Genomic DNA, 144,179 nt, shown 5'->3' on the forward strand with positions numbered 1-144,179 from the left:
GGCATGCACAGAGCACTCACTGTTATGTAACCAATGATGTCATATTTTGGCAAGCAGCAAGCTTTGTCTATGCCTAGTATATAGGGAAGACGGGACCCCCACTGGTAGGGAAAATAGTAAGCATGCACGCAGATTGTCTCAGTACCTGGAATAAAGGTATGTCAGGTATCCCCACGGTTCTGTATATTTTCTTCCATCTTCCCAAATCCCAACTGAACCTTCCTGGCCTTGAACATTTGCAGAACAATAGGGAAGGCAACATCTTAGAAAACTTAGGTAGTTGAAAATATACATTAAGGAGTTTTCTGCAAAATTACTTAAGTCTTTGCCAACTTTATTGCTCTCCCTAATTTGTTACATAGCAATATTAAGAGTGTATGAATTGCTCAAGGAGAGAAAGAGATTTTGTTTATATTAAGGTCAGGACAAAAGGAATTTTCCTAAAATCTCAAAAAGAAAAAACTAAAATGTCTTATATATTTTTAAAGACATTCTTTTTACTCTAGGAAATACAGTTATAATAGTCTCATCTTTATTAGTCAACATTTGTACACACATACACAATATAAGTGGAGCAGGTGGGTACACATGAAGAATACCTATTTTCCTCCTTCAAATAATTTATTATATTTGAAAGGTAGAGAATGGAGAATGTTGTATATGAGAGTATTTGTGATGGAAACTTTAATACTGCTATAGAATTATTTATCTATTTATTTATCTATCCACACATACATACACATCTATGCAAACATGTTAATTATGTTAACATGTTAACAGTTCCTCCATAATAAGATATTTATACTATATTTTCTTTAATGATCTGAGATATAAAACTCATTGAAATATACTTTGAACTATAAATAGAAAGAAACTTTTGGACATGAAATTAGTCTTTTTACAAATATTATTTTCATGCTTTAATGCACTCATCAACAAAATGAATTTATGTTTTAAAAAATTTACATGTTCTTTGCTTGAAAAATTTATTATCTGAAATATATTGTTCCATAGGAAATTAAATTATGCATATATGCAGAATAAAGCTCTTGTTGGAAATGTAAAACCTCCAGTGAACTTAAATATACTTAACAAGGACCTATCTTATGCATATGAAAAAGCACAGTGGTTTTAAAATTTGATCAAATTATTAAAAATTAAATTCATAATTACTGACAGGTGAAAACTCTTTCAATTCCTTATTATCGAAATTCCAGAAATTTCCCACAACACTTTTATGTCACATTAATAATTACACAATGAAAATATAACATTCTAAAAACCATTACTATTTATAGGATTTTAAAATACTGAAGTAGCAAATATTTATGGAGAGACAAGTATGCCATAACATTATTTTAGATGCTATAAATATGACTCAGAGAAGGAAAACTCTGACTCCAAAAAACCTCCGCTGCCTTGCGGCATACCTCTTCAGGGGAAAGGCTAAGGGAGTAAACCCCGACAGAAAATCCGGAGCCGGAGTCCCTAAGGCGGTTTGACGTTGTAGTCAACACCGGCAACTCCTGCGGCGCACCTGAAGCCAAGCTGTATTGACTCCGTCTTTCCCTTGGGCCCTTCAGCTGCGAAGAGAGGGGGGGTCTGCTGCATGGGCAACAGCAGACCCTCCATATCACCCTGCCCAGGCTCTGTAGCTTCAGCTCCACTGGAGAGGACACTCCAGCGTCATCGCAAGATGTCGATTCAACACGGGAGGAGACAGATACCGTGTCACTCCTGAGTCGGACTGCACAACCATTCTCGGCGGTGCAGATAGACTCTTAAGAAGCTACACCATCGTCTCTCGAGACGGACGGCTGCCGACGACGACGACGACGATAAATATGACAATGGTCTTTATCTTTCTGGAGCCTATACATTTGGCTGGGAATGAGAGTAGGCATAAGTATACAAACTATATTTTAATTCATAAATTGCAAATTACAGCTATGTATTTCTTCTTTAAAAGCATTTTTTCTGGAATATCATGTTCCATTTTTAACTTCAAATATAAATATAAATTTCACTAATTATTATCACAATTTGGAAGAAATTATCTATTTCTGTGCCAACTGCTCTAAGTTTTTATTTCTGATTTGCCATCTATGGATTTAAAAACATTATTAGACTACTAAAATATATTTCTTCTTGCTTTCACTGAAGCTATTATTAGTCAAATGTCTTAATTCCTATTTTGTTACTTGAAACTTTCAAAAGCCATTTCCTCTGCTATCAAAACACAGTACAAGCCACAGTTCAGAAACACATAAAAGAGAATTTATTTTCATCCTGAAAATGTCAAACTTCTGCTGTAATCCTCAGCTATGGTTTTCTGAAACAGCAGAGTTCAAAAAGAACCATCGACCCAATGGCCTTTTGACACATGATGATTGATGCAATGTGTCTACTTCTTTACTGCCAGAATGTCATCCAAGCAAATGAGACAATCAATGAAGAATAATAAATCTAAACTGGATATAAGGTTTGCTTGTTTTAAATGTATCAACGGAGAAAATACTGACATTTCACTTTTGTGAGAAGAAACTTTTATAAACTCTGCTATTAACTCTTTCCTATCTTTCTGGCCTAGATGAATCAGAGTATATATATTTGCATAAAGAAGTTGAACAATGCCTAGAAGTTAAACTCCATGCATAGTTAATGAACTGAATGTAAAATACAGATGCAATGTATTGTTCTTTCTCAAAGGAGAAGGAACAATATTACATAAAAATACAATTTTAACAAAAATGTAACCACTACTCACCCCTGTGTCTTGTCCCTCTGTCAATCACTGGTTCTGGGTACTTCAACTGTTCCTAGTGATTATTTTCATTTTCCTATAGAACATAGTTATTGATCAATGCCACATTAAAAACAAGGGCATTATTAAAGTTCAGAATACAAGAATATTATTTTTCTTACAGATACTTAATGTTTGTGAGGAATTATTGCTAATTCTGAAAAGTAAATTTCGCAGTTATAAATGGAAGTTTTGGAAGCGGCATACTTCTGATTTAAAACTTATTCCTAGGGGGATCCAAGATGGCTACAGAGTCTGTTCACTTGCTCCCAGATTCAGACCAGTCTTGAAACTAAACCACAGAACAACCAACCCAAAAATCCACTGGAGAGTGAGTGAAAGTGTGTGTGAGTGAGTGTGTATGTGAATAAGGGCATGAGGAGCATGCATGAATGGGCAAGATCCTGCCCACATGCAGGGCACTCAGGATGAGGTGGCCCAGGCTCTCCTAGTGGAACTGCCACTGCCATAACCTAACTTGCTACTTCTGGTTTCTCAGACTCAGGGTGACTGTGGAGCAGCTCAGGAGCTGCAAGCCCTAGGGGCAGAGAGAGACAGCCGGGGAAGTGCTGGCTGCAAAAACAGTACAGCGGGAGCAGGCTTGCCCAAGGCTGAGAACAACTGGAGGGAGTGGTGACCCTAACAGGCTGTGGCCAGCCCTGACTAAGAAAGACTTAGAGATTTTAGGGGATGGGGGGGGAGTACATGAAGAACCAGCCCTCCATGGCTTGGTGCTACAGCCACACAGAAACTCTTTAAAAAGAGGGGCTGAGGTGAGACTCAGCAGGGACCTGGTGCTTGACTATGGGCACTTCCATTTGCAGTGGCCCTGCTAACAAAGAACCCAGAGGGAGAGAGTCACACTGAAAGTACTATGACACCCAACCCAGCACAGCTGGTGAGCAGGGTACTGTACACAGTGGAGAGTTCAGGCCCAAGTCTACAGTGAGATAGTAGCAGGCTGGGGACTGAGCTTCTAGGAGTTGAATGCCTGAGATTTGCTGAAGCCAGACAGGTACCCACACAGATGGGAAAGTCCTCCCCTCCCCCAATCCACCCTTGTGGGATTAAAGGCTCTGCAGATCAGTGTGACCAGGCTCAAGACCACCCTGCTGGGTGCATTTCCACAGTGATAAGAAGAAAAAGCTCTAAAAGGGCTCTTTACCAGACACTATAAGCTACCCTGTTCCTTAGCATCAGATAGAACTGCTATCTTCACCAAGCAGAAAAAAGCTGCCCCTTTTATGCATATGGGTTCCTCACAGGAAATGGAGAGTTAATTCACAATAAAGCGTTCATAACTAAAAAGAATCTGGGATAGACCAAGACTTCTGGTGAGGGGCTGGGGAAAGTCTCTCACCATCTTCACTGAACAGTGCTCCCCTGGGCCTGAAACAGTTCCCACCCTCCAAATCTCACCAGAGGGCCCTTCTGGAGACAGGTGGAGAAGGTACTGGCAGTCCTGTTGGGTCACTAAATGAATGACTTCTGAGCCCTGGGCTGTTAAAAACCTGGCAGGGCAGAACAGAGGGGACCAGACAGTCATGGATTGTGCATTGCTTGTAGTCTCTAACAAGCTGCCTAAGGCCAGACTAGGACACCAGCTGACATCACCAGGGGCAGATCCAGAAAGAGAAAACAGTACTAAACACTGGATTCCACTGAGACAAATTCCACTGCAGTATTCTTCGTGATTTGCATTATTTCCTTTCCTGCATAGCTTTTTAACATTCATTTTTTTCCTTCATTCTGTTCCAATTATTTCACTAGATTTTATTTTTAGTTTATTTTAAATATCATATTTTGCTCCTCCCTTCTCTTGCTTCATTTTACCTTATTCCTTACTCTAATTATTTTTCTTTTAAATTTTATTTTTTTCTCTTGCTATGACTTATTTCTATTCTGCACTCAGACTATTTCTCCCCTCTCCAGCCATTCAAAACCATTTTTCTTGTCATTAGTCATCTCACACTTTTTTTCCCATTCTTAAAATACCCATATTCTCTATCCACCTTTATTAACCTTTGCTAATTGGTTGTTGACATGTTGATTGTTGCTACATTTCTTCTATTTTATTTCTACATCTTCGTTATTTTTGTATTTTGAATCTCAAATTTTAATGTTTCCTTCTCCTACTCCACTTTACATTCTTCCTGTCATTTTTTTTAATTTTAATTTTTGCATAAAATTTTCTATATTCATTTTTTCCTTCTTATTCCCCATCCCACCTATTATAATCTTTGCTCATTTGCTGTTGATACTGCTGTAGTGTATATTTTTCTCCAATTTTGTTCCTATGTTTTCCATTACATTTTTCTCAACTTTTTGATTCAACTAGTACTATACTCTTCCCTTTTCTTATTCCATTATGCCTTTTTCCCCCTCCCTTTTTTTATTTATGAAGTTAATTTCATTTTCCTTTATCTGCCTTGTTTCTATTCCCTGCTCTTATTTCTCTTCTCTTGACCCTCTCAAAATCAGTTACTATTTCATATTCATCTTTTTTCTCATAATGGTCTCAATGTCTCTACACAGCCATAAATTATTTCCTCATTTGCTGTTGATAGTGTAGTGGTTATTTTTTAAAGGGTGGGTTTGTTTCCTGGGTTGTTCGGTTTTGTTCTGGCAGCACTTGTACAACAGCATATGAGACATGGTGGGCAATGTGACTCTCAGTCAGCCAGCCACAAGGAAGGACCTGCCAAAGAACAACCCAATAACCAAAACCCAATTACAAATTACAACCAAAGAGACCATATATGGCATAAAGAGCATCCAGATCAGGAGATCAAGGAGATTGCATCAGTGAGTCCCACAGGTCTACCACAGTAGGTCACACCACAAAGACAGGGAGTCAAAGCAGATCAATCTAATACACAAAAACAAGCAAGAAGTCACCTAAAATGATGAGACAAAGAAACAATCCCTGTGGGCGACCACTCCTTGTGTTTTGGGGAATTGTAGCCCAAGCCATGAGCCAGCTCCCTGCTTCCCCCTCCCCCCGGGGAGACCTTTAACTCTCAACGGAAAACCAAAAGGTTATGAGGCAGACAGGACTGAAGGCTACTCAGAGGGTTCCCATGAGAATTGAATTTTAAAAATGCATCTTATGCTTTAGAGCTTATTTTTCTTTTCCTATCTCTTAGTTAACTATACACAATCTGTAGCTAAAAAAGTATGAAGTCTTGCACTTGATGTCACCATGGCATCAGGATGTTTAGCAGACCCTGACACAGGCCAGTCACTGTGTTCTCTATGATTATATCTATAATCAGTAACTGTCAACTGTAACCCAAGCATCTGGAAACTTACTGATGATTCATAGTCTTGACCTTGTATCTCCCGAATGCCCTCCTCAATAAAAAGGCACAGGAGAAAGAGGTTTGACACTCTTCTCTCCTAGAAAGATTAGTCACCTCCTATCCCTCTACACAAAATACAGTGTCCTGGACTAATTTGTTTTTCTACCATGGTCATGAAACCTCTGATGGACAGGGAGTTTCCAACCAAGCTGGGGCATTAGAGGCAGGACAACCTCAAACCCCAATCAAAAGGAAAGGAGAAGTCCCCAGAAAGAGTGCTAAATGAAATAAAGGCATGCAAACTATCAGATATTGATTTGAAAATAATGTCTTTAAGGATGCTCAAGGAACTCAGGGAGAACTACATAAAACTCCAGGGAAGCTACAAGAAACTTGCTGCAAACTACACCAGCATGAAAAAGGACACAGAAACTATCAATAAGAGCCAGGAGAAAATTAAGATTACTATTTCTGAAATGAAGAATACATTAGAAGGAATTAAAAGCAGATTATTTGAAGCAGAGGGTTGAATCAGTGAGCTTGAGGAGAAGGTAGAAGAAAACTCCAGACAGAGCAACAAAATGGGAAAAAAAAAAAAAAAAAGGCTAACAAAGAATGAACAGGGGTTAAAGGAGATGCAGGACAACTCGATACATAATAATATCCATATGATAGGAATACTAGAAGGAGAAGAAGTAGAGAAAGGGATAGAAAACCTGTTTGAAAAGGTAATGAAAGAAAACGTCCTTAAGTTGGTGAAACAGTCACACAAGTTCAGGAAGCACAGGAGGTCCAAATCAAGATGAACCCAAAGAGGCCCATTCCAAAACACATCATAATTAAAACGGCAAAATTCAAAAACAAAGAAAGAATCTTAAAGGCAGCAAGGGAGAAACAGCTAATGACATACAAGGGAGCTCCAATAAGGCTGATTTCGTAACAGAAACACTACTAGCCAGAAGTGAATGCGAAAAAATAGTTCAAGCGATGAAAAGCAACGGCCTGCAATCAAGACTACCCTACCTAATAAGGCTTTTATTTAAAATGGAAGGCAAAATAAGGAGTTTCCTGGATAAAAAAAAAAAAAAAAAGACTAAAAGAATACCTCACCAAACCAGCATTGTGAGAGATGAAAAAGGGACTGCTTAAAGAAGATGAAGAAAAAGAAAGAGAGAGAGAGAAGGGAACACGTATACAGTATTCCCTCACTTATTGCAGGTATTATATTCTAGACCACCCCCCTCCATGCAAAGTAGGAATCTTACATTTATTCTATATTCTTAAACCTATGTAACTTTAACAACATATGTATATAGTAACGCTAAATCCCATGATACAGCAAAAAATCCACAATAAATAATTAAATATACTATTTTTTAAAATCCCACAATACAGTGAGGCCACGATAAGTGAACCACGATATAGAGAAAGACTACTGTCCAAAGGGAAAAAAATGTCAATGAATAAGTACCTATCAATAATAACCTTAAGTGTGAATGGATTAAATACTCCAATTGAAAAACAGAGAGTAGCTGAATGAAAAAGAAAACATGCCCCACATGTATGCTGTCTACAAGAGAACCACCTAAGAACAAAAATCTACACAAACAGAAAGTGAAGGGATGGGAAAAAAAAGAAACTCTAAGCAAAGAGACATGAAAAAAAAGCATGGGTAGCAATACTTATATCAAACAAAATAGATTTCAAAACAAACTCCATAAAAGGAGACAAAAAGGACACTATATAATACTTAAGGAAATAATCCATCAAGAAGATATAACCCTTGTAAATATACATGCACCCAACATAGGAACACCTAATTATATAAGAAAAATCTTGGAGGACTTTGAGAAAGATATCAACAACAACACAATCATCATAGGGGATTTTAATACCCCACTGTAAACAATGGATAGACATTCCAAGATAGACCACATGGTAGGACATAAAACAAGCCTAAAAAAATTCGAGAACACTGAAATTATATCAAGCATCTTCTCAGATCACAATGGCTTGAAACTAGAAACCAACTTCAAGGAAAAAACTCAAAAACATTCAAATTCAAAGATAATTAATAACATGCTATTAAGTAATGAATGAGTTAACAATGACATCAAGGAAGATATCAAAACATGTCTGGAAACAAATGAAAATGAACACAAAACAGCCCAAACCTATGAGACACAGCAAAGGCAGTCCTGAAAAGGAAGTTCATAGGAATAGAGGTCTACCTAAAAAAGATAGAAAATTTTCAAATAAGCAGCCTAACACTGCATCTGCAAGAATTAGAGAAATAACAACAAACAAAGGCCAGAGCAAGTAGAAGAAAATAAATAATCAAGATCACAGCAGAATTAAATAATATGCAGACTAAAAAAAAAAAAAAAAAAATTAAAGATCAATAAATCCAGGAGCTGGTTGTTTAAAAAGATAAACAAAATCAACAAGCCTTTAACCAGACTTATCAGAAAAGAAGAGAGAGGAGACCCAAATAAATATAATCAGAAACAAAAGAGGAGACGTTACAACTGACACTACAGAAATATAAAGGATTGTAAGAAATTATTATGAACAACTATATGACAAGAAATTGGACAACCTGGGTGAAATGGGCACATCTCTAGAAGAACATAAGCTTTCAAAACTGAATCAAGAAAAGCAGAAAGCCTGAATAGACCAATAACAACTAGTGAAATTGAAGCAGTAATCAAAAAACTCCCAACACACAAAAGCCCTGGACCGGATGGCTTCACAGGTGAATTTTACCGAATATTTAGGGAAGAACTAAATGTTATCCTTCTCAAACTGTTCCAAAGGATTAAAGAATAGGGAAGACTCCCAAACTCTTTCTATGAGGCCAGTATTATCCTAATTCCAAAACCAAGTAGAGACACAACAACGAAAGAAAACTAAAGGCAAATATCTCTAATGAACTTAGATGCTAGAATTCACAACAAAATATTGGCAAACTGGGTCAAGCAATACATTAAAAAGATCATACACCATGATCAAGCAGAATTCATCCCAGGTATGCAAGGATGATACAATATTCACAAATCAATAAACATAATACATCACATAAACAAACTGAAAGACAAAAATAGCATGATTATATCAATAGATGCTGAAAAAGCACTTGATAAAGTACAGCATTTATTTACAGTAAAAACACTCAGCAAAGTGGTAATAAAGGGAGCATACCTCAACAAAATAAAGGCCATATATGAGAAACCTACAGGCAATATCATACTCAACAGGCAAAAACTAAAAGCCTCCCCCTTAAGATCAGAAACGTCCACTTTCACCCTTTTTTTCAACATAGTATTGGAAGTTTTAGCCACAGCAATCAGACAATAAAGAGAAGTAACAGACATCCAAATTAGAAAGGAGGAAGCAAAACTGTCATTATTTGCAGTGACATGATATTGTACATAGAAAACCCTATAGACTCCACCAAAAACTATTCAATCTAATAAGTGAATTTGGCAAACTTTCAGAATACAAAGTCAATATTCAGAATCAAAGGCACTTTTGTACACTGACAATGAAGTATCAGGAACAGAAACTAGGAAAATATCCCATTTATCACAGCAACAAGGAAAATAAAGTACCTAGGCATAAACTTAACCAAGGAGGTAAAGGACCTATACTAGGAAAACTACATAACACTTGAGAAAGAAATTAAGTAAGATACAAATAAATGAAAGTATATACCATGTTCATGGATGGAAAGAATCAACATCATTAAAATGTCCATATTACCCAAAGCAATCTATTAATTAAATAAAATTCCTATTTAAATGCCAATGGCATATCTCACAGATCTAGAACAAATATTTCAAAAATTTATATCTATGCAAAAACAACCCTGAATAACCGCAGCAATCTTGAGAAAGTAGAATGAAATAGGCCAGGTCACAATACCTGATATCAAACTGTGCTACAAGGCCACTGTAATCAAAACAGTCTGGTACTGGCACAAGAACAGACACCTTGATCAATGAAACAGAATAGAGCCCAGAAGTAAATCCCTGTCTCTATTGTCAATTAATATTTGAGAAAGAGGGCATGAGCATAAAATGGAGTAAAAATAGACTCTTCAACAAATGGTGTTGGGAGAAATGGAATGGTACATGCAAAAAAAATGAAATTAGATCACCAATTTACACTATACACTAGAATAAATTCAAGATGGATAAAATACTTAACTATAAGCCATGATACCATAAAAGTCCTAAAGGAAAGCATAAGCAGTAAAATGTCAGATATGCCACACAGCAATATTTTCTCTGATATATCTCCTAGAACAAGGGAGATAAAGGAAAAACATAAACAAATGAGACAACATCAAATTAAAAGGCTTCTGCTCAGCTAAAGAAAACACCATCAAAATGAAAAGGAATCCTACAATATGGGAAAACATATTTTTCAATGATACCTCTGACAAGCTTTTGATTTCCAAAATATATAAAGAACTCATATGACTCATACTAGGAAGACAAACAATCAAATTGAAAAATGGGCAAAGATTGAATAGACACTTCTCAAAGGAGGACATACAGAGGGTCCATAGATATATGAAAGGATGTTTAACCTCACTAGCCATCAGAGAGATGCAAATTTTTTTAATCTTTTTATTTTATTGTTATTCAATTACAGTTGTCCCTATTTTTCTCAATTAAAAGGATAATGATATATCATCTCACACCAGTCAGATTGGCCATCATTAACAAATCAAGAAACAATAGGTGCTTGTGAGGATGTGGAGAAAACGGAACCCTACTGCTTTGTTGGTGAGAATGCAGACTGGTGCTGCCACTATGTTTCCATACTGAAAACAGTATGGAATTCCCACTAAAAGTGGAACTTCCCTTTTACCTAGTGATACCACTGCTGGAATTATACCCTAAGAACCTGAAATACCAATTCAAAAGAAACTATGCACTCCTATGTTGATACCAGCATTATTTACAATAGCCAAGTGCTAGAAACAGCCTAAGTGTCCATCAGTGGATGAGTGAATCAAAAAACTGTGCTACATTTACACAATGGAATACTATGCAGCAGAAGGAAAAAAGAAACTCCCACCTTTTGTGACAACATGGATGGAACTAGAGAATATCATGCTAAGTGAAATAAGCCAGGCAGTGAAACACAAATACCATCTGATCTCACCTATGAGAATAATTGATGAACAAAACAACAAACAAGCAAAATAGAACCAGAAACATGGAAACAAGGAACAGACTGACAGTGACCAGAGAGGAGGGGGGAGGGGAGAATGGGGAAAAGAAGGGGAAGGGTCTCATCAAGGAACTGGTATAAATGGCCCATGGACATGGACAACAGTGTGGGGACTGACTGTTGGAATGCAGGGAGGGCGGAGCCCAGGAGATCAAAGGGGGGGAAATTGGGACAACTATAATAGAACAACAATAAAATATTTATTTAAAATAAAAAACTTAGCCCTAGAATACATACTATCATATATGCTCTGGCTTAACTTTTTTACTTTGCAAACAAAAAGCACTTACACCTGAAAATGTTTTATGCCATCTGACCAAAGTCTTAACAAGGACGTGCTGTATAAATTCTCCTTCAATGACACTTTAAAAAATATGGTGCTTTATAAAATGGTGAATAGATTTGAGACAATTAAGAACAACTAAACAGATTGAAGGTTACTCTTGAATCAACACATTATAGTTCTCAGAATGTTATACCATACCATGATTGCCTTAGGTTCACAAATTATGCATCTATGCTTTTTTCAAGGGAGAAATGGATAATATAGTGATAATGTAATGTAAAATCTGAATATATTTTTGTTATTGCTAATATTTCTACTTATTGCTAATAAGTTCTTTAATGTTGAAGAACTTATGTTAATTATTCATAGCTCTTAGTTTTGTAGTTAGTACTGCATATCAGCAAATAGGTACAGAATAGAAGAAAATAGCTAGTTTTTTCAAACACATAAACAGATTCTCTTGAAGCTTGGGAGAACATATGAGGTTGACAGATGCATTTAATTTATAGAAAACAAAAATAATAATTTATTTTTACAACCAAATTTTGATTCTGGACTACTGGATAAATGGAGAGAAGTATGCAGAAGAAATTTTAAATAGTAGTTTTAAAATGATCTAAATGGAACTTTTTAAATGGTCTATATTAAAAGTGGCAAGTAAATATAATATGATAAAAGAGATAATTATAAAAATCTAGAACACACAAATGAAAAATTTAAAATTGTGTTCTTGCATTTATATATATATATACACACATATATGTGTAACTATATATATATAGATAGAGAGAGAGACATTTCTACACAAAATAAAAATCAATAAATGCAAAAAATTTAATTCTGTACATCTTTCAGGAATCAGGAAATACATAACTTTAAGAAGAAATGAATAAGACACCTTTAAATTTTTTTTAAAAAGCAGTATATTCATCTATTTTTTTCACAATAAAATGTAAGCTTATCATCTTTATATAAAACATACCAGCTGAACCTTTTCAGTGAAATTATCAATAAGGTATGTTAGGATCTTCAAAATTTATGCCACCACCTGCCAAACCCACTCTGGCACTTTGGTGGCATCTGGGATGTTTTTGCACAACTCTTAACACTCCATGGAACAGATTTTGAAAAGTCTTGACATATATCACATTCTTAACACACAGCTATAAAAAGGATATTACACAGACTGCATAAAATTGATTTTCTCAATTATTTAATCAAAATGACCATAACAAAAATATAATTATTACAGTGACTTCTTGACTGTATATAGGCTCTCAATATAGCTTCAAAAACAGAAAGAGGTAGATTCTCGACATTTTTTAATAGTGCTGGACCCGCAACTTATCCCAATCTAAATACACCATTTTGCATTATATGTCTTGAAGATCTGTGAGTTAAGACCATGTAATTTTAAATTCTTGGCTTCAACTCAAGAATTAATAGCAGCCATTTGATAGTGGACTTTTATGTGAACAAGGATTTGATTACTGATCTGGGAAAGAATAGTGTTCAGGACGTGGAATCCTGTGGCACAATTATCGCATCTGCAATAGATTTAACCAAAAGGGAAAAGAAAAAATAAGAACTGAGAAATAGAAAAAGGTATTCTTGAACTTAAACAATAAAAGCCAATTACATTTGAGAACCATTTTGAATACTACACTTAAGTCAGCCTTTTACAGATAATAAAATTCTTCCTGGTTGCTGTGGTACAGATTTTATGACCACATACTTTCTTAAAAACAGAGATTCTCAAAATACTACAACATTGAATTTGTTATTCTAAAAAGCCTTTGAAAATTGATTTATTTTTAGGGACAGAAGAAATGTAAAATGTGCATTGTCAATCAGAAAAAGAAATTGGACAGTTTTAATTAGAGTTTACTGATAAAGAGAAGAAAAGAAGCAAGAGAGGGAGGGAGAAATGATGGAAGAGGATGGACAGAGAGAACAGCACTGAGAAAAGCAGGGGTTATTTTACAAAGTGGCAGAACGCTAATTTATGTGTAGTATTGAATGTTTTTTAGAAGATGGAGGGAAGAATAAATTTAAGCAAAATATATAGTAGGCTTTAACAAAAAATAATGCCTTTTTAATGAAAAGAAATTCTAGGCTACTATAAGTATTTATCAATGTTATTTCTTAAACCTAAGTACCCATCTAATCAAAATATTATAATTTTTTCTTTCAAGATTACAGCATGAAAGTGTTCAAATGATGGCAGTCTTTGATTTATTTTTTTAATAGTTTTAGCTTAGTAAAAACTGTCATACAATTCTAGATGAACAGGGTTTTGTGACCAAAGTGATTAATATATGACTTTGCAAAAAGCTGAGTGCCTATTTTGCATAACAAGATGTTCAATGAATGGCCACTTTAGAGCATTTGGATATTATAAATCGTTATAATACCAGTTTGAAATCTAAAAGGCCTTCTAATACTCAGCACGCTACAGTAACTCCACAAAATTATTTTCGGCATAGTTCAAGAGTATGCACCTCACCCATTACTCTTTCCTGCTGAGAGAGCACACACAGAACACACTATTTTTTAAATTATGTTTTATAGAATATTTATGGTATTGTTAGAATGTAACCAAAAATTCAAACATGCAAAAAAAAAAAAAAAAAAAAAGAAATGAAGCCTTATGCACATCAAAACCAAGGCAGAATTTAAACATATATACAGTTAAAAAATGTTTTTTTCTTTTTTAGATGGTTCTACTTGAGAAAGCCTTTATTAGAAAAAGGTGTTTTTTATAAGTTGAAAACAGCTTCACAAATTCACAAAGCCTTTTAAATATAAATATCTACAAAGAAGATTTGTATTATGCAAATTGAAGCAACAGCCAGGTACTTCACATTGCAGATAACTCTGGCTGCTTGCTTTCATTGAGATTCCAGTTATACTTTCCCCTACAAACAGCCATTTAACTACATTTGATGAATGCTGGGGAAATGTATAAATTCTGTAGATATAGATCTTATTTTGTAATTTGTAATAAAAAATAACTGTAGAATTCTTGTCTATATACTTAAAGGTTTTTTTACCCTCAGTGGCCCATTAAATCTCTGTATTTAAATTGGAAAAGCTCCAGTGAGACCTTACTGAACTATTTTGTTATGAGCGGAAGGTGACAAAATAGGAATTGAGTTTACTTCTGTGTTAGAAAGATTATATGTATGAGTGTGTGTATCTATGCAATGTGAAGGGATATAGGTGAAGGGGACTGAGTGTATATAGATACCTTTCTTAAAGGATTCTAAAAAAATAGAAACCATTTATTATTCTTCAACCTTTTCAGATTTATCTAGCATCATAGACAATTATAGTTAAATTCATTTGTGAAAACTATGAAGTTAATTCTACACGGAGACCATTAGACTAATGTGGCTCTAATGTCCTGGTGATCTATGTAAGAAAACTGATATCAAAGCCTGTCAATACCTTGAGGTTACAAAATCAAAGGCTAAGAAGAATCAATCGGAAACAGCCACCATGCTATAACTTATACCCAATTTAAAAAACTCCCTTATGCTGTTGTCTGTCTTTTCTCTATAAAATTTTCTCCTGAGGTGGAGCACTCCTAACTATTCATAGTTTTGAATCAATAAATGCTCAGACTCAAAAAGTTTTCATATGTCCTAGTTTATATTTTAGCAAAACTCTTATGATCTTTTTAAATTTGGATACTTTAAATACACATGTAGTTGAAGGTTTCAGTGAGCTTGGTCAATTTTGCCAATTTATTCATTGCTTTTACCTAGAGTAAGTCCTCACTTAACCTTGGAGAAGTACTTGAAAACTGTACTTATAAGTGATATGAATAACAAAACCAATTTTATCACAGGCTAATTGTTAAGTTCCTACTGCATACTTCTGGTCACAGAAACATTACCAAACTTCTAATAAAGACTCCAAACCCTTTTTATATTAATCATTAAAATAAGTGTGAATTATACATATATTTAAGAAAGAGGAATAAAAACAATGTCATGATTTTCCAACCTGCTTGTTCCAGGCAGCTCAGGGCACAAGATGGGACCCACCCTCCACAGGACTCCAATCCATCTCAGGGCCACTCACACACCCACGCTCACTCAGATGGGAAAAGGGAGAAGGGCCAGTTCAGCTTGTGTGCACAGCCTTGGGATGTGGGAAGAAACCAGAGCCTCGGAGAAAACCCACACACACATGGGGAGAACGTACAAACCACATAGACCATGGCTCTGGCTGGAATCAAATTTTCTTCCTCATTGACATTATAATAAAACAAACTTGAATGAAGTGATATTAATCAAGACCCTGCTGTATTTTACAGCTTTTTAAATATTGACTGTATTATATGGCTTTTATTTTTGTCAATTTATTTTCTCAGTCTGTGTTATACCTTTGAAGGGTGGCAGAATATGCCACCTCAGAATGTTCCCCTTTGGCATAAGAATTATTTTGAGGTAAAGGCACTCGGAAAAAAATGCAAAATACTCCAAATTTCTTTCTTTTTCTTAAAAGTGGGAGAAGAAGTTCCCATGTGAAAGATGTCTTCTCTGTACTAGGAAGGAAGAGCAAGAAGATGAGACCAAGAGAATTCCATTCAGGTAAACTTGTTAAAATGATTTGCATCTCCTGCTACCCTTCCCACACAGTTACATTTCCAAGCTTGCCTGCTTTGTTCAAACTACTATAAAAGCATGCAGCTTTCTCCATTTCTTTGGGTCTTCATTTCCTTATGAAGGCTACCATGTCATGTAAAATTTATATAAATATGTATGTTTTACTCCTATTACTCAGAGAAGGAAAACTCTGACTCCAAAAAACCTCCGCTGCCTTGCGGCATACCTCTTCAGGGGAAAGGCTAAGGGAGTAAACCCTGACAGAAAATCCGGAGCCGGAGTCCCTAAGGCGGTTTGACATTGTAGTCAACACCAGCAACTCCTGCGGCGCACCCGAAGCCAAGCTGTATTGACTCCGTCTTTCCCTTGGACCCTTCAGCTGCGAAGAGAGGGGGGGTCTGCTGCATGGGCAACAGCAGACCCTCCATATCACCCCGCCCAGGCTCTGTAGCTTCAGCTTCACTGGAGAGGACACTCCAGCGTCATCGCAAGATGTCGATTCAACATGGGAGGAGACAGATACCGTGTCACTCCCGAGTCAGACTGCACAGCCATTCTTGGCGGTGCAGATAGACTCTTAAGAAGCTACACCATCGTCTCTCGAGACGGACGGCTGCCGACGACAACGACTCCTATTACTCTGTCTTATGTCAGTTTAATTCTCAGTGTCAGATGAAAAATCCCAAGAGGATGGAGGCAAAAATCTGCTTCCCTTACATCTTCTTCTGGCATTTGACAGCTCTGTATTTAAATTGGCAAATTAACTGTTATCACTCCAAATCGCTATTTTTTTGCATTTATTTTATTCCTTTAAAATAAAAACTACTTCTTTAGTACAGAGATTAAATGTTGATTTCTATTTATTTTTATATTATAAAATCTGCAGTAAATGTTTAATTCATGTGAAATTATTTTGATATGTTTCACCAGGTCCAAATATGAATGATTACATTCAAATCTTCCTTATTTCACACATTGCGCTATAGTTTTCCAACACACCATTAAACCAAAACATCCAATTTTACAAATAGTTGATCTTTGTTACAAAAATAGAATTATAGTACCAAATTCCTGCTAATGGTAGTACATTATTGTGTAAAAATTCTTGAGTACCATAGCATAAAATTTACTTTAAAATTGATATTTGCTTATTTTTATTATTAGAGAGTACATTTTAGTTTGGAATTTAGACGTGAAGAGCGTTACCAATTTGAATTAAATACCTCTAGTGGAAGTACTTCAAAAATATAAAACTGAGCTAAGACATGTGAAAAATACAAATAATAACAAACACAAATCTCTGTTCTGGGACAGTTTGCCAACCTACAAGATCAGTAGGCCCTTGTCCACATATATTTATAAGTTAAGGGAGAGTGTAATAAATGAGCATAACACTGTGGATCACTGGAGAGATTCAAGAGGGAAGTAGTCAGGAACAAGTCATGAGATGGTTTCAAAAAATACTGAGAGAGAGAGACAGGGGGACAGAGAGAAAGAGAAAGAGATAAAATTAAATGAACGGGCACTGTCAGAAACTACAATTACACAAACAACAGGCTCTAGTAAGTGACAGTGAAGGTCTGTCACCACTAATTTTCTGCAACCTCTACTTACTTTTATCCTCCATGGCCACTAGAACCACACAGGAGTTCCACTGGAACCAACTTCCTACAAATCTTTACAACTGGATATCCACAAAAGACCACACAACAAACAGACCAAAGGTTTTCATGGCACCAAGATTCATCTCACTGACAGGTCCTAGACCATAAATGGGCTCCACCATTACAAACATGACAGCCAGATACTTAGAAGATCAAAAAATAGCCAGATAGCTCTGGTCTCTGGGCACAATGTTCTGAGACCACAAACTATGACCCAGTCCACTGCACACCTAAACACCCAAAAATGTGTGTAGTCACTTAAGAGGACTGACACTATTAGGTTCTCCTCAGAGATCTGTGGAGCCCATGTTTTCACATTCAGTTAGTGCTAACAAGCTACAACTGGCTGGGGGTCAGCAATCACAGTTGAGTCACGTGGAAAGAGAAGCCAGGTGTGGGATCAACACCCCAAAATAAAATAGAGACTCGGAGCATGTGTGGATCCTGGTGATGATACAGTGCAAGGATAAAAGTGAGAAGTTGGGCTGAAGGGAGAATATGGGCTATTGGGAGAAGGTGGTGGTCATGGGGATAAATGGGTGTGTGAAGGTCTGATGCAGAGAGGTGGACTTGGGGCAAAAGTAGCTCCAGAAAGTTGGGATGTAGAAAGAAGGTGGGGTACAGAGTGAAGATGGGCTTTGGAGAAAGTAGGTGGGGGGCGGGTGGAGGTGATAGAGAAAAGTGGACTGCAGGAGTGCCTCCCTCCCAAATGGACATTAGCACTGGGGTATGAAGTCTGACGTTCCAACATATGGCTCCATAGGCCTGATCCTGGAACTCCTCACCCTTCAGTTAGCCTTCCCTGTCCCTTCCCAATGGAAATGCCCTTATTTTCCTTCTCAGGGCAACTCTGTCAGATGAGACAGAACCTAATTTGAAGAGAAACCTGGGAGTGTGGAAAGAATAGAAGCCTGTATCACCCCAGCATTATCTGAAAAGTGGAAGTTTTGTTGGGACAGCAGAGACAGAGGCAGAGACAAAGAGAAACCTATAGATAGGGAGACACACAGAAAGAAATCCAAAGAGAACCTACGAACCAGAAACCCAGAGACAGAGAGAGCTAAGTCAGGGAGAGAGAGGCACATTAAGAGACAGAGACAGAGGGAAGCTGTGAGAGAACAGTAACGACTTAAACACAGTCAGTATGGGAGAGGGAGGAGAATTTGTCCAGAGAGACAGAGGATAACCAATGAGCAGAGGCAGGTGGTCTATGTGTTACAGAAACAGGGGAGTCCAAAAACAAACCCCAGAGTTTGCGGCTGGGAGATAGGGAGCAGGAAGCAGCTTTCAGGATGCCCTTGCATGCCTGGAGCTAGTGGCTGGAAACATTGTTGCAAAGATCCGCTTTACTTCCAAGACTCAGGAAGATGGGAGGGATCTTGGACTGTGGGCTGGTACGGAAGAAGCAGACAGAGCCTACTAGGGTTCTGTGAATGGTCAGGACTGTTTGCAACACCCACTGCATGAGAGGACGCAGGGGGAGAGAGGAGGCAGGGAGGAAGAGAGAAGGAGCTGTGGACATATTTTGGGCTGGCTCTGGCTCTAGGAGGCTCTCTCTCTGGCTCTCTCTGGCCCTCACGCCCTCACTCTCTGGCTCTGGTGGGCTCCCACCATCTGGCTTGGAGGGGCAGGGGTCTCCAGGCTGCTTTAAGAAGAGGCTCTTGCCAGGCTGCTTTGAGAAGGAGAGGAGATGCACATGGTTTACAGGAAGAAGGCAGTTTATAAGGAGGCTGAGAATCCAGGCGGTCCTGCATTAAGAGCTGGAGGGCACCACAGCACAGAAAGGACCTCCCCAATCAGAACTGAGTGATTGGCAGCTACTGGTAAAGCTGAACTGTGCCTAGGAAGTAGGGAAACGGTGTTTCTGACTTTCCTACAACTGGCCAGGTCTGGGAGGGAGAGGCAGACTGTGTAAATAAACAATTCTTTTTCTTTTCACCAAACTCTGGTATTAGGAGTTATAATTCTGGCGGTGGGCAATTGGGCCCCTAACTAAACAGCCCGTGGGTTCTGTTTCAATGGGAGCAGCCCAAGGGTTCTATTACATATGTGCAAGTTTCCTGAGGATCCCCCAGGAAAGGGGGATAAGATTTTGGTAGATGGTATAATATATGAGAGAGATATACAGTAGAGAGAGGAAAGCAGAATTAATAGAAACCAAATCCAGGACAATATAAGACACACAGGATAATTTTCAAATAATGTAGTTTATCAAAAGTTGTACAGGTTATGGCAAGGCTGGGGGACAAACCATAAAAGAACTACTTACAATGCGCAAAGAGTTTGGATTGCACAACTCTGAGATGAAAGGTTTTAAGTTGATTATATGGGAACAATTTTTAACGTAATTCCTGTTGAGTTTGATTTTCAGTTGTTTTAGACTTACACAGGCATGCTGATTTCAAAAATGCAGTTAGTTTTCTTCTGTCACATCAAGTTTTTTATCTATAGCTTATTGTAATGCAACCACTCTAGGCTGGATGGAGCCTGGATGGAGGGAAGCACTAGTGCTCTCCTATTGGCTGAGAGCAAACCTCCCTTGAGTGGGGAGAGGTGGGGGACAACCTTGGAGACCAGTGGCAGGTTCATACTTGTCTAGGCTATCCAGTTACACATGAGACAGTGTGGTGAGAGGTTGTGTGCTGCTCTATATAGTGAATTGTATTCCAAAGTGGAGTCTGAGTTCTTGTCTGTATACAAGGAATTAGCAGAATTTATTTTTTTATTTACACACATACTTATTTCCTTTCCTTCAGATCATGTCTGCCTCTGCTATTTCTCATCATAAGTGCCTAAACAACCCTGATTTATTTGTTATATCTGTGGCAGTTTCACCATTCCCAGTCAAAGGACAAACATCAGCTCATTTGTCAGGCAAGCCAATTTTGCATATTTTATGCATATTTTAAAGTAAAACTAGGTGATTAAGATAAGTCTTGATCCCTTCACAAGGTGTGCAAGCAGTGTGTTGAGAGTTTACAGATGGGGTTGAAGGGAACACATGATAAATTGCCATTTGGTATACCTATGGTTTGTCTAGAGCCCAGAGATCATTCAAGTGACTGTTACTTTAGTATAGTGAAAACGTCAGGATATAACAAAAAAAATAAATGTAAGATAGAGTATCCTAGTCTGTCATCAGCTATATGCCCAGTGCCTCATTCAGCTGAAATCCCAGTGCCAGTTTTCAATGAACTACCCTCTTTCCAAAAAACAGGAGTATGGTGAAAACCTAAGTGACAGCAATGATGGAAGATTTTGAAAATGAAGGTGACTCAGTTCATAAGGGATTTGATCAGCCTGAAATGAATGATGTGGCACGACATTTGGGACTATTCAAAAGGGCTTCAGAACTCCTAGCATCAAGACTGCATGAGAAAAACTTGCTTGAACAAGGAGTGAAGGCATCCTACTTTCAATCAAGAGAAAGTGCATTTCTTCAGTACTTTCAAACTGATGATGGCTGTGGGTATTACCATAACATACAAGGTTTAATGGAGGAATTGGGAATTCCAATCTATAATGCAACTGAATGGTGACTGTTCATCGATAGCTCAAAGCATAGCTTGAAGTGTGTCCTCCTCCACAATGGTAACTTATTTGTTGCAGTCCCAATTGGCCACTCAGTTTGTTTTCATGAAGAATATGAAGACGTAAAGAGAGTCATTGATCTGTTGCAATATCACAAGCACAACTGGATCATCTGCAATGACCTTCAAATGGTCTGCTTCCTTCTTGCTCAGCAACGCAGACACACCAAGTATCCCTGTTTTCTGTATATGTGGGACAGCAGAGCTCATGAGAAGCATTGGTTGGGTCGAATTGGCCTCCAAGATCTGACCTCAAACTTGGTGATCCAAACATTTTACATGAGCCACTTGTTAACAGAAAGTACATTATATTCCCACCTCTGCACATAAAACTGTGTTTCATGAAGCAATTTGTTAAAAGCTTTGCCAACTGAAGGAGAATGTTTCAAGTATCTCATTTTGGCATTTCCTAGCCTGCCCTTTGGTAGCAGAACTTTACTACTTGTACAGAATTTGACTTACAGTAACAATATATAGCCTTTATATGAATAAAACAACTCTAAAAAAAGAGTATATTCAAGTAGTTTTTTCTTTATTTTCTTTTGTATGTACATTTTGTATGATTTTGGGGACAAAGGGAGGGTATCCTATACCTTAAAAAGTTGACATGATAGAGAAAAACTGGGGTCATTTTTGGATTCAGATGCCAAAAGTTAGTCAAAAACAAGTGTCAAATCTAACTCAATGAAAATTTTGTTCCCCAGTGTTATTTCTTATGAGAGGATGATCAGTATATATTTCAGGAAAATGAAGCTATTATCCATAAGACAGATTCATATTAAAAGAAGAGGAGAGTTGAGAGGTTATTATGTTTATTCACTCATTTATTCAATTGTACATCCATCCAACAGTGGCTTATTAAATACCTGCTTTGAATCAGGAATTGTTCTGAGTTATGCACCCATCAAAATTAATAATGCAATAACTTGAGTAAGACTAATCTGTCATAAATTAGATGTGAAAATTTCTTTCTTATATGACAACAAACAAACAAACAAACAAAAAACCAAAAGGCTGAAATAATAGACTGTAAATTGGGGTGCGTGTTTATAAAATTGTCTTCCTGGTAAGATATCATGAAAGGAATTTAAATGCCATGCTGAAAACGATATTTTTAACTCATTTTATTTGCAGAGTTAATTTTCCTAAAATACAAAAAATTCTTGTTGATAAGACTAATTAGATAATAAACAAATGGACAAATTATACAAGTTTTTCCTCTCTCTGTTTTATAGTACTTACAGAATGCTCCTCTCTACCCTTTCCAGGTTTGTTTTAAAAACATTTTTTCAATTAGTTGCAGAAATCACTTATATGGCAAATATTCTATTTCAGGTTTATGTTGCTTGGTTGCTAAATGAATAGTATTGTGTAACTATTTTTGAGTGTGTATGTTGTAGTGAAGGAAAATACACTCAGCAAACAACATAGAGAAAATACATGATGAAGGAAACTGGCTTTTAAGAGATTATGCCAGGGCTTAAAACTGAGACACAGGTTGGAAATTGGGACTTAAATTCAGATAGTGTAGCAAGGCAAAGTAGTCTGGCAAGGTGATTATTTCAATTGAGTCCTAATACATGTGAAGATGATAAAAGTCTAAGGAGAAGACCATTTTAGGCAGCAAAAATAAGACAAGTTAAAGCCATGCTGGGATACAGAAAATAATCTGAAATTATATGACTTAGAAATTGTTGAGTTTGGGTAAGCATAGTTAAATAATCACATGCCTTTGTTTTTAATTCTGAAAGCTTAAAATCACTTTGAAAGATTGGCTTCAAAAAGCATTTACATCTTAGTTTCTTTGCTGCCATAATGTTTCAAATAGAGAAACCTGATAAGACATGGTTTCTAAAATATATTCATAAAAATGAGAGAAAACAAAAATAGGAATAAATATTGAATAAAAAGGCAATTCTAATATCTTTAGTTTCTAAGAGGAATTTTATATTAATGTTTGTCATATTGAAGATATTAATAGTTGACAATATTGGGTTAACCAGACTCTTTAGCTTATAATTATTAAACAAGTGGGTTTTCCAAAGTAATTTACTGGGTTCCATTTAAACTGTGTGTTTAATTTGTACTCTCTTATTAAAAGATACTAATAGATGATTCTTTTCTATTTATAATAATATTGCATTGTGGGTCTTAGTTTTTATATTAGGACAAAATTAGCATCTTGAACCATAATTATACTAGATTGCATCTGTCTGCATACAAGTCCTTGTTTATAGGACCTTGAACATTAACATTTTTCATATGCTAGTTTTTAAGGATTATTTTAATTTTATTGGCAATAATTATCTGAGAGTACTAAATTTTTTTAAAAATTGGGAACCCTTTAAAGAAGACCAAAATCTGAGGTCTCTAACATTAATCAAGTGCTATTTTGTATACAATTGCATACAAGGCATTATAATTATATCTACATTATATTTCATGTTGAATTATTTAAGAAAATGTTGAATAAAATTTAGTTTTAAATTATTTTATAATTTTGCGAAGCTGAATATTGATTTTAAGTCTTTTTTTCTTATTAAATAAGCATTTAAATAGTATCCTATCACATTTACAAATTTTAGATGTTCAATAAAATTTTTGGAATACAGTATTATTAAATAGGTGCCGTCCACCTTCTAGCTCTCACTGGATTTAAATCTACAATGATCTCAATTTCTTTGGCAGGACTGCCCTTTAGAAAAGATTTCTTTGGTGATTGAGAGAAGGTCCAGAGTTTGGGCATGATGAAGTGGGTCTTGTGTAATACATAACAAAACCTGGTAAAAGACAGAAGACCTTTGGCATTATGAGGTTCATGTTTTTCTAGTATGTGGATATTCATTTCATATGTAGAAGGTATAGTGCAAAGTTAGTGACTCTGCCATGTGCAATACTTTACTTTTTTGATATTAAGAAATAAAACAAAGGAAATGACAACAATAAAAAGCAAATAAAAATAACTACAAAAAATTAAACCTGACTTTAGGCTGTGAAATTATCCTTATAGCCTACTTCTCTGTATCTACTATTAAGACACCACCTTTTCTTGCTACCTAAACACACACACACACACACACACACACACACACACTCATACATACATGCACTGGTTCATGCACACAAGATACCATACTAATAAATAACACAAATTCTGAAATCAGACAACCTGAGATAAATCTTGGCTCTGTCCCCAAATAGCTGTAAACTTGGGCAGGTTATTTAACCCACTGGTTTTACTTTTTTTATCCATTAACAGATCTATATAACACATCCTACCTCAGGTTGTTATAGAATGAAATGAATTAGTGTATGTCAATCACTTAGAACAGTGTCTCGTAAAAAGTAATCTCTAAGTAAATGTAAAATTATATCATTACTATAGTGTGGTGATTCCTGAGCTGAGGGGGGTATAAGAGGACTAAATGGCAATGGATATAAAAATAAAAGTTAAGTTAAAAATTATATTATTACTATTACTAGTATGTTAATATACAGCAATAGAAAATCTGTAGAGAAAAATAGGGGTTCTATTGGGAGGAAAGAAATTGTTTAATTTTAATCTGTAGAAATGAACTTGTGTTTACCAAAGTTAGGAAATCATCTAGCAAGACTGTGAACTAAGCAGATAGCAAGAAAGAAACTAAAGAGCATTTAACTTTTGTGGATTGAAAAGTGAAACCACCACTTCAAGGCACTGTATGGCAATGACCAACTGTCCCCATACTCAGCGACAAAGAGAAGCTGTGGAAGTACCAGGTCTGTCTCCCCCAGCCCTGGAGGCAATCCAGCGACAGTTCAGGGCAGAGTTACAGGGCCTCCGGAGGAGCACCACCTGGAGGAGTGGAAGGCACTGGCCCAGAGAGGGCATCCTGGAGGAGGCGGATGATACCTGACCCACTAGTGACAGCTGCAGTGGGAGCATCCCAACCACACTGTCACCGTGACCACCATCAGCAGCCTGGATTTCTCAGGGATCTTGCTGCTCTGACTGCCCTACCCTGAGCAGGTGTCGTGCACGTGTCTGAAGAAGGGGTGTCATCCATGCAGAAGCCAACTGGAGCCTTTACCCTGGATTCCCAGAGACCCCTGCTCTCCCAGAGGATATCCTCTTGCACTGCACAGCTACAAGTACACAGTCGCAAAAATGTCGGGGGGAAACCTCCCGACCTTCCCAGCACTACATGCGGAAGGCCCAGAGAGAGCCACTCGTACCTTCAGACTCAGCACCTCCAGCTGGCAAGTAGAGCCCGGCACAGGGGACTGTGAGCCCCAACCCAGGATGCAAGGACCTGATCTGTCTCAGCTTGACTGCCCATAACCCAGCCGACACCCACGTGACGACTCTACAGCCCAAGTTCTGGATGCCAGGACCTCTCTGGCTTGGGGCTTGGACCCCAGAAGGAGCAGGCAGCTGAGAGCTGACCTCCTCTGGGAAGAGGCTTCAGAGTCAAGTTTGGGGCATCTTCCCAAGTGTATATCACTGGGGCTGTCATCAGCTTTGTGTAATTAAGTACGCTTGTGGTTTGTTTTCCCCTGGCCCTGATGCCAGGTTCAAAGGGCAAGCTTCTCTGGTTATGGAAACGTCAGGGAAGTGCCTCACCCTCGTTCTCCAGCAGTTGTCCCTGTGGGTGCGACAAGGCAATACTAGACCTGGGCCCACTTACTGGAGTCTGGGACCAGTATATTCGGCAGCCGTCCGTCTCGAGAGACGATGGTGTAGCTTCTTAAGAGTCTATCTGCACCGCCAAGAATGGCTGTGCAGTCCGATTCGGGAGTGACACGGTATCTGTCTCCTCCCGTGTTGAATCGACATCTTGCGATGACGCTGGAGTGTCCTCTCCAGTGAAGCTGAAGCTACAGAGCCTGGGCAGGGTGATATGGAGGGTCTGCTGTTGCCCATGCAGCAGACCCCCCCTCTCTTCGCAGCTGAAGGGTCCAAGGGAAAGACGGAGTCAATACAGCTTGGCTTCAGGTGCGCCGCAGGAGTTGCTGGTGTTGACTACAACGTCAAACCGCCTTAGGGACTCTCTGCATCCAAAAAACCTCTGCTGCCTTGCGGCATACCTCTTCAGGGGAAAGGCTAAGGGAGTAAACCCCGACAGAAAATCCGGAGCCGGGACCAGTGTAACCACTAGTAGAATCAGAGTCCACCTGCTGCCCTGAAAAGTGGGCAGCTGGAGCAGGGTAGGTGAGCAATGCCAGGCTCTGCCCTTAACTTTCTGAGATTTCGGGCCTGTCACTTCTTGGTCTTGTGGATCTCCTCAGTTGGACTCAAAATGGTTGAAGCAGATGAGTTCTGGAGCATTCCCCACCCCACCCCAAACTGGGGCAGCTTCCCCAGGCTTCCAATCCCTCCCAGACAAAGCCCAACAAAGAAGCAGATATGCACAGAGATACGGAACTACAAATTTTGAGGCAAATATCTAGGCAGTATGCACATTCTATTTTTATGTTCTTATTTAATCATATGTTAGAAATAGTTGAGACTTTGACAAATTACTTGTAAAACAACTTAGGTGTCCTAAAATAATATTGTATCTTTCTATCAACTAGTTCTCCAAAATTCAGTTGTTTCGTTTTAAAAAAAGAAAACAACTTGGAATTTTTATTTAAATAATTCAATAAGAACAGCACCAAATAAATCAAATTTTGGAGCTTCTAGTGAATTACAGTTATTAAAAATAGATTTAAAAAAGGCAAAGCTGTAAACACAGCCTTACAAAAGTATGAGTGATTGGACAAGAATTTTTAAAAAGGTGAAAGAGTAAGATTTTATTTTGAAATTCTATAAATGCTTTTAGACTATGTCATAGACAACAGTATGGTGGTTACTGGAGGGAAAGGAGATGGGGGGAGGATGAAGAAGATAAACGGTGTCAAATATAGGATGATAGAAGGAGCCTAAACTGTGTGCTGTGCACATGATGGAATATACAGAAGATGTGTTATAAAATTATATACCTGAAACTTATATAATGTTATAATCCATATTTCTCCAATAAGTTGTTTTTAAATAAAATAAAAAAACAAAGCAGATAATACAAAAAAAGAAAAAAAAAAAAACAAGTGGCAGAGGGGAAATGAGGACATTTAGTTCAATGGATATAGATTTTTTTGCAAAATGAAAAAGTTTTGAAGATCTATTGCACATCAATGTGAATATAATTAACACTACTGAACTGAGCACTTAAAATGGTTAAGATGGTAAATTTTATGTCTTTATTACCATAATTAAAACAAAAAAGAAAAAAAGCTGGTGAATGAATATTAGTATCAAGTAACAGAATGCAAACCTTTGAAAACTACTAATAAGAACAGGCATAAAAATAATTTAGCTAAAAGATATATTGCAAAAACAAAAAACAAAAAAAAACAATAACTACCTAAAATAAAGCCTCAAAATGTGTAAAGCCAAAAATTGACAGAACCACTACAATAAATGGACAAACCCATATATTTAGTGGGAAATTTTAATATATCTCTCTTAGAAACTAATAGAGCAAGCAAATAAAAGTGAGGATGAACACATCACAAAGAGGATATACAAATAGCCAATAAATATGTGAAAAGTGCGCACCTTCCTTAGTAGGAAATTACAAATAGATACCAAAATGCATACATCTACACACCCACCTGAATGGCTAAAATGAAAGTGACAGAAAAGTACTGCCAAAGATACAGAGTGAGCCACACATGGCTGGTGGGTGTAAATAGTTACAGCCACTCTGGAGATGCAATGGCCGAATCCAACAAAGCTGAACCATATCTTAGACTCGGCTCTTGCTTCTTAGGTGTACAGAAATGCACTGGAAGTTCAGTGACACACATACAAAGTTCATTGTACTCATCAACCCAAATATTCATCACTCAAATGAATGAAGTGTGGTCTTATATGTACAATCTATTCATTCACATAATGGAGTAGTATAAAGCAATGAAAATGAACAAACTGTGGCTATACCCAGCAATATGGATGAGTTCCACAAATATTGACTGAAAAAAGCAAGAGGCAAAAGAGTTCATACTGTATAATTCCATCTATACAATGTTAAAAAACAAGTCAAACTAATCTGGAGGCTTAGAAACCAGGAGTGTGGTTGCTTTATAGAAAGTAGTGACAGAAAGGGGGTGTGGGAGATCCTGGGGTGTTTGTGAAATTTTGTTTTTTGATCCACATGTTGGTTACATGGCTTTGTCAATTTTGATAAATTAAATCTAGCTATACAATTATGATTTGTATACTTTTCTCTGTATTACACTTCATTAAAAAGTTTATATTTAAAAGTATACTTTAAAAAAAGAGCTTTGAAAAAAAATAGATTGTAGCAAGTTAATCAATAAAAACTATGGGGCTATTTAAGATAGAGTGCATAGTCCTGTCTAATGTGGATGAATTGGTTGGAGTATCCTCCCATACACTAAGAGGTCACAGTTCAATGCCCCTTTAGGGCATAAACCTAGGCAGCAGGTTTCATACCTGGTGAGGGGCAGGTACAAGAGGCCATAGATTGATGTTTCTCTCTCACATCAATATTTCTCTCCCTCTCTCTCCCCCTTCCTTCCTGTCTCTGTAAAATCAATGAGCATGTCCTCAGGGTGAGGATGAAAAAAAATAAGATATAGTACAAAAAGTAGGTCATTCTTAAGAGTTATATCTGAGAGTTTCTTAATAAACAGCTTAAAAAAAGTTATATCTGAACATAAATTTAAAAGAAGTGTAAGTGTCAGTAACATGACTATCTGGAGGTAGAATACTGCAGTCGGAGGGAACATCAAATGCAAAAACTTTATTGAAGTGTAAGTTTTGTTTGATCAAGGAAGAGTGGAAGGGTGTTGTATCTTGAGGGCAGAACATGACGGGGAACCACATAGGTGATGATGTTAAAGCAGTTGCCAGGTGGGATTGGGACACACAAGGCCTTTTATCCATTGTCCAGACTTGAATTTCAGCGGTGCAAACTACAGATCTTGAGCCAAAGCCAGCCCACAGACTGCTTTCATGGCCTATGATTTTTTTTAATGTGGCCTATCTGCCAGTATACTTTTTTAATTTTAAATATTTGTTAATAAAACATCAAAAACAAACAAAAACTGCATGTAGTAGAGACTATATGTGGACCACAAACAGTAAAATATTTACTTTCTAGCCATTTCCAGAGAAAAAAATAGCAACTCCAGATTGAAAGCCATTAGGATTTGAAAGCTGAAGAGTTACATAAAAGGAATTACATATTTTAAGGATTACTCTGAGATGTGGTGAATGTATTCTGCAGATAGGCAAGAGTGGAAGCAGGGAGATCCATTAGGAGGCAGTAGCAATAATCCAGGCAATGGATGGTGATGGCTAGGTTTAGGGTGGTAGCTTTAGATGAGCCAAAAATTGACTGGATTGAGTACATAATTGGAAAGTAAAGCCAGCCGAGTATGCTGATGGTTTAGTGCATGACAAAAACAGAACAGTCAATGATAAGTCCTAAAATTGTAGGCTGAACTACTATATGGTAATTTTTCTGAAGAGTGAAAACCCATAGTGTGCAGTTTTTGATAATGTTCAGGTTACAGATGATACTTTTCTCCCTCTAGAATTATATTCTTCTCATCGATTCCATTACTTTCTCAGACTTCTTGTTAGAAAGGAAAAATAGAGCTGCTATAGTAAATGAATGCAGAAAACATTAACAGTTATAAAAGTTATTATATTTCTTAAATACTATTTTTAATATATTTCTATTTTAACCATTGTTTTTGTTCCTTGATAAGAAATAGCAAAATAAGAGGTTAAGAGTGGCAAGTGCATTTTACTAAGGACATAGAAAATAATACAATTATCTACTTTAATAATATTTTGTCATTTAAAAGACCCTTTAACTCTACTGGAGTTAAAGAACTATTTTTACTAATATATTTAAGTAGCACATAAACATTTTTCCCATATTGCACAGCTAATCTAAATAATTTCTTCAGTTATATTAGTCACCATGAGACAATTTTCCAAAGTTTTATGGTATCTATTTTTAACAAAGTTACTGTCTTTTAATGCTGATATTTCTACTTTCTTAAAAGACTCAGTAGCCTTAGTTAATAGGCTTAAGTGATTAATGTATGTGGAAAGCTGTTTTCTCAGGAACTGGAATGCATGACTCCAGGAAGGGGACAAGGGATCAAACCTTTGTGCCCCAGGGGGTCTGCAAGCCCTGGGGATGGTATTTGAGCCATTGTGTTCCAGTTGAGAAACATTTGTGACACAGATAAAGAATTGTTGATCAGCACTTAAAGAAATACTAGGAAACTCCCTGCTGGACTGCAAGTCTCATCTGATTAACCTTTTGCCCAAACCCCTTACCTACCCTTTTCCTCTTCTTACAGAAAAGGTCAACTTGAGATGAGATGTTAGAGCAGTTTTTAGGGTTCATAACCCGCCATCTTCTCAAATCACATGCATCTGAATAAAGTGCCCATAAAAATTAAATGCTTGTCTCTACTTATTGGTTCTGGTAGTGACAGGCAGCATAAATGTCAACTTTTCTGGTTTCGACCTGAGTGTTTACAGGGGGTTATATACACAAGAGAATTTATCCAGGGTATACTCATGAAAAACGCAATAAACTGGTATAAGAAATGATCACAATAAAAACACTAGGACACAGGACTGATTCAATATTTAATTACATTTGTCCTTTGCTGCTAATTATTTCCTACTGGTTTGAGTGTCACCAGTTTTTTTGTCCCTTACACTGGTAAGAAAGGCTAATTATTTTATTGGATATAAGTTATGATTCAATAAAAAATTATGAAGCAGTTTGCACAGTACTTTACACATAGTAAGTACAAGAGACAATAGCTATAGATCAAAATAAGCATCATCTAAAACCTTTAGAAATGAACTGCCACCTACATTTATGCAAAAAGTAAACATAAACAAGTAAGAGAGATATTATGTTTAATAATTTAATAATTGGTCTAATGCTATGTTAACTATATATCAAGTATAGCCACTTAGGATATTATCCTCACACCAAAAAAAATTACATGATTTAGTTTAGATGGTAGGAAACATCTGCACATTTAGATAAAGTTCAGAAAATTTAAGAGAAAAATCATTTATCATCTACCTATGAGACTAATAAGATGTTTGAAACTTTTTCAGTGCCTTAGGCATAAGGTTTGATCTGGTAGATAATAGTCATTACTCTTTATAAAATAGTTGACCCACTTACAAAACCCAAACTCAATTCTTATTATTTTTGACATTAATAGAAATGCAAATTGGATGCAGTCATTTACTTTTAACGTTATTTGATAAACCAGTTTTGACAGACATCTTATACAATATTCCTCCTCCAGAAAAATATATACAGTTTTTAAAAAATAGAATAACATAGTGTCACATTTAGAGCCAAATTTATAGTAATTAACAAATAGACATAATAAATACATTGATGTTTTGTTGTTATTGTTGTTTTGATCCAGCCTTATATTGAACATCTCAGAGATCAGAGAGTATAATTTTTTATTCACTACTGAACATCACATCTTTATTATAGTTTAATACTATTTTTTTTTATTTTTGTGACATATCCTTTTAGCTCCAGGGAAAAACACTTGTGTATGCTCCATCTCACTTTTTACCACTTTTCTATCAGCATTTCTCCAGGTACAGGTATAGCTACAAATATTATTCACTTAGACATCACTTATATCCCAAAGTTAATTTGTGCTTTGTTATTTCTAATGAATGCAATATTCCAGGTATCTTAACACATATTTTTCTTTTTACATTTTCTAGCATTCCCTTATCATTTTAGATACCTTTCCACTTATTGCCTCAGGAATTTAGTATTAGAAAACTAAATGATGTGACTAAAGGAGCATCTAGTTTGGTATAAGGTCTGGATTCAAATCTCTGCTCTCATATTTACTGGAGATATGGCTTCCCCATCTTATTTGATCTCTTTTAGGTTTACTTTAATCCTTTTTAAAATGGGAATGATCATACCATTATAGTACCTTTGCAATACTATACATGAGATCAAATGGCTAATTATCGTCACATAATCCCTTAGTAAGCAGTACTTTTATGCAGGCTCATTTCTTATACTGTGTTGATATCCCAGCAAGTATAAGAAAAGTGCTCTCAAGACATAGGTAAACATCTGCACCTTTCACCACAACTTTCCTCAACAATTTTCATGGGACACATACTGCATTTGTTGCCTGTTTTTGGCACCTCACAGGATAATACTGTTTTTGAACAAGACAGCATATCACTGCAAATCCCAAACGTTTTGGGATACTAAGAAAACTTAAGAAGAGTTGAAGGGACTTTAAATCATGTCCTTCCTGCAAAGAAATGTTTGCCTAATAGTCATGTGCCTTGTAAATGTTTACCTAGATGTTTATCCAATTATCATGTTATCTTAATAGGATAAAGGGATTGCTTTTCTTTCTTAACTGACATGGAATTTGGATATTCATTTTACTATCAGAGGATTAAGAAGGAAACGTGGAACAAACACCATTCTTGTTTGGCTAGCTCACCCCACTCAACACACCTAGGTTGAAGTAACAATTCTTTCAAAGATAGGATTCAAATTTTGAAGCCTCCTCTGTCTCTTCCGTAGCCAAAAGCACTAAGGAGTTATGTTAATGCATCCTTTCAGTTGGCTTACATTATGATACTATTTATAAGAGAAAGACATAGATGTTACAAAGGAAAAAAAAAAAAGTAGAATGTCCTGGAAGAAGAAAAATATATATTATATATACACTCATTTAGATACAAAAGTAAAGTTCCTCTCTGAATGGTTATTAAATTCCTGGGAAGCTGACTTATAATGGTTCACAGTAGCATGCGCCATGTTATGAATCACTCCTTTTTTTAATACCCTTCCCAACTTTGATGAAGTTTTCAATGTTTCTAATATTGAAATGTGAGAATTTCAAAGATGGTTGCAAAGAAGTCACACTATAGCACATAATTAATCTTGATATCAGGGATTTCCTGATCTGCATATCAAAGTATCACTTGCTCACTTACTTTTTTTTCACTAGTCATTTTTCTTGGTAAAAAGCAAATAAAATCAATTCTGCATTTTATAAATAAAGTTTTATAAACCTTTTGTGTGTGTGTGTGTGTGTGTGTGTGTGTGTATACTATATATGAGTGTGTGTGTGTATATACAGGATGGGGCAAAAGTAGATTTAGTGTGAGCACACAAAACACAGAGTTTATTTTTATTATTTATTATTGTATTATTTTCCATGTGAACTATAAACCTAGTTTTGCCCATCCTGTATGAACACACATGCACATATGCATATCCATATACACACACATATATTTTCATTGCTTACATAAATTAAAGTACAGATGGGAAAATAGATATAAAATAAGCCTACATAGATTAATTTTACTATTTAGCTTCTGAAAATAACTACTGTATCTTTTGCTCCATAAGACACACTATTTTCCCCCCGAAAGTGGGGGGGAAATGCCTGTGTGTCTTATGGAGTGAATATTGCATCACAGACCATGATGTGTGTTACCTGACCTGTCAGCAGTAGCGACAGCTGTGAGAAGAGGAAGTGGTGGGCCCACCCGAAACCCCTGGAGACGCTTAAATGTCCCACTTTACTGCTGAATCTCAGGGCATCTGGTCAGTATGAAGATAGCAAAGGAAGTGATATCAGTGATTTTGAGTAACAGAGCTTCATAAATTCTAACACTAGTGATGATGAGTTCTTGGGGTTCCCAGAAAACTAGAAGGGTACTTGAACCTTAAAGTTTCTCCTCATTTGTTAATGACAGTGATGATGGTTCTTAATACCGCTGTTGACTGCTGTTCACTTTACATGGTTGAAATATTATTGTTATATTTTATTAACTCTTTTAGTACACCATTTGGTTCAGAATATTTTTTTCTTGTTTTCCACTTCTAAACCTAGGTGCGTCTTATGGTCAGGTGCGTCTTATACGGCAAAAAATATGGTACATTATTCTTTTTTTATAACTTCGATACACTTTTTAAAAGATAAATTCACCTAGTAACACTTGATTACATTCTTACAAATCTATTTGTTACTTTGAGGAAAATCTCCCTCAACAGAGGCACATTGCACTTTTTAGAGAGTAGAGTGTAATTATAACATGTCAGCACTAATAAGAGAAGAGCAGAACACAGAATCTAGAAAAACTACTTTTATGTGAATCTATAATACAATATGCTCATTTACTTTCTTTGTGTTTTTAAATCACTTTTGTATTAGAAACATTTTTAGGAATCACTGTCAAAATTCATGTCTAGTTATACTTACTTAAAAATCTATATACATTAAAATTAAAGAAGAGAGTTAGATACATAATTTTCATTAATAAAAACATTTTTTGAGTTAATTTTTACACATGGGGACAAACAGTAGTGTACTTTTATTCTTTTGCATGTGGCTTTTCAGTTCTCCCAGCACCATTTATTGAAGAGACTTTCTTTTCTCCATTGTATGTTTTTGGCTCCTTTGTCAAAAATTTGCCCATATACATACAGGTTTATTTCTGGACTCTCAATTCTGTTCCATTGATTCGTGTGTCTTTTTCTGCCAGTATCTGGTTGTTTTGATTATCATTGCTCTGTAGTTTAATTTGTAGTCAGGTAATGTAATATTTCTAGCTTTGTTCTTTTTTCTCAGGATTGTTTTGGCTATTTGGGGTCCTTTGTGGTTCCATATAAATCTGATTCATTTTTTGTTGTATTCTTTTAAAAATGTCATTGGGATTTTGATGGGAACTGCATTAAATCTTTATATTGCTTTGTTTAATATGGATTTTTAACTATGTTTATTCTTACAATTCATGAATATGAAATTATTTTTTCCTTTTATTTGTTTCTTTTTCCATCTCTTTAATGATACTTTGTAGTTTTTAGTGTGTAGGTCCTTCACATCATTTAAGTTATTCCTAAGTATTTTATTTTTTCTGTTGTAATTGCAAAATACATTGTTTTATCTTACATTTCTTTTTTCTGAAATTTCATTTTTAGTTTATGGGAATGTAGTAGATTTTTATACATTGATTTTGTATCCTGCAACTTTACAGTGTTTATTGTTTCTAGTGGTTTTTTTATAAAGTCTTCAGGGTTTTCTATTGCCATCTGCAAAAAGTGACAATTTTACTTCTTTCTTCCCAATTTGGATGCCTTTTTCTGTCTCTTACCTGATTACTCTTGCTAGGATTTTCAATACTATGATGAATAACTGGTGAAAGTGGACATCCTTGTCTTGTTCCTTATCTTAGAGAAAAAGCTTTCAGTTTTTACCATTGAGTATAATAGCTGAGGGTTTGTCATATATGGCTTTTACTATGTTGAAGTACTTTTCCCTTATACCCATTGTTTTAACTGTTTTAATCATAAATGGATGGTGTATCTTGTTAAATCCTTTTTCTTCATCTATTGGTACAATTATATGATATTTATCCTTTCCAACCAGAGTGTACCTTATGGAAATGAGGAGTTGGGGTATTGTGAAAACAGCAGTGAAGACCCACTGAAGGTTTTAAGCAGGGGGTGACCTGCCTGAGCTGAATGAGAAAGATCCTTCTGAGTGCCTTGAGGAGAGAGTACCTGAAGGAAGGAAGTGATCCTGATAATAGGCAATTTACTAAAAGTCCCATTGAGCCTCTAAATTTGGGGGCTATTTGCACTGTTAAAATAAATTATGAGAATAGTGTTGATCTTGACACACAATTAAACTGATGTGTCTTCCAAATGATGATAAAACCATAATTCAATAATCCTGGTGTTGAAAACCCATTAACTCAAGAATGTTAATCTCAGCTAATATGTGCTACATGTATGTTTATTCTTTGCCAGACACAATGCTAAGCTAAATGTACATACATATGAACATACATACATTAATATTTATGCATCATTACAAAGTTATTAGTTTTGTGTTATTTTCATCATTTTACAGATAAAGAATATAAAGTTGAGAAGAGTTAATAATCATGGCATCTTGGCCAAGGTCTTATATTTGGGGGCAAAAACAAATGTTAACTATGATGTTCTTGACTAGGTTATTATTGTGATGGAGAAATAAGACACATACACATGAAAAATAGCAATATTCTAAACATGACTAGTGACAAAATAATACATTGCATGGATAAACAGTACTACTGGAATTTAGAAAGGTAAAAATTCATTTCTTTCTGCATTTTTGTTTTCTTAGAACACTTGTTTCTCATGTAGGCATTCACATCCCATTCAACATATGTTAAAAACGTTCTAGTAACACATGTTACCTTTACATTAACTGGGTTTCAGTCATTCACTGCTATGTCTAGCAATACTACATCACAAGCACAAGATATGAAGAGAAGGGTTTTTTTTTAACTTACATTATAAATGTAGAAAAGAGAGAAATAATATGCATGATGAATTTACGCAAAACTCATAGTAAGTAAATTATCACAAATAAAAATTACCAAGTATAATATTTCTGTATCAGAAAATGTTTTCTGGAAATATCCATTGCTTTCATAGAAGATACTTGCTTTCTCATTATTTTATTATACACTAATAGGTTTGGACTTACATTTTGAAATAATACCTGAAATTGTATTTTCTATCTCAAATTTCTTCATCAGTCATTCTCTTTGAAAATACACAGTACATATGCTGGCTCAACTGCACAGAGATTAATTCTTTCTTACATAAGAATCACAATAAACCACTGCAACAAAAGAAAAAGAATTCTTATTTAGGTCCTTAAATTTTCTATAGCCTTGACATTATGCCCAATTATCAGCAAAATTTATTTTTTCTTTTTGATGACTTTAACTTTTGAATCCCATCCTGAAGTTTGACAATGTCTTTTCTGTCTAGATTTCCCTCACCCCTGCTTTCTTTGATATTTGATTCTATTATTTAGTGCTTATGTGACCTCCTGTACAGGTTTATCCCATTTTCTTCATTCTAGTGATGTCATTCACACTCTAGTTATCTGAGTAGGTAACATATAGTTACCCCCTCTCAACATGTAAAAATGTAATTGTTTTTTCTTTTCTATTTTATTGTTGTTCAATTACAGTTGTCCCAATTTTTCCCTCCATTGTTCTCCCCTGCCCCCTATCCCCCTCTCAGTTTGGCTTTTTCATGAAGCTTAAACCATTCTCTTATCTTTTAATAAGTTCATAACCTGAATTCATCCTTCTCTATCTTGTTCTACAAATATGTAATTTTTCTCTTTCAAATAGCTCTCAGTTTATTGCTCCTTTCTTTATACTTAATGCTTTCAAGTTGGTTTATACCCTTACAAATTCTCTCTCTCCAGCATAACAGCCTTCTGGTTATAATCACAGACACAATATGTTTACAAGTATAACAAAAAGCCAGTGAGTATTCAATCTCCAATTATAAAATTCAAGGTCAAATAAATTACATTATATAATATTAAAAGTATTGAAGTAGAACTCCTCCACTAAATCCAGTCTTTTGGTGCTTCTATTAGCCATATACAGTATTCCCTCACTTATCAGGGGTATTACATTCTAGACTCCCCCCGTGATAGGTAAAAATCCGCAAAGTAGAAACCTTACATTTATTTTAGTATTTATATATATTTTAGGGCTTTATAAACCCTTCCCATACTTATAAACCATTCCCAGTACCTTATTAACTTTTTCCACACTTTTATAAACACTACTTATGTTCTTAAACATATTCTACACACTTGAACCTATGTAACTTTCACAACATACATATACAGTACCACAAATTCCTGCAATATAGCAAAAAATCCACAATAAATAACTAAATATAATATTTTTAAAAATTCCATGATACAGTGAGGCTGCAATAAGTAAATGCGATATAGAGAGGGACTACTGTACATTTACCAATGAAGAAAAATAGTGTCTCTATGTTTTTAAAATATTTTGATTTAGATTAGCCAGGTATTATGAAACCACACATTTATTTGTCTAACTATGGATTTATTAAGTGATGAAGATGTTCTTGTAGTGCTAATGGTAGGATATGAAAAGGAATAGCTACCTTAATTATTTAAATAAGAAAAACAAAGAAGCATGTGCCATGGTAATCTTTGAAAAGGGAATTAACAGATTATTTCTCCTATTCAAGTAATATTACAATCCAGTTGTGTGTGTGTGTAGTAGTTGCATCTGTTTGTCAAGAGAGACTTTTAAATAGTTACTCTAGAATGCCTATCTTCTCTTTTACTAAGTGAACTAATTAGTTAAGTTAAAGGAAAAATAAAAGATTTCAGAAAATTACTAGTCTTCCTGCCAGATTACTATACTGGTAGAAAGTAAGCCTGGACTTAACAAAAGCTATTTTTATCATATAATGTAAAAATGACTCCCCTGCTCCCTGAAAATGAAATTATCATGTATGAATTAATCAATTTTCCAGAAAATCAGAATGTGAGGACAATAGAGCCTGTCAGGTTCCCTTACCCTGGATGCCCGGGCATAGGCTGCTTATGGATAATAATTAGATTCACATATGCAGCATATTCTCATTTATATAAGTATTGATGTCATATTTTGGCTAGTAGCTGGCTTTGTCTATGCATAGTATATAAGAAGCATGAAAGGTGAGGGTTGTTCAGTGAGCGGTGGGAGCGTGGTTGGCAGCTGGCTGGTGATTCAGTGCACACCAGTGGAGCTGTGCATGTGTGAATACTGTAACGTCTGCAATAAAGTAAATGTCAGAGATTCCAACCTTGCCTCATATATTCTTCTGATTGCCAGACAAGAAGAACCTGCCTTGGTTTCCATGACACAGAACAAAAACTAATAATAGCAAGTTGAACCAACATATATAAATATATGTGAGAGAAAATGAGAGAGGCTATTAGAGAGATTATAAGGACCAGCAGGCTGGCAAGTCTCAAGATTTGTGGCTGATAAGCCAGAGACCCAGAAAACTAATGGTACAGCTTCTATCTGAGTGAGGCCTGAAAACAAGGAGATCCATTGGGGGCATTCCAGTCCAAAGTCCATCTGGCACAAGAGCTCCTGTTTCAGTTAGAGTCTAAAGGCAGGAAAAAACAAAATCTCAGATCTAGAGCAATCATGCAAGAGACATTATCTCTTGCTCAGTCTTTTTGTTCTATTAGTACCTTCAACTGGTTAAGTGATGCCCACCACATTAGGGAAAAAAATATTCTTTATTCAGTCTATCAACTTAAATATTAAACTTATCCAAAACATTCTCACAGAAGCAACCATAATAATGTTCGACCAAATATCTTGGCACCCTGTGACCTAGTCAAGTTTACACATAAAATTAAGAATCATATACCAGAATCATGTAGAATCTGAAAACAAATATGAAATCATAAGGGTGATCATATAAGATGCATATAGAATCATATAAAAATTATACTATTTGAATCAATGATTTCAGTCATTCCTGAACCAGCCCAACTGCTGTTTTAAAACCATGTGAACCAGCTGGAGGTGTGTTTGTTACTTGCAAGTGTTTCAGGAACATTTATGAAAGATTAAATCTGTTGTCTGTGTTTTGGCAGAAAAATACCAGGAACATTTGCTCTGACATAGCTGTTGCCACATATTATGGGTGTTCAATTGATGAAATCCCATCAATAGGTGGAGGTGGAGGGAAAATAGTAATTATCAAATGAGATACTTACAAAGCTAAATATATTCATTTGAAAGATCTTTCATCTTAGATTATGACTTTCTTTTTTGTAAATTTTATTTTTATTGATTTAATTTTTACTGTATTTTTTTTTCCATGGGTAATGGAGATTATGACTTTCCAAAGTCTTTGGTGGAAAAATGCTTTTTCCTTTTTTATGCAATAATAATTTTAATATACAGGTTTATTTCTGTGTTGTTGGGCGTCTTTAGTTGGCATGATAAAAGGTTAGTTTTTTTCTTTGCTGTCCCTTTAACATGTTAAAAGTTTTGTGACCCACTGTGACAGAAAAGCCTGACATCAACTGCTTTTAGTAATTCCCTTGAAAGGTTTTCTGGTATTGCAGATGTCAATAGAAATTTCAACCAACAATATGAAACATGTTCCTTCTTAGAGAAAATGCTAGCTATAACTGAGACTTCTGCTGGTTTGAGGAGAGAGAAGATCTGAAGAGATAAAAGCTACCAACAGACACCGTTTCTGGAGGCCACTATTGCCAGGGGCTGCCATCACTTTGGTAGTAGCTGTTGGGAACTATTGATACCTGGAGGTACTCCAAGACCTCATCACCTACCCCTAGGACAGAATGAGTAAAAATCAGTCACAGGGATGTACCTATGTACTTTTTCCAGGATTTGTGGCTGCTAGAGGAGGAGCAGTAAATAAAGGACACGCTTTACTTCTTCTTTCCATTACCCCCAGCCACCCATGGCACATATTGCTAATTTTAAAAATACTTTTTAGTGTTAACAATAAAAATAAGAAAAATAAAATGAAAATAAAATAGGTTCTTCTCCCTTTATAGGGAAAAAAGAAAGTTTTTCTGGATAAGTACAAATGCAATTTTGTAATTTATGTCAATGAAAGTCATTATAACTTGGGAATAACATCAAATATAAATATTACATATTTATATTATATATTTATAATATTTTATATTACAGGCCTAAGGCTAGTACACTGTGTACTGATATGTCAGGAGTAAGTATATTTAGTTCTTTCAACAACACTATGTGGTAAGTCCTATTATTATCCATATTTTGTAGATGAGGAAAATAAACAAAAAGTAGCTATTTAACTTGCCAATGGTGGACTCTAAGTGGGAATAAAAGTGGGAAGTGTTAAAAGTGAAGGTTTCCCTGCTCAGATATCTGTACTTTTTTGTTATCTCATAATTCACTCTTCTAATAAAAAAAGAAAACACACACACGCACACACACACACATTTATTTGAGATAGGGGCCATGATTTCCCAATATCTGTTTCATTGAATAGAAAGAGATACATCTTTCTTCAAAAAGTTAGAGTAGATTGGATATGTCAGAAATGTTGGAAAGAAACCTAATGTTCACTGCAGGGAACAATTTGAGATAAGATGAGGTCTACATCTATTCAATAATTTTCAAAAATAAAAGTGTTCTTAGTTGAGGCCAATTGAGTTCTACCCAAAGCTTCTCATTTTAAAAGTCTGCTGTTTTATGCTGTGTCTCCCTTTAAAAGTGAGTTGATTGGGTCCTGGTCAGTGTGCCTCAGTTGGTTGGAGTATGGCCCTATAAACCGAAGGGTTACAGGTTTGTTGTCTGGTCAGAGAACATGCCTGGGTTGTGGGTTCAGTCCCCAGTCTAGGCACATCCAAGAGGTAACCGATTGATATTTCTCTCTCTTCCTCCCTTTCCTTCTCTCTAAAATCAATAAACATATCCTTGGATTAAAATTTAAAAGAAGAAAAAGAACAAGTGAGTTAGTTGGTGAAATTCAATACATTTAAACATAAACCTTTCACTGACTCTCAGAAAAAATTATTGATAGTTTAGAAATGCTTTTATCCCTTTAATATTTCTAACTGTGTTGTTGATATCTTCAATGAGTAATTTTTTTAGAAGACTATCAGTGATATTCATTTTATTTATACTTTGCTTGTATAAAATCCTTTTAGGTAAAGATTAACATGGAGAGGTATCTAGAAGTCCCAAAACTGGCTCCAGAAAGTACAAGTGGCTGAAATGCTGAAGAGATTCCAACTTTAGAAAGGAAACAGAGTCAGAAATGTACATCTTTTCACAGACCTCAAAATTTGCTGCATAGGATCATTGTGTAACTATGATAACAGAAAACAGGGAAGAGAAGGGGAAAGGCCTAGTCAAGGAAAAGTACTGTAAAAGGGCCCATGGGCATGGAACAGGGTGGGAATTTACTGTGGGAGGGAGTAGGCAGGGCAGGGGACAACAGTCAGGGCGGGGGGGGGGGCGGTTGGGACAGCTGTATTTGAACGACAATAAAATTTTAAAAACTAAAAAAAAGAAAGAAAATGTTTATTGAGTCTCAGACTGTGGTAGTCATGTTAAGTGTGAGTCATCTTTGATTTTTAATATTTTACAAATCTATGACATAGGTGTTATGCTATCCAAATTTTTATGTGGTAAGAAAACTGAAATTTAGAAAAATTAAACAATTGTTAAAATCACAGAGCTGAAGGATAAACAAATCAGTGAACTCAAAATTGTCCACTCAAGAAAATAATCTTATCCCTTCCTACACTATTCAATTGCTCTTTGAAAATAACTATTCCCGGATTGAATCATTTCAATATTTTTTAGAATTACAACACCAACAGATGTCCCACAGAAAATAGTTTTTCTTCTGTTTTGTAAACCTTTGTCTGTTCTCTCTCTGGATAGAGAAACTTATTGAAAGACCAGACTTCAGATATTCTCTGATTTTATTTACAAGCAAGAAAACCATTCAGAACCAAGATTAAAAAATAGAATTTCAAGAGTCAATACATGGTATAAAGAGATACCAAGAGAAAAAATTTAAAACATTACCTCAAAAACTTTACTTACAGTAAACAATATAATAAATTTTATTTAGTATGTGAAATATTATTTTTCAAAGCTTGTTCAATAAAGTAAAACAAATGTCTAAGATAATATAAGTCTAGAGTACTTAGAACTCTCAGTTAAAGCAATTATAATGTATTCCTTCAGAAATCAAGATCTTTTGGTCTCTGGAAAGCAGAAGTCTACAAAGAACTGGGGCTCTCTAGAAACAGTTATAGCCACTAATGTAAATGTGTAATTATTTAATTATGCATTCTCTTTGAGAAATAAATATGTTATATATACATATGTATGTATGTATGTATGTATATGTGTATGCATATATATATGTGTGTGTGCATATAGATATATTTTTATATACCTGTTTTAAAATATAAAATTAGTCTATTTTCTATTGACATATTTGTAGTACATATTATAATTTTAATCTAATAATTAATCCAACACAAAAGTAAAATCCTACACTTCTTTTCCAAAGCAATAAGTATATTCTGGCTTTTAAATTTTAGGTATTTCCTATTACTACTAATAAGGTTCAATGTTCTTTCCATCTAAATTTCTTACACACATATAATAAGGAAACACATGATAAGAATATTGTGTATATATTGGTTACTTATCTTACTAATTTTGACATGGCACATTAATGACTCTCTTGCACTTGAAGGAAACCTCATGACCAGAAAAGGAAAACTAAACTAACCTAAATATTAATGTGGCATAGTAAAGTGGCTTGGCTATAGATTAAATAGATGTTTGGAAAATTCTGTTAGTCATCAAATAATTATTGAGCACCTACTACATGCTGGAACTGTTCAGTCACTGTTGGCACAACAGTGAATAAATAAATATATAAATACACACACACACACACACACACACACACACATATATATAATCATTATGAAGTTTACAGTCTGCGTGCAATTTAGTTATATAGTTTTTTGTCACTCTCTAAGCTTCTCCTTCACCTCAGAAGGCTGAAGTACATTTGTCTCAACAACTGTCAAGTCTAAATAACCACTCACTACAGTTTGCAAGCTAAGACTTGGCTTGATTATCAGTCAGAGAAGCCTCTAAAGCTTGTGGCTTAAGTAGTTTTGAACCTTAATTAAGGGGAAATTTCTGATTTCTTCATATAAAACTATATTAACAAGGAGGAAGTTGAAAAATGTACTTAAGTGATTTAAGAATTATCTCTCATTTTAATAATGTTAAGGGTACCAGATTCATGTATGAACTCACATGCAGAGAACTGCCCACTGAACATTTGCATGACCATCCACTAGTGGTAATTATACCCAGCCTGAGTAATCACCAAAGTATCATCTTAATTCAGTTAAGGATAAAGAATTTTGTACAACAAGATAGTTGTAGCTCTGTCTTTCTTCAATTTTAAAGTGCACAAATGATGAACAGGTTAGATACTTGGGCCAGTCTCTGAAATTAGAGTCATGTACAACATTTGGTACAGAATAATTAAAGCTTTCATTTCTAACAAATTAAACTGACCAAAAAAAAAAATAAAGAAAAATAGAGAGAGAGAAACTCTAACATAAAAATATGAACATTTTTAGAGTATTTTGAATTGCTACGACCAAACGATATGCACATAGCAATAGAGAAGATCTTGAGATGAAGGTAAACTATACTTTGGATAATGCTGAATCATCATAAATGAAAAATTTTATAAAGTATCATTAATTTATAAGGAAATAGAAATAAACAAGCATTTTCAAAGTTGATTGCTTAAGAATTCTGTTAAATAACAGAAAAGAAAAAGTACCTTTTACTACTTCAAACATTGCTTTTTCCTTTCTCATATAAAAATAACTAATCAAATGAGATTTTAAAATTTTCATCAAAGAATGAACTCTTGCTAAAATATAAAAAAGAAGGTTTATATTTTGGGATTTTTAAAACATAAGTGTCATACTTTGAAGTGTGTCACAATTGCAAAATGTAAAGATTTTTAAAATTGCTTTATTTCATGATCAATACATGATTTCTTAAAATCCTATTAAAAAAGCATTGCTTTCTCCTGCCACTTTAACCGTTTATTCATTTAGAACACAAGCTTCTTTTCTTATATTTATTATTTTTAGTCTCACAATAACTTTTTAAAATATCCATGAGTGTTTCCATTTTGCAGATGATAAAATGGAGGCACAGAGAGATAAAACTTCTTGTTCCTGGTCATGTAGCTAGCAAGAGGGCTTGTGTTTCCAATACAATCTTGGCTAACTCCAGAGGCCACTCCTTTCCTCTAAACTACATTTCCTCTATGGAGTAAATCGTATATTAACTCCCATAGTAGGGAGTTAACAGAATAATAGGAAGCAAATAAAAAATAATACAGATATTAAAGATGCAATTGAGGAAAAAAATAGGAATTGAGAAGAGAGGAAAGGAGCTAATGGTAGTGTACTCTGAGAGTTTTGCAATTGACTTTACCCTGAAACAGAGTCTAATTTCAGTTTTGAGGATATTCCTTCTAAAACCCAGGCCTAAGTATTTTGTGTAAGCTAATTTCAATGCTAGCAACATGTGGAAAGCACTCTACCTAGAGTTATGCCAATCATATACTTCACTCACTCAGACTTCCTGAATAGTAATCCAATAAAAACAAGATAAAATGTACCTGGGAATATCAAGCCTTTGTTGAAATGTATATTTTTCTTGATGGATGTAGACTGTAAGGTGTGGAAAATTTGGGCACCTTGCTGAGACTCTGAAAATAGAGAACTAACTCAAAAGAGAGAGAACCAGGAAATGACTCTTTGGGACCTCATTTGACCTCCATTTCTGCCTGCATGAAAATTCTGTTTTATCCTTCTGTTTTTCAATTAGGGAATCCCTCCACTTTTTGTGTAGGCAAGTTTGGATTTTTCCTATATAGATGACCGGTGACTCAACATTTTGTTGACTTTTCCTTCATTTATATCTCAGTTTACTAGAATTTAAGAGAGTAAGATTCCAGAAAGCCACAATCCCTTATAATTCATCATGAGACCTTGTTTTCATGATTCCTCTGATTGCTCCCTCATTCTAATAGAAATATTGAAGCCTGGATCAAATCCCACTTGAAAAGGAAGTCGCCTCTACCTAAGCCCAATATATTTTACCAATTAAATATATCCAGTATTCCCGAATAAAGTTTTCTCATGATTAATGAATGGATCACAAAGGAGTAATAGCTCCCTCTCTATTTCTAGTATGACTACACATTCTGGTTTGCTCAGGGAAGTTTTAATGCACACCTATTTTTTTGCAAAATTACAATACAATAGTGTGTTCTTTCCCTCTCAATGTGGTTCTAGGTTGCAAGAGAAATTATATAATCACACTATAGCTAATAGTTCACTGCAACATTAAATTATTACAATATTAATGATAGCTACTTTTTAATCTACTGTTGAGTATATGTATCTAAAGGTTCTGATACTGCTTTTTCTATGTGCATTATCTATTGTAGTCTCAGAATATTTTATTCGGTAAAACTTTAGATTAATATATTTTTTCAAAATATCAGAAACCTACATAATAATATATATTTCATATATTTAAATTTAAAGAATTTGGTGAAGGTTAGTAGTAGAATTATAATTTGTTTAAAAACGTATAGCAAATTTTTAAAAAGTTATAATATTTCCTTTAAAGTACTAACATTAGTAACTAAATGTCTCATTTTCCAGGTAACAGAACATAAGTCTTTTATGAATGCATAGTAAGAAAAAACAAGAAACTGAAGAACTAATTCTTCAGAATGACATTTCAAAAGTCTCTCAGAATATTGGTCCCAGAAATCTTGACATCACACACACATACATGTGACTTTACTAGACTTTTACATCTATGATTACAAGACATCTATTCTGATTCCTCAACCAATGTCCTATTTTAAACTCTCCAATATCTTTAGAGGACTATAAGCTATGATAGACAACATGAGTGCTGCCAGTTCATTCCCCTATTACATTATGTATTAGACATGAAATCATAGTTTAGTATTGTTCTCTTTCTACCTTTTCTAAGCTATTTAACACTGATTGTCCTGTGTCTTATGAAATTCCTGTCTCAATAACATTTGTCACCCTACTGATGGCTTACAGCAATGATGCCAAACATGATATGTGCACCATCTTCCAGTCTTATACCTAGAGCTGTACCAACAAGCAACCCTTGATCTGAACCACAACATACAACAGTATCATTATATATTGTGTTTACTGTAATGTGTAAGATCTCTCTTTGTTTTTAAAAATATTTTTGATTTATGGAATATATTTATACATATGACATGAGATAGGGATCTAATTTCATCCTCTTACTTAAAAAATAACCAGTTGTCCTAACATCTTGTACATTACTGTTCTGTGGAAAGAAACAAATCCCTATGGTATGGATGGATTTTTAAAATGTTGAGTGAAGGGAACTAGAAATGGGTATAGACAGACACAGACAGACAGACAGACAGACATTTTGTTATGTTCAAGAACAGACAAAATTTATCTGTGATGTTAGAATTCAGAATGTAGCCATGTCTAGAGTTGGGTGATACAGGAAAGAGACATAAGCAGTGATGTTCTGGTAAATGTTTCTCATTCAAATTATACACACATGTGTATGTTTATAATTTTATTATACATTTTACTGATATAAAAATTATAGCAACATTTGGACATTAAATCTAAAATGATCTTTTATAGAGCCAACCAAATGCCTTTGCTGATGCTTGCTGAATTCTATTGTTCTACAATTGCAATCCAACCATAGGGTAGACAAACACAGTTGCTAACTCCTTTTCCAGTAAATTAATTGTGATTATAACTTACATGTGATCTACTGTAAACTACTGCATCTTTGTGTATAATACAGGAGTGGGCAAAGGTAGGTTTGCAAATAATACAAATAAATAATACAGTAATAAATAATAACACAAGAATAAACTCTGTGTTTCATATACTCACAACAGTAAACCCCCTTTGCCCACCCTGTATATTCATTAAGCCAAGACCTCATCAGCTCCAGCACTAATTTCAAGCTACCAATGTGATGATAGTTAAAAAGAGATATACAGTGGGATATCATATGTACTTCCTCCATACAAATAAAATAGATGTAAATTACCTCAGTATCACAGAAAATGAAAAATAAAATGTAGGGTAATAATTAGAAATTGCTAAGTTTAGACTATTCCCTTGTAAAAATTTTATTAACACATACAATTTTTATGTTTATGTAATTTAATTTTAGTATTACCCCCGTTTAAGAATGTTGCATTGTTTGTTTAGTCTCTATGTCATTTAATTCTGATCTTGATGATTTTCCTCCTTCTACCCACACTGGGCATTGTTTGTTGTTGTTCTTCTAGTTCTTGTAGATGTAGGGTTAGGTTGTTTATTTTTTTAAGGTAGGCCTGTATTGCTATGAAATTACCTCTCAGGACTGCCTTCGCTGTGTCCCACAGGTTTGGGGCTGTTGTGTGTTCATTATCATTTGTTTCCAGAAACTTTTTGATTTCTTCCTTGATCTCATTATTAACCCATTCATTATTTAATAGCATGTTATTCATTCTCTGTGAATTTGAATGTTTTTGAGTTTTTTCCTTGAGGTTGGTTTCCAGTTTCAAGCCATTGTGATCTGAGAAGATGCTTGATATAATTTCAATTTTCTTGAATTTGTTGAGGCTTGTTTTGTGTCCTATTATGTGGTCTATCTTTGAAAATGTTCCTTGTGCACTTGAAAAGAATGTATATTTTTCCCATTGCTAGTATTATACCCGAAGAATCCTGAAACACCAATTTAAAAGAACCTATGCACCCTTCTGTTCATAGCAGCACTATTTACAACAGCCAAGTGTTGGAAACAGCCTAAGTGCCCATCTGTAGATGAGTGGATCAAAAAACTGTGGTATATTTACACAATGGAATAATATGCAGCAGAAAAAAATAAGGAACTCCTCCATTTGCAACAACATGGATGGAACTGGAGAGAATTATGCCTAGTGAAAAAAGCCAACCAGTGAAAGACAAATACCATATGATGTCACTTAACACAGGACACTAATGAACAATACAAACAAATAAACAAAATAGAACCAGAGGCATGTAAACAAGGAACAGACTGCCAGTGACTTGGTTTGGGGGGTGGAGAAAAAGAGGGAAAGAAGAGGAAGGGTCTAGTCAAGGAGCTAGTATAAATGACCCATGGTCATGGACAACAGGGTGGGGATTTACTATGGGAAAAAGGGTGGGTGGGATGGGGGAGAACAATGGGAGAAAAAGTGGGACAACTGTAATAGAAAAACAAATTTTTAAACAAGAATGTTGCAAAATTCCTGAAATGTTAAAAATCGGTTCTTATAAGCCAATACCAACTGACTTCAGCACAGCACTGTCGTGAGGGTACTTTGCTCAGTGATTAATATATGCCATATCTTGTTTGGGGTAGTGGTTACATGTTATATTACATTATCAAAATTCATTCAAGTAAACACATATAAAAACACACATTGAATATATGTGAAGGGCTATAGGAGAATCAACTGTAAAATAATTGAACACTGGAAATGTGGTAATGTGACTGAGCTACTAATATTAAATTAAATTGTCATTTAAATAGCTATATCTGGCTAGTGGTTACTGTTTCCAACAATGAAGATTTATGCTTCTGTAAAAGGAAGCCTGTTAAAAGGTCACAAGTCCTTTGTGCAGAGAGCTACCATATATTTATCTGCAACATATGTAACCTTAACTGCCATGTTAGCTTGATCAACACTGCAGCTTTTTATGCCCTCTTGATAACACCAATAAGGTAAAGACTCCTCTTTGGTAATTTATGTTACTTTTCTACCTGCCAAACATTTTAAACATTCAAATACCTATTTTATGTAGAATGTCCCATGCTTATGACTCCATAGAAAGGGTTGTGAACTCTGGTTGGTATGGCTCAGTGACTTGAGCACTGGCATGTTCATGGGTTTTGATTCCTAGTCAGGGCACAGGCCTGGGTGGCAAGCTGCATCCCCAGCTGGGAGTGTGCAAGAGGCAACTGATCAATGTTTCTTTCTCACATTGATGTTTCTCTCCTTCTCTTTCTCCCTCCCTTCCCCTGTCTTTAACAAACAAACAAACAAACAAAAATTTTTAAAAGAGAGAAAGAAAGAGTTGTCAACAATAGACACTTTTGCTTTGTCCTGAAAACTGGGGTAAAGTTTGACATCAATTCATTTGGCAACTTGATATATGAGGTCTGTCTGGAAAAAGTTCAACCATTCTCAATATAATGAGAATGGTTTGTGCGATATCTATGTAACCTGGCAGTCAAGGAGAATGGACTGAAATGCACCTGTGTAAACAATGGTGACTTCACTGTACCAGTCAGTGGGGATGGTAGGTCCATTAAAATGACCATGTGTGCTGTTCCATTCTAAATAACTGAGCAAGTAGAGCAAAGAATCTGCATCAAATTTTGCATTGAGCTTGAGCATTCCTCCATAGCAACTGTTTGGATGATTCAGGAGGCTGCAGCTATGGGCAACTGGTGCTTGACTGCTTTATCACGATAGTGTGCCTGCTCATACATCATGTCTTGTGCACAGTTTTTTGGTGAAACATCCAATCATCCGGGTGACTCAGCCCCCCTACAGCCCAGATTTGGCACCCCAAGAGTTCTGGCTTTTCCCAAAACTAAAATCACCTTTCAAAAGGAAGAGATTTCAGACTGTCAATGATATTCAGGAAAATACAATGGGTGGCTGATGGGAGAACTGTGTGAGTTCCCAAGGTGTCTATTTTAAAGGGGACTAAGGAGTCATATTCCTATGTACAATGTTTCTTGGATCTTCTTCAATAAATGTCTCTATTTTTCATAGCACATGGCTAGATACTTTATGGACAGACCTCCTCAAATAAATAGGAGAACCTCTTTTTAGTTTTATGACTACAGATTTGAAATATCTTCATACTAGCAAAACGCAAACTCTGTTCCTAATTTACACAATCAACTTATCATCAGCAAGACTTGTTCCACAAAACATTACTTACTGCAAAGCCATTATGATCGCTATAATTTATGGTAGAAATATATCTGGTAAATTCTGGTCTATAAGAAACAGGAAATCTTGCCAAATATAGGTGGGCTGATTTATTATAATCAGAGTTTATTAATCCTTGTTAGAGTTTCTCCCAAATTGAAAACTAACAGCCTTCAGTTTGCCATATATATTATTGGGGCACATATCCTATACAATAAAGGAAAACAAGCAAACACACAATACTAACTAAATACGGATTAAGGAATGTGATCAGAATATTTTACTTTTTCCTGTACCGGTAGTTTTACAATAGGGCATTGTAAACATTTTCATGAAGAGGTAACATCTATTTCCCTCTCTGTTTGAATCAGGGCTACCAGACAGTGATGAAATGGACCAGTTCTGACCCTATGCTATTAAAGTCCTTGTATGCATCTGGTTGCTCTCTTAGCATCTTGTTTAGTCACTAAGTGGATGACTACGCTGCTCCTTATATGGAACAGAGACCATCCACTTCAGCTGAGGCTGTTTTAGACCAACTAACCTGAGCTGGCTTGACAGTGAACAGCAGATAAATATGAGAACAGCAGTGGCAAGCAATAGCTCCTGCTAGTGCTTAAAGCACTACCTCACACACAGTAGAGCTCAGTCAATACTGCTGGATAAATGGGTATCATTTCTCTTGCTGAGTCCTCCAAGTTAATGTAGAATAAAATCTAAACCTCATACTGTGGTCCACAGGGCTTTTATGATATGGCTCCATCCCTTCAACTCACACCCCAATTTATACTACATTCTCCCACCACTTCATTATCTTTCTTCAAAGTGGCATGCTCATTCTCACTTCCAGATTCCTGTGCTTTGTGTTTACCCAGATCCTGTCTGGAACCTTATCATGATCCTATCCTCATCAGGAATCTTAGAAATGCCTTTTCCAGTGATATGACCACTAGAGCCACCCCTTGGTAATAAATTAATTTTAGAAAATGTCCTTATTTCCTGAATTGATTATTGTTACAACCTGTAACATCAAAGAATTTTTCCATAATTTAAGTTTTTTAATTTACTCCCTCCCAGACCTCCAATAACATTACGGTAAATAAATTAAATCAAAATTCACGTTAGGAAGGTAGAACTAGAAAAGATGAGAAATGTCAAATTAGTTTTGTATGATCAGAAATAGATGGCCAAGTCGTAACAGCTTAGCAGGAAAAAAAAATCTGGTTTTGGGGTGGGAAGTAAAAAAAACAACCAAAAAACAACAACACAATTTGTACCATAAATCCCTAAAAATCTTCTTCACATACTTAGATGACAGATGCCTTTGAAGAGTTGTGTGTGTGTGTGTGTGTGTGTGTGTGTGTGTGTGTGAGAGAGAGAGAGAGAGAGAGAGAGAGACAGAGAGAGAGACAGAGACAGAGAAAGAGAGAGGAATAAAATAGAAGAATACATGACTATCAGTATGAAGTACATGAAACAGCTAGATTCTCAGATTTCCCCTCTGGTCTCCCACTCAGAGAATTCTCCTTCCTACCCAACTAACTAGAAAAAGGCAGAAAGCTTAGTCTCTGCAATGGTGAAACAAAGATCTTCGGGCTCAGTGGATAAGAGTAGGTATCCTATTTATTGATTAAAAGCACACACTAAATGGTAAGAACTCTCAAGTTCCCTTCCTCAATTGGCTTTCAAAATGCTGAGTTAGAATTCTATCTCTAAGACCAAAGATTAGAGTAGTTCTTTGGGGGAAATATGACAAACACACCAGAAAACAAAACTACAAATATGGAGATTTGCAAGTTCCCTCAATGAAAGATGGGATTTCTCATCGAATCAACCTTTGCTGATGTCCATCAGATAATAAGGTTTTAACAGACACATAGAGTTTCTAATCAGCTCTTTAGTACCTAACATTTACATAATAACTGGAGCCAATAAATATTAGACATTTGAGGAAAACATCCAGCCTATAAGGTCAATCAAATAAACAGAAGATTGATTTCAGAGGAAAGAGTGATGAAGCAAGGAAACCACATATTAAAATTCTACAGTTATTTTCTTAAGGGGACTATTAACAGGATAATTAAACAAAACAAGATACTTTAAGAAAAAAATTATGTTTAGAGAATAAAACAGAGCTTTTTATAATACAATGCATAATAATAATAATTTTTAAAATGAAAACTTTTAATATAGAGATAGAAAGATTTCTAGAAAGTAAAACAAGAAGACATAAATAAATATGAGAAAAAATAAGATCATAAAGGATCAGACTAGGAATTCCACCATCTCTCTAATACAAGTTACATGAACAGGAAATGGAATAGGGGAAATAATGGAGAAGAAATTAACACACACTATTAGAAACACTCCTCCATGTCAAAAGACCCCAGTTCTCAGATTTAAAAGTGATCAAAAATAAATGAAAAATAACAAGTACACAAAACAAAAAACAATCACATTGTAAAATTTCAGAAAAAAACAAATAAGATCCTAAAAAATCCAGAAAAGTAAAAAATGTCAGGAGTCACGGTGGTGTCAAATTTCTCAATAAAAACCCTGGAAAGCAGAAGAAAATGTAGTCTTATATATTTATGTATGAATATATATTTTATATTTGTATTACTAAATCTATATTTATATGTACATATAAATATTTTTAATTCTGGGACCAGTAGATTTACATGCCTAGCTGAACTATGAGTAAAATCAATTTGTAGACACTCAAAGGGTCAGGAAATACATTACCAAGTATTATTTTTCATGAAGCTATTTGAGGACCTACTCCACCAAAATGAGGAGTTAAATCAATTAAGAACAAGACATGGGCTAGAGGAAAGAGATCATCCAACACCAGAAAGAGGCATAAGGATTCTTAGATAATGATCCAAGAATTCCCAGGATAACTGCACAGTAACAGCCTTACAGGATAGTCAGCCAGAAGAATGGAAGGTGCCAGAAGGAATTTTACAGATATTTAATAAAAGAAGATGTTTAAGTCATGAAAGGACTATCAAAGGCTTAGAAAACCATAAAAAGGAATTAGTTTTCATTGGCAGAACAAAATCTACCTGGGTAGCACAGAATGGATTTATGTGGCACTCCTTTGCTCAGCTATCAACAATGTTAATAGAATTATAATACTGTAAAGAGTGACCACTAATAAGACATATGATATTTTTATAGTCAAAGGATAGAAGAAGGCAAGGAATGTGTGTATAAGGAGGAAGAGTTGTCTTAAAAAAAGTCAATCTTCACTTTCTATATGCAGACATAAAATATAATAATATTTCACATTTTCCGTTGATTTAACAGTCACATCTCTCCCCTACTATGCTTATCCTGGGGTCTGCTAAATGTGTATATTTATTTAGTGAAATCAATCAAAATCACATACATCTGAGGCAACACACACAGGGGCTGATGAAAATGCTGCTTAATGCACTCTTATTAGTTCCAGTTTTTCACAGCACCTGAGAAGTCGTGAGGACATGAACTTTGAGAATATTAGGGGGTAGAGGGGCAACACATTGAATATATGATGTGTAATGTATACATCGTGCACTATAATGTAAAATCAATACATGATTCATTATGTGTTTGCCTATGTTTCAAGCCTTATTAGCACCCTATTCAAAAGGTCCATATGTCCTGTTATTTTTTAAAAATTAGAAATACCTGGACTTTCTGCCAAGATGGAGGTGTAGACAGGCATGCTGCATCTCCCTCCACAACTAAGAAGGAATACAACTACCTCAAAACTAGAAACAACCAGAGGTTCCAGAAAATCAAGCTGCATGGAAATCCAGCAAACAAAGATATAAAGAAGACATACTCATCCAGACAAGAGCAACAGCTCTTCCTGGGACACGGAAGCAAACAAACACAGGAGACTTCTGGCCAAGATGGAGGCCTAGACTTAGACTCTCTGTTTCCCTTCACAACTAAGAAGGAATACAACTACCACAAAACCAGAAATAACCAGAAGTTCCAGAAAATAAATGGAAGTCCAACATATGAAGTTGTAAAGAAGTGGTGCTTGTCAGGACAGGTAGGAGGGGCGAAGCCGGGGCAAAGAGGTCAAGCTGTGCTGTCCGCCACAGCAGCAGCAACAGAAGCAGGACAGCAGTAAACACAGACACCTGTATTTGAGGGGAGGTAAGAAGCGCTTGGGGAGCACCCCTGGTTGCAGACCAGACCCATCAGCTTGCGTTTCCAAAGCCAGGGAAGGCAGACCTCCATTGCCTTGGACTGTGAGGTCAGGAGGGGGTGGGGATGGAGGAAGAGGCTCCCAGTCTCTCAGAGAAGAGTGAACGGCAGGAAACCACCTTGGACTCCTACCCCTGCAGAAAACGCCACAGCGTGGTGAGATGGGTCGCCCGGCTGTGATGATTGCATGGGGCTCTGCCCTCTATAGCTTAGGAGGTGTGACAGCCCTGCTCAGGAAACAAAGGTAAACACGAAATGGTCAGAATGGCACAGATCATAATAGAGATCCTGGTGATGCAGCTGACCAGACAGCAAATATCTAATCTTTCTTTTTTTTTTTTTTTTGCAAATATCTAATCTAATGAAGCAGCAGATAGGAAATCTTTCTGAGGCTCAGTTCAGAGCTTAGCTTATAAAAATGCTTACAGACCAAACAACAGATCTTGAACAAGACGGGAAAGGAATGAAGGCTAGTCCTGCTGAAATGAACAAAAATACATAGAAAACTAGTGGTGAGGGCAAGAAAACCAGGGATAAAAATCAACAAATTGGAACATAGGGAAGGAACAGTCAACCAGTGCAGAAAGAGGAAATGAAAAGTGAGGAAAATGAGGAGAGAGAGGCTCAGAAACTTATTGGACAACTATAAGCAGGCCAACATCCGAATCATAGGGCTGCCAGAAGGTGAAGAAGAAGAACTAGAAATTGAAATAGTATGTGAAAAGATAATGAAGCAGAACTTCCCTAACTTGGAGAAGGAAATAGACTTACAGGTGCAGGAAGCACAGAGAGTTCCAAAAAAAACTGGACCCAGGGAGAACAACATCAAGACACATTATAATCAAAATGTCAAAAAATAAAGATAAAGAGAGAATCTTGAAAGCAGCAAGAGAGAAGAGAATTATGTACAAAGGGGTCCCAATAAGACTCTCAGCTGATTTCTCAAAAGAAACTCTGCAAGCAAGAAGAGACTGGCAAGAAATATTCAATGTAATAAAAAGCAAAAACCTACAACCATGATTACTCTATCCAGTGAAGCTGTCATTCAGAATAGAAAGGCATAGAAAGTGCTTCCAGGACAAAGTAAAACTGAAGGAGTTCATTAGATCCAAACCACTGTTATATAAAATGTTAAAGGGACTTGTTTAGGAGAAGGAGGATCAAAACTATGAACATTAAAATGAACACTGTATCACAACAACCAACAACAGAAGCTAGGGAATTGAAACAAAGTTAGACAGAATAGGCAACAAGAATGGGAGGGGAATTATGGGTATTGGGAAAATTTTGGGGGGAGGTCAGTGGGGAGGGGGAAGAAAGGAAGGGGAGGGAGATGGTACAGGAATTAAGAAGCATAGTAGGAGGGAGTGGAGTAGATAGGAAGATGTTGAGAAGAAATATATGCACAACTAATCGACATGGACTAAGAGGGGAACAACTTGAGGGAGGGGCGTCACTGGGTGGAGGGGAACAAAGGGAAAAGAAATTGGGGCTACTGTTATAGCATAAACAATAAAGCATATTTAAAAAAATTTTTTTTTAACTAGAAATACCCATATGAGCATGCTATTTAGAAGGATGGCAGTAAAAGCAAAAATAATATTTTATATTGAGAATCAGAGTAAGAGTTTAAATGTGACATCCTGTTATTTGTTTTATTATAAGCCTTTTAGGGACAATTTGACTTTTAAAACTATGTATATGCACTGTTCTAAGAAACAAAAAGAATAGCTAAAGCAAATCATTACTCTCTCTTTACTAGATAGCAATTCTTTTAGAATAGAGTATTAAATGTGAGTGTCATTGTTCAGTTATTTACCTAGAAGTAAGCAAATGTATGTTTGTTGTTTACAATCTGATATTTCAACTCCATGCTTTCATAGTAGTGAAATTGAGGGATCCTGCCAAGGCAATTCACCCTGTATACTTCTGAAACATCAGGTGATATTCTAAGCACCTCTCTTATTTGTTACTTTAAAAATTATATAAAAAATTATGTTAAATAAAATCTTATAATTAGTGAATTTTATTACCACAACTTTTCATTCCCTGTGATCAGGTGTCCCATTTCAACTATATACTGTATGCCACAATTTCAAATTTTGCCAAATAATAGTTCTTATCATTTACCTCCTCCACAATATCTAATATGTTATTTTTTGTGAGTTTTAATGATTAAAAAATCTTGGGACCATTAAACTTTAATTACTTATGATGTTCTAAAAGTGGATAAAAATGATTCAAAACAAAGAGAAAGGCCAAAAGACAGTTCAGAAGTTATATTTTCCCTGCAGTATATCACCTATTTCACTCTCTTTAGTGTTGAAATAATGAGGTAAAATCTACAAAATTAAAAGTTTCTTAAGTTTTCTATAAAATTCACATAATATAGTGCTTTCTGCAACATATTTAAAATGTATAAATTTATAATATGAAGTAGGCATGTGACCCTAAGGCAAAAGATCAAATGTAAAGTATTACCTTATAAAATGTATGCCTAACAAAATTTTTCCAAAGTAAAAATTATAAATGATATGTATCAACTAAAATCAAATAATATAGTAGTTAAAACCTCCTTAAAATACAAGTTTATAATTTGCTGTGAAAAAGCCTTAACTGGGCTTCACAAAGTAATCTCTACCATTTAGCATGTTAAGGAGGCAGACATTTAAAACAATAAATGAAAAGAGGAAAATATAAATTATGCATTTACTCAGTATGCACATCTTTTATTTTATAATTCTGTATTTGAAGTTAAGTCACATACTGTGTTGACAGCATTTTCCAAATGTTATTAATGTTACTTAGAAATAGAAAAGTAACAGGCATTTGGAGAAAATGTTTTATTGTATGAGTTTCCCATCAGTAGTATGTATACACATCCAAAGGTGTTAAGTCAGTGATGAGGCAAACATGGAAAAATAAGCTAATATAATATGCCAACATTTTATTTTATTATATTTGGGTTTTGTTTTGTTTCAGATATTACATAAACCATTTAATCAAACACCAAAATGTGTTTGAGACTCTCTAGAAAATGGTATTCTAACACATAAACTAGCATTTTTCTTTTGGAGTAGTAGCCAGCTGAATACTGTAGTGATTAACAGCTTTAGCAAATCTGGATTTGGATCCAATCTTGACAAGTTTCTAGCTGTGCACCCTCGGAAGCTATCCTTATTTCAGTACTATAATTTTTAAAATGTGGAGTATATTAGTAACCTGCTAAGCTTCACTGTATTAAAGAACTGTTCCATGTAAGGCTGTTCCACAAACTATAGCGAGTGACAAATGCAGTAATCTGAAGAAAAAACGTCTAATATAGTGCCAATGCCTACCACACAGAACTAAATAAATGTCAGAGTAGCTGTTGCAAAAACAGCAATGCCCTGTCACTGCCCCAGAGCCAGGACCCTCCTTCCACCAAAGTCAGTCCCCTCTTCTCTGCCCCACTCTGTGTTGTTCTGCTTGGTGCTGCTCCACTTTCCTCTGTGGTCCTTTCTGTTTCTGCTGGCTCCTGGCCGGAGAGCTCCAACTGGGAAAACACAGTGTGAGCTCTGCCAGCCACTGCCGAGCTGCCTTATATAGACAGAAGTCCCTGCCCCTAGTTCCTGATTGGTCCGAATAGAGCCACTGTGGTAAGCGGTGGGCAGCTCTGACTGGGTTGGGAAAAATACCCTTGGTTGAACTAGAACTCTAGGAACTCCTTTACTAGAACTAGCTCAGATATCACAAAAAAAAAAAAAAAAAAAAAAAAAAAGAAAGAAGGCATTTTAGCATAGAGGCTTCTCAGCGAAGTGCAGTTTGTAAGAAAGGTCCTTGCACAAAATTGACTACTAGACTCTGCTGCTTTTTTTTTTTTTTTTTTTTTTTTTCTTGAGCCCTGGTAGCCACCAGGAGCCCTTCCTAGTCCTCAGGGTTCACAGTAGTAATAGAATACTATCTTTTATATTTGTTTTAAACTCATTTTCCTTCAAAGGCAGTACAGTTTAAAACTGTGATGTATTTGGAATGGAAGTAGCAAAATTTTGTTAATTGCAAATTATTACTGGTAATATCTTCTGGGTTATTGCATATTCTGTATAAAAGTATACTAAACATCTTACATCTATACACATACAGTTTTAAACACTCACATCTCAGAATATAAATGTTTTTTGATACTCTTTATTAAGTATATTTTATTACGTTGTTACAGTATTGCAATTTTTTCCACTTTGCTCCCCTCTGCCAAGTACCCCCCTTCCCTCCAGCAATCCCACACCCTTTAGTTCATATCCATGGGACATGCATATAAGTTCTTTGGCTTCACCCTTTCCTAAATTATTCATAACTCCTCTATGTCTATTTTGTACCAAACAATTTTGCTTATTAATCCCTGCACCATTCCCCATTTCTCCCCCTACCCCTTCCCAGCTGATAACCCTCCAAATGATCCACATTCCTATGATTCTGTTCCTATTCTGGTGTGCTTAGTTGGATTTTATTTTTATTTTTTAGATTCAGTTGTTGATAGTTGTGAATTTGTTGTCATTTTAATGTTCATAATTTTTATCTGCTTTTCTTAAGTAAGTCCCTTTGACATTTCATATAATAATGGCTTGGTGATGATGAACTCCTTTAGCTCTTTACCTTGTCTGGGAAGCACTTTATTTGCCCTTTCATTCTAAATGATAGCTTTGCTGGATAGAGTAATCCTGGTTGTAAGTCCTTTCTTTTCATCACCTTGACTACTTCTTGCCAGTCCTTACTTGCCTGCAAAGTTTCTTTTGAGAAATCAGCTGAAAGTCATATACACTCCCCTTTATTGGTAACTCTCTGCTTATTTCGTGCTGCTTTTAAGATTCGCTCTTTATCTTTAACCTTTCAAATTTTAATTATGATGTGTCTTGGTGTGGTCCTTTTTAGGTCTAGCTTGTTTGGGACTCTCTGTGCTTCCTGGACTTGCATGTCTATTTCCTTCACCAAATATGGGGGGTTTTCCTTTATTATTTTCTCACATAAGTTTTCAATTTCTTGCTCTTCCTCTTCTACTTCTGGCATTCCTATGGTTTGGGTGTTTGCATGTTTAAAGTTGTCTCAGAGGTTCCTAAGCTTCTCTTGTTTTTTTCAATTCTTGTTTCCTTATTCTGTACTGGTTGACTTTTTTTTATTCCTTATGTTCCAAATCATTGATTTGAACCCCAGTTTCCTTCCCTTCACCATAGGTTTTGTGTGGATTTTACTTTGTTTCCTTTAGCACAGCTTTCACTTCTTCCCTTATGTGTTTGCTATACTTAAGAATATTTGTCAAGCCTGTGAACACCTTTATCACCAGTGTTTTGAACTCTGCATCTGTTAGGTTGGCTATCTCCCCATCACTTAGTTCTCCCACTGGAACCTTGATCTGTTCCCTCTTTTTGGTCATACTTCTCTGTCTCCTCATCTTGACAGGCTTCTGTGTTTGTTTGCCTCTGTGTCTTAGGTAGAGCTGCCACACCTGTTACATTGTAAGGGACAGAGCCTTAGGTATTTGTCAGTAGAGGGCGACCTGTTTCACCATGTGGTGGCATTGTATGTGGGGGAGGGGTCTAAGAGGGAACAATATCGTTTGTTCAGCACTCGCCCTTTTTCCAGGCATTTCTCCCACCTTTGTATGGGACTGGTGCCTCTCTAGCTGTTGCCCTGTCCGTTGTTCCCAGAGTGGGTGGGTCTGCAGATATTCTAGGACTCTGGGGTCCCTTTAAACAAGCGGACTCTGCTGAGAGACTGGCAGTTTCTTCCTCCGCCCCAACCCCTCCTGGTTTGCACAGTCAGAAGCAATGAGGCTTTATTTTCCCCAGTGCTGAAACCATGAGCTGTGTGGTCTGGTCTGGTTTGGGGCCGGGAGCATGCCCCACATGTCCCTCCCAGCTTTTTAAAATGTGTGACTTCTCTTTCCACCAACCTGCCACCGCCGCCACTGCTGCTGCCACCACACCACATCCTCTCCACCCTAGCTTCGCCCCCCTACCTGTCTGGATGAGTATTTCTTCTTTCCATCTTTGTTTGTTAGACTTCCATGCAGCTCGATTTTCTGGACTTCTGGTTGTCTAGTTTTGAGGTAGTTTTTTTCCTTCTTAGTTCTGGAGGGAGACGCAGTATGTCTGTCTAGGCCTCCATCTTGGCCAGAAGTCAGTTTTTGATACTATTATTCAAAGAACTATTGGTGATTTATAAAATGATTCAAGCATATCCAGGTAATGTATATTTGGAGAATTTAATAATATAAATAATATATATTTAGTAAATTTTAATTAAACAAGGATCCTTTGTAAACACATGGAAGAACATTTATGACTTGAAGAAAGCAAATACAGTACTATCTGATTTTTTATTTCTAATAAAGCATGTATGATTACTTATTAACTCATATGTCATACTTATCCATGATTAAATATATTATCAAGAATGTTTGAACATTCATAGTATGTAAAAAAATTACTGAGCATGAGGAGTGTCATGAAGTGTCACATACAGAAAAAGTTATAAAAACAGGTAATGGGCAGATATGTGTGGAAACTACAGAAAGACAGGTAAGACTGACTTCTCTTGGAAAAATAAAAGTGTGTCTCAGCTTGATGTCACATCTCAGTTAAATCTTTACAGAAAAATAGAAATGTCTGTTAAGATTGTTGGCAGCTGGTAGATGAAATAGGAAGGACTGAAATTGTAAATATAAAATCTTAAAAGACTAAAGAAAGCTTTTAGAGTATAATTCCACATGTATTATGAAGTGGCACAAGCTGAGATTGAATAGACTAATTACAGCCATACATTGAAAAGCCTTACATGTCCTAGCAGAGATTGTAGAGAATAAAAAGACGATGTGTTTGTAAGATCCCCAAAAGATGTATATGCAGAGACATAGAGAAATAGCATAATTTATTTAAAGAATTATAAATATTTCAATATTTGGAATTTAAATTTTTAGCTCATAAGTGATAATGTTTTTAAATAAGGTTTATTGATGCAAAGCAACAAAACTGAATCTGGGTAACTCAATCAAAAGATAAATTTTTTGAAAATATATTGATAAGGTCCTAAAATTGATAAGAAACCTAAATAATTTGATCAGAGTAGAAGAAAAACAATCCAGTTTCCAGGATCCAGGTCTCAGATACTTAAAATAAATCTTATTAGTATACTGACACTGAAAAAAATGAAATTGAATTTTTAAAAATCTTTGTTCTATTTAGCTCATAATTCAAATTCCTAGAAGTTGCTTTGAGTGAATAAGCTAAACTCACTAAGCTAACCCTCTGAAGAGTTCTTTTGCTTTTTTTCTCTCAAGCGTGCACAAAATGGGAATGATTCTTTAAAACAAAATTGGGATTCTGTTCCAATGGAAGAAGCAAATGGTGCTGGTTACTTGGAATGAACAATGGCCACTAAGAAAATATAATTATGGTAAACATTTAAAAAATAAAATGGCATGATCACATTTGTTGTCACACAGATAATTATATTGTGTGGATCAAGAATCAAGTTGTAGGGTATAAATTTTAAGACTATCGATATAGTCAAGGGAAAGATGATGAAAATTTTGAGAAAGAAGTAAAAAAGTTACAATTATATTTGTGTTGTCTTCAACAGGAAAATGAATCTTAAATTTCATAATGAAATTAATACATTACTAAATTCTCAAGTTGCTTATTTTGTACTATTATCTTTTTAGAGAATATATATTAGAAGAAAATAATTTCTAAAATAATAACAGGAAGAGTGATTATATTTCAATAGCTTGAACTACATAAAAGTAATTCTGTCAGGTTTTTGTGAGGTTGTGTGAGGAACAGCTTGTCAACAATGTCATAAGTATAATTATAAAATCTGAAACACTTAGAGTATATGTAATGCTATCATACTGTAATAAACTATATGAATATTATAGTTCTGTGTTTTACTGAATCTGAGATATGTAAAATTTAATGAGGCAGGTTTTTATTTTTTTTAATATATAGCCTTAGATATTATTGGGAGAAATTTATCATCTAATATTTAAATAAATTTCTAAAACTTTATAACATTAAGAGAATGTCTTAGAAAAGTATTTGGTGAATTAGCATATTTGAAAGGTGAAAAATTATTATGGAGTGTATATAAAAGAAAAATAATTTGGAAAACTTCATTCTTATAGAAGGTTATTTTATTTTATACAGACTAATGGAAAAATATATGTATATATTTGCAAATAGACTTTGTTAGACAGCCTCTAAGAGAACATTCAATGATTTTCTACCTCTGGGGGCTCCCCTTACCCAGTTCCTAGATATGAAGTCTAAAAGCAATCAATATAAAGTGTGGATTTTAACAAGCTACTATACTCACTTCATGACTGCAGTTCTATAGGTGTATGCAAGTTAACTAAGATTCCATAATTTTGCCAAAATTTATACAAATACATTTAAAACCTATAATGACATCCCCTGTATATACAATCACAAGGTCCAGGCTTGATCTATTATCCCATGCTTTCAGAAAGAACATCAGGATCATTACAAAGTACAGAAATTTATGTTACCTGTTAGATTCAATCAAGTCCAAGGTCTTCCTTTTAGTGTCCATTCACTTCACATTTTTTTCTAACAGCATAATAAGTCACCAGTGGTAAATCAATCCTTTGATTTGCTAACTCTAGGCAACATAGAAGGATCTGCCAAATTAAGTTTGCACTTTGCAAAGCAATGGTTTGCCTCTTAATGACTCTTGTATTTGGTTACTTTTCCTAAAGCCCTGTTGGGGAAGATCATCAAGAACACATGGCCACCAGTTAGAAACTTAAGTTGAACCCGAGCAACTAAAGGCTCCCCACTCCTTCCCTTGTGCTAGGAATCTGTGCTCCAGTTGCCTTTCCAATGCTAGTAGCTGCCCAAGGACACATCCTAGAGATAATAACATGGTGATAAGACTTCCTGGACTGGGTACATGATTAAACCCAATTAAGACCCTCTGTGACTGAATCCAGCTAAGGCCTCTATATAAACTTCTGAAATTCTGGCGGGTGGGTGCATGAAACTACTCAACCTCATGGTTACCCAAGATAAGCCTCTTAAGTAAGTTTCCTTGCTTATTAAACCTGTCACCTTTCCGTCTGTAAAGGTCTGTCTTTGTCTTCAGCCTCTCTTTGCCCTCCATGTGTGGGGCTGGTTTCAGATTATACCTGGGAAGTTCCCAAGGAAGTTACAACCTAACAAGCCCACACATCATTTACCTGTCATATCTAATTTTTAAAACCCTAAATCAATACTCTAAATTAATAACATTGCATTATACTGTAAGAAGTATTCTCTCTCTTCCTAGTAGTTCAAGGCCTTGATCACATGGGCCAGTCTTCAGGTTCACCTAGAAACTGTAAAAACAGTAAAAATCTCATTCTGTTTAGAGACTAGTAACACCTGCTCTATGATTCACTATTACAATAAACTAAATTTTGTTATTAAATATTTTAATTCTCTTTAGACTACAGGTTAGTTTAAAATCTAATATATAAATATAATTTTCCCCCTGCAAAATTTCTGCCAACCAAGAGTAATAAAAAGAAAATAGGCTTGGAGGTCTAGAAGACCTCCGTTCCACCTTTGCTTTTCTCTTTTCTTTTTTTTTTTTGGTGTGGTTTTTTGTTTCCTTTCCTTTTATTTTTCTTTCTTTTTATTTTACTCTCTGTGTATTTAATACTCTTTTTTTTTTGCTAATTTAAAAGGTTGTTATAATATCAATCTATCAATAGCATGTATTGTTGCTGTGGAGTTTAACTACAAGGTTTAAAATTAAGTGAGATTTGACTTTATGTGGTGGACACACAATGCAATATGCAGGTCATGCATCATAGGAATGTACAGTTGAAACCTATATCATCTTATTAAACAATGTCACCTCAATACATTTAGTTTAAAAATAAAATAAAATTAATTAAAAGTGAAGTGTCTAGAAGATGCCCTGGGGCATATTATGCACTCAGTAAATGGTAGCCATTAGTAAAATGCTACTTTAATTAAATAAGCACTTTATTGCTTTGATTGTTCTAGAAAATGCATTTTTAAATTATTCAATTCAGACAAACTGGAAAGAATGATCATCAAAATCTTACTTGGAACACAGCTGAGAGCGAACCAAGTAGAACAAGACATCTTTCCAAAAACATCCAACTCCGTGCTTCGCTGTTATAATACAAGTGACTTAAGTTTTAATTGCTCAGCTAATGAGGTGAGCAACAGAAAGTGTAATTTTAATGAGAAATACTAATTTTCAAGTATTGAGCAATTTGTGTCCTATTAAACATTAATAGAAATATCCATATTCCTAATCAAAAGAAATATCATAAAAAGAAATCAAATTCTTCCACAATTACATTGCCATTTTACATTTAGAAGGGAAGATTAACTCCATATTTTGAAATAATACTGTACATTCCCAAGGTGATTTTTTTCTATTAAATATACTTAACTTTTATTTGAGTGGAAAAAAATAGATTTGGCTACCAATGTAACTCAACATTAAGAACATTCTATTTAGAAAATTAGTAAGCCCCATCACATTATTGTTTTTAAAATATATACTGTGATTATAATAAATAGTACCATAAGCTTCTAAGAAAAATACTTGATGCCAAAAGATTAAGCAAAATGTGTGTGTGTGTGTGTGTGTGTGTGTGTGTGTGTGTGTGTGTGACACATATACACAGACAACAGTGTAGTGATAGCCAGCAGGAAAGGGGTTGGGAGTAGGTGGAGGTGGGCAAACGGGATACATGGGAGCAAAAGGAACATTGTTTTGGGTGATGGGTGCACTATGCAGTGTAAAGACAATATTTTGAGTTGTACAATAGAAACTTGAATGGTTTTGTGAACCAATGACACCACAATAAGTTCAATAATTAAAAAATAAAAAATAAATTGCTAAACAGTGTTAAAAAAAAAAAGAAAGAAAGCTATGATAAGGACCGCCTCCATAACACTTTCTGTTATATGTTATCTTTCCCCTTATTCATACCACATTATTGCTTCTACTTAAAGTAGCTTTGAAATAAATATATTTAGCATATAAAAATACTTTAATAATTTAATAATTTGTACAGAAATAAGTTGGTATAGTAAAATAATAAAATTTTACTTCAAAGTCATATACACACATATCTGGATCACATTTCACATGTTTTAGCAATAATAAAAATCAGGCCTCATATGTGATACACAAAAAGATGCAAGTATAATAAAAGTAACAAAACTAACTTGTCTTGAGCAAGTATAAACTTATGTGTATTTCTTGCATATATGAAGAATATAGTCATTAAAATATTTTCCTTTGTAAACTATTTTTATACGAAGAAAACTTAACATTTTATTAGGTAGTAAATTCTCCAGATAGGTTTTCAACAAAGATAGCAGTTGTACAATGCAGTGTGTTGGTACAGCCCAGCATAAGTAGCAGCCATCTCAGATTCCTTTATAGCTCAGGCAGGGTGCCCCAGGCAAGACATAGGTGGGGGCTGACCTTGGCCTGAACCACTCAGGAAATCCCAGGGCCAGCACACCCAGTGGACAGCTACAGACCATGTTGGAGGACCACTGCCCTGCCCCTGCACAGCTGATCCTCCACAGAGGGTGGAAGTTGGTGGTCAGTGGTCATAGCCAGTCCTTGCAGTTGACTGGCCTGGGTAAATCTCTCCCGTTGACCTGCCAACAGCAACCAAGCCTGAACTAAAAGAGGAGGGTGTACTCGGCCTACATGAAGGTGCACCTTGAGTACTCAGCTTGGGTGATAGAGGTTGCTGAGCCACTGGACCCTACAAGACACCTACTACATTAGGCCACATTACCAAGACATGGAGTCAAATCAGCTCTACCCAATACACAGAAACAGACACAGGGAGGCTGCCAAATTGAGGAGACAAAGAAACATGGCCCAAATGAAAGAACAGAACAAAACCCAGGAAAAAGAACTAAACAAAACAGAGATAGCCAACCTATCATATGAAGAGTTCAAAATACTAGTGATCATGATGCTCAGAGAAATGATTGTTATGCCCACAGAATAAAGGAAGAAGTGAAGGTTATACAAAGTGAAATAAAGAAAAATATACAGGAAACCAACAGTGATGGGAAGGAAGCCAGGATTCAAATCAATGAATTAGAACATAAGGAAGAAATAAATGTTCACCCAGAACAGAAGATAAAATAATTAAAAAAAAAAAAACAAAAACAAGGAGAGGATTAGGAACCTCTGGGAGAACTTTAAATACATCAGCATCTAAATCATAGGAGAAGAGGAAAAGAAAGAAATTGAAAAATTATTTGAAAAAAATAATGAAAGAAAACTTTCCTAATTTGGTGAAGGAAATAGACAAAAAAGTCCAGGAAGCACAGAGAGTCCCAAACAAGTTGGACCCAAAGAAGATCACACCAAGACAGATCATGAAGAATATTAAAAGTAGAAAGAGAAAAGAAGAGAGTTACATAAGACTATGAGCTGATTTCTCAAAAGAAACTTTGCAGACAAGAAGGAGCTAGCAAGAAGTATTCAAAGTAATGAAAAGCAAGGACCTATGAGCTAGATTACTCTATCCAGCAAAGCTATCATTTAGAATGGAAGGGCAAATAAAGTGCTTCCCAGACAAGGTAAAGAGCTAAAGGAGTTCATCATCATTAAGTCATTACTATATGAAATGTTAAAAGGACTTTTTAAAGGAAAAGTAGAAGATAAAAATATGAACATTAAAATGACAACAAACTCACAACTACAAACAACTGAATCTAAAAAATAAAACAAAAACAAACTAAGCAAACAACCAGAACAGGAACAGAATCATAGGTATGGGGAGCATTTGGAGGGTTATCAGCTGGGGGCAGGAGGAAGAAAAGGGGAAATGATGCAGAGTTGTCACATGGCTCTCTCCTATAAAATTTTATTTTAGGAACACTAAAAATTCCAAGTTCTCAAATTCTCTTTGTTTACTTTAGGTCATCTCGACATCCCCAAGAGGTCACAATTCTTAGAAAAACGATTCTAACTATAACAAAAATATCACCATTTTCTAGTTGCAAAACCTCAGATTGTGGAACAAGTAGTTGATATACATAAAGATATAGTCCACATATGACAAATGGCTCCCATTTTTAATATATCCATAGCAGTCACATCTATGATGTCTGGGAGTAAAAGGTCTACTCCCAACTCTTAGATGTTTATGCAAGTGATTTATGCTACTATTCTTGTTTACAAACCCAGCAATAAATTCCCTTGTAAATGTTTCCAGTAATGCCTCCTTCTACACAAACCTAAAAAACATGGTGAATTCTTTTTTCTTAGAGTGTCAATATAGTTAATTCAAAACTTAATGGGACAAAACATAGTTTACAGGTATTAAAAAACAGAAAATAATTAAACGTTTAAATTAATATTTCTAAAACTCAAATTAATTTGGTTAGCATAAATACAGAGGTCAGTTATTCTTTTTTGATTTATATTTAAAATATCTGAGTAAACAATACAAATATGGCTTTAAAGGAACAAATTTAAAACTGACTTAGAAGACTAAAAGATTCATTTGCACTTATATGTGAAGAAATGCCAAATGTTTTCAACATCTTTATAAATTGAAAGTATCGGTCTGACAGTGATAGAACATAGGTCCCTTCGCCCTTACAAATTGCCTAAGTAAATTTTGTCATGGCAGCACATAATTTGCCCCATAAACACACGTGCTATCTCAAGTGCAGATGTTTGATTGAGATGGTTTTGCTGGGCAGCTGGCCAGGCTCAATTTCTCACTTAATGAGCATGCTTGCACAAACCCTCATACACAGTACATTTTAATCTGGGGGTCACAAGTGAGAAATGGAGATTGTCACATCGTCTGTTCATTATAAATCTAATTATCTATGCAAAAAGAGACACAAATAGATAAAATAATAAATGAAAATTTGAAATATTTTAACAATTCCATCTATCTTTCTTAAATGTTCTGAGTTTTGAGAATATTTCTCTCAAAAGTTTATATATATATATATATTTTAATGGCATTGTTTTCCTGGGTTGCTTATGAGTGGTGGGAAGCTCAAATGCCAAATCTAAGAACAGAAAGGGTGTTTCGTACCTTAAAATATTCATTTAAAATATTTAATATATACTGTGCAATGTGAAAGACAAATATAAAGTGCTTTTACATAATAGATGACATACATAAAATACATATTAAAAAGTAAACCCGAACTATTACTATTAAGGTGTAACAAGGTGAGCAAAGAGACCAAACATTACTTTCATTTTTTTCTAAGGGTCATAGATTTTTCTCAGTTACAGAATGACATGAGATAGTTCCTCGAATGGCACCTGTTAGCTCTGTGAACCTTTAAAATTTACTGAGGCAATTAACAGGGATAATTGTGATAAGCACTGTGTTATGTGTTCTGTTCAAATATTAAATTTGATCCTATTAGTTTAAAAAATTACTATACAACTGGGTGTGAGAGAAGTTACATATTTTTCCCAGGCCGCATAGCTACAAAAAGCTAAGCTGTGATTAGGACCAAGAGCTATTTTACTAGTAGTCCTAATATCTAAACTCTAAGCAGTGTTGTTTCTCCTGAGAGGCTTGAAATTCTGAGATTTTTCTTTTCTTAAAGAAAAGGGAGGGGGAGTCTAGAATTCATATATAATAACAATGAATTAAAAAGATCCTTTGAAAATAAGTAATTAGGCAAAGCTGCTTGTTGGTCAGTGTTTTAGGAAGGAACAAAATCAGATGTATTGTCATATTAAAACAGGAAAGTATTCACATTCTGAGTACTTAAGGCCTAGTAGGATATCATAAAGGACATAATATTACACGTGGCAAGTGAGGTGATGATGAATTCACAACTTATGATAGGTTAAAGGAGTTAAACATTAATGACAAGATCAGGGAAAAAATAATTTGTAACTGAGTTGGGGGGAGTATGAACAACTTTTTAAAAAATCTTTTATTTATTTACTTTTAGAGAGAGGGGAAGGGAGGGAGAATGAGAGGGAGAGAAACATCAAGGTGTGGTTGCCTCTAACATGCCTCCAACTGGGGACCTGGCCTGCAACCAAGGTATGTGCCCTGACTGGGAATTGAACTGGCGACCCTTTGGTTCACAGACTGGTGTTCAATCCATTGAGCCACACCAGCCAGGGTTGAGCAACTTTTAACATATTTTTTTCTGGGGAAATGGAATAGAGAGCTTACAAAAGAATGCTTATAGAAGATCTTTCTCAAAAGAAGTTGTATTCATGTTAAAGAATAAAACAACTAAAAATTGGTGAAAAGAAACAAGAAAACTGCCTGAAAGGGCAGTTTATTTCCCAGGATAGTCTGTCAGTTAGCAGCTATGTTCATAATGAGAATAATATAGTGTATTTTCATGTTCTATTGAACCTTGCACAGCTTCCCCTAAACACACAACAAATTAACAAGTACAGAACTTCAGAATTTTATTTAATTCAATATTGCATAAATATTAAATGCAGGCAGGGAATTGTAAATGGCAAAAGGAGTCTCTGCTGCTTTCAAATTACAATGAAAATACCATGGGGAAATTGTGGTCCCAATTTGCTACTTAGGAGAAAATTTATGTGAATAACAATACCAGACTCTTCAAAAATCTCCATTTATTATCTACTCATACTTAGTTACTAAAGACATTTTGTTGCTCAATTTTTTTTTAAACTTTTCCTAGGATCCTTCATATAAATGTAGCTCCTCCCAGAAGTCCTCATTCTATCCCAAAACAAAAAGTTCACATCAGTAGGAACTGGTGCTTTTAAAGTCATATTTTGTTTTGTGACTAGCACAAATCCTGGACTCAATAAATGTTAACTGACAATAATAATCAACATTCTCACTTTAAGAGGCTCTCTCAAACATGTCTAAAATGAGTTCTGAGTGTCTCATTTATTTCTAAATTCAAAATAGGTTTCAGTCAAATCATTGAACATTGGGCTGGAAGTACCTTTCTAGAATCGATTCCTTTGTTCAAAAGAAATCATCCATATCTTACTGTCTCTATGAATGTTAAAGTTAATGTTCTTTTCCACTTAGCCTGTCATTTTACTCAATAAAATAATTTAAATTCAGGTTAAAAGTGTTGCTTCATAACCTGTATGTTCTTGAATATATGTGTAGACCTTAAAATACATTTTATTTACAAAAGATCATCATTGTCAATTTAACGTCTACGAAATGATAATATGTTGATAACTTTTCTTTAGTTCTCTTTAGAGGCTTTAGAGCCACATTGCTGTGGAACAAAATATAATGTCTTATAGAACATTACAGAGACAGTACAACAGGAACGGTACAAACGAAGCGCTGCGTTCCATTCCCTGGTCAAAGTGCTTTCCGTATACATCCCACTGGAATTGTTCTCTTTCTTGATTGCTATGAACCCCTTTAACTTAAACTCACTTTTGATAATTTTTTTATCAAGTTTTTTCAGTGTTAAGAAGAACAAGCTTGCATATTAATTTGCACGGACCTCTAAAAATAGTAAACAGAAGAAAATAATTCTCATTCCTCACTGGATAAATGTTTCTCAAAATGTGTTCAACGCGCTGTTGAGGTACTATTTAAAATTGCATATTCCCAGATCCCCCCCTCAAGATTAAGAAATACACATCTCTGGGAGAGGAATGAGAAACTACACAGTTTTCTGATTTTTATGGGTTATTATTTGTACAACAATTTTTTTTAAATTCACCATCCTCCACCTGACTGTTCCGTCTTCTAGCCCCTGATATTCTTGCAAACAAGATCACTGTGTTTAATTGTAATCTTACAACTTACTGATCAGAGGAATTGTAATGTCAAAATAAGGGAACCCAGGGACACACTAATTCTTAATGAGAAAATAATTTTATAGACTCTAGAATGTGCAGAATTACAACTGTTTATAGAAGATAGGTCACCACTTCAATAAAACGTCTAAAAGAAATACAATCACTTTGGAAGTCACGGTAAATCAAATCTCGGCTTTGGACCAAAGTCCTACACAAGGGTGATCTTATTTCTTGCCTCATTATTGTTTTCTTAAATAAACGATACAAATTTTTTGTGTGTTTTTTATTCTGCAAGTTTTCCTTTCTTTCAGCTGTTGCACTTTCAAATCTAACCAGTTTTGGTAAGTCACTCATGCAAGAGAGAAAGATTGAAGTCGTTTTTCATGAGTTGAAAGCATAAAGATGGCCATCAAAAAATCAATCATTGTTTAGAGTGTAGCCTAATGTGTAAAACATAAATGTGGAAGTTATTACTGCTCTAGTTCTGTCCTTTATGAGAACAAAATAGGGGTTTAATGATAAATTATTTTCAATTGTCTGTACCTAGAAACATACACTATAATGCTTCAAGATTTAAGATCTTCAAAATAATAGGAAACTACTAATAAAAACTTGGAACAGTTATGGAAAAGTCAAAGCAAAATAAATTAAAATAACTCAAAAAAAGCCAAAAAATTCAAAGCATCATATATTACTGCGTTATTTTTGCTGAACTACAGCTTAACTATTCAAATCATACTTGACAGTTGTATTTCCATAGTCTTGACTCTCACTCCAAACTAAAGAAATTTATGTCTTCCTCAACCAGGTTAAAATTTAAAATACCATGTTCTCTAGTCAGTTTGGGTTGTTTTAACATAGGTAGTTTAAACAAAAGACACTTATTTCTACAGTTCTAGAGACTCTGAAATCCAACGTGCTGGCATGTCCTGGGTCTGGTGAGAGCCTACTTCCTGGTTTGCAGATGGCCCTCTTCTCATTGTATCCACACATGACAGAGTGGAGAGCAAGCAAGCAAGCCCACATATTTCGTCTTCTAACAGCACTAATCCCATTGACGAAGGCTCCACACTCATGGCCTAATCAAATGTCTAAAGGTCCAAGCTCCTAACACCATCACACCAGGGGTTAGGATTTCAATACAGTATATGCATTTCAAAGTACACAGCATTCAGTCCATAATATTAGATGGTTCATAGATCACATTCTTCATAATTATTTCTAAAAATATAATGTGTTCATAAAATCTTTCAATGTTGAAATATTGCTATAATAGAAAGGAAGGTGTGGCAATCATTTCATAAATCTGTCCAAAATCATTGTCTTGTATATCAGGGATGGTACTCCAGCATCAATACTATAAGATTCAGTGCCTGACCCGATTATGATACTTTTCTCTCACACTCCATGATGGATGGCATGAAAAGAATACATGAAGACATGTTTCCATTTCTCAAAAACACTTTTGTATAGAGAAGACAGCATATTTCTACTACAGCATCAGAAAATTAGACCAGAAAGAATTCTATGCTGGCAACCATGCAGAGAAAGCTGACCTTGGTCAGATGTGCAGTTGGCAATGAGTGCTCTGCAAAATCAGTTCCTGGCACCATGATAACACCAAAATCCTACATCAAATAGCATCTGTAAAATCAATAAAAAAATCTAAGTTTGCCTTATTGACCCAGAAACAAGTGTCCTATCAGTATTTCACTGTTTCAGAAAAAAATTATCCATGGTGCCTTTCTTGATTAACAGATAAGAGTTAGGGCAAGCACACATTTTGAAAGTCTCACAGTATCAGCCTGTGGATAAATATCACAATAACTAAAATCTTATTTACATGTGATTTCCTCTATGCATCTGAGTACTAGAAGTGTTTCCATAGTGCTTCCAATGACACCCAATCAGACATATAGGGATATATTAAATACTGTTCTTTTTATAATAAAAGAATATGAAAACAAATGTGAAACAGAGTCTGAATTAGTATCATTTTATCAGTTAATTTTCCAGCACTTAACTGGAGATGCTGCAATTACAGAAGAAGAATGTGTAACAAGAAAGCACCTAAATTCAAATTAAAATGCTCTTAGTTATAAGGCCTCTTGGATTCATTACCTAAATAGAAATAGTTCAGTTTAGGAAACTTTTGTTTATAATATAACTGCTTTCAGTAAGAAAAGCAATTATTGGATCAAACAGGAAAACTGAGGAGTCACTGAATGTGCTCAGATATACATGCTCATATATATCAGAAGTTATGATGATGATGCATCATTTTGCAACAGTAATTTATACAAATGAACTTACCAGAAAGGCCTATCAATTTTCAGAGTTATGAACGCCTTGAAGTTTTTTTGTTTTGTCTTTTTAGTATGATTATTTTAATCTTTAAACTAATATACATCCTTTGTAAAATAGTCAAAAATAGAAATATAACCAAAAAATATAAAACATTCACTTTTGTCAAAACTTTCATTCCTATTTTTCTCCCCAGAGTAAATTATTATTATTTGTTTGAAATGAAATGTCCACTTTCTGTACATTAATGTACATGAGTGAAAGTTCAAGTATAACTTATATGTTCCAAGAGATGCCCGTGTGCCATGCAGATGGGTATTTTTTTTTATACAAATGAGATTCTGTTTTTAAGCTATTGTTCTCTTCTATCTTTCATCATCTGATACTGCATCTTGTAGATTTTCCATGTCAGTTAAGAGTGTATCTTACTCTCTTAAATAGCTTCAATGCATTCTTTACTACAGATTTTCAATATTTTATTTAAATTGGTCAGTCTATGGAGAGATCTTATTTTCATAATAGTAAAATAACAATGTTGTAGATATCCCGCATACAAATATTTACATCATAGTAAACTATTTATTTAAAGTAAATTTATAGAAGAAATGGTCTAGTCATAAAGAACATGTGTCCTTTCAATTTGCAAAGCAGCCAAAATTACATCCCTGCCAGATTTAAGGCTCTGATCTGATAGTTTATACTCTACAAAGAGTGCATTAGAGTGTTAACCAGCACATTATGAAGAGTTTTTTGTGTTTGGTTTTTTTTTGCATTTTTGTCAAACTGATGACTGAATAACAGTTATGTAGCTCTTTATATGTTCAAGCCCTATCTAATTTTCTTACTTTTTTAATTTATAAGATTTATTCTTTTTCTATTAAACTGGAATCTTGACTTTTTCTAATTGTCTGCTATTGTCTATTTTTATACTCACTAAACACACATACTCATTTATTTATATTTATATATACATATTTATTTTTTTGTTTTATCTATAATTTTAATTTATTAAATTTATTGGGGTGACAAGGGTTAATAAAATTGTATAGGTTTCAGATGTACAATTCCATAATACATTATCTGTGATGTTCACCACCCAAAGTCAAGTCTCCTATTACCATTCATCCCCTCTTTAGCCTCTTCTACTTCCCCCAAACCCCCGTTTCCTTCTGGTAATCACCATACTGTTGTCTGAGTCTATGAGGTTTTTTTTTTTTTTTTTCCTTAATCCCTTCTAATTTTTCACCCAGTCCCCCAACATCCATCCCCTCTGACAGCTTTCAGTCTGTTCTTTGTATCTGTGAGTCTGTTTCTATCTTGTTTGTTTTGTTCTTTAGATTCCACATATAAGTGAAATCATATGGTACTTGTCTTTCACTGACTGACCTATTTCACTTAGCGAGTACTTCCAAAGTCCACCCTTATTTTTTTTTACAGCTGAGTAGTATTCTATTGTGTAATACAGATGGCCAATAAACATATAAAAAGATGTTCACTATGAGAGATCATCAGAGAAATGCAGATTAAAACCACGATGAGATATCACCTCACACTTGCCAGAATGGCCACCATCAATAAATCAACAAACAGCAAGTGTTGGTGAGGATGTAGAGAAAAAGGAACCCTAGTGCACTGTTGGTGGGAATGCAGACTGGTGCAACCACTGCAGAAAACAGTACATAATTTCCTCAAAAAATTAAAGATGGAACTGATTTACGACCCAGTGATTCCAGTTCTGGGAATTTATCCCAAAATGTTAATTTGAAAGCACATGGTCATCCCTATATGCAGTATATGTACTGCAGCATTATTTTCAGTAGTCAATATTTGGAAAGAGCCCAGGTGTCAATCAGTAGATAAGTGGATTAAAAAAGCTTTGGTAAGTGTACATCTTTATATATTATATGTTTATATATGCATATGTGTGTGTGTGTGTGTGTGTGTGTATATTCCTAAATATATAATAGTTTATCTCAGTTGTTTAAATGTTTCTTATTACAGAGGTTTAAAAGTTTTAATGTTTTAATCAAACCGGTCAAGTCTTCAAATACGTTTTGGGGTTTGTGTCTGTCTTAGAAATATTTCATCAATTCAAATATTATAAACATATTTGCTGTTTCCTCCTAAAACTTGTTTTATATCCATCTATTTAATCCATTTGTCAAGTTATGAGGGAATGGGGTAAAATAATGCCTAAAATGTATGAGCTTATAAATGGGAAGGAATATGATAGACATGGGAAGACTTAGTTTTATAAAAAAGATGATTCTTTCCTCAGTGATCCTTACACTTAATGCAACCCCATCCAAAATGTCAAAAGTACTATCTTGTGAGTATCTTGTACAGCCGATACTAACATTTGTATTGATGAAGGGGAGTCTAGTAGAGCCAGGATGTACTTAAATGTACATAATGTGGAATGAGGGCCTATCTTATACAAAATATCTTTTAAGTCTATAAAAAAGACAGTACTTTTATAAGTAGATTTATTAAGTATGAATTTGGTAAAAAAAAAAAGACCTCCACATATATGGAACTTTATTATGATAGAGGTGGCATGATGGACCCCTAGGGAGTTGGAAAATTTGGTCATCTGTATGAAAAATAAATATAATGCAATTAATTTTATTTAAATAAATAAAATACATAATACCAATCATCAACTCCAGAGAGCTTCAAAATGTACATATCTAAAGTCAAATTTTAAATTCTTAAAAGAAAATACAGATAATATTATTATCATCTTAACATTGTGGTGTAGAACTAAAATAACATAGTAAAAGCACTAAACATAAAGAAAATATTGGCAATCTGTCTGTATTAAATTTTAAAATTTTGCTCATTATTTAATACCTTAAGAAAAGGAAAAGCAATATATACTGGTAGAAGATATTTGCAATTCAGAAGCCAATGAAGATTGAATGTAAAATACAAATTAATAAGAAAAGGACTTACCAATCCAAGGTAGCTAAACAAAAATACCGTTACAATAATATTCAAGGACCCTTGAGTGGTGACAACAATATAAATAAGTGCCCACAACCAATATTGCCATTGACAAAAGAATGGAAAAATAAGTGAGGTATGCACTTATAATTTAGTTATATACAGATAAGAAAAATGAATGAGCTAAAGCTACATGTGGTACGGTATGATACTATATATGTGTTGTTGACAAGATGAACATTAAAAAAAGTTATTTTCCTATATAACATGTAGGGCAATACCCATTTTACAAAGTTCAGAGTCAGGCAAAACCGTGTGTGTGTGTGTGTGTGTGTGTGTGTGTGTGTGTGTGTGTGTGTGTGTGTGTGTGTGTGTGTGTGTGTGTGTGTGTCGTCGTCGGCAGCCGTCCGTCTCGAGAGACGATGGTGTAGCTTCTTAAGTGTCTATCTGCACCGCCGAGAATGGCTGTGCAGTCCGACTCGGGAGTGACACGGCATCTGTCTCCTCCCGTGTTGAATCGACATCTTGCGATGACGCTGAAGCTACAGAGCCTGGGCAGGGTAATATGGAGGGTCTGCTGTTGCCCATGCAGTAGACCCCCCCTCTCTTCGCAGCTGAAGGGTCCAAGGGAAAGACGGAGTCAATACAGCTTGGCTTCAGGTGCGCCGCAGGAGTTGCCGGTGTTGACTACAACGTCAAACCGCCTTAGGGACTCCGGCTCCGGATTTTCTGTCAGGGTTTACTCCCTTAGCCTTTCCCCTGAAGAGGTATGCCGCAAGGCAGCGGAGGTTTTTTGGAGTCAGAGTTTTCCTTCTCTGATGTACCCTGACTGGAAGATCGAACCAGCGACACTTAGCTCGCAGGCCGACGCTCGATCCACTGAGCTAAACCAGCCAGGGTTTGTGTGTGTGTGTATACATATATATATATATGAATGATATATATTTTATACGAACTATATCTATATTACAGCATACATACCAGATAGCATATCCAGTATGTTACATATATGATATTTTTACAAACAAAAATAGCAATTGCTTGTGACAATGGTAGGAGCATTATATGGTGTAAAAGCATAAGTAGTGTAAGTTATAGATAATGCTACAGTTCTTGAGCTGGGCAATGATTTAGTGGTTTTCATTATATTATTTTAAGTTATAAATAAAACAGATGTAACATAAAATATAAGCATCCCATATATGATAAATGTGTTCCATAAATGAATTATTATGCTTATTTAATTCTGTTCTTCTAAAATCCAAAAATAAAGAAATCTACTTATGTAGGTATTTGTATAAAGAGAAAAAGTAATTGTCAAACATCTACTAAATACCCTATCTAGTAATAATTTTTGTATAAAATGAATATTTTGATTGTTGTATTATGTGCCACTCACAACCTGACATAGTGTTAATACCATATTCAATATTTACATGTTAAATTTAACATGTAAATATTATCCTTGGGTAATATCTTGGAGTAGGGGGTGGGAGAGAGAAAGAAAGAGTATGAATTTAGTTGTAATTTAACCCAATCAACTATTCAGTAAAAATAATTTTTTTTCCAAAGCAGCTGACCTGAATAATGTCTATTCCACCTTGTCATTTCTCTTAACTACATATTTTGACCCTTACATTTTCTAAAAATTCACTGCCTAAGTCTTAGAATTTCATGTCTATAGCTTTATTTTTATTTAATTACTAATTGTTACAACAGCTTAACATCTTTTAGACTTATACAGGCATTGTGGAAATTTATTGAGAATGTAACTACCAGTAAAGAGTGAAATAACAACAAGGCATTGTGCATTTTAAGTGAACCAGAATAAGGTATTTCCTTTGGCTAGGATAGTTTGCAGATAAATTCCAGAGACATATAAAGCTATTCTTGTGGCTCATTCAGCAATGCACATAAAACTGAACCACTAAAATATGCTGATTGATCAATAAAGTTTGTTGCTCCATTTGTAAAATGTGCAAAAATTAAACCATTTTACTATTTGGTTCAGTGAGTTAAATACATAATTGTTCAAACAGTATAGAATGCATTTAAAGTCAAGGAAATTGCACATGGCACTGTAGTCAACCATGAAAACACGCATTGCAGTGATTAGATAACAATATTAAAATTGAAATAAAATTTGTAATTTGGACAGGAAATTACACAAAATGCTAATCAGTGAATTTCTTTCATTTGTTGTCATCTTTTAAAAACTTCTAATATCTAAGCATTTGTTTAATACATGGATCTGCTTAGAAAATAACATATTTGTTCCTGCTAGCATACATAAAAATTTATTACATTTTTAAAGTTATAATATATGACAGAAATAGATGAATTCAATACATAAGAATGTTTTATTAACTAATATCAAGCTTTAAAAATCTAGTTATTTATAGGTGGGTCCAAGTTCAGTAGTTACTTCCCATGCCAAGGAATGAAAACATGGTATATTATAGACTAGGTTTTTCTGAGAAAATTCAACTCTTTTAGTTGATTTTATATGTGGTAACAGTTATAAAAGGAAAGTCTCTTTTAAATGAGGGTTTTGGAAGATGCTATTTTCTAGGGACTAAGGTTCAGAGAGTTCAGGGCTCCAATTAACGCAGCATCTGGAAGCCCTGATCCACATCTCCATTTGAAAACATTTGTAATGAGGTCAAGGTCTCCTCTAGTAGCAAGCTGTCAGTGGAATGGTGAGTAACAGATTTAAGGCAAAGAGGATTCAGTTCAATCGAACAGAAGATTATAATCTTCTGCTACTTGGTCAAAACTAGGCATAAAAAAGAAGTATAAAGCAAGATCTCTCTTCTCAAGGGACCTACAATTTTTGGAGAAACTTAACCTTAAAATGAGAAAATGAGGCAATATGAGGAAATAATTGTAATGCCATAATATATGATAAAGACAACCAGGCTCTGTGCCTTTTCATAAACAGGAATGTTTTGTGAGGTTTGTGGTAAGTGAGGTATTATTAGAATTGTGCCCAAAAGGAGCAACATGATAGAAATAAATCTTAACCTCACTATATGAAGAAAACAGTAAATAAAAATTTCAAATTCAAGTTTATTTAGAAATAGTTTAGCTGATGCCTTATCTCATGTCATGGAAATTGTCTATAATAATTTGGTATATAGCTTTAAGCATCCCAATTTATCATGTTACTTGCAATATGTTGCAGAAAATTAGCAGTTAAGTTTGGATAGGTAAAATATACCCAGATTCTGGGATGATTTGAAGATTGTATAGCTTATATTTAATCTTCTTGCATCTGAAATTTGCTATAGGCCATTAGGACGGGTAGGCATATAATAATTACAGTATTTTTAAAAGTTAGATTTGTTTCTAAATATGGTTGGGGAAAAAATAGATTACTGATAGGAAATTAAATTGTTCTTAAATGATCCAGGTATGAGCTTGTGGAGAATTAGAATTAGATGAGCATTAATATAAACAAGATAGTTGAGTCTTAATTTAAAAGGACTAGTGGAAGTAATTGATGACAAATAAAGGATAGAAGAATATAGAGATAGTAATATGATTCTTTACATTCAGTTTGGAATATTTAATTTTTAATATGTGTGCAGGGAGAAAAAACTTTTTTTTGAGAAATGTAGAATTGTGTAGTTTATGAGACTGTAAATTGATGCAGCCACAATGTAAAGCAGTACAAAGTTCCACAATAAGAAAAAAAACTAAAAAAATATATACCTGCCATACAACCCAGCAATTCCACTTCTGAGCATATACCCCCCAACACTGAAAACACTAATTTGAAAAGATATATGCACCCCTATGTTCACTGCAACAAATATATATAAGCAACCTAGGTGTCCATGAATAGAAGTATATATATACAATGAAACGTTACACGGAAATAAAAAAGAATAATATCTTACCATTTGCAACAGCATAGATGAAACTAAAGGGTATTATGCTAAGTGAAATAAGTCAGACAGAGAAAGACAAATACCATATGGTTTCACTTATGTGACATTAAAACAAAACAAAACAAAACCAGGCTCATAGAAACAAAGACCAAAAGGATGGTTGCCGGAGGGGTGGGGGGTGAGGGGTTGGGTGGAAAAAAAGTGAAGGGGAATATAGTCAATAATATTGTGAAAAGTTTATACAGTGATAGATAAGTACTAGAATTAGCAGGGTATAAAAGTATCAAATCACTATATTATATACCTGAAACTAATAAAACTAATATAATATTATATACTGACTATATTTACACAAATAAATAAATAAAAGAAGGGAAAAGTGAATTCAAGGGAAAACGTACTAACCGATAATTATCTTGGTTTGAGTTCATGAGTAGCTGGATTTCAACCACTAATAAAACTTGTCATGTTATTTTTCTCACATAAAACACCATATAATATGCACTATAGCATACAATGGCTATAATTAAATTTCTATGGCTTATAAGAAAAAAAAAGGACAATAGCTAGAGTCAGGATATCTTCAGGAAGTCAACCCAATAAGGGACTAGAAGAAAAGTAGAATGTTAAGAATGAAATAAGCATAATTTAGGATGATTTCTAAGTCATTGGCTTGAGATATAAACAATTAGGTGAATGATATAGCTATTAATTTGATTGGAAGGTGAGGCTTGGTTTGGGCAGGAGGGGACATGCTAGCATAATAATACAAATTAAGCTTGATATAGCTACTGAATATTCAAAAGGATATATCAAACAAGAAGTTCAACATACGATCTGAACCTCAGGACATCTGTTAAGTCTTTGAAATGTGAACACAGAGGTAATAAACATGTACAAGCTACTTAATACATAGGATAAGAATATGTATCATAGCAAGAAATTATAAATAGAAAAAAGGAAGTTCAAGTACTGAATCCTGGGTCTCATAAGAAGGAAAGAAAAGGAGACTTCAAAGATGTATCAGAAGCTAAGTAAAGAAAAGTATTTCAAAGGACAGGGAGTAGTCAACGATGCTTTAATATGGCCAGACAGTTCTTAAGAAGGTGACTGTGAAGCAATTATTTGATTTGTCAAGATCAGGGGCTTATTCAACCTTAGTATCAGTCTGGTGGTAGAATACTTGTTGGAGTAAATTAAGGACAGAAGAGTTGAGGACATGGAGACAGCAAGTACACACTTTTTTTTTTTTTTTTTTTTTTAAGTTTCTAGGAAGAGGAAAGGAAAAGCCTAAGAACTAAAGAGGGATATAATAACATATTTTTTAATGGTTAATAGTATATCTTGTTTTTAGCACAAAGCAAATAATCCAATAAAGAGTGAATATTGGATGGTGCTGAAAAGCTGAGAAATCTTAGCAGGTGAAAATATTTGAGTAGGACACTATGGGAGCCACTGAACAAAATGAGTAGTGGCTGCCCTTATAGGTAAGAGCCAGGATAGTTCTTCCACTGTATCTGAAGAGAAGCCAGAGGATAGTGAAGTATAGACATTAGGGATTTCCTTGTTTCTACGGTGATAAAATAAAGTAATTCCAACCTGAATATTTCTATTTTCTCACTAAGTATGCAAAAGCCAAAAAGAATGAAACAAACAGGCAGGAAGAAAGGGACTAGGAAGAGGAGATAGTAATGCTCATAAGCAAAGAAGAGATTGCCAATAGAACATAGAAATTATTTTTACATTATTTTGGAGAAGAAATCAAATTGAAAAAAAATTAACTGAAATCAAACAATTTTAAAATATTAATAAATTGGTCAAACACATAAAATTTCACTTTTCCTCTTTTTCAAAGTCAATATTTCCATGAAGTTTAATGCATTAAACCAATTTATTCAGTCTCTTTTTTAAAAGGTTACTTTTTCTTGTAGCTGACTTCATTAAAATATTCTTCATACCCATTTGGAAGGCAAACCTCTAGGTAATATTGCAGCATGTTAAACTCATTTAAATACAAATGACATATGCTATATTTGCATTTAACAACTTAACTCAGGCCCATTCTACCTGTGGGGTTTTTTAAATGTTACGGAAGGACAGATAAGCAAAATCTTTTTAAGTATTGAGTTTCAGGTCTTGAAATGTAATGTGAAGTGTAGAAAAGCAAATGCCTCTGCTTTGATCTCTGTAAAAATTTTGGGTTCAAATTCACATTTGTAACTGATCTGTGTACTGTGTCTTGTCTAAAGAACAGATTTCTGATAAAATCCTTTGGGCTTGTTAGCTGCTCTCCTTTTGAATAGCGATGCCTTTAGGGTAACCTGATGGTGCACAAACACTATCACTAAAGATGAAAATTTTAGGTGGTTATAAAATAAGAAAATGATTAGTTAAGTAGTATACCTGACTATGCTCTTCCTTCCACACAACTAATCAAAATTCCTCAGGGCTTAATTAAGCAGTGTGAGACAGTCCAGTTAAATCAACATATGCCCCCTTAAGGACTTGCCAAATTCATGCTATTGACATATAAAATGCAATCACATTGAATCAAAATGTCTTCTTTCAATCCTTCATAATAATGCTACAATTTTAAGCTAAGCTTTCCTCGTTACGGCATCCTACTGAGGAGTGGGGCTGTGGACATGAGGATATGTGGACATAAAAAGTCTGCGCACAGTCGGCATGTGTGAGCTTCCTTGCACTGTTGTTTGTAGGATGTTCAAATGCTTATCTGTCATGAAAACATTTGATGTCCAAGCTAGATTGCTGCTAATGATACTGCTAGAATTAGTATGTTACATCTATGTTTTCATATGCATTTGTTCATTTTATCTGAAGGAAGCCATTATTAAAACAGTTGCATGTTGATCTGCAACACTAGAGTACAAATATACTCACAGATACTTAGCTATGCTTGCAAGAGATCATTATTCCTAGAAATTTTCTCAACGGCCATGCATAAATTCAAAATTTTAACAAATTTTAAAAACTCTGTCCTTGAAAGATGAAATTATAGAATTTTTATAATATAAGCAGCCTCTGGAACAACTTCAAGCATTCCAACATTTGCATGATTGGGGTGCCAGAAAGAAAAGAGAAAGAAATTGGAAATATATTTGAAAAAAATAATGAAAGAAAATTTCCCTAATTTGATGAAGGAAATAAAACTGCAAGTTCAGGAAACACAGAGAGTCTCAAAGAAGATGAAGAAGATGGATGCAAAGAGATTTACTTCAAGACACATCATAATTAAAATGTCAAAGGTTAAAGATAAAGAGAGAATTTCAAAAGCAGCAAGAAAAAAGCAGTTAGTTAGCTACAGGGATGTCCCCATAAGGCTATCAGCTGATTTCTCAAAAATAAATTTTACAGGCTATAAGGGATTGGCAAGAAATATTCACAGTCATGAAAAGCAGGGACCTACAGCCAAGACTGCTCTACGCAGCAAAGATATCATTTAGAGTCGAAGGGCAGATAAAGACCTTCCTGGACAAGAAAAAAACTAAAGTTCATCATCATCAAACCATTATTATATGAAATTATTAAAGGGATTTATTTAAGAAGATCAAAACTATGAACAATAAAGTGACAATAAATACACACCCATGAACAACTGAAGCTAAAAAACTAAGCAAACAAGAACAGAGACAGAATCATGGATACAGAGAGCTATTTTGATGGTTGCCAGATGGGAAGGGGGTGTAGGGGAATGGGTGAAGAGGTAAGGGGATTAAGAAGTACAAATAGGTAGTTACAGAATATCCATGGGGGATGTAAAGTACAGTATAGGAAATGGAGAAACCAAAGTACCTATGCGCACGACCCATGGACACAGCAATGGGGTGGAGATTGAGGGAGTAGGGGGTGCAGGTGGAAGTTGAGAAAGGTGGGAAAATCAGGATGACTGTAATAGCATAATCAGTAAAATATAATAAAAAAAACTTAAGTAGTAAATTCTAGAATGAAATTCAAAAAGCCTGTGTGTCTTCTCTCACTACTTGCTAGATTTCTCTATTGTCTGCTGGAAGTCACTGATTAAAGGTCACTTTTTGTTGCTTTAGCAACAAGAGAAAATTTGATCTGCAGAAAGTCAAAAACAAATACTGACTAGTTCTGGTTTCTGCATAGCTTCCACTACAAATTTAATATCACTGTTGGGAAATATCATATGTAATGTATATATTTAACCTCTAAATATGAATACTTACATGTGTAACTGAAATAACTTAAAGTGGTCTGAAAAACAAAACTTATGTTAAAATCCAAATTTTAAAATATAAATAATTCCTTAGACTGCCAATATAGAAAGAAGAAATCTTCATACTTTGGCTAAACGACTAGAAAAAATTTAATTCCCACCCTGATATAGCTTAATATAAATTTTATTATGCTATTTTGTGGCTATACAGGTCACTCCTTAAATATTTCATCCCATCCAGACCTGATACTGATGAAAAAACTGAATAAGAAAACTGAATAAAGAAGAAAACATTCATAAAAACTAAATAACTTGCCACTATAAGTATCCTAAGTGCATGACTATGTTCTTTTTTATTCTCAATATGTAAGAAAGTGACTATCACTTATCATATTTGCTATATGACAAATAATTCTTGAATGAATACATAAATGAATGATTAATTGTGCACTTAATCCCCACAATAAAAATTTTCGCAACAACAGAATGTCAGTTTTTATAATTTTGTTACTATAAAACCCATGGTTTGGAAAAGTTAAAAGCTGTGACCAAAATCATACAATCAGTCATTTACAGAGGCTCAGTTCTGATTTCAAGTCTGGTGCTCTTTGCCTCATGTTATAGCCGACTGAGAGTCCTAGGTGATTTGGTGTCTAAATTCTAACATTAACCAAGAACTCAGTCTGCACCAAAAACTCCTCTAAGGACTTTCAGTGTGCTGATTCATTGATGTATTATTAAAACCTGTATTTTGACAATATTCTTACATCATTTTACAAATGGCCATATTGAATCATAGAGAAAATGCATTCTTGAAAAAAAAAATAAGTAATTTTTCCAGGATTTAGTTTAGGCAATATGACATCAGTTATTGCTCTTTTTAAAAACTGCATTATATATCTAGGTGTCTACTTCATATACTGATTCATTAAACAAAAAATCCTTGAGTCAGATGTGGGGACTCAGAAGAGAAAAACACACTATATTGAGTCTCAGCAATTTGACACGTGGGCTCTTGGCTTGGCCAAGCAGGTAGATGAACAACATACCCTATAAAGGATATTTTTATTAATCTAGAAGGTTGGTTTGTTTATTTTGCATTTGAAACAGGACTTGAGTTTTATACATTGCCCTAATATTAGCAACTAGAACTTTACTTGTCTTATTGTGAATACTCAAAGGGTTATGAATGAATTAATCTTATAATTTCAAAAGATATTTGCCAGACTGCTGCTGAGTAGAGGCAAGGACATAGGAAGCAAGATGACACTTCCTAGATTTTGGTATCAGAGACCTAGATTAATGAGGGATGAAACCTCTCTCACTTCCCAGTCATGTGGATTTAGGCAGGTTTTCTCTGTGTAAATTGGGGCAACTGATACCTGGAAGACAAGGTAAGTGAGAATAAAATGACATAATGCAAGTAACTCTCTCAAATCAATTTCTGGCATCCAATTATTTGAAGACTAATTAGATAATGTTGCCCTGGCTGGTTTAGCTCAGTGGATTGAGCGTCGGCCTGCGAGCTAAGTGTCGCTGGTTCGATCTTCCAGTCAGGGTACATCAGAGAAGGAAAACTCTGACTCCAAAAAACCTCCGCTGCCTTGCGGCATACCTCTTCTGGGGAAAGGCTAAGGGAGTAAACCCCGACAGAAAATCCGGAGCCGGAGTCCCTAAGGCGGTTTGACGTTGTAGTCAACACCGGCAACTCCTGCGGCGCACCTGAACCCAAGCTGTATCGACTCCGTCTTTCCCTTGGACCCTTCAGCTGCGAAGAGAGGGGGGGTCTGCTGCACGGGCAACAGCAGACCCTCCATATCACCCTGCCCAGGCTCTGTAGCTTCAGCTCCACTGGAGAGGACACTCCAGCGTCATCGCAAGATGTCAATTCAACACGGGAGGAGACAGATGCCGTGTCACTCCCGTGTCGGACTGCACAGCCATTCTCGGCGGTGCAGATAGACACTTAAGAAGCTACACCATCGTCTCTCGAGACGGACGGCTGCCGACGAGGAATTAGATAATGAATTAATGTTAAGAGAAATACATCCTAGAATGAAAGGGTTTTTTTCCATAGATTTATTTTAAAACATCTATCAATCAAAATAACAATTCTAAATTCATCCCAGTAGTAGTTTCTATTACAGATGACACCAAATGGAACCCACAGCATACATTTTGTGAATGTATTATTTCCCCTTGGACCTAGTAAAAGTATTTACCTTAATGAATAGCACTGTAATTTCAGTTAATTGTATTGTGTTAATTGGCATGCTCACTGAATTATGAGTTTAATTAGTTCTGGTATTTAAGAGAAGTGTATATTAGTCAAAATAAGAATAGTGACTTTTCTTTCCTCAATGAGGATATCATAGAAATGAGTGTTTCTTTTTAATCAACCCTCTTCCACACTACACAAAATTTATATTAAGAAACGTTGTGGAGAGGTTTTTCAAATATGGTGGAAATGGATGTTGTCTGGGGTTTCCTATAATAAAATAATCTCCATTAATGTAGCTTTGAATGTCTATTCATAGAAGTACTTTTCTTATTCCAGATAAGTCAAACAATGGAATATGCAGAATGCTTATGATTCCCTGCCTTCTTATTTAAATACAACCAAAACAACATATAAATCCAGGAATTAGAATTGCAATATTTTAAACTAGTTACTAACCTCTCTGAGTCTCAGCTTTCTTATCTGTAAAACTGGGATATAATAGTATCCATCTCAGAGTCTGAGGATTAAATGTGATAATACATGTAAGCACTTGGAATACGTATTTGATGAATGCTAAAATAATAATAATTATTGTTTTAAATGTCTGTCAGTCTTAACAGGATTTGCTGGGTTGAGGTGGAGAGCTGAAGCCTTGATGTAATCAGAGGTGAAACACGAGGATCCCTGGGACCTTTCCGGCAGCCTGGGGTAGAACCTTGCTGCTCCAAGGGGGTCCAAGGACCAGCAGCCTTGGTGTCACCTGGAAATGTCTGAGGAATGCAGAATGTCAGGCCTTGCTCCAGTCCTACTGAACCTGCATTTTCTCAAGGTGTTCAGGTGCTTTGTGTGTGGGTTCGAGAAGTGGGAGGCTGGGAATCAGGAGCTCTGGGGTTGAGTCATGTGTGGCTCTCTGTCCAGCTAGCTCAAGTCTCTGGGCCTTTTTGAACCTTGGTTTTCCCACCTGTAAAATGATGGGGCTGACTAGTTTCTGACATCATCACACCTTCACTCCCCTCTGACCACAGCATTGATCACCCCAGGAGTCATAGTAGAAGTCAGGTGGCACGTCCCAGAGAGGAGGGTACTCCTGTTCTCTAACGAAGTGAGGGTAACTGCAGCCTTAACAGGCAGGCAGGGAACCAGCCCATGGCCTGGAATCTTATCTGCAGGAATCCGCTCTGCTGGCCCACATTCCTGCAGAGAGAGACTAGTGCTCCTGACTTGCTGCAGAACTTCTTAGCCCTCACAACCATCTTAAAGTGGCCTCTATTAGTGCTTTTGCACAAATTTAGTGATTGCTTAAAAAGTTCTGAGATGAATGTCAAGATCAGTTTCGGCTGCATGTGCAAAACTAACTCAGCCAAAGGTTCCAGCCCTCTGTGCCCATCTGTTGATATCCCTGTCAACAGCACCCACCCTGGGGTCAGCTGATGAAGGCCCACTCCTGGCTGGGGGCTCTAGTGGGATTGCAGACTCAATGAGCTCTCTGGCAAGTCCCATTCCAGGGGTGTTTTCTGGGTGCAGAACCAGAGAACTTCAGGCTGTAGTGAGGAGAGCGCTGCACAGGACAGGAGAAACCTGGGTTCTTGCCTAGGCACTGCCACTGACCAGCTGTGTGAGCTTAGGCAACTCGCTTTTCCTCTCTGTGCATTAGTTTCCTGATTGGTTACAGGAGAAAATGGGATTGATGTTTTCCAAGTTTTTGTGATTGTGACTTGCAAGGAGAAATGCACTTGCCTTTGTAACAGCCATACACTTAAACGTGTGTTTAACTGGAACAAACGAACAAACATAAATGCATTCTCACAGAGTATGCTTATATAACTATGCTATTTAATTTTTTTAATGGAGAGGGAAAATCTTCAAATTATGATAAAACTATTAATAATGGGCACTTCCAAGGCAATACATACACATAAGGAATAGGTGATAAAAAGGATTTGTACCTTCTGCTATATGCATTTCTACATTTCTTGACCATTTTATAGTGAAAACGTATTTGTGTACTGCTTGTATAAATATAAATTTACAAAAACGCTAAATTTAAGAAGTTTTTTTCTCATTTTTAGCAATGACCTCAAGATTCTCAATTTGTAAGTCACTGAAATTGAATCTAATACATATTTGAAATAAGATTGCAGATTCAAAGTTAGTGTCTCTGGAAATAGACCAAGATTCATTACTGTAGCAAAGTTTTTCATGACTACTTATCAGGAGCTCATTATTTTTCTTTCTAATGTGGGAAGAAAGAAAAGTAGAGCAATAGTAAATATATACACTAAAGAATGTATTTAAAAAAATAATTTCCCAAATAAATTTTCAAGTATCTTCATGAATTAAATCAATGCTTTTGGCCATGAGGGAAAGATAGAAAGATTATCCTGTGATGGCTGAAAGCGGTACATGAATTTAGAAGGATACCTTTCCTCTCTAAGCAGAGGAATGTGTTCTTACATTGTAAAGAGGAACTGACTATGAGTAATAAACAAGAATAAGCATTACAAAGGTATTTAGAATAATGTTTCCATTTTGCTACTAGGTATTTTCACATTTAATTAAAAGGAAGATAAATAAAGCACACAGTTTGCATTTTATACTGTAGCTCCAGGCTATTTCAAGTAAAAATGAGGACAATTGGAAAGAAAATAGGTCCTGTTGACTGTCAGGATCACACAGGTGGAAGTAGTGATGACCCCCTGCACTCATCAACACAAGCATTTTCCTGACTTCCCCACACACTGTAGCAATATGTCTCTTTATTTTGGCTCCTGGTTTCTAACTTCTTCAGTTGTGTATGGTTCATCTAAACTCAAACCTTCTTCTCCTTCCCAAGAATAATTTTTCCAAATCCTATTAAATATCTGTACCACAAGAGATGCAACTTTTTATTCAGTTATTTTGGAAATATAAGCTAAGTATCTTATGTTTAACAAATTCTAAGAGAAAACACCAATAAAACCTTATTATTTCCACACGAGATCTTTTGACAGAGGTGATACATGGAATTTATTCTACTCTACATAACTCATGAGCTCTTAGAAGCAGTACCATTAACAGCAACAGTAGCATTTAAGAGTAGTAGAGAAATTAATACTTATTGTGAAGCTCATGCCAGTTAGAGGATCAATTAAGTGAATTTTAAAAATCTCCCAATATGTCAGTGAAAAGAATAACCACAAGGGGTGAAAACAAAACCACTCAGGAATAATTTTCTCTGAATGTGGTTAATTTGAAATGAACATTTTAAACATAATTTTGTGCCTTTCATATTTACTTGCTCTACAGCTTGGAGGTTGCATGTTCCTATTAAAGCCTTATTTTTAAACAACAATTCATACTCAGAAATCAAAGGCAGATGAGTTTGGGTGGACAAGGACATAAGAGAAAAGGGAAGTTTTATACTTCCCCTACCATTTTACTTGGTAGTCATTCCTACTCACAATTCCTCCTCACGATGATCAGGTAACACAGTATATTTTGAAAGATTTAGTTGACATATCATTCCTCCAACTTCTAAAATGGTCTGAACATATCTTTACCATGGTACTTAACAAAACTCTATTAAGATGATCTGTTGTATGTCTGTCTCCCATATTATACTATAAAACTGAGACCAATAAATCAGAAATCATGTTTATTTATCTTTAAAGACCTAAGCAGAGCCCTGGCCCCATAGCTCAGTTGGTTAGACCATCATCCCAACACCTCAAGGTTGCAGGTTTGATCCCTAGTCAGGACACATACCAGAAGCAACCCATGAATGCATAAACAGGTGGAACAACTCATCAACAAATCAATGTTTCTTTATCTCCCTTCCTCTCCCTCGCTAAAATCAATAAATATACGTTAAAAATTTAAAGGCCTAAGCAGAATATTGCACATTGATTAGTGATACTGATTTTCCACATTGAATGAAAATGTAATGTTCTAAATATTTTGCAGATAGCATATATTTTATAAGTTTATTTCAATCCAGGGTTAGGTAGTTTTATTACCCTAATTTCCCAGTTGGGAAAACTATGCTAAAATTAATCAATAAATTTATTTATGTTTACATAGCTAGGAAGTAGTTTATCAAATATTCATTCTGGAGTTACATCATTCCAAAAATAGAAAAGGAAAAAACAAAAAAGTAAAGAAAACAGTGTAATTTCTATTACAACATTATGCTGCACTACTAAAAGGGAGGATGAATAAATAATAAGATCTGAACTAAACTGTGTCAGACAGTGGCCATTTATTATTAATATTGGCTCTATTTGATTTGACAAATGTCTTAATATAAGAGGTAATTAAAAAGCTAGTGTCAATCCATCCATAAAGGTGTGAGACTGAGTAAATGGAAGAATTATGATTAAATTCACATAGCAGAAGGGGTGTGTGTATGTGTGTGTGTAAAAAGAAAAATTATTTTAAACCTACTAAGTCATTATCACTGATGGGGAGATGTACTTACTCACTATGCAGATAATGTAGGCTTCCATTTAGAAACTTTTTTGCATTCCAGTAATCCAATTTTCATTTATATAGAGATGTGGAAAATTTAACTTACTATTCTGAAGAGAGAAGTGTGTTCTCTTGTATGATGAAAAAAATGAAAATAAAATATTATTAAGTAGGCATATAACCTATTGTAGTTTTAGAAAATTCACCATCAGCTTGAATTTGGAAAGTGTAGGAATGTAGGCTCAATACTGAATTAGGTATATGCAAATGTTAACAAAAAGTATCCATGTAAAGTTAACATGTAATGTGTATATGTACATCTGTGTGTGGGGGGGGGTGTGCATTATGTGTGTGTGTGTGTGTATATATACACACACACACACTTATATATGTGTGTGTGTGTGTGGGTGTCTGCATCTTCAGAAAGTGTCTCTGAGTTATATGAAAATAATTTTATAAGAGCTTCCTCTTTTTGCCAGAAAACTTCTGAAACATCTATTCTACTTGGTATGTCTATTGAGCCATAAGTTGCATTTAACAGGTATTGAAATCTCAATTTGCCTAACACATCTGAAATAGGTCCCCTTGCAAATGGTGACTTAAAAGACCCTGATAGGATCCAAGAATATACACTGCAGATGTCTGCAACATTTGAAACTGGCAGAAAGCTTGAGACTACCTAAAGAGTGGGTTTTGTGTCATTAAAATTAGGTAGAGAGAAGACCTTGCATACACTTTTGCCATATATTTAACTCATGAGCAAGTTATGTATTTTCTCTCTAGCACAATTGTTTCTGAGTCTTCTATTCTTTTTATTGAACTTTTCATTTATACATATAATTCCACTTAGATATAATTACTATTTCTTTATAATGTCTTGAAATTTAGTAGGGTGTCTACCTCTTTTGTGTTTGTTTTTGTTTTTTTTTTTTCAGATGAGTGTTTGTTTTACTTTCTGAATTTCTCTAAACATTTTAGAATCAACCTGTTAATATCGATGAAAGGTCTCTTGGGCTATAATAGACTGGAATTTCACAGAATTTCTTAATCAATTTAAGGGGACAGTTGATAATTTTGTAATATTTCTACACCAAAATCAAGTCTACAGGGTAGGGTTAAAGTAGGTTTACAGTTGTTCATATGGAAAATGATACAATAAGTAATAAATAATAATACAATAATAAACTGTTTCATGTACTCACAACTATAAGCCTACTTTTGTTCCACCCAATAGTTATACATATTTATATCTTCTTTAGTATTTTAAATAAAGGCTTCCATTTTTCCATAAATTTTGTTTATTTCTAGGCATATCTTTGTATTTTTGCTATGCTAAAAGATATCTTTTCATTTAAGTATAAATTCTTACTGTAGCTGGTAAAAAATGTTTTCTATGAGTTGGTTTTGGACTCAGTAACCTAATACATTATTCATATTAATTATAGAACAAAAATTTTAATATACTGAAAAAAAGTTTTAATGTAACTTGATGTATTCAGAATGTGAAGTCAGTATAATGGCAATCTTTGGAAATCAATTCAGTCCAGCTTCACAGCCCATCAAGGGGGTAGATTGCCTAAATGCATAACTTGGCAACTTTTGGAAAAGACGTAAGCAACAAACTCTCCCACAAATGTGTTCTTGTAGTTTTGTAAATTGTTGCTTTATATTTTTGATAGCATGTTAATAATTTTTATATTCAGACAAATTCAGAATTGCTATACAAATTTTATAAATCTTCGTGATTTGTTGAGCAGCTCTAAATGCAGATATTTCAACTATTTAGGGAAAATTTATTTGATATTTTTATATTGCCTGTTGCCCATTTTCTCAGTTTCTACAAAAACTCTCTTTGAACATAATGATTATCTTGACTTCTTTCATAATTTTTATATGGAGATAATTTATATTTCCCCAAAATGACAAAGCATAATGATAAAAAAAAATTTAAATACATTATTTTACCAGTCTCTGGCTCTATTGGTTATTTAATGTGTCCCCTAAATTTTATATTTTCAGTTATTATTTTTATAATTTTAAGAAGTTGTTTTTAATCTGCTTTATCATACTATCTTGCTCTGTACTAACTTGTGCTAGCTTCTTATTCATATTTAGAAATATACTATTGTCATTTTATGCTTTGTGTCTACATTTTATAATTAATTAATCTTATGGGTCTTACATCTATTATTTCACTCTACTTTATTTTCTTTCTAATTTTGTGTGTTTTCACTATAAACTGCTCAGTTTCAATTGTAGTTTATCTATGCAAATTTTAATCCTGGGATAAAATTGAATTTATCCAAAAATAATTTTAATTTATTTCTATCAAATAAGGGCATCATTAACTAGCATACATGTGATATTATATGCATATTTGGTTTTTTTCAGACCACAGAATGTTATTACTGTGAATGTGCTTATGAGCTACCTTGCGATTCTGAATTTTTAGGGTAAATTTCTTTGTCCTCCATTAGACACCATTGTCAAGACCAGCATTGCCTTTCGCTGTTTCTGTAGAAAGCGATAAATTTTTAAAACTCTTCCAAGTCTGTAAGTATTCAGTTTCCCAATTGTATTCATGTGTTTCCTTCTAATTACCCGGATTGAGAAGGCCCTGAGCTAATTTCTTATTTCCAACATCCCTATCTATGTCTCTCAAAACAGAGGTTCAAGATCTGAGGGTTTGGAAGAATTCTTCAATTCAAAAGTTGAATTTACAACTCCCTTGAGCGCTCCTCATTCCACTTTATTTAGAGGCTTGCAGATTCCTTCATTTGTGTTAGTCCATGAGTTTGTTTAAATAGATATGTTTTTAAAGTATTTCATCCAGATTTTTGGGGGGACATCATTCACAGTAACTAATATCTCATATAGCTGCTTGTATATTTTTTCCTGATCCCTGGCTGGTTTGGCTCAGTGGATTGAGCGTCGGCCTGCGAGCTAAGTGTCGCTGGTTCGATCTTCCAGTCAGGGCACATCAGAGAAGGAAAACTCTGACTCCAAAAAACCTCCGCTGCCTTGCGGCATACCTCTTCAGGGGAAAGGCTAAGGGAGTAAACCCCGACAGAAAATCCGGAGCCGGAGTCCCTAAGGCAGTTTGACGTTGTAGTCAACACCGGCAACTCCTGCGGCGCACCTGAACCCAAGCTGTATCGACTCCGTCTTTCCCTTGGACCCTTCAGCTGCGAAGAGAGGGGGGGTCTGCTGCATGGGCAACAGCAGACCCTCCATATCACCCTGCCCAGGCTCTGTAGCTTCAGCTTCACTGGAGAGGACACTCCAGCGTCATCGTAAGATGTCGATTCAACACGGGAGGAGACAGACACTGTGTCACTCCCAAGTCAGACTGCACAACCATTCTCAGCGGTGCAGATAGACTCTTAAGAAGCTACACCATCGTCTCTCGAGACGGACAGACGCCGACGCCGACGGATATTTTTTCCTGATATTCTTATTTTAATTTTTCCTACTTTACTTGACATACATTGTGTTATTTCAGGTTGACCAGCAATAACCAAGAAATCCCAGAACTTCAATATATGTTCCTTTGCAACCCAGTCTTCTTTTTCTTTTTTTCCAGGTAAATTATGATCTGTTAGTATAAGATACTAATTGCATTAAAAAATTCCTTTTAAAAATAACCCTGTAATATTTTTTGAAAAATAGAAACTCTTTAGAAATGTGGATCACTGTGCAGTTTCCGGTTAGGCAAGTTCGGCATTATATTTATTAGACACACTATAAATTCCAGTAAATACTTACACACATTTCTTTCTTGGTTGGTACCTATTTATTGTGAAATATCTCACAGAGGGGATCCTGTGAAATCTCTTGTGAAGAAGTAGAAAAAAGCACCTGTATACCACTGTGATAATTCAACCTGCTTTGTTGGAAGCATAAAAAGCTTGTACAGTGACGGACTTCTAAAAACAGCTAATGAGCCTAGATTTTTTAAAGATTTTTCAAGATGTGCTGCAATGTGGAACTTGTCAGAGGGTATATCTGAGATGATTTTACTTTTCAGTTTTCAAAAACCACAGTATCTCCTGACTTTGCCTGTGCTATTATGCTGCTACTATTAACAGAATAATTAGGAGGGCTATCATGGTCTCAAAGGCTGCTAAGAGATGAGATTTTACCTAATAAAACGTTCATTAGAGGACAATTACCATTTTTTATATAGAGAAAACAACTTTGAAAAATATGTCTTTTCTGATTTTCTTTACCGGTGTCTAAGATTTGTTTATGCCTGCAATTCATTACAGCCATTAGGACTAGTTAAGCTTAGAAGTGATTGTGTTCTGAATATGATCTTTAGAGCATTAACTCAGCATTCAAAAAAACTGTTGTAACATTTGTTTGAAGACAATAAAGGATATACCATAAAATATATGCCAATCCAGCCAATGAATATAAGTAGACTAGTTAATGTAGTGTTGAGATTGTATTTAACAAGCGTAATTACCTAGTACTGCATATAATTTTCCAATTTCACTCAAATGGAACAGAATTATTTTTGTTGTTATTGTTGGGATGTACAAGTATCTCTTTATGAAAATTAAAAATATACAAACTAAGAAATTAAAAAACTAAAGAAGTTTCATTTGTAGCTAGGGAGTTTATATATATATATATATATGAAGTATATAACTTTTATGCATAAAGTTATGTTTCTACTTTGTTAATCAATAATTACCCTATTTCTCTATTATTTTACTGCATTTCAGATCTGATTATTATTTGCACATTTTGAATGAACCTGATGTGATCAGTTATCATTCCTACCCATATCAACAGCAAAATTATTTTCAATAACTGAAGAACTGAATATTAAGATATTTAGCCAGAATCAAAAAGAATTTCTAATTTGAATATTTCTCATTTGGATTACATTTGCAAACTTTTAAAGAATGTTTATTAATAAATTGAGAAGAAAAATGAACAATGCTATTGAATGAGAGGGCGCTGATGTTTTCATGGTTCCTAATTCTTGCCTTTTCTCTTTTCACTTTAAAACATCTCAGACAGGATTCTGCAATTCCTGTCAACCTGAAGAGTATCCAGAGTCTGAGCCCGCCTGATAGCATGCAGAGCCTGAGGCAGGCCCACGCTCAAAAACAGGCTGCTTCAATTTTATACTCCATTTAACACTTCAATTTTATGCTCAAACTTCGTATTAGTGCATAGTGTTAAATTTTCAGCATCTACCTGATGTGGGCCATGGACCTGGATGAATACTCATGAAAGATAGTTTGGGCAAATCTATGCTTCAATTCCTAAGAGGAATGAGAACCCTTCAGTTTATATTATAACTGTGAAAACCTTACTTGATTTTTAAAACTAAGGACCATAAAACTACACAAAGGGAGTTTTACTTCAAGATGAGCTACAAAATGCACTCTGAAAATAGTGGGAGTTCCACTAACAGGTGACCCATAGATTATTTTATTGCTATGCAATTCCAAAGGGAGCTGATGGGGGAAAAAATGTATGTAGTCATTGGGCAGGAAATATATATAAATAATAAAATTAGGAAAAGTATAGAAAGGATAAGAATTGTTTATTTTCTTTGAAATATGATGAGTCCTGAAAGATAAATATGGGTCTTGTATTATATTTTGGTGGAAATGGACTTTCAGATCATGTCTTAGTTTTCTTAGGATTGTTTAAATGTCTTATTATCAGGCTGACTTCACTGGCAACCTGTGCAGTCACACAGAATTCACACTTAGAAGGGCCCTGTGCTTGGTTTAATGATCAGCTGTTGCCACCTTGAAATTTTTCATAATTATTAAGAGCTTCCAAATTGTCATTTTGTACTGGGTCCCCGAGATTAACAAGTCCTGCTTCTTCCATAATACAAATAGATTAAAAGAAAAAAATCAATCTGTGAAACATCAGTTGGATGAGGCACCCTTTCTTCTAAATTGTAGATTGACAAGACATGGGAAGTGAGTGAGGACAAAGCCCATGACTAAACATTGTATGATTTTCAAGGACTGTTAGGATTATCAAATTAAATGACTTTTTTCTCTTTGAGACAACATGGATGGACCTTGAGACTATCATGCTAGCTGAAATAAGTCAGACAGAAAAAGTTAAAAACCATATGATTTCACTCGTATGTGGGATATAATACTGAAAGCAACAAATAAACAAGGAAAACAAACAAAAACTCATAGACACATAGAACACCGTGGGTGGTCACCAGAGGGAGAGGGGTGGGTATAGTAACACATAAAGGAGGCTAAATATATGGAAATTGAAGGTGATTTGACTTGGAATGGTGGGCACACAATGCAATACATGGATCATGTATCATAGAATCGAACACTTGAAATCTATATAATCTCATTAACCAATGTTACCTGAAAATTTTAATTAAAAAAAATTGGCATACAGGTGTTGTTCTTCCTACTTAAAACCATAGTTTTGGGCTTCTACAATAAAACTAAAGTTTAGTTTGGGACAAATGATATTATTTGATGTTAAATGCTTTTAAAATTCTGTTTTCTAAGAATTAAGCACAATGAATATACAGCAGTATATTAGTACTATGGTTTCACATGAAATAAGCAAGGTAATTTGTTGATAGGCATTTATTTTCCCAGAGTAGAAACATCAAATAGAATTTCTTTGCTATAAATGACAACTAAAGTAAATGGCACTAATGGAAGTAGTCCATTTGACAATGGTAAGATTTCATGATGTAGATAAAGCTAATCAATCCCTTATGAATGAAATAAGGATTCAAATAAAAATGTTAGTATCTCTCATTTGTATTGATAATCGTCGTCGGCAGCCGTCCGTCTCGAGAGACGATGGTGTAGCTTCTTAAGAGTCTATCTGCACCGCCGAGAATGGCTGTGCAGTCCGACTCGGGAGTGACACGGTATCTGTCTCCTCCCGTGTTGAATCGACATCTTGCGACGACGCTGGAGTGTCCTCTCCAGTGAAGCTGAAGCTACAGAGCCTGGGCAGGGTGATATGGAGGGTCTGCTGTTGCCCATGCAGCAGACCCCCCCTCTCTTCGCAGCTGAAGGGTCCAAGGGAAAGACGGAGTCAATACAGCTTGGCTTCAGGTGCGCCGCAGGAGTTGCCGGTGTTGACTACAATGTCAAACCGCCTTAGGGACTCCGGCTCCGGATTTTCTGTCGGGGTTTACTCCCTTAGCCTTTCCCCTGAAGAGGTATGCCGCAAGGCAGCGGAGGTTTTTTGGAGTCAGAGTTTTCCTTCTCTGATGTGCCCTGACTGGAAGATTGAACCAGCGACACTTAGCTCGCAGGCCGACGCTCAATCCACTGAGCCAAACCAGCCAGCTGTATTGATAATAGTCAGATACTATTAAAACATGGTGTGTACCAAAAAATAGGATATCGCTGATCCTTCATAAGCCACATTTTTTAATATTATTAAAAATAGGGAATGTTGATTATTTCTTCATCATAATAATGAAGATGTTCTACTTTTAATTGAATATGCCTTATAAGCCACATTTACCTAGAAGTACTAAAACTAAGATTTATTTTATCATACCCTGGTTAAAATCACATTTATAAATTGCCCTTTTCATGACCACCTCAAGGTTCTGCCTCGATTCAATATTAAACCATGTACCATCAAATAATAATGAGAAAAGTCAAATCCATTTATATTTTATGCTGAAATGTAGCCAATTCTTCCATAGTGATAATACAATTACAGAACTAATCTTGAAGTGCATAATGGATTTTTAAAAGTTAACTTGTCCATAACAGACTGTAGCCAGAGGAATAAAGACCATAGCACTGTAACATATTAACAATGTAATATAGAAATCCCTGAGCTGGTATAATGTTATGGGACTAAGAAATATATAGTAAATATTATTTATTTTCTCCAACACTATTGCTTTACCTGACATCTCCAACATAATCTCCTTTGGTACTCCAACTAATAAGTGATTCATAAATTCAGAGACCATGTTTAGTGAGGAGCATGTGGGTGTAAAATAATAGCATCATGAAGAAATAATTTAATATACCACCTATATCCCCTTCTTGTCTTTGATTTATTCCATTCTATTCACTCCCCAATAATTCCATCAAAACAAAGTTTCCTAAATTCTTTAATGACCTTCATGCTACTAATACAATGTTCATTTGTTTTGTTGTTTTGCTTTTTTTTTTTACCACTCCTTAGTGCTGCACTTCTGACAACACACTTTTTAATGAAACTCTTACCTTTTCAGACATTACAATATCTTTTTCTTTTTTTTTTCCTGTATCTCTGGCCACTGATTTTTATTTTTCTTGGCAAGTTCATTCAATTTCTCTTTTTTAATGAAAGCTTATTCCTGGTCTTTGTTACTCTAACTTTATCACAGGAAATAGCATCCATGCCCAATGCTCCAGTCATCATCAATATGGCAATGACTCACACATGTGTACCTCTGCACTACTCATATTTGTGGATCAAATCCATACATTTGAAACTTGAAACAGATTTTTCAAAGACAGTGAAGACATACATGAAACAAAACTCATACTCATTGTTTCACTCCTTATTCCACTGATAAAGAGAAAAAAAAAGAATATAATCCTGTTCCAGAATTTTCTTTTTCAATGTTAAAACTATGAATTAAATAACATATGATTGAAATCTTAGACTCACTCATGCCTGATATTTTCTCCCCTTTATTTTCCATGTCTAATATAGTTTTGCATCTTAAATACTCATAAAAAATATTCTTTTTTCTAAGCAAGAAACACCCTAGTCCACACAGCCATCATTTCTTGTCTGGACTAATGAAATAGCTTTATCAAGATTATAACTACACTAGCTTTTACTGACCCTGTTCTCTAGCCTTCAGGAAGAGCAATCATTTTAAAATTCAAACTCACTAATTTAATTCCAGTATTTAAACAATAAAGAGCTACCTCTTATTCCTATGGTTAAGACAAAGGTCTTTATCATGGTTACTCATGAGGTCCTGCACCTCATTTCCTGATCTTCATCCACATTGCCTGCTTTCATTGCCATTTAAGTACCAGACTCTCTATATACTCTGAGCTTTTGCACATTCTGTTTCTTCAATCTTCAATATATGTACTCCCTCCCCATCTCTATTTCTACTTAGTGATGTCCCTCTTAGTCTTCAGATCTCAGCTCAATCATCAATTCTTTATTAAAAACTTTCCTTCCTCATTTGCTCTATGCCAGACTAGTTCAACACCATTGATTTTTTATCAGTAAAAAATTGTTCTTGAATAAATCAAAGTCATTGAATAAATAAAAGTTTATTGTTGAATGAATAAAAGTTTGTTTTTATTAGAATTAACTGATAAAAACAGGGCGTGGCATAAGTAGGTTTACAATTGTGAGTACACAAAATAGTTTATTCTTATATTATTAATTATTGTATTATTTTCCATATGAACAACCGTAAATCTACTTTTGCTGCATCCTGCATATGAAAGGCAATTTATCCAAACTGCTCATGAACTTTTCAAGAAGATAAATAAAGAGCTTTAGATAGTTTGAACAACAGGTCAGGCTTCTTTCCTTCTTCACTGTTATCTCTCTTCTTTCCTTTTTTTCTTCCTTCCTTCCTCCTGCCTGCCTGTTTTTGCTTTTTTGTCACAGTTCAGTACTTTGAACAAAAGTTTGTGCATATTACTCAATAAACTTTTTTGAATGAATTAATGGATCAGAATAAGTCTCATCCTGCTTTTAGCACTTTCTAGTTATTTAATTTGACAAGGTTATTCATTCTCTATGGTTCTCAGAGAATGGCATGTCAAATAGAACAAGAAATAGGTCATCTACTGGAAGGGCAGCTAGGACTGTTTTGAAAACTAAGAGGAAAGAATAAAACTAACTCAGAGAAGTACTTTGTACTTAAAAGCTGACACAAATATAGTTATGATTATCATCATATTTTTAATATTTACCACTATATCTGTTCTGTAAAACATACACATCAAAAGTAAGCCTTATATAAAAAATTATTTTTATATCTAAATGTTTTAAAATTAAACAAAGTTTGAATTTTATGTCCCTCCCAGGAGGCTCTGAAATTCAGAGATTGCAGTGAATGCTGTGACCATCTGAAAGGTCCACACAAATTTCATACAATACAGAAATCTCTCTGTGGTCTTCTAATAAAAACATTTGATTCTTTCATGAGTGGTGTACTTTAGCGAGTTGCTCAGGGCTATATTATTGAGATAAAGGGTTTTAAGAGATTGCTTTCAACCCTTCCTATGTGGTAGTTCAAAAGGCCACTACCCCCGTAAATCAGTATAAACTGCAGACCGGGAGTGCACTCAGTGTTGCTTTGCTCTCAACTACACAGAGTACGTTCTCAACAGGCCATAAAGATGAAATTCATTATGAAAAGAAACCATTCCCCAGTTTTCACAATTTGTTTTTTAATTAGGTAGTATAACACTCAGAATTTGGGTCATTGTCCTCAAAATAGTGATTTATGATCCTAATTGTAGTGTTTATGCAGAAACTCTAACACAAAATGATTCTACATCTCTGACCCCCTTCACTTGTCTCCCATGTAGTTTTTTTCCTTTTATTTTCTATTGGTATATACCAGCAATTTTCTACCAGTGTGCCACAGAATTTTTAAAATGTGCAATAGCTGACTATTTAGTCAGGGGCACTGACTTCTTTTCCCTAATACTGTAAAAAAAAAAAAAAGACTGAAACCAACACAGCAAAAGTCATCTGGTGTGAATGAAATAAAAATTACACCATTTTTTTCTGTCAATAAACAAAAAACATATTTTAGGGTGCACTGCAGAATTTTAGTAATTACCGTATTTTTCACTCCATAAGATGCGCGTTTTTTTTTTCCCAAAAAAAAAGCAGGGGGAAACGTCTGTGCTTCATATGGAGCAAATACTGTGTCACAGACCATGATGTGTGTTACCTGACCTGTCAGCTGTGGCAACAGCTGTTAGAAGAGGAAGTGGTGGGCCCACACAAAACCTGGGGATGCTTAAATGTCCCACTTTACTGCTGAATCTCAGGGCATCTGGTCAATTGCTGTTCGCCTCTGCTCATCACCCAGGACCTGGGAGAGTGCAGAGAGCTGCCTGACACTCTCAGTTACAACCGCCGACCTGTCCAATCAACTGAGGCTAATAATGGGTCTGAGGTACAGTGCCAATTGCCAATTGTCTTTGACACTGGTGGGGTCTGTGTCAGTAGAACCACCTCCAATCACCAATCACTGTGTCTTAATCTCTGCCAATCATGAGAGGCAGATGGGTGAAGCTGAACTAACATGTTTTCAGCTAGCTACTGGCTCCATTTGATGCTACAGCTGTCTCGTCTACCTCCATATTGTTCCCAGAGAACACCAGATTTCTGTGTGAGGAGGCCAGTAGTAACTGGGTGAGCAGTCATAAATGCTGAAGTTTGTAGTAGTAACACAGGCACTAAGAAGATTAAGGGATATCATCAGTCATAACAGGCACTGGGGGTAGTCCACCAATATCTGTAACTAGGATAATGATACTCTCAGTGACTGCTACAACTGGCGATACCTCTTAACTCCATCAATGCCTGTTATTAAAGGCACCCATAAATTCTGACACTAACAATGGTAAGTTTTGGGGGTTCCCAGGAAACTAGAAGAGTACTTGAACCTTAAAATCTCTCCTAATTTGTTAATGACAGTGATGATGGTTCTTAATACCACTGTTGACTGCTCGTCACTTTACATGGTTGAAGTATTATTCTTTTATATTTTATTAAATATTTTAGTACACCATTTGCTTCAGCTTTTTTTTTTTCTTGTTTTCGTCCTCTAAACATAGGTGCATCTTAGTTCAGGTGAGTCTTATAGTGCAAAAAATATGGTAGTTTATGTTTGCCATGAGATGAAAAAGGTCAAAAGTCACTGGTATATACCAAGAATTGAATTCAACCTGCCATCCATTCTGCTTTTTTTCATAGTAAAAATTTTAAAGTATTTTGCCTTTACTATCCCAGCCTTTCTATCCCTTACCTGTCTGTAATTTTTGACTTTAATACTTTCATCTTACCTTCGAGTCCAATGTAACTAAAGTGCTATTTGGCAAGGAAAGAAAGACAGACAATTATCATGGGCCAGTTACAATAGCTCCAAAATGAATGCCAAAATCTCATTGCATTTCTTTAGGGACACTATGTGGTGTTGCAACGCTCTCTTTTGGTTTATTGAAAATATTCATTGGCAATCAGAGTTGAGATAAAGAGAAGAAATAACTCTGATTTCAGAAATTACTTCTCTTTATCTAAACACACACATAGATTAAGTGTATATATACATCATACAAAACATATAAAATATATGCTATTTTGATTGTGTTCTAAAAATTGATTTTTAACTTTTTTTTTATTTAGGAAGACATCATGGACATATTTTATGTTAAAATATGTCATTTTACAACATCATGTTCAAGGCATAATGACATTTAATTTAAAATATACATTTTAAGTTTAATTTCCCTGTGTTAGAATGTAGAATGTTCACGTTTTTTTTCATTTTTTAACCCTACTCTATATATATCTTGTATTAAATATTTGCTTTTATTCAATACTGTTTTCTTTGGATAAATTCCTATAGCTGAGAGGCTTTTATATAAAGTGAGGTGGGACATGGAGCATATAAGTAGTCAATAACTACTTGTTGAATGAATAATTTTAAATAACCATACAAATAAATGGCACCACCTTGGATATCATTCGTTTGCTACCAAATTATAAGATAAGAAGCAGATGCTGTGATTATTCCAGAATGGCAAGCCTGTGGAATAGCAGCCTATCATACTATTTTTTTTACACAACTATGAAAGACCTAGATGTCCAAGAACCTTCTTTAAAACTAGTTTAGTGAAGTATATACTGTTACTTATATCAGAGTTGAGTACAACAGATATATGTGGGAGAATAGATGATCAATTATTTTCTTTTTTCATATATGATTCAAAAATTTAAACAATAACAGCTATAAAGATAAATTTTGAAATGTTATAAAAATGAAACTTTTAAGATTCACATGTCAATAAACCAAATAGAAAACTAACATATCATCTACTGATGTCTGTTTTTTTTTTCATTAAAAAAATATCCAAACTATAAAAGAAAACCTGCTTTTTAGAAATTTCAGTGGAAGGCTAATATTATGCTGTACTTACTTTCTTTGTAGAAAATTGCTGCATTAAAATAATACTCTGAATAATTAGTTTCCAAATAGCACACTCTCTAATTTTTAGCTAATAACTAAGTTATACAACTGTTATTGTTAGCCCTCTTATTAAATATTTGAACATTTGAAATTTTAAAAATTATGTTATATATTTATATAAAGTTTATTTGTAATGCAGAATATAACTTTTCACTTAAAACTGTAGATTAGGTTAAATCTTCAACAGAAGTCTATGTGTTTTTTGTTTATATAATGTTTTCATTTATTTAACAAATATTAATTGAATAGTACTATGTGGCACTACTCTATGCACTAGGTATGCAGTAATGAATAAAGCGGACAAAATAGCAAACCTGTTTACCAAGTTCTATTTTAAAATGGGGCCTAGACTGAGACCAGAATGAGCCTCTCATTCGTCTACACTGAATTGAATGTATTCAATCAGTCACAACGGGCCTATATTTTGCATAATCATTTTTCATGTTGAGAAATCAGACATATTCCATTTCCAAAGCTCATGAGATAGATATTTCTATTTGACTCCTTACACTTTTCTTAATTTTTATTACATAGTTCTTTCCCTGCATTTGTATGAACCAAGTGCTGATTTAATGGACTTGCTATTTTAGGATCCATTTGTTAAAGGTTCAATTTTCTTTTAAAGTCTCAAATCAGTTTAACGATTTAAAACTAGTATGTCATTACTCTTATTTTTTTTTTGCCAGAAATAGTGCATTAATTTGTTTTATATTTCCATCTCAAAACTGTTCTTCATTAATACAGAAGCATGATACTAATACATAAAAGTTATTGATTAGCATATGCAATATTCATAATAAGACTAAAGAGCAGCAATTTGGAGTTTTCACAGCATGAAACAAAAAAGAGAATCCTGCATTGAAAAAGATATTCTACTCAAAATTCAGTTCCAAGTTTAATATTCAATTAGACTATCATCATTTTGCTTAAAAGCTAACCAATTTAAAATTCATATAAAATTTTTGTAATGTGGCTCTGTTATATCTACATCTAAAACCCTTGCTCCTGGTATACTAAACATTTAATTTTGAATAATGAATGAATAGATAGCTAATTGAAATAAACCTATAATAATTGGTAACCTAACTAATACTATACCAGACTGGTTTAGCTCAGTGGATTGAGCGTCGGCCTGCGAGCTAAGTGTCGCTGGTTCGATCTTCCAGTCAGGGCACATCAGAGAAGGAAAACTCTGACTCCAAAAAACCTCCGCTGCCTTGCGGCATACCTCTTCAGGGGAAAGGCTAAGGGAGTAAACCCCGACAGAAAATCCGGAGCCGGAGTCCCTAAGGCGGTTTGACGTTGTAGTCAACACCGGCAACTCCTGCGGCGCACCTGAAGCCAAGCTGTATTGACTCCGTCTTTCCCTTGGACCCTTCAGCTGCGAAGAGAGGGGGGGTCTGCTGCATGGGCAACAGCAGACCGTCCATATCACCCTGCCCAGGCTCTGTAGCTTCAGCGTCACCGCAAGATGTCGATTCAACACGGGAGGAGACAGATACCATGTCACTCCCGAGTCGGACTGCACAGCCATTCTCGGCGGTGCAGATAGACTCTCAAGAAGCCACACCATCGTCTCTCGAGACGGACGGCTGCCGACGAACTAATACTATCATGTAATGAGTCAGTGACTTGAAAAATGTCCTTGGGAAACTACTTCAGTAAAGTAACACTTTGCTGTTTAACGATAAGTAAAACTAAAGGAGGTAATTTAGGTAAATATGTGGGCTATGGATATCCCTTCATGGACTTCAGAATAGAAGAAAGCTGTGATAGTGAACCTTTGGGCACCATGCCAGAACTTGCTCTGTGCCTAGGTCAAAAGGCAAGTGTGGTCTGGCTACAGGAACTCAGATTAGTTACTGTGTGCCTGTGTGTCTGTTACAGAGCCCCTGGGCTGCTCCAAGTGAAAACAAACCCACAGGCTCTTTAGTTAGGGGTCCGATTGTCCGCCACCAGAATTACAACTCTTAATACTTCTGTTGAGTGAAAAGAAAATTGTTTATTTAACAGTTACACATATCCTTGCCTCCCCCCTACCAAACTTAGCCAGTTTTAGGAAGGTCAGAAACACCGTTTCCCTACTTCCCAAACACAGTTCAGCTTTACCCGAGGCTGCCAATCATTCAATCTGATTGGGGAGGTCCTTTCTGTGCTGTGGTGCCCTCCAGCTCTCAATACAAAACCGCTGGGATTCTCAGCCTCCTTGCAAACTGTCTTCTTTCTGTAAACTGTGTGGATCCCCTCTCCTTCTCCAGAACACCCCTGCAAACACCCACCAGTGAGGGAAACAGCCCCAGAGCGCGCCGTCCCTAAAGTGTTCGCAGCTGCCTATATATCCCTGACTGTGTCCTCTGACGCAGTGGGTGTTGCCAACAGTTCTGACCATTCACAGAACCCCACGTAGGCTCTGTGTGCTTTCCATACCATCCTCTGGTTCAAGACTCCTCCCATCCACCTGAGGCCTTGGAAGCATCCAAGAAATTTTGCATAATGAAAGACACCTGCCACCAGCCTCAGGCATGTGGAGGCATTCTGAAAACTGCTTCCTTCTCCCCATCCCCCAGCTGCAAACTCCGGGGATTTTTGGACTCCCCTGTTTCTGTAACATGTCCATTTTGATTTTTCTTCTTCTTCTTCTTCTTCTTCTTTTTTTTTTTTTTTTTTTTTTTTTTTGATGATGTGATTAGGTCAGAGAAAAACAACATGTAATTAGAAAGGGAATTTTATTGTAAAAAGTGATGAACTCAGGGTATGCAAGAGAAGTGCTGGAATGTGAACTTTTTTGAGGCTATACATTTTACTTTCCCCTCCCCTCATATTTTAGTCACACCAAATTCCAAATTACCATTGATCTTTAAATGATACTCATTAAAAACAATCTAGCATCTTTTCAGGAGCATGGACCTTAGAATAAGACCAAGTTCCTCAGCTCTGTCATTTACTAATGGAGGTATTGAGGCAAGACACTTAACTGTGCCACAATATTCCTGTCTGTGAAATGGGGATGATAATGATACATACTTCACAGAGTTGCATTAAAGATGAATAAATTGAATTCCAGCCAAGATGGAGGCGTAGACAGACACACTGAGTCTCCCCTCCACGACTAAGGAGGAATACAACTACCTCAAAACTAGAAACAACCAGAAGTTCCAGAAAATCAAAGAGCATGTAAGTCCAGCAAACAAGGATATAAAAAAGAAATACTCATCCAGACAGGTAGGAGGGGCGGAGCCTGGGTGGAGAGGCCACGGTATGGTGGTGGCAGCAGTGGCACCAGCAGCAGGCTGGCAGAAAGCACAGTTACACATTTTAAAAAGTCAGGAGGGACACCTGGGGAGGGTTCCCAGCTCCTCACCAGATCGCACTGATCATGGTCCCAGCACCGGAGAAAATAAAGCCTCATTGCTTCTTACTGTGCAAACCAATAGGGGTTGGAGCAGAGGAGACTACTGGTCTCTTAGCAGAGTCCACTTGTTTAAAGGGTCTCCATAGTCCTAGAACATCCACAGACCCATCCGCTCTTGGAACGACAGCCAGGGCAACAGCCAAAGAGGCACCAGTCCCATATGGAAGTGGGAGAAATGCCTAGAAAAGGGGCGAGTGCTTGGCAAGCAGCATTGTTCCCTCTCAGACCCCTGAGCTGCCCCCAGCTGGGCCCTTAGCTGGCAGGTTGTCTTTCAGGCCTGCTCTGAATCCCACCCTCCGGGGGATTTTAAAGATAGAATAGAAATACAAAGTGGCTTTTAAGGAAAAGGGAACCTGCTCTGTTTTTCTCTGCATAGCCTCAAATCCTTGTCAGTAAAATGTGAAGAACAGAACAATTAAGTAAGAGGAAATGTTTTTGAACTTGTGTAAAATACCTGGATGTTTCAACCCTGTATTGATCTGCATTTCCCTTTCACTCCCTACCATTTGGGGAAGGGCTACATATTTTCCTTATGTATTTCCACATGTGGAAAGTGGATATAAACCCTGGCCAATAAAGAAATGGGGGCGATTTTCCACTAGAGAAAACCCCCTCCCTTCCTTTCTCAGATGGAGAGTGTCTGAGTAGTTTCTTCATCCACTCCGAGGGACCCAGAGTCTCTCTCAAACATCCATGGTGAGACATGAATAAGAATAAAAACAATAATAATTTGCCATTATGGGAAACATTTTCGGATTCAGTATATCTTCCTTATACAACTGTGATACTTTATTTCTCTATGTTTTCTTCATATCACTCTGTTACCGAGCCTCTGTGATGTTGCTTTGCAATGTGTTTGTAGTGAACAATAAGCCTTTGAACATACTTAAATCAGTTACATAGATACTTGAACTACAGAATAGCTAACTTTAAAATATGATGTGTATTCAGGACCACAGTTGATGAATCTTATACTAGTCAAGGCTATGTTTGAAAACTTATAAAATAAAAATAGCTTAGAGGTTTAAGTGGCAGACAGAATGTATCAAGATTATTTTCTTCTGTATTATATAGAATGTTTTTCTGGTCTTGCTAAAAGGTAAAATGGTACTTTTCCTTACCTATTTTATTAAAGTATCAGTATTAAATGTTTCACCTCTTTCAAAATAATGCTGTCTCTAAAAGATGACTTTTACATCAGCAACTTTTTAAAGTTGGAAGACTTTATTGGACACTTTTTCCTTTAGTAACATTCAAATAGGTAAACATAAGAATGACCTTTCATCAAAACATGTTACAAGAAAAAAAGCATATCTAATTTCCCATATACCAGCTTTTTTATACATATACAAAAATATAGTCTCAATTATACTATTCCTCTTCTGATTTATTACTTATTGCTTCTGTTCAATCACTGAAACTATTTCAAGTTTAAAAATATACCAAAAGCAAAGCTGGCTTGAAACCACAGTTTAAGTATTAACCTTCACATAACACACCAAGGTTTTTTCCATTTTATTGTTTTCAGCATAGAGCACTTTCACAAACCCATGCACATAAAGTCAGAGTCAGGCCAAGGATTCACTTCAAGTTGCTAAGAGGAAACAGCAACGTGGTTAATAAGAATTATTTACAAAATATAGCGAGGTAAAGTGTCCAAAAATAATGTTACAAAATTTCCAATGCTCTCACCCTCTTCATAGAAAAGGGAGAAAGAGATAGGTAATGAAAATTGCTACATTTAAAAGTGTTCTTAGCTGTATACATTCTCTCTCTCATTGTGGGACTATTAGTAAAACATATGCTTCAACTCAGTCTTTTAGTTTCTATATCCATAGAATATTATTTGAAGCATTTACATATTCATTTATAGGCTACATTTTGTCACTTTGGAGATGCTTTTTAGTTTGTTTTTCAAAAAATATTATACAACAAAATTCATTCTTTTTTGTTTGTGTGTATGTACAGTTCCATGATTATCTCAATCAAGATAAAGAATAATATCATCACTACCCCAAAATCATCTTATTATATTCCTTTATAAGACGTTGAACTAAAAACAAGCTTTTTCAAGCCAACTTTATTGTTTTTATTCTGTAATTTTCTGTGTAATGCGTTTCACTTTTTAAAAAACAGATTTATAGATATGAACCATTTAGTTTTTTCAATATAATTAAGTAACTCCTCAATTGGCCCTTTTAACACGTATTCCTATCTTCACAAAAGATAGTACTTCCTTTCTGATGAGCTGAGACCTGTGGTAACCTTCTCAACTAATGGAGCAACAGGAACAAGATGTAAAACATTAGTCTCTATGGTGATCATTAAATGACAATTTAAAGCACAGCCAATACAATGAAGCTGTTTTAATTAAAGATGTTTCTTATCAACCCATAGATAAGTGATGCTATGACATTACCCTCCCTGCAGATTAAAAGAAAACTCAGGCACTACCTTATGACCCTATTTTTGCAAATTAGATGCATCAGTAAATGATGTCCTTATCAATGTACAGCAGTGGTGAACTTCTGGTTAGCAATCAATGAAAAAACACTTAATTAGGTAAAGACCTGGAATCAGAGGAATCCTGTTGCCAAGCTTTGGCAAAATCTTTATCTGACTATAATTGGTCTTTAATTAGTAAATGCATAGTATTTATAGATTGATTTCTTTGAGATTCCTTTGCTATCTCAGTGACAGAGTTTCTAGTTATGAGAGACCTTAACTCAGATGCTACTACTAAGAACTGGACTGAATTCATTTCAGAAATGACAAGTAAGTGACTAGGCTATTTGATACACATACAAGTCTTTATAATTATATTTGAACCAGATAGCACCTGGTCAGGAAGTTTTAGAATTCTTTGCAAAACAGAAATATCTCCAAGAAACCCACTAATTATGTTGGGAATATGAAGTTAGTTTCACACTGGATGATTAAAGAAGGAGATGAATGTAGCCTGTCACTTGAAGAGCACATAATTACATAATTAATTTAGATTTTTTGTTCTTTATGGAAGAAATATCTAAATTCATTTCTGGTTTATTGATTTAAACTAGTAAATATGATAGCTTATGATGCTACCCAATTTTATTAGACAACTACGTAAATCTTATACTGCTTTAAAAAATACTTTTTATATAATTACTATTCTATAAAGAATGTCCACCTGGAATTAAGAGTTTAATCTCTATTAGCCTCTGAAATATTTTGTTCTTTTGTTGTTATCCACTGAAATTACAACCCGGGTAAAGCTATTTTCAACAATGACATTTTTTTGAGGCCATTGTTCAAGAGGAGGTGCTTCTTGTCAGCAGATACAGACATCTTCTAAACTGCCTTTTAGATAATTTTAGTTTTCACAGTGAGTGACATGTTGACATGCATAACAAGCAAAGATACATTATATAAGATACACTCACCAAAGAAAGAAAGCCTTCAGGGACAGTGAAAATCCAAGACATGGGAGAAAAAAAAATATTTTGAAAGTTGTATCCCATGTTTTCTGTCAAGCATTATATTTCTCTGCGTGTCACACTGACGGTGTTATGTATAGAAGCATACTCATAAATAAACAAACAAAAATATCATCAATATAAAAAGTAAACCTGACTAATATTTATATCATAACTTGAATATTTTCATCTAAACAGGGATTTCTCTAGGCATTTTTTAAATTGAACTTAAGTATTCCGTTTAAATTCTATTCAATTTAGAAAAATAGTTTTAAGAAGTTTATGAGGTGTTTTTTTTTTTTTCTTTTTTTTTATAACTATCCTTGGCCAAGTACCCAGAAAAAGAAAGATAAAGAAAGGTCACATTGTAAAAAACACTGAATAACACGGCAAGGAGTTTGGACTGAAATCCTTAGACTTGTGCTATCCAATATGGTACCACTGGGTACATGCGGCTATTGAGCACTTCTGAAATGTGGTTACTCTGAGTTGAGATGCAGCATAAATATAAAATATACACCAAATTTCAAAGACTTAATAAGAGAAAAGAATGTAAGATATCCTATTAAAATTTTAGCAGCCCTTATTCACTGGGGATACATTCTAAGGTACCCCTCACCCCCAATGGATGCCTGAAACTGCAAGTAGTTCTGAACCCTATGTATACATCACATTTCTTCTATACATAACATCCCTATGATAAAGTCTGACTTATAAATTAGGCACAGTAAGATATTAACAATCATAAAACAATTGTAACAAGATGCTGAAATAAAAGTTAATATGAATGGCTTTGGGGCAATTATTAAGCAAAATAAGGGTTACTTGAAATCAACCACCGCAATACTTGGACAGCTGATCTGATAACCTAGTTGGCTACTAAGTGACTAAGGGGTAGGGGAGCATCTACAGAGGGGCCGCTGGACAAAGGGATGATTCACATCCCAGGCAGGGCAAAGCAGGACTGAGTGGGACACATATTAGATTTTATCATGCTCCTCAGAATGGGTGCAACTTTATTATTTCCGTAATTTTCCGTTTTAATATTTCCAAACTATGGCTGATCTGGGGAAACTGAGACCGCAAAGAGCGAAACCGGGGATGAAGGGAGGGGGCACGAGTGTATATAGTGATTACATGCTGAAATGATCAAATTTTAGCTCTGCCTAAATAAAATATATTACTAAATTAACTGGTTTCTTTTTACTTTTAGAATCACATATCTAGCTCACATATTTCTAACGAACCAACATTATTTTAGAGAATCTGGTAAAAACTATGGACGCTTTCAGAAAAACGAGCCTACACCACACCCGTCTCTCATAATGCTGTTTGTAATTTCGGAAGTGCATGAAACCCTTACTGCAAACCCCCACCACCACCCCCCCTCCCGACCACCTACCTCCCAGCGTCTATATCCCAGGGCAAAAACCTATGCTGCAGGCAGTGTGGCATCAACTAAGAGGGGCCAAGGAAGTAGGGGCATAGAACCGCCTCAGCGAGGGTCGGGAGCTACAGAAGGCCTATGAGGTGTTTTCATATCACGCTATAACAGTAGTGATTAAAACAAAATTAATTGTTTAATGCGTTAATCTATTTTTAAGTGAACATTTGATTTTGAGATAATTGTAGCTTTACATTATTTTTAAAGAAATAATACAGAGAGTGTATGTACCTTTTACTTAGTTTCTATCAATGGTACCTCTTGGAAAATTATAGAATATCACAACCAGGAAATAAGAGCATGAACCAAAATTTATGGCTGTATGACTAGCTCAGAACCTACCAGTTTAAATAGGAGTAACTGGATTTATAATTAAATTGTAAACTTTGGCTAAAATAATATATGTGAATTTGAGGGGGCTCTCACCCAGAGGCAGAGGTGAAATGTTTTAGAATCACTTACCACCAACTAATCTGTTCCTGGCAGGCAGGGACATCTGTTGGGGCACAGGCTGGGAGAGGCAGTGTGGCATTACCCTGAAACCCATGTGCAGACCTACAGACAGCTGAGTCATCTGGCACTATATTCTCCTGACAAAGAGTTGCCCTTGTAATAATGGAAAATAAAGAGATCCAATGAAGGGGAAGCTAAAGAACTGCATATTACTTTTTTCCTGTTCCTTTAGGACCAACCATTATGTCTGATACAAAGAGGCACTACAAAACTATTCACTGGCAATGAGCTAGCCTTATTTCAAATTCCTTCTCTTGCTGTCCAGCACTGGGTAAGGCGCTTCATCAACAGAAGCATCAATTTTCAACTGTGTCAAATAGAGATGAAATAATACTCATGAAATTGTTACAAGGAAAAAAGTTAAAATGCATATTAGTGTATTTTGTGACTTCTCAAATGCTTGACAACTTAGGAGAATAAAAATGATCAATTATGTCCACATTATTTTTCCATTATGTACAAGATGTGAAGATGACCAGGGACAAAAATATATATATGCCTGTTATTCTATTTAATAATTTAAGTAGCAATAATCCCACATAAGGTATAATAAAGTAATATTTTACATTTAGTAATAATTTTAGCCTGCAATTGATTTTTTCTGATAATAACTAAATTGGGAAAAATTACAAACCTATATAATTTAAAATGGTAATTTGTAGATCTACCTAAACTATCACTAAAATTGTGAAAATATAGATAACCTATCAATTATATCAATCTATCAATATAGATAGTCTACCAAACCTGGGACAAATTTTCCATGCTTTGAAACCAGATTAAAAAAATATCAACTATTTGATATTTTTCTATTATCATTGAACTTGCCCATCTGAAAGTTTAAAGACCACTAATTCAAGTGTTCTCCCAATTTCCTGGAATAAAACTATAAGTTCATTACCAACCAAAATATTTTATAGACTTGCCAGGTTATGAGATAAAGTACTTTTCCCCCTACATAGTTCTTCTAAGTGCTTTATTTTCTGCATTTATTCTAAATCTGAAACTTCCAAGTACAAGGAGATGTGCTTGGTAAGAACACAAATCATGGCATATTCCCTCTTGGAGAGTATAGTCCTCAGGAAATACGTTTTGAAAATGGAGGCAGTGGCAATAAAAACTGTGGTAATAGAGCATTCTCAGGATGGCAGAGTTTTGGGTATTCTATAAATTCAAAGTGCCAGGAGAGTGAGGAGGTAGAGAAGAGAGAAGTTGTCATTTGACCATAGGTTTAATTAAAATCTCAAGATAGTATTCAAATTTTACAGGAGATGATTCTATTAATCACCATAAGTGACAGGTTGAAGTCGAATCTTACCCTGGACATACTGGAAATCTCAGAAAGAAGGGTCAATATTAATATTCATGTCCACTTCAAAGATGAGAATATGGAAAAAAAGAAACGGCAAAAATAACATGGCAAAATGAAAAATATATATACCTTATTAAACTTGTAAACAAAGTGCAGACCATTGACTACCTGGTAGAGACACAGAAATATTAACATAAAAAGTTTTGTAAATTATGTTTAGAAATATGTACATAAATTATTATTTGAAATTTTCCTAAAGGGAAGATTTAAGGTACATCCATTTAGATACTGTTTATAAGATAAATAATAAACTATATCTAAGTTTCAAAAAATTACATAAGGAGCATTTTATATTTCATTACTTGATTTCTTTTAGAGATCCATATTTTCTTATGTAAAATCAAAGTTACTATTAACCTAATCTTATAAAATTTTACATTTTATCTGTTTCTTTTCCACTTCCTATATTTTTCTTTCCTTCCTTCCCTTCCTCTTTCTTTTTCCCATTTTTATGTAACTAAGATATTTTCAACATCTACTACCAACCTATTTAAATTCCTCTTGACCCAACTTATCCCCAGAAAATAATAGAAGATAATTTGTTTATATATTTTCCTCAGACACTATAAAAACCACACATCCTACTAATAATTCTAGATGTCTATCCCACTAATCATTTTTAAAGTTATGAGTTTTGAAAGTATAGACAATTATGGGAAAATATTAAAATTTTAAATTAATGTTTAAATCTATTTGTTATGAATAAAAATTATCCTTCTAATTAGCTCATCATGGATAAAATCACAATAATGTTAAATACAATTTTTTCAAAATGTTTTAATTCAATAATTGTACCACTCTAAGGGGGGGGAGAACTTGAGAGTCATATCACCATGTTTTTCTATTATACAAGCCCATTATCATTAAAAGTAACTTAAAAACTAAGGTTTTAATATATTAGCATGAACTATATAGAAAATATTTCAATATAACAAACCAGTTTTACTAAATAAGATAAAGGATTGAGCAAAATGTATTGAGACCTAATTAATCTGAATGAATTTAAAAAGAAATAAACAGTGAGACATTCTCATGGGTCCTTGGTTTTGTTATGTGTGTCCCTATAACAAGTGATCAACTACTAGTCAGAAAGAGCAAATTAAATAGCATGAAGACGGATGTCCTATGCCAGGCATTAAACTCCATTCTCTTCAGATGCTAGCCTGAAACCATTTTGGGTTGACAACTGGCAGCAAGCAGCTGTTGGATATTAGAGGTTGTTCAGGAAGAGCCACTGAGCAGTGTGTATGTTGTGAATCCACTATTCTCAATGGGAAACTGCTTTTTCTGTGAATGTGTGCCATCTGGGCACTTCTCCCAGATTGGAGATCAGGACATTCACCTGTGATGCAAGGAAAATAATCTTTTAATAGCATAAATAGAAAATTAAATATTTCAAATATACTTATATCTTAGCTGTTGCATTGATCCTGCCCTTGCATAGACTAAAAATCACCTATTCCTACCTCCCTTGATGATAACAGGAAACAACTATTCCCAGAAAACTAAGCTGTAATTATACCTAATTTTCTACTAAAGGTAACCCTCTATTTTAGAGAGTTTTAGCAAAGCAAAGGTACTTTGCTTAAGACTTCTATGGATACTTATATAGGATTATAATACAGTTTCAAAAGTAAGCAAAATATGAAGGTATCAGTTCCAACTATTTTGAACTGGTGGCCATGCTTTATTTGGAAGCCAGTTTACATGAAAAGCAATATACTTACACTTTTTTATATCAGCAATGTGAATCACAAGCAATGTAGGTAGGACCATAAACAACAGTCTAAGACAAAAACTGCTTAGCTTGAAGAAAGAAACTAAAGACCCAATATATTTTAAGGTTTTAAGTATACTGCAATTCAGGCATATTTCAATTTTCTGGGTAAAATCCAGTAGTCGTAATTTTAGCATCTCTTAAAATGGGTGCCCTTTTAGCTATTTATCTGCAAATCTCAGTTTTAATAGATTCAAGTTGTATAATATTCTCTATCTACGATAATAAACAAAGTTAAAAGATAGGTAATTTGGCATGGTGCTTATACTAATCCCCTTATTTTTCAGGAGCCAGATAATTCACTGAACTAGGATACAGATGTAACACATGATTCAAGGAACAATTACAATAGAAAAAAAAAAATCTAAGATTATTCAATATGTAGTAGGAAATCTATAGAGTAAAAAACTCAGACTATTACAGTAGTGTCCCAACAAGTTCCTCTGTTCTTTTTTCCTTCTAGTCTGTTCTCTTTTTGATAAAATCATCTTACAAAGAGATATACTGGGTCATGTTTCACTTGAGCTTCAAACCCTTTAAGTGCTTTCCTTACATGAGATAACCCTAACTCATTATCTTGGCTCTAAAGTTCTTGGTTTATATTTGCGTTGTCTACCTTTTTCAGCCATTTTATGACTCTTTCTAGATGCCTGTCATTAACTCCATTTCCTTGTTTCTTTGCTACCTCAAGTTTCTGCTCCCATTTCTTCCCATGCTTAAAATAAAATGTTTTTTTCTCACTTCTTTGACACCATGAATATATGTATTTTTTCTTTCAGGGCTTAACTTAAATACTCCCTAAGAGACCTTAACACTCATTTACTTTAAAATTCCTATTTGTTTTTACTATCACATTAACAACCAGTAATTATTCCGTTTATTTCTTATAAATTTCCCTCCCCCACCAGCATGTTAATACTGTAAAGGCAGGAAACATACCTATTTGTTCACTGATATGTCCTGGCATGTGTCTGGCACATAATAGGTTTCCAACAAATTTCTGTACTTGTTTTATTCACTTGAGAGTATTTTTAAATATAGATGGTACATAGTCTATTTAGGAGTATTTTTGAATATACATTAAGCACATAAGGAAAATGAAACAATAAATTTGATCACCTAAAAAATAAAACTGTTATGATTGTTTCTTCTATAAATTATCATGGTTAATTTTAATCTACATGCAAGCCAGCCCAAGTTAGCATCATATTTAGGAATTTTGAGTTGAATTGGTTAAATTATTAATATAGAAAATGTGTTAGGTTTTATTTTCCTATAAAGAAATTAAAAATATACATGCACAACCCACATACACACACATATATACACATATACATACATTATACCCGCTATTCATGGCATATATTGGAAAATTAGAAATTAACTAATGAATCTGAAATGGGTAGATCGCTAGTTCATAATTCCATTAAATAAAGCCAAAGGTTTGTGATCTGTGCAACTCAAATGCAATATTAGATTGCAAAGGTATTACTTTGTCATGTGTTATAAAAGTTGGCTTCCAGAGAAGGTGGCTTTAAAAGATCATTAGCACCCCATTGAATAAAAATCAGTTATGCTAGGTTTCACAATATATTCCTTCGTACCATAAAATTCAGTAATCCATGTTGAAGTCTAAATTTTTTGATGAGACAGCGTCTCTTTTATTCTGAGAAAGGAAGAATGTCAAAACAGGTCTCAATCCATCAGCTTGATAATAAAGGGTGCCAATAAAGAGGAGATTTTTACAACTCTGTGTTCAGAAAGAAACTCCTATGTAGCAGTAACTACTAAACATTGACTATCTTCTGTATAGCAATTACATCTTATTTATTTCTCTATCCTTCCTGTTTATCACAGAGGTTCGCATATATAAATGCTCCATAAATGTTTACTGAAGGTATTTAACCAAATAAATGAGGATCCTCCACATTCTTGACAATTTATAAAAAACATAAAAATTTCATTTTCCTAGAATGTTCATGAAATAGAGCTTCCTGGAAAACTGGGGATCACGTAGATTTTTCAAGATTAATTATTAGTCAACCTTATCAATTATAGGGTAAAAAAGGAAGGCTTAGAAGCGTGTTCTAAGTTATCATTTAGAATCCTCTCTTCTCTGTACCATAAGGATGCTAGAGCACACATAAAATCCAGGTTCTAGTTCACACTCACCATGAGCCTGCTTAATGAATTATGTGGACTAAATGTCTGCCAGTCTGTTCCAACAGCAGAAAAGTTATGATTCTACAATGCTCATTCCTGTATTTAAGAATGGTTGATTTTTAATATTTATATGCTCAATATATTAGGTGACACGTGATGATAAACCAGTGAATCCTTTAACACTACTTAAGTAGCTTTCTGCACAACTGCAAAGGTCTTCTGGTTTTTACATGCTGTAAATCAGGAGAGCAACATTCTACTAAAGGAGGCTATAATATGGGGATTGTGAATGTCATCTGCTGTGAGTCACTATTATGGTAAATTTTTGTATTAATTGTATTTTCGTATTGCTCCTGGGAAAGCTGCTGAAAGAAGATTATTGTAAATAAGCAATTAGTGTAAAAACCCATTCTTGCCATATCAATAACAAAATCAAAGAAAGCTATTAATTTTGCTTTGCCAGCTAGCTGTTTAACTCCTGGTCATTTTCTGTTGTAGTGAAAGCTAAGCTAAAAAAAAATTCAATGTGAATCGAAGGTAAAAAGTATATTTTTCATAAAAATAAGCAAAAACATTTGTTTTAAAAAAGGAAGAAAACGTTTGCATGCTAAAAGATCCTAAAACCTTACAAAATGTGAGCAGGCAGGAATCCATCTGTAAGTACAAAAGTAATGAGACTATTTTTACTGTGTAGGTGTTATCCCACATGATCGTATGTGCTGTATCACAGGTGTAGCCAACTGGGTCTTGCTTTTTAAAAAGTAAAATGACAGTTTCCCATGGTACTTTATTGTGATTCTTTATCATTGATCCTGACTTTCTACTAGAGAGCGCAAATAGTTAAGGGATTTCTTATGGGCCCCCAATGCTATGCTTGCTGTACCCTATCCTTTTAAAAAAATATATTAAATTTATTGGGGTGATATTATATACATTAATAAAATTATATGGGTTTCAGGGTACAGTTCTATAATATCATCCACATTTGTACTGTGTGTCCACCACCACAAGTGAAGTCTCCTACCAACACTTTTATCCCCTTTACTTTTTCCTACTTCCCCCCATCCCTGTTTACCTCTGGTAATCATCACACCGTTGTCTATGGGGTGTGTGTGTGTGTGGTGTGTGTGTATATGTGTGTGTGTGTGTGTGTGTGTGCGCGCGCGCGCGCGCGCGCGCGCGCGCGCGCGCTTAATCCCCTCATCTTTTTCATCCATCCCTCCTACCCGTTTCCTTCTGGCAGCTGTCAATTTGTTCTCTGTATCAGTGAGTCTGTTTCTATTTTGTTTGTTTGTTCATTTTGTTTATTAGATAACATTTTGTTCCTATAAGACTGGCCTATAATGCTCTCCAGGTTTAACCATGCTGTCACAAAGGGTAAAATTTCCTTCTTTTTTATGGCTGAGTATTATTCCTTGTGTAAATATACAACATTTTTATCCACTTACCTCTGGATCTACACTTGGACTGCTTCGAAATCTAGGCTGTTGTAAATATTGCTGCAATGAACATAGGAGTGTATATATTTTTTGAATTAGTGTTTTGAGTCCCTTTGGATATATTCCCAGATGTGAAATTTCTGGGTCATGCTTTATTTAATACAGAACTATAGTCCAAATTAAGGAGTTAGATCTCTTAAATTCATTATCACTGTAATAGAAAGATGGACATATACCTAGGTTCACAATGAGGCAAGAGGAATTAAAAATAATAAAAATAGTGAAATAATTCAATAGATGTTTATTGAATACTGACTAGTGGCAGGGGTTCCATCAGAGAACAAAAGAGGTAAAATTCCTGCCTTCATAAAACTTAATCTGAAACCATTAAAGTCACTAATTTTGAATACCATAAAAACAGTCCTGCTTCTGCTTTTACTGTGGCTCTGGGTTGACAGGCCTAGTAGGTGGGACATTAACAAGAAGTACAAGTCTTAGTCTTTTCTCAGCAATCCAAAATTTCAGTTCAATCTCTGCTTAGAAAACTATTTTATAATGAAACTGTGGAGAATCAACATCTTAATAGATGATTTTGTCACAAGGTTTCCCCTTATGGTGGGAGAACAGATGTTTAAAACAGAGCAGTGAAAATACAAGCTTCTGTTTTATAAAAAATTTGAAGTTTACCCCATTACTCTCTAGCTTGGGCAACAATTAGTCTTTGAATTAATAGGTACATAGAAATTTCCAAATGGTTTTGACTAAATGTAAATGGATTTTTCTTCATATATATTTTAGGTTATATACTATATGTTGGTTTATAACATATATTCAGTAATAGAATGTTATGTGTGATACTCTTGTGTTTATATAAAAAAGTGAAAAGGAATCATATACAATGACTAATTAAATGTAAGGGACCTCGATAAAATTGTTGGACTGATTATGTTGTAAATATATCATGTAATTAAAGGTGATTAATAAAAAATATGCATACCCATAAAAATACACCATATATATTCTATGGAGTGAGAAATCACTTCCAATGTGGGAGACAGACCATGTAGGGAGCATGGAACAGGGAGAATAGAATCATTTGTGGGAATTTTTTCACAATACACATGTACAATTGGTACAATTGATAACTACCTTTACCCTTGCCTAAATATCTGGTTTCCAGAAAGCAGTAATAAACACACTGTGTCAAGTATTGTGCTTAGTACTTAGTACATAGCCATCTGGTTATCCTTAAAACATTTTCATAAATTAGGAACATCATCTTGCTGTGAGAGAAAATTGTGGCTTGTTGAATTTACATTATTGAAATAACTATATACAACCAGTGTGTGACAGATGCAGATTTGAATCCAGGTCTATTTTATCTCCAAATTTTATGTTTTTAGCTACCTGTTATTATGTAGGAATTGATATTTCAGTATGATACTAGCAAACATTCTAATGTCCATGCTCAACCTGAGAAACACCTTTTTTGGAGTGTTACATATTAGAGCTACCTTTCCTTTTATACACTGTTTGCTGATATAAGCCTAATTCAGGGGTCATGGTGGAGGAGAAAACATCAGACTGGTGGAGGAAGAAGAAGAGATAACTGAGATGGAGACAGAGTTCTAAAACTCTGGCCCTCATCACGATGAGAGAAAGCTCCAAGGCACTGACTCTTGGGTTACTACAGTTTGTAGCTATTCCTTCTTCTTTTTTAAAAAAATTAAGTTTATTGAGGTGACATTGGTTAATAAAATTATATAGGTTTCTATTATACAATGGCATTTTTTAAAAATAGAACAAAATTATTATATTTGTATGAAACCCAAAATATAATTTTTAATATTTTATTAATTTATAACCACAGCAGATATAGTATACCATCTAAAGACCAGAAAGAAATGATAATCTAAATTTTAGACAAATAATCCATCTTGTTAACATATACATATGCATGCATAGTTATTTGTCAGATACCTAAATTCTTCCTCTAATAATAGATAATATCTATAATATATGAATTTATACTTGAATTTCTAAAGATAGCCTAGCTACAACTAAGAGTTGTCATTTTTCTTTGATTATATTATAGAACTATTCTATTTGGGGAGAATTTCAACAATTGTGTATATTTTTTACAAATACAAATATATAAAATAAAATAATCAAGAAAAAGGTAAAATTTATTAGATATTTTAAAAGCTATTATAGCAATTCAAGTCCTACAGAAGAAAAGGCTTTATTGAAAAATATTTTCAAAGATGTAAGTGACAGGCCAAAGTTACATAACTAATTAGTAGGCTAACCTGTGCTATATTGCCTGTCTCCTTTCCCTTAGGTTAGTCCTTCTATCTCCTAGGCACAACTGTAATACATTGTTTCCGTGTCTTCCTATTATTTTCCATTCCAGCCCAATCACAGCCCTCATATTTACATGCCTGGTCAGTAATTTTTGCTTGTGATTATACTGATTTGTGCTTTGTTAAAGAAGCTAGATTTCCATATTCTATACCTACTTTTCAGTAGTAATAAATTCTGCAATATTTCTACATAAATACCAGATCATTCTAATTAGCAGGAGTCATACACATGTTAGATCTAAAAATGTTCCATTTTCTGTGTATTTAAAATTACTTAAGAAGAAGTAGACTACATACAGAAATGAGTGTGCAACTATAAATTAAAACACTGGAGCCAGTGATTAATAAAACCTCAAAACTAATTACCTAATAGAACATGTTGCCTCAAACCCATTGGGATTACTTCTTGAGAAAAAGACTGATAACCTTAATATAATATTATAAAACTAGAATTACACAGAAACTATTTTCAGAACACTATAAATGGCAAAAAATGTTAATACATATATTAAGCCTCTAGAATTGCCAGATTCCAGGTCCTAACATTTTCTTCTAGGTCATGTTATATGTTAATATTAATGGCAGAATATTGATATCATTCATCAGAATTCTTATTGCTTCCTATTAACCCTTTAACAAAATCTACCCTCTATGAACTTTCTACAATCTTTATTAAATTCACTTGTAGCTTGAGCCTATATTTGTTTAGGGATCTAAAGAACAAAGGCAGATTATATAAAGGAACTAAGAGGATGCTTTTAAGTCAGGTTTGAGGACAATAATCCTCTTTTCTAATTTTTGGCACAATTTTGGAGCAAACTTTAAGTCTGAGTTGTCTTTTTTCTTATATAGGGACAAATATATTCTTTATAATGTTATTTTAAAACTGAAAATGAAAAATGCATGTACATTAACTTTCTTAGCATATAGCACCTGTAATCTAGTTAATATTCAATAAATTACTCAATATTTTCTTATACTGTTCTGATTATTCTTCATATAATTGTAGTTCTGACACTGAGCTTTTCCCACAAGCACAAGACTCAAACTTATAAACCCCTATGAGTTCTCTATATATTTTGGATACTAACCCCTTGTCAGAGCTATTGTTTGCAAATATCTTCTATTCAGTTGGCAGTTCTTTTTGCTGTGCAGAAGCTTTTTAGTTTGATATAATCCCATTAATTTATTTTTGCCTTTACTTCTCTTGCCTTTGAGGTCAACTTCATAAAATTATAAGAACAAGATCCATAAGTTTAGTACCTATGTTTTCTTCTATGTAACATTGTTTCACATCTTATATTTAGGTCTTTGCTCTATTTTAATTTTTATATATGGGGACAAACTATAGTCATTTCATTTTTCTGCATGTGACTTTCCAATTTTCCTAGCACTATTTCTGAAGAGGCTTCCTTTTCTCCACTGTTTGCTTTTAGCAACTTTGTTGAAAATGATTTGCCCATACCCATGTAGATTTATTTCTGGACTTTCCATTCTGTTCTGTTTGCATATCTGGGTTGTCTTTTTCTTTTTTTTTCTTTTTTTGCTAATACCTTGCTGACCAATGTCACTCCAATAAATTTAATTTTTAGATAATTACCAAAAATAAATATGTCAATAAATCCCACTAGTTTCTATGTCTCAATGTTTCTAAACAGAATTGATCCTCTTTACTCATATAAACCAGCTGTTCCTCAAAAACTGCCCGCATTTTGCTCTTGGCTCTAATACTTAACTCACAATCACACTCAGCAAGATCATAAGTATTGGTTCCACCTAGGCAGATGGTAGGGGGAAGGGACTAAGACTTAATTTCATCATCTGTAAAAGATGAATAATTTTATGATTTGCCTCATAGAACTATTGTGATTAAATATGTTACCACAATATATATAAAGCACTTAACTTCAGCAGCCACACAACAATGGTTCAGAAATGTTACCAATATTGTTATATTATTCTATTATTTATCTTTTATATGATTCTTTTGCCCCTTATCCCATTATACTCACCAAATCCACTGTGTTCTCCCTCAGACTATCTGTTCTACAACCATAGTTCTATATTCACAAGCAAACCCCATGGCAATATATATTTGAAAAGACTGAAGTCTTTGGAAGAGAGATTTGTCATAGTAATTTTACATTTTCAGCCATTTTTCTTTTTAAATACAAACATATTTCCTATACCAAAAAATTAAGAGGTTTGTAAGGGTTTTGTTTTATTTTTATTTATTTTTGAGGGAGAGAGAGAGAAACATTGGTTTATTTCATTTATTTATGCATTCATTGGTTAATTCTTATATGTGCCCTGACCTAAGATGCAACTCACAGCCTTGGAGTATCCTGAAGGTGTTCCAACCAGCTGAGCTACCCGACCAGGGATGTAAGGTTTTAAAGGCAAGTTTTTCTTTCCTACAGAAAGTTTTCTCATGTATATTAAAACTTTACCCTCTTAATTATTTTAATAGCTCCAGGATATAAGAGAGAGACTCAATAGTGTTTGCTTCTCAGCTTTATTTAAAATCACTTTTATCAATGGGGCTTTAATCAATAATATACTTTTTTTAAAGTGTTGAATAATTTCAGCTTGAAGTTCTCAAAATTAATAAATGACGAGTTTCAACATGAAAAGCTGAACAGGCTGTATGAAGAGACCTCTCTCCTACTATAATCACCAAGAAATGGTTGTTAAACTATAGCAATAAAGATTATTTTTATATGTAAAACCCAGTTTTAAAGGATAAAAAGAAAAGAACAAAAATTCTGAGGTGGTAAAAATAGAAAGATGAATCAAAGACAGATGAGGAACTATGGCCCAAATGAAAGAACAGAACAAACCCCCAGGAAAAAACCTAAACAAAATGGAGATAGCCAACCTAGCAGATGCAGAGTTCAAATCATTGATGATAAGGATGCTCAGAGAAATCAGTAAGTATGGCAAAAACATAAGGGAATAAATTATGGTTATATTAAGTGAAATAAAGAAAAATCCACAGGGAACCAACAGTGGAAGGAAGGAAGCCAGGATTCAAATCAATGATTTAAAACTTAAGAAAGAAATAAACATTCAACCAGAACAGAAAAAAGAAACAAGAGTGCAAAACGGGAGGAGAGTATAAGAAGACTCTGGGACATCTTCAAAAATGCTGACATCCAAATCATAGGGATGCCAAAAGGAGAAGAGGAAGAGCAAGAAATTGAAAACTTATTTGAAAAAAAATAATGAAAGAAAACTTTCCTAATTTGGTGAAGGAAATAGATATACAAGTCCAGGGAGCACAGAGTCCCAAACAAGTTGAACCCAAAGAGGACCACACCAAAACACATTATAATTAAAATGTCAAAGGTTAAAAGTAAAGAGAATCTTAAAAGCAGCAAGAGGAAAGCAGCTACCTACAAAGGCATTTGCATAAGACTATCAACTGATTTCTTGAAAGAAACTTCGCAGGCAAGAAGGAGCTGGTAAGAAATATTCAAAGTGATGAAAGCAAGGATCTACAATCTAGATTAATCTATCAAGCAAAGCTATCACTTAGAATAAAAGGACAGATAAAGGGCTTCCCAGTCAAGGTGAAGCTAAAGGAATTCATCATCACCAAGCCATTATTCCATGAAACGTTAAAGGGACTTAATTAAGAAAAAGAAGACCAAAACTATGAACATTAAAATGACAACAAACTCACAACTATCAACAATTAAATCTAAAAAAATAAAAACAAAATCCAACTAAGCAAACCAGAATAAGAACAGAATCATAGGTATGGGGATCATTTGTAGAGTTATCAGCTGAGAGTTGGAAGGGGGAGAAATGGGGAAATGATCCAGAGATTAAGAAGCATAATTGGTTGGTAAAAAATAGACAGGGAGAAGTCAAGAGTAATACAGGAAAGGGTGAAGCCAAAGAACTTATATGCACAACCCATGGACATGAGCTAAGGGGGGTGGGATTGCAGGAGGGAATGGGGATACTGGATGGGTGGGGAGGGGGACAGGGAAAATTTGGAGAAACTGTAATAGCATAATCAATAAAATATACTTTAGTAAAAGATAGATGAGGAGGGCTAAGGAAACCTTTATTCTTGAGTGAATGCACAGGAGTTGGTATCCAGTACCCTTGAAGAAACTAGAGAGATGCCTCCTGAATTACAAAAAACAAGGTCACTGGAATTCGGCTTGGGAATTCTAAAATCTACTCCTTCTGTTAAGATAAGTTTAGGGTAGGGATTTGACTCACTAGCTATGGGCAATAGTAAGAAATAATTGTCATCTGTAAAGTCTTGAGTGAAAACTCAGAAGCATTGACCTTAGCATGCATAGATTCAGGAGTTTCATATTGAGAACATAAAATAACAGTTTGATAAGGATAATTGAATTATGTTGGTACTAATGAACCAAAATAAAAAAACTCTGTGCTGGAGTACTTTTTAAAATGGACTCATTCATTTACCATATGAAAAAAATTCCCTTTGGAGAAAATCAAGTTTATAAACATGTATAAGGGGGCGGGGGGAATGTGGATTAATATCAATGAGATAAAACAGCAGAAGAAATATCATCCTAGTAATAAAAGAATCTAAAGGGAACAAAAATATGTTAAACTAAGAAATAAAAGACAATGAATATATATTTCATTTTAAAAACAGAAAAATCAGATTAAAATAAAGAATAGCTTAAAAACCTGCAAACTGAAAAAAACTGAAACCTCAGAGTATATGTCAAAGAACATATTAAACAAGGGTGAAGAAAAAAATCAAACTGGGAGAAAAAAATGAGAAAATTACTCAGAATTCAAGCAGAAGAATATGAATAAGAGGAATAGCAAAGAAAGGGCAAAAGTAAAGTCCCAATCATGTTAATAAAAAATCAAAAAATAGAAAACAGAACAAGAATTATTTTAAATCATAATATCTGACAAAGTTGCGTAAGTAAATCTATCAGTTTCCAGACTCTAGATAGAGTTCTGAGAAAGAGAAATATTCTGTAAACCAAATCTGCAGCTAACCAGATGAATATTTTGGTGAAACTCCAGAGGAACAAAAATACTTATAAAAACTTAAAGTTGTCTTCCTCAAATTGGATATATGTAAGAAGAGAAAAAGTTTTCCCTTGATAAACTATTACTTTATCATTACTGTCACATAAGTTTTGGGGTGGACTTTTTATTTTCAGTGTGGCCTCACAATTTTTAAGTAGAGAATTCATCTGTAGTAATCAGGAGTCATTATATGCACATGCATCTTGCAAAAAGAATCATTATTACTCTCTAGTGTGGCACAATTTTAATGTTGGCCTCAAAAGATTGCCAAAATTAAAGTTCTAAGAAAAATGAGGAGTTCGGAGTAAATAGTCTCAACATATCCAAGGATCAAAGATCAAAGACATTGGTATAGTGAAAACCAGAATAATAAATCAATAAATAAATAACCAGAGAAAATTTATCAGACCTCAAGGGATTTCAGCTACTGGAATTCTAAAACATATAATTAAAAAAAAAACAATGTTTCATACTTAATAATATACTATCTTATCGGCAGCCATCCGTCTCGAGAGACGATGGTGTAGCTTCTTAAGAGTCTATCTGCACCGCCGAGAATGGTTGTGCAGTCCGACTCGGGAGTGACACGGTATCTGTCTCCTCCCGTGTTGAATCGACATCTTGCGATGACGCTGGAGTGTCCTCTCCAGTGAAGCTGAAGCTACAGAGCCTGGGCAGGGTGATATGGAGGGTCTGCTGTTGCCCATGCAGCAGACCCCCCCTCTCTTCGCAGCTGAAGGGTCCAAGGGAAAGACGGAGTCAATACAGCTTGGCTTCAGGTGCACCACAGGAGTTGCCGGTGTTGACTACAACATCAAACTGCCTTAGGGACTCCGGCTCCGGATTTTCTGTCGGGGTTTACTCCCTTAGCCTTTCCCCTGAAGAGGTATGCTGCAAGGCAGCGGAGGTTTTTTGGAGTCAGAGTTTTCCTTCTCTGATGTGCCCTGACTGGAAGATCGAACCAGCGACACTTAGCTCGCAGGCCGATGCTCAATCCACTGAGCCAAACCAGCCAGGGGAAAATGTCTTGAGTACAAATAGAATAAAATAAATAACCACTTACTAGCTCCATCACTATCATTTCCCACCCGGGCTATTGCAGTAGCTGCCTCACTGCCCCCTGCTTCCATTCCATTCAATAACATGAACAAAAAGATACTTCAAAAGTTTTGTTAAACAAAATTTTCTGAAACAAAATATCTCTAACAAATTTGAATTCAATACATAGTTAAATATCAGGTTTTAATTAAAGGAATACTTCATTAACTGGAGAATACATCTAAAGATATTTTTGACAATGCAACACAAATAAAAAAAAAGATGCAACGTATGACAGAAATTTAAAGACATTGCCAGTAAAATGAATAAACCTAGTATGGACCTAACAGAGATCTAGAAAAATATACTTTATACATTGGAAAAGATAGATTATGGAGAGGTAATGGAAAAGAAAATACTGAAGTTTTGAAAAACACACATATAAAAATACAAAATTTCTTAGGTTTAGTATCTAGTTATTTGAGGCTTTCACACATGATTCTAGGTTTCTTCAGATTGCCAAAAGATTAAAAACAAGCTTTATTTGTCCAAGAAATAATATTTGCCCCTCATTTGACATTATTATGAAAGGTGACACCAATGAAATCTAAAATACATATAAAGCCAACTTGACAATGAAAGAAACATTGTTAGTAAAATTACCATTATGAGGAATATTTGATAAGGCATTTTAGATTCAGTGGCAGTGGTAAGTCAGGTTTTCTTATCATTATTTTCCTAAAGAATTAGATGTTCTTTTTATTGCCTTCTATAGTTTTTACATGCATGTCCATTAAAGAGTGTAGATATACAGGGTTGCCAAGTACTAATACATTATTTGCAAATTAGAGCTATTATTTTAAACCCAATTTAAGCTATTGCGTATATTTTACATGGTAGGTTCACAATTGTTCACTGAGAATAATCACACAGGCTCTTTATATAAATTGTCCAAGTATGACTCACCATATATTATAGTGTTTATGTCAAAGGAACACCAGAAAAGCTTAGCTTTTTGTTCCTGATGCCAAAAGATTCTATATCATAAATCAAAATAAAAAAGGAACATTGATTTTCCTACATATAAAAATCTGAGTGCATACCGTCAGCTTTTAGTCTAGCTTAAGTGTTAATTCTGAACTCTCAACACCACACCTGAACTCAGGAAATTTTGAAGAATGAAGCATCTGTATTGTCCTCTTCAATGTCATGTACTTTAATTATTCCTGATATTTTGTCCACCACACTTAATATTTCTTAAGAAATAATTTTCTCTAATGAAAATAATGCCAACAACCATAAATCATTTCTCTTTCATCTCTTCGTTTTCTCCGCACATATTTTTTTAACTTCCCTTCCCAGAAACAAAGCAAATTGGTGTCACTGTTTGAATAGTGTGTATTCTGCCCTGGACAGTTATGCAATTCAGAATTGTAATTTGGGGTATTTCTTAATGATATTTTAAAGATATCAATAAGTAGTGCTGTAGGTTACATGGGGCATCCATGACATGGGCCGTGCACAAAACTATTACTGCAACCATGACCTTTATATATATTTTCCATCAACTTTTATACTCTCAGAATCATTATTAACATATTTAAAGTTTCAGAGTTCACTATAATTTTTGTTTGGGAGTAAGAGATTAAATTTTTTAAAGGAAGGAAAGTGATATGTATCTAAGAACTTAAATACTTTTCATTGAGTGGGATGCTAGTTTTGCCTCTTTGAAGTAAGGTAGAATTCAGGCCTAAATGAAACAGACGTAAATTCAGTTGGGAGCCGTGGTAACTGTTACATATGTGGGTGCTGGAGCTTAAATTGAAATTGGTGCTGGAAAATCATAAATACTTATTGAAATATATATCGAAGAAACTAAATAAAATCATCTACAAAGGTAGGAGAAATAACAAGTGAAAGAAAAATGGTCAAGAAAGGAAACCTACAAAAAATAGCATTTAAGGGTCAGATAATTTAATAAGAGATCAAGAGAAAACCCAGAAAAGCATATTGGAAAAAATCAATACATAGATGATTTTGTATGTATTATAAATACATAGATGATTTTGTATGTTTATTTTTACAACAAACACAACAGATAATTTTGCACACATTTCACAGAATATAAGCCTAAGAGGTTAAAGTATTTAAAGTTATATGTTGAAGATAATGCAACTAAGGGCTTAAATGCAATATAATTCTCTTTCGTACTGCCAGCAATGTAACATCTTTTTTATTTTTTTCATTAAAAACCTCTCCACTATTCTATGCCACATTATTTAAAATGTGGTAATGTTATACTGATAGGTAATTTTACTTTTGATAAAGAAAGTCAGTTATCAGTCTTTTCAGGAACATCCCATGTGCTGCTCATGGCATAATTAACACATACCAAAAACTGGTATATGCACCTGTGTTACCCATGGGTGAATTGCTATTTAAACGCTAGAAGGTATCTGTTTGGGGCTGCTACATATCACTTCAAGGCTCCCACTGTACCATCCATCATCCTGTTCTATAAATGTAAGGTGAACCATTTTACTGTGAAAATAACTATATAACACCACTTCAAAGCCCTAAGCCAGAGTTGAATGATGGCAATTTCTACACCCTCCTGTCAGCCCTGAACTCTATAAATCATTATGTCATTTCAGAAAACATCAAGCTATAATATACACAACCTTCAAAACTCACAGGTGGGAAATCACATGTTTTCCAATTATTTTATTTGCAATAGTAAATTATATACAAATGCCTCTCCTGTTTTCTTGTTTCATGATAGTCTTTTCTTCTTATATTGAAAACAGTGTTTTCTATAATAACTTAGATTGCCTTTATATTTTATTTTCAAGTTATACATAAATTGAAATCAGACTATTGCTTTTTGGCACATCGTTTCTGTTATATTAACATATTATAGTTTATAATGGTGTTTGTGGATGACATTAGTGGACATTAGAGGGTATACCATGATTAAACTATGAATAAAAGCTGATAAATAAGCAAGTTACTATGATATAAGACATAAGACTGTTTTTTAAATCCCTACAGAAAGGAACTATGATGCCAGATTTAACAAATCTTAGCTAAAATAACAACCTGCTATTTGACACTTAAGGCTCAAAATACCCAATTGATCATTTCTAAACCACACAAGTGAAACATATAAATACTTATGTGAAAGAGGTAAATAATGGCACTGATCAAAGAGCTAAACGTGTAGACATGAAAAAAATATCAAAACATATGAGGAAACATGATGGCTCAGATACAGAAGTGCTCTGCTTCTGTGCATTACAATAAAGAACATACACTCATTTTGCCACCAGGTTCTGTCAGCTATTGTGTAGTAGGGAAGACTGTTGCAGTCGGGACTATAGGAAGCAGCAATCCAGTTCTGCAGTTAACTGTTGATTTTCTTCTTAGGATTGACTTTCCTTTTCTCTTTTCTAACAGACTCCAATTTTAATTGGAAGTCTATGTGGATCCAGAAAAGTTTACTTTAACCATTTACATCCCACTAATGGCTTAATAATAATAATAAGTAATTACTGATGGCTTAAGAAATACACACCTAATAATAAATACACATACTGTATTGTATTCTATGTTATACCTTTTAGGACAAAATTAGTGGATGCAGTATATGTCTAGTTTACATAAATCCATTAATCTTGGTGGTAAGAATACTCCCACTTTGCATTGTTATAAGTAATAAGGTCATTGAAAAGACTAGCATGCCAAACACATTTAACCTGTATCTGATTATTTCATTTGCAAATTTGTATACATAAAATCAAATAGACAAAGTCTTTAATTTTAAATTCTTTAATTATAGTAACTACATCCCAACCTTGCTAACACTAAAAATAAACGTTTAATAAATGTTTTGAAAATTATAAAATCAACATTTGTCTTATATTTGCTTTCATTTTACATTTTATTCTCAGTATTTAAAAAAAGTAACTTTTAATTATAGGCTTGTAAGTTCCAATATCACATAACTGAACCATATTCCTTAGTCAACATGAGATCTCTGGAGATGAAATTAGAATTTCTGAAAATCCAGTAGCACCGGGGCACTCATTTTAAATAATGCAAAAATTTAAATGGGCATTTAAAAAATTAATTGCTCTTGAATATTGGGTCAATATGTTGGGTTGGTCAAAGTTTGTTTTGTTTTTCCCATAAAATGGCTCTAGCAGTGCTTAGTTGTCTTGAACTTCATTTGAAACAAGTTTAAGATTGTGTTATGACAGCTGTCATGTCAGCATGTATTTTTAAAAAAACACCAAAATAGGTGAATTTTTGTGTAGCATTTTAATATTGAAGGTGTAAGAAATCATGCATTTTTGGCATATTATGCTTTATTATTTCAAGAAAGGTGAAATACCAACTGAAACAAACAAACAAAAAAGATTTGTGCAATTGTATGGAGAAGTGTCTGTGAATGATTGAACATGTCAAAAGTGGTTTACAAAGTTTTGTGCTAAAGATTTCTTGCTGGATGATGCTCCATGGTCGGATACACTAGTCAAAGTTGATAGCAATCAAATCAAGACATTAGTTGAGAACAATCAACATTGTACCACATGGGAGATAGCTGACATACTCAAGATATCCAAATCAATGAAGTTATGGGTGAAAATAAAAAATGTGTCTTTTATTTTACAGAAAAAACTGACCAGACTTTTTTACCAACCCCATACTATGCTAGTAGGCCTAGTCATTTCCCTGCCTCTGCTATTGTCCTGTGCTGTGCTTTTCAATATGATAGAAATGTGGCTGTTCAAATTTAAAGAAAATAAAAAAATGCATGGCTCAGTTTGACTTGCCATATTTTAAGTGCTTAATAAACTCATTTTTCTAGTGACTACTGTACGAGACAGCACAAACGTAGAATGTGTTCATCATTAAGGAAAGCTCTACTGGAGACTGCAGATCCAGTTAGTTATTTGTGTTTTAAAATACACTTAGCTCTCCATTCTTTTCTTTTTCCATTCATTCTTACATTCCAGAAAAATAAAGAAAAAATTAGGCCCTAGTGCATTCCATAAACTGGGATTTGGTAATGAACAAAACAAATTCCTGCACTCATACAGCTTGCCTCTGTTTTACAGAGATAAGTACTACTTTGAAGAAATGTAAATAGTAGAGTGACAGTAAGTGACTTAGAAAGGTGCATGGGGTCAGTCTCAAAAAAGTCCAGCCATTGTAAATATAATGAGAACAGTTTGTGCAACCTTGATGTAATCTGGCAGCCAAGGAGACTGGACTAGAATGCACATGTGTGAACAATGATGACTTCACTGTACTAGCCAGTGGGGGCAGTAGATATTGTTTAGTGAGCATGTGTACTGAGTGGCCATTGCATTCAAAATGGCTGAGCAAATAAAACAACAAATCTACATGAAATTTTGCATTAAGCTTGAATATTCCTCTGTGGAAACTCTTCAGACAATTCAGAAGGCCACAGCTATGAGCAATTGGTGACTGGCATTTTCATCATTACAACATACCCACTCATGCGTCATGTCTCATGCAGAGTTTTTTGCAAAACATCAAATTACTCAGGTGACTCAGCCTCCCTACAGTTCAGATTTGGTGCCCTGAAACATCTGACTTTTCCCAAAACTAAAATAACCCTTGAAAGGGAAGAGATTTCAGACTGTGGATGACAGTCAGGAGAATACAGCAGGGCAGCTGATGGCGATTGGGCAAGCTGTGTGAGCTCCCAAGGTGCCTACTCTGATGGGACCGAGGCATCATTGTCCTATGTACAATGTTTCTTGTATTGTGTATATTCTTCAGTAAATATCTCTATTTTTCATAGTACATGACTGGATACCTTTTAGATAGACCTCATATTAGATAGGCTGGGCAGTAAGGTATGAGATGGTTATCTTGAGTAGAGACATAAATGGAAAAATCTTTGAGAATACCTAGAACTTTCCATGTGGAAGAAACAATAACTACAAAAGTGCTAAGGCAGGATATTCCTTACTGTAGTCAAAAAAGAGCAATAAGCTCAGTTTGACTGAAAGGAAAGTGATGTTAGGGGCCAGGTTATGTCCATTTCATATCTTTGAACTGCTGCTTATGATTTTGAATTATACATTGAAATGTAATAGAAAGTCACTGGAGTCCTCGGAGCAGAGGGTAAGTAACATAACATAACTTAGACTTTTTATTATTTATTTTTATTAAATTTATCAGTGTGACATTGATTAATCAATTTATATAGGTTACAAGTATACAACTCTATGAGAGATCATCTATATATTTCATTGTGTGCCTGTAACAGTAGAAAATTGTATCAGTGGGAAATTGTAACCCACCCCACAATTCTTTTGACATTGTTTCTGTAAGTGTTCACTCTAATATGTAGCTTATAGATGAACCACATGTTTGTATAAGAATCCTAGAAACTAACTTCAAAAGATATAGATTCTGACCTTCAAGCATCCTAGCTCTGGGAGATTTGCTGACCTTCAATGGTGGAGCCAGGATGACATAAAATCAGGATGACATGAAGCCAGGATGACTAAACCAGGATGATGTATACTGGATCATCAGTTGCTTTATCAGAATGGACTGTGCTCATCTGCACATAAAGAACTTTTAACCCCATTCTTTGATCTCTTTGTTCTTTTCCTTTCTCCCTCCTTATAAAAACCTCTGCCTCCAATTAGAGGTGAAGATGGACTTTGTGACGTGAGTCCCCTATCTTCCCAGGAGATGGGGTTTGAGATGAGTCCCCTGTCTTCCAGATGGCCTACATCTGTAAATAAACCACTTTCCTTTACATCAGCACCTGTCTCTGGAGTATTGTCTTTGGTAGCAGCAGACAACCTGTTTTTATTTACATGCCTACCACCCAAAGTCAAATCACCTTCTATCACTATACACTTGATGCCCCTACCCTTCACTACACCTCTACCCCTTTCCTTCTGGTAACCATCCTACTGTTGTCTGTGCCTAGGAGTTTCTGTTTGTCTTGTTTGATCTTTTTTTTTTTTTTTTTTTTTTTTTGCTTTGCTTTCAGTTTTATACCCCACATATGAGTTTTAGAGAGGATTTTATGAGTTTGACTACAAAGCCAAGGTAAGTAAAAGCAAAAATAAATAAATGTAACTATATCAAACTAAAAAGCTTCTACACACCAAAAGAAACCAGATCTGAGAAGGAGTTAATATCTAAAATATATAAAGAACTCATACAACCCCTCTTCTGGGTATCTACCTGAAATTTTGGAAACATTTAATCACAAAAATATATGGACCCTTATGTTCAATAATTATTCAAAATATTTACTAAAGTCTCTTGTAGAAATAAAAAAAATATTTGCAGAAAATGAAGTAATAAAAGATTAGGCTATGTAGCTAAAGAAAAAAAATAAGGCAGGAGTGAGCTATATAATTAATTTTATATGTTTTATAGAGTAAAAGCATAAACTAATGAAAATACTGCCTCATTTGAAAGCCATTTAAACCCTTACCAGAAAAAAGAAATACGAGTAGGTGCACAGATGTGTAATAACAGAGGAACCCTTGAGCAATTTAACTAGAACTGCATGTAAACAAATCAAAAGTATAATACTTCTGAAAAATGAAATTGGAAAAGTTAAAAATTATGTGAATAAACCTGTTTTATTAAATTTATCTATAGATTATAAAATTATAACAAAACTATGTTGCAATCATTTTTCTAGGTTAATGCATTCAAAAATCTTCAAATTCTAGAATAAAACTCAGATTTGCCAAACATTTATAACATAATAAATTACCATCTTGGTGTTTTTTTTTTCCCCCTTTTAAAATGTACAACACCGAGTGCATCAGGGTTAATTTTCATAGGTAGAAACTGCAAATAGAATTCAGTTAACAGGAGACTTTGAGGGTCAATTTTGACTCTACCATCTGTCAGCTATGCAAACCGGCTACCTAAAGGTCTCATTTTACTCAAACAACAACAACAACAACAAATCTCAGAAGTAATAGTACCTACTTTTGGGGGACAAGATTTAATAATGCAGTATTTTTAAATGCTTTTCAAGGAGTCTGACATATAGTTCTAAAAATTCATTATTCTATTATAAAAATATAGATTATAACATATTCATTTATTCTACATATATACTTATATAAATACTAATAAGAGTTCTCTCATAGCAATCATACATTGATATACATATTATCCTGGGTTTTAAGTATTGTGAATAAACAAACTTTTGATTGTTTTTGCCTGAGTATCATTAACCTTAAGTAAAAGGTGTTCAAACTGACCAAAATTGCACCTTCTATGCTTCTCTGCCCCCATATCTCAGCATGTCTCCAATGATAAATAAAATGAATTCTAAGATTAGCATTTCAAAGCCAATAATTATTGTTTACAGGCCAACAGAGACAAGAAGCATTTAGTGCCAATACAGTCATCCTTGTTGAGTGAATTTCCAATTCTGGGAATTGAGCACAACGTTAGCATGTAGCATGCCAATACGAGTATAAAAGAAATTTTAACTCTTTGCAGTGGGGCTAAAGACCTCTTAAGTCTTCTATTAACAAGCATTGTTATTGGTCCTACAGACTGTAAATTAAGGAAACAAGGGATGTATCTAAAATCATAAAGCTTCTTTCATTTCTCAAAGACCATTTTGAAGAAATTGGGAAAGTTCAAGAGGAAAAATTTTTCATGTCAGGCAGTCTGCTGATTCACTATTAGCAGTGATGGGAGAAATTTTAGGTATGCAAGGGTAATCAAAGAAAAAAATATAGGTTAATTCAACCAAGACTATAAATGACTTTCAGTCATTCTTTTTTTCTGCAAATTATCTGCCAGACCAATCTGTTTTATCATTCCTGTGGATGATTTTTTCTCATTCTTCTTTGTCATGATATGATACAATATTCAAAATACTTAATATATGTAATCATGACCCACTATTCTAACTTTTGAGAGCATATGTAGCATCTCCCAGGGACAAGAGTTTTGATTATAATAACATCTACCACTTAAGTTGAAATGAATATGTTTTACCATATTCCAACCATTATCTTGGCTAATTCTAGAAAATTTTTAAATATTTCCATTTTGCAATAAAGAAAATTATGGCACACAGAAGTTGAATTCTAAAAGAAATGTGGTAGTTTCCATGATTCTTTATTTAAATTTAAATTTCTGTTATAAATAAAAAGTAAATTATATCTATATTGCATAATAGTGATGTATCTATAGATCATGCTGACCAATATGTTTCTGAGAGAAGAGGACTCCTACATAATATTCTAAAAAGCTATCCCAGTAAAAAATCTGTTTTAATAAGCTTATTCCCACTGATAGATGAGATCTACAATATAGATCCTTTCTGCTAATCTCAGTAAAACTTGTGAATGAAGTAATGCTCAAATCAATAATTTTACATCAGTAAGTAGTTGCTAAGAATTAGTCTTTTGAACAAATGTCAATGCCTAGGTAACTAAAAACTTGTTAGTGTGTTTAAATCTTAGAGCCATTGTGACTATTTTGTTTCCACTGACATTTCAGTTTAGCCCTTTTAATAGTTTCTGGTGTCATTAGTACTAAAAAGAAAAAAGAGAAAAAGAGCCAACATTAAAAAAAAAAAAAAAAAAAAAAACTAGAGCAAGCAACATTCAAATAAGTAGCCCAGATAGTACTTTTAAACCTATTATGTAGACTGCATTGGTCAACCAGTTTAAGAATAACTGATACCCATAGACTGTGTCAATGGCAAGTTATTTACCTTTTGTAAGGGTTCACCTTATTGTCAAGTCAGGAAACAAAAGGTTTGTTGTGGAGATCAAAATAGAGTACATAGTGAAAAAATAAATAAAGTTAATTTTATCTATAAATAATAAATAATAAAAATTTAAAAATTCATTTTTAAGTAGCTCAAAAACTAATATTTAGGAATAAATTTAATTTAAAAAATATAAGACTTTTCTACACTTAAAACCACTAAATACTGTGAAAAAATGTTTAAACTAAATAGAGAAATGTACCAAGTCCATGGATTGAAAAATTTAATATGAAAATGTCCATTTTATCCAAATGGATCTAAATAGTCAATGTAATCCCAATCATAACTAGAATGATTTTTAAGAAATTGACATGCTAATTCTGAAATTTAGAATTTAGAAAATAAAAAATAACTAGAGTAGGCAAAACAATATTTTAAACAAAAATAAATAAAGAACATAGGTGGCTATTTGGGGATAATGAGACTCAAGAGAGTATTTTTAATAAATAATGTTGCAAGTTTATAGATTTGACCACAGGACCAAAACATGACTTGAAAATGTAAACATTAAACACTAAATGTTTTGAGATTCTAAATGAAAATATAGGATAATTTCTTCATAACTAAAGGTTAGGCAGAGAATTTGAAAAGTGACACACAAAGTACTAAACATAAAGGAACAAAATAACAATTTTACTTGTAGGGTGACCAACCATTCAAGTTTTCCTAGGACTCTCCTCATGGGCCCATAGGAGTCCCCATTCCCCTGCTCCCCATTTCCTTGCTCCCTATTCCCCTTGCTTCTATGGGCCCTCAAGTTGGTCAGGGAGGTGACTTTCCCCTCGATCCCTTCTCCTTTTCCCCTCAATAAACCCGTTGCTTGCTCGAACACTGGTTTTCACGTGATTTCTAAGAGCAAGGCTGCTCTGACCGTACAGTGATAGAGACTGGAGCAGAGTTTCTGACTGCTGAGGAGAGTATTGACCAGAAAGAGATGATGAAGATATTACATTCTTTAATTGCTGTGAGTTACATGGGTAACATGGGTATACAAATTTGTGTAAACTTATTAATTGTACTACATTTAAAATTTGTGCATTTTATAGTATTTGAATTTTATCTGATAAAAACGTATCACAATTATTATTTTACTGACTTCAAAATACAATTGTCCTCTATACTACTTAGAATTGATCTTAGAAATAATTAAATTATTCTGGTTAGGCAATAGTTCTAATAATTACAATAAATGAGTATGAAATCACTGAACATATATTATCAAGAAACATAAAAGGTTTTCTAACTGAAGTTGAATGTACTTCAAGGTGAAAAAAGAGGAAGTGGGAATAAAAATATGTCTTTTGATATTAGTATTTCTACAGCATATTTTAATAATACTGTTTCTTAGTTTATAGGTATCTGTTTGGCTATTTATCTTTGCTTTTTTACCAAAAGATAACTCAACTTCCAAAATGTTGCAGGAACCAGTTTAAAATTCCAAAGAACATCTTGTTATCAATTCACTTTTGCAACAGTGGTTGTTAATTTGTACTAGATTTAAGTAAATCCATTCATTAGAATGAGCATTTCTTCCAAGCCTCCATTCTAATGAGATACAAGTATCTGATTCTCTTTTCAAAAGATTCTTCATGCAGAAGCTACATTGTAGAAAACTGAAGGACAAATTTGAATAAAATACTTCCTAAATATAATGTTATAAATTTCAGCTTGTGATAACTATAAGCAACTTTCCAATTTTTATATCTTCAAATATGACTTTTTATTGGATATAAATATAACTGATACATTCAATTACATTTGAATATTTTAATTAAAATACAATATGCAAACATATTAAAAGTGTAATATTTTAATATTAAAACAAATTCTCTTCAATGAATTCTTTGTTATTTAAATAATTCCTATAAACATTAATGAAATTCTGACACTAATGTCTCTATTGAAAATAATAAAATTAAATTTCTGCTTTATCAATATCTTTTTAATTGTATACATTTCAATTTTAGTGACTTTTTAGTAGATTCTAGTGTCTGAAGCACATGGAACCTTGAATTTTGGCATTTTATATTTTGAAATTCAAAGAACACATTTTGATAGAATGATTCAATAGTCTGAATGGCATATTATTCTTGATTTGTACATCTGTCTGACGATAATTACATGGTCTGATTTTTATTTAAATAAAACATATTGTAGCTTCCTAATTTCAATCTATACTGCAAATCAAACAACTATTTAGTGAGTTATTAATATCCACCTCTGTTTTTATGAATTACTGTAAAGACAGCACCATCTTGGAGTCAGGATAAATCTATGTGCACAGATATTCTTGTTTCCTGTTATTTAGCCATCAGTTATATAGGATTATATAAACTAAGATGTGAGTAAAGTTTAATTCCAAAGCCAGTAATTCAGATTTTCATTACTTATCATTTCAATATTCTTGTCTTTTAACCAAAGGATAAGTATTAGAAAATTACTTCTCCAACATACAGCACTCGCCACTGAAAACAAACATAAAATCTTAATGCACTCAATTTAATAATATATTTATGTTCAGAAAAAAGTACCCCATAACAATGCCTCTCAACTTTGGGATTTTCCCATAAAAAACAACAAAACTACTGGTGCATCACAGTAAAGTAAACTTTGTCCCTAAGTATACAGATATTGAGAGATAATAAATGTATGGTGGAGAATTCTGTGACTAAAAACTGCTTTAAAAAAATTCTAAGCTTCCTCAGAGTAAAATATTATACATATAAAGTCTGTCCAGAAGTTATTCAGCCATGTAATATGAAAAATAGGGAACACTTATCGAAGAAGATAGAAGATACAATAAACACTGTACAAAGGACAATGATGTGTCAGTCACCTTCAAAATAGGCACCTTGGGACCTCACACAGTTCTCCCAATTGCCATCAGCTGCCCCGTCATATTTTCCTGAATCTCATTTAAATGTAATGTTATTGATATAGGTGGATATATGTATATCATTTTATAATTTATTTTCTCATCGGCCTTTTGTATTTATGTTTCTCATTTTGTCTTTTGGGACATACTTAAATATTATTTAGTATTATATGTACATTTATTTATTGAATATCTCTGGGTATATTTTTTTGTGTAATTTTTCTAGGATATTATTATGCATCCTTACTATTTCACAATCTACTTACAGTTAATGTTTTACAATTTCAAGTTCAAAAGTAGAAATGCTAACAATATACAGATGTCATCATCATCACTTTTTGTTGTAGCTTTCATATGTTATGCCTGTATAGAATGAAAGTTCCACTACACTATGTTATATTTTTTTGCATTTAACTATTGCATACATTTTTTAAAACTTGGGAGGAGAAAAACAGCTTATCATATTTACTCATAAATTTTCAATTTATGTTGCTTATTCTTTATTTTTGGAGGTTCATTTTTACCTGTAGTATTTTCATACCTCTCACTTGTTAGAATGGCTATTGCCAGCAAGACAAGTAATGACAAGTATTGGAGAGAATTTGGGGAAAAAAGGAACCCCCATTCACTGTTGGTGGGGATATAAATTGGAAGAGCCACTATGGAAAACAGTGTGGATGTCCCTCAAAAATTAAGAATCTACTACATAACCTAGCAACCCTTCTTTTGGGTGTCTACTTGAAAAATTTGAACACCTTTATTTATAAACATATATGTACCCCTATGTTCATTGTAGCATTATTCACAGTAGCTAAGACATGGAAACAACCCTAGTATCCTTTGCTCAATAATGATTAGATAAAGATGTGCTTCATATACAAGATGGCATATTACTCAGAGATAAGGAAAGATGAAATACTGTCATATGCAAAACATGGGTGGATCTTGAAAATATTATGGTAAGCAAAATAAATCAGACAAAAAAAAAAAACAAGAATCATATGATTTTGACTATGTGGGATTTAATACAGAAAGCAACAAATAAACAAACAAACAAAACCTCAAAAACAGACAACAGTGTAGTGGTTACCAGAGGAGAAGGATGGTGAGGAAAAGTAGAAGATTGTGAAGGGGTCAAATACATGGTGATGAAAGGAGACTTGACTTCAGGTTGTGAACACACAATGCAACATACAGATGACATATGATTGAAGTGTACACTTGAAACTTACATAATTTTATTAACCAATATTACCCCAATAAGTTTAATAGTGTTTTACACTGAGGTTCAAAATATGATAATTAATTCGATTGACTTCCTATTAAAGATAATTAACCACATATATGTGCCCCAATTTTCTCCTAAAATTTTGCTAAAGAAACAGTATAATGGCCACATAAATAAACAATACACCCTTAAGTATAAAAATAATAAAAGAAGAATGTATAGAAAACACAATTTGGGGAGCTGAAAATCACATGGATTAGTAGAAACTAATTTTGTAAATTTAAGAAAAATAATATTTTGAGATATAACAGAAGAAGCCCCCAAATAACATTGTTTCCACTGCAGAAGCCAGAAAAAACTCAGAAATAGGTGACTCTAAATGTGGGGGTGGAGTTGGCTTGAGAATAAAAAGGTCTGTTGACTTTTTGAACTCTCTCTTTTTTTTTTCAAATGGCTAGCTTCTTAGAGTCTTTCTTTATACTAGTAGTAAACTGAACCTTTGGTCTTTGGAATGGTGGTCCAGAGGATCCACCAGAAACACCTAATTTTAGGAGTATATTACTGAGTACAAAAGGTTAAGATGAAGACCCACACCCTCATCTCATTTTTCTAAATTTAAGGAACTATTTACTTTAATATTTTTAGAGACAATACATTCTAATTTAATAATAACAGATATAAAAAATTGTATGCTATGGGACAGGACTCATCTCTAAAAGCAAAAAGAGAGTGTACTCATTGTCACATAAAGAGAAACAGATTCCTTATGTATGGAAACAACTCGTTTTTTACAAGAGAAAGTCCATTTCACCCCCACAGGGGAGCTTGGTAAAATAAAAATAGAAAGTCTATGTTATAGTGGAGGAACAATCAGAACTATGGCACCTGGATAGCAAAGCATGGAAGGATTAATT

Source organism: Furipterus horrens, unplaced genomic scaffold (genome assembly GCF_987537825.1).
Source record: "Furipterus horrens unplaced genomic scaffold, mFurHor1.1.pri manual_scaffold_5, whole genome shotgun sequence".
Lineage (NCBI taxonomy): Eukaryota > Metazoa > Chordata > Mammalia > Chiroptera > Furipteridae > Furipterus > Furipterus horrens.